Source organism: Ranitomeya imitator, chromosome 10 (genome assembly GCF_032444005.1).
Source record: "Ranitomeya imitator isolate aRanImi1 chromosome 10, aRanImi1.pri, whole genome shotgun sequence".
In the NCBI taxonomy this organism is placed as follows: domain Eukaryota; kingdom Metazoa; phylum Chordata; class Amphibia; order Anura; family Dendrobatidae; genus Ranitomeya; species Ranitomeya imitator.
Genome location: NC_091291.1, coordinates 26,854,933 through 26,999,111, shown reverse-complemented (window position 1 = coordinate 26,999,111; position 144,179 = coordinate 26,854,933). Strand labels below are relative to the sequence as shown.

The 144,179-nt window shown below is 44.9% G+C and overlaps 1 protein-coding gene, 1 long non-coding RNA gene and 2 other non-coding genes across 4 annotated transcripts in view; 2 read left to right on the top strand and 2 right to left on the bottom strand.

Moving 5' to 3' along the window:
- LOC138651830 (uncharacterized) overlaps nt 1-252 on the top strand; it is a 4,764-nt gene extending 4,512 nt beyond the window's left edge. The window contains exon 4 of the long non-coding RNA XR_011315542.1: nt 1-252. This exon is cut by the window's left edge and continues 164 nt beyond it. This is a non-coding gene — a long non-coding RNA (uncharacterized lncRNA).
- Nucleotides 253-28,683: 28,431 nt separating this feature from the next.
- BCAM (basal cell adhesion molecule (Lutheran blood group)) lies at nt 28,684-92,042 on the top strand. The gene is made up of 16 exons (XM_069742357.1): nt 28,684-28,917; nt 57,927-58,051; nt 60,399-60,615; nt 62,948-63,018; nt 64,710-64,806; nt 67,255-67,437; nt 67,532-67,656; nt 68,915-69,074; nt 69,498-69,613; nt 69,699-69,840; nt 70,663-70,790; nt 71,591-71,726; nt 73,176-73,211; nt 77,997-78,132; nt 91,198-91,309; nt 91,394-92,042. The coding sequence occupies exons 1-16, from the start codon at nt 28,881-28,883 to the stop codon at nt 91,397-91,399; spliced, it is 1,827 nt and encodes a 608-aa protein (XP_069598458.1). The 5' UTR covers nt 28,684-28,880; the 3' UTR covers nt 91,400-92,042.
- Nucleotides 92,043-139,116: 47,074 nt separating this feature from the next.
- TRNAL-UAG (transfer RNA leucine (anticodon UAG)) lies at nt 139,117-139,198 on the bottom strand. The gene has a single exon. It is a non-coding gene; the product is annotated as a tRNA-Leu (tRNA).
- Nucleotides 139,199-139,206: 8 nt separating this feature from the next.
- LOC138652316 (5S ribosomal RNA) lies at nt 139,207-139,325 on the bottom strand. The gene has a single exon (XR_011315594.1). It is a non-coding gene; the product is annotated as a 5S ribosomal RNA (ribosomal RNA).
- Between the last annotated feature and the right edge of the window lie 4,854 nt (nt 139,326-144,179).

The following is a 144,179-nucleotide window of genomic DNA, read 5'->3' as shown; positions in this document are numbered from 1 at the left end:
CTTCAAGCTGCCCAAGACCCTACGGTTTCTAAAGACAATATAAGAAAGCCAGTAGAGTTTGATCTTAGGTCGAGTATTCTGCATGCTGTGGTTCTATCCTGTATGTATTTTTTTGACTTCTAATTCTTCCATGTCTTTACCTCTGGTTGGCGATCATCCTGATCGCAGTGGTTGTGATGACTGCCGTCTGCATATTACCAAGAAGCTAAAAGTACCAACATTATGGCTGGCTTTAAGAACATGGTGCCTCAGGTAAGAAGACTTACTACTATAAATTTGTAGAATGATAGTTGATGAGCGTTGTTTCTAATTAAATTAGCAAGCTTTGGTTCTTCGAGATGGGAAACGTATCGAGATGCTAGCGGAGAACCTTGTTCCTGGGGACATCGTCTTTATCAAAAGAGGTGATGAAATCCCGGCTGATATACATATACTTGAGGGCCATGGTTGCAAGGTAGGAAGAGTAAAGAAAACAATTTTGCATTCTATATAACTCATGCTATGAAGTTTGATGAAATCTTGGAAACCATTAAGTCATGAGAATGACCTGTAACTTTTGATGTGCAGGTTGACAACTCATTCCCTCACCGGTGTATCAGAAGCACAACCTCGTGGCATGGAGTGCACCGATGATAACCCTCTAGAGACTAGAAATTTGGGTTTCTTTTCTACAACTTGCTTTGAAAGTGAGCTGAAAATCACAATTTGAGGTTACTCTATACGTGAAGTAAAGGGTATGAACTAAAGTAGAGATACATAAGATGATATGCACTTGGTGAAGGTCACTAAATCTGGTCTAATATTTCATGCTTACTTTACAGGGATTGCATCTTCTATAGCAATTAACACGGGTGACCGTACAGTCATTATGCGTATTGCATCACTGGCCTCACAAGTCAGGAATCAGAAGACACCTGTTGCCTTGGAGATCAAGCACTTTTTGACCTTGATCAGTGGTCTTGCAGTAGGCGTTGGTGTCGTTTTCTTCATTATTGCCATCTGCATGGGATATAGTCCCCTCGATGCTATAATATTCTGCATTGGCATCGTGGTAGCCTATGTGCCAGAAGGACTACTAGCAACTGTGACGGTGAGTATACCATGTTAATGAACCCATTATGCTCTTAATTTGATGGAAACTTCTTTTGAAACTTCATGGCCTTCCTAATCTAATATGTGCCCTATAGGTTTGTCTGTCCTTGACTGCAAAGCACATGGCAAAGAAGAATTGTCTGGTGGAGACTCTGGGGTCCACCTCAGTCATCTGCTCTGACAAAACTGGGACCCTCACCCAGAACCGGATGACTGTTTCACATATGTGGTGCAAGGTAACCATTGATATTTGAAAAAAATATATTTAATATCTGCGCTGGAGCAAACACACTAGAGGATCATAAAAACTGATGGATACAAACATAAATACCACCAAAAAGCTAAAATCACACCAAAAAACTGTAAACAGCACCTTAGGCAACTAGGAGAGCAGCCCGTTACTGCAAAAAATAACAAGTATAAAGTATAATAATATCACTACCTACCAGAGTCATCCAGAAAGAAAAAAAGGTAGGTGCAGTATAGTAGGTTGGAGTATCCCAATAGGGGATAAAGTAAAATCCGTGCCCGATGACAGATAGGCAGGAAGCAGTCAAGCGGCTTGTTCCAAAGTCCTGTTGTACTTATAGTACCCGGAGGAGATCTGATGAAGACGAGAATAGTCCAATGTGAGTCCGTATGGCAGACACTGCCCCGGCCGGTGGCAGCGCTAGCCTGCGTTCCGTATGGTATGTCCACGCTACTAAACAGAGCCGTTAGGTTTACTGCTGGCGCAGGACCTAATGTGACGTCACACTCACGTGAAGAATCACGTGATAGGCTACAGAGAGAGATGAGGAAAGAATTGGTCATCGTCATGTCAGCCCTAACTTTCTCATACAATCCAGAGGAGACATCTAACATTATCGCTTTGTCTAAAATTCCCAGCGACTTCCTTAAGATCCCACCCTGCGAAACACGGGGCAGGGATTGGGAGCGAGAACTTCGACGTTGCACTAATCTTGAATTGCACGGGGCCACCCTAACCGAGTATCTTAAAGCTCAGAGGATTCCTCGGGGCTTAAGAGTCGCACTTCGTCCCACCCTCTTTAGCAATTCCACAGAATTCTGTACCAAGTTTGAATTAATCTTGAATAAATGTTCCTTTGATCTTATGGTTCTGACGTTGGAACATCTGCATAAGGAGATCTCCACTACCCAGGAACAAATCAAGAGCATTGAAAGTCAACTCTCCTCGACTCTATCAGTGGACGAATTCAATACCCTCAAAAAGAAGATTGAGTCCAACATCACCTTACATCGCCGTGACATCGAACTCAAGAAGAGAACCAAGTTTCAGAGGGACCTTGAGGACTACGAACAGAATAGAGTTTATCAATGGCAAGAATCTAATCCTCTTCTTGGCGCTGATTGGCTGTTTGTATTGTACAGCCGTAGTTTCGTTTTGGCTTTACCTCTGTTTTGGATGCAATAATATACTATCCATTATTGGGGCCCATACAGGCATACAAGTGTACTTAGCACACTGATGAAGGTCAAAGAATAGACCGAAACGTTTGTGATCTTTGTATGTAATAAACCCCACTTTATTTGCATCACAATTTCTTGGAGTGTGCTAGTCACTTGTATACTATATATCAAGGTTTGGGCACCTATAGACTGTGCACCTCCCCTTTAGGCTGTGCTTTACATTTTCTATACCACTATTTTTTTATTTTAGGCCTACTAAGTCTGTCTGCGGCTCATCCTTCAAATTGTCCTCCGCTGACCACACCAATGCTGACTGTGCACCCCTGCGACATTATTGAACCTGCATTGAGCCCATTTTTTTATTCTAGGCCTACTAAGTATGTCTGCGGTCCATCCTTCCAATTGTCATCCGCTGACCACAACAATGCTGCCCGTGTACCCATGTAACCTTTTTTAAACCTGCAGCGAGCAAACTTTGTGGTGTAAGGTCTACTAGCAGTGTCTGTCTGCGGCACTCAATACAGCTGTCCTCCTCTTAAAAAAAGTGAGCTGCAATTGTCAGGTTTTCAGCCTGTTGGAATTTTAAAAGTGCATTGGGGCCACAAGTTTGGTTGGGGTCTACAAACTGTGTCTGCAGCTCCAAGGTGTTCTCCAGGTTGCCTTTCCTTTGCTTCAATCTTGAGGCTCTTGTTAAGTAGTTGGCAATATAACACTGTATTAGGCCTACAAGTTGGGTTTGGGTTCTAGAAACGGTGTCTGCCGCTCCAAGGTGTTCTCCAGGTTGCCTTTTTTTAGCTTCAATTTTGAGGCTCTCGTTAAGTAGTTGGTAATATAACACTGCATTAGGCCTACAAGTTGGGTTGGGTTCTAGAAACGATGTCTGCCGCTCCAAGGTGTAATCCTGGTTGCATTTCCTTAGCTTCATTCTTCAGGCTCTCGATAAGTAGTTGTTAATATAGCACTGCATTAGGCCTACAAGTTGGGTTGGGTTCTAGAAACGGTGTCTGCCACTCCAAGGTGTTCTCCAGGTTGCCTTTCCTTAGCTTCAATTTTCAGGCTCTTGTTAAGTAGTTGCTAATATAACACTGCATTAGGCCTACAAGTTGGGTTTAGGTTCTAGAAACGATGTCTGCCGCTCCAAGGTGTTCTCCTGGTTTCCTTTACTTAGCTTCAATTTTGAGGCTCTCGTTAAGTAGTTGTTAATATAACACTGCATTAGGCCTACAAGTTGGGTTTGGGTTCTAGAAACGGTGCCTGCCGCTCCAAGGTGTTTTCCAGGTTGCCTTTCCTTAGCTTCAATTTTGAGGCTCTCGTTAAGTAGTTGTTAATATAACACTGCATTAGGCCTACAAGATGGGTTTGGGTTCTAGAAACGGTGTCTGCCGATCCAAGGTGTTCTCCTGGTTTCCTTTCCTTAGCTTCAATTTTGAGGCTCTCGTTAAGTAGTTGGTAATATAACACTGCATTAGGCCTACAAGTTGGGTTGGGTTCTAGAAACGGTGTCTGCCGCTCCAAGGTGTTCTCCTGTTTGCCTTTCCTGAGCTTCTATCTTGAGGCTCTCGTTAAGTAGTTGTTAATAAGGCCTACAAGTTGGGTTTGGGTTCTAGAAATGGTGTCTGCCGATCCAAGGTGTTCTCCTGGTTTCCTTTCCTTAGCTTCAATCTTAAGGCTCTCGTTAAATTGTTTTTAATATAACACTGCATTTGGCATACTTGTTTTGTTGGCCCTACTAACGGTGTCTGCCGCTCCTTGCTGTTCTCCTCCAATGAACAAACCAGTGCCGCCTGTTTAATTCTGTTTCCAATTTTGAACTGCATTTAGCCTACTTACTGATTTGGGCCTACTCTCTGTGGCAGCCTCTCATTACAGTTGTCCTCCACTGAACAAAGCAGTGCCGCCTGGTTAGTCCTGTTACCAATTTTGAACTGCATTTAGCCCACTTTATTCTTTGGGCCTATATCTGTGTTTCCTCCTCATCCTGCCCATTGCCCAGCCAGTGCTAGATGAGTCTGCTGGTACATTGACCCATAACGCAACATTCCCCGTGCACGCTACACAGCCAGAATGTGACCCTGCTGAAAGTCAGGTTCCCCTTCCCACATACCATACCACCTTACACGGGGACAAAGAGGAAGGTGCAGATGAAAGTGCAGGTTCCTTCATCAGGTGGGGGGGAATAATCGTTGGCGACGTCACTGGCACAGGGCCCCTCATAATACGCAAAAGTGTCGCTGCCGGTGGGAGGCGCCCCCGCCGTGCAAACACACCGCCGTACTTTGAGGGGCCCTGTGCCAGTGCCAATGCCAACCAGTGGGCCCCCCTGCTTGCTCAGGATCACAGCACTTGCAAAGTTGAAATACTTACCTCTCCCTGCTCCACTGCCGTGACGTGGTCCACGTTTCCTGGGCCCACTAAATACTTGAACCAGCCCTACCCCCCACAACTTTAGCCAAATGACCCCCAATTTCCAATGCCTAACTATTATTATAAGGTAAATTAAGATTGGCAAGGTTCAGTAACAAGAATGGATGTTTTTGCCATTAAAATAGGCACTGTAGGTGTTTTCCTGGCCCCCACTCACTGCCGACTATGCTCCCCCATTGACTTGCATTGGGTTTCGTGTTTTGGTCGATCCCCCAACTTTTCGAGATAGTCGGCCGATTGCACTCGACTCGACTTTTGAGATAGTCGGGTTTCGCGAAACCCGACTCGACCCTAAAAAAGTAAAAGTCGCTCAACCCTAAAAATTTTTTTTTTAAAAACGCATAATTACCTTGTCACTCACCTGTCTTGCCACTGCAGCTCTCTGTCTGGTCCTCCACATGACTTCTTTTTTACCCAAGGTGAAGTCCTGACATGGTGAAATGATGAAGTTCCAAAGGTTTACTCATTTAGTAATTACTTTTATGATTTTTTTTTTAATTTTGTGAAATCTATTTTGTTCACACAATGAGATCGTCATGGCCGATACCTAGAAAAGTAAGAACAGGGCATATGACCCTAGATGCATTCAGCAGCAATCACCACTAGGTGTCACTTTCCAGCTTTGAATCAGATAAAGTGATCTATGGCGGAAAAGTAGAAGAACTGGTCAGTATAGATGGTGAGATATAGAAGATACATCCCATATACAGGAGATCTATGCAGAGGCGTAGCTAGGGTTTTGGTTCAGGGGGGGCCAAGCTTCTGAGTGGGCCCCTAACCAGGTAACCTTGATTACAATTCGGTGACGTGCCCTAATAGTGGAGGAGAACCTCAGCAGATGACCGCGATGTTAGTGAAGATAATCTCTATATAGAGACCAACATAGATATTACCGCCACATGGTCAGTGGTAGATACCAGCCCTACAGAACATATAAGAGATCACAGCACAGTTACAAATAATGACTTACCACTGACGTTCTTTATGATGGAATCATCACTTTTCCCATCTTTTCCATCTGGCCCCGACCGATATGACATCTTCTTCCAGCCAGGACTCGTCTGCAGAGAAAACAACAAAGACACATTTCAGTTCTCACATTCCAGCCATCACCATCTATTCCCAACCTGCACAAACCCCTCATCCTGCTGATACCCCAATACTTAGCCGCTGCTGCCGTATGTGACCCTATTACTACACCTGATACCCCAATACTGAGCCGCTGCTGCTGTATGTGACCCTATTACTGCCCCTGATACCCCAATACTGAGCCGCTGCTGCCGTATGGGTCCCTATTACTGCACCTGATACCCCAATACTGAGCCACTGCTGCCGTATGTGTCCCTATTACTGCACCTGATACCCCAATACTGAGCCGCTGCTGCCGTATGTGACCCTATTACTGCACCTGATACCCCAATACTGAGCTGCTGCTGCCGTATGTGACCCTATTACTGCCCCTGATACCCCGATACTGAGCCGCTGCTGCCGTATGTGTCCCTATTACTGCACCTGATACCCCGATACTGAGCTGCTGCTGCCGTATGTGTCCCTATTACTGCACCTGATACCCCAATACTGAGCCGCTGCTGTCATACGTGTCCCTATTACTGCACCTGATACCCCAATACTGAGCCGCTGCTGCCGTATGTGTCCCTATTACTGCCCCTGCTGTGTGGTTCTGTGTGCCCTCTAAATTCTAAGGCACCCCTCTAAATATAGTAATAATGGGTGCAAGTGCCCTAGAAAACAGTGCCCATATTTTGCCCTCTAGAAATAATGCCCTGTGTGCCCCTTTGATTGTCACAGTAACTTGAGTTCCCCTATAACAATAAGTGCCCACTTTACATTTAATAATGTCCAGAGTCTCCCCCTGTACAGCTCCCCTATACACAGTATGATGCACTCTTATGCATAGTATAATGACCCCTTAGTAGCCTCCAAAATGTTTGATGGCTCCAACACTGTAATCCCCACACTGTATGATGCCCCTCTAGATGGCCTCCATATAGTATAATGCACCAGATAGTCATCAATATAGTATAATGCACTACTTATAGGCCTCCTCTGTATGGTATAATGCTGTTGTGAATTCTGTGGTCAAGCTCCCTCCTGTGGTCATGAATGGTACTTCGGCTGGTTCTGTCTATGAGCTTCCTCTGGTGGATGTGAGTGGGGCTGCGGCTTCTGAGTTTCCTTCCTCAGGTGACGAGGTTAAGTCGTTAGGTGCTGCTCTATTTAACTCCACCTAGTTCTTTGTTCCAGGCCTTCAGTCAATGTTCCAGTATTGGTCTTGCTCTCTCCTGGATCGTTCTTGTGGCCTGTCTGCCCTGCATAAGCTAAGTTTTGCTGGTGTTACTTTTGTTTGCTATTTTTTTCTGTCCAGCTTGCTATATTGGTTTTTCTTGCTTGCTGGAAGCTCTGAGACGCAGAGGAAGCACCTCCGTACCGTTAGTCGGTGCGGAGGGTCTTTTTGCGCCCTCTGCGTGGTTGTTTGTAGGTTTTTGTGCTGACCGCAAAGCTATCTTTCCTATCCTCGGTCTATTCAGTAAGTCGGGCCTCACTTTACTAAAATCTATTTCATCTCTGTTTGTATTTTCATCTTTACTCACAGTCATTATATGTGGGGGGCTGCCTTTTCCTTTGAGGAATTTCTCTGAGGCAAGGTAGGCTTATTTTTCTATCTTCAGGGCTAGCTAGTTTCTCAGGCTGTGCCCGAGGCGCCTAGGTCTGGTCAGGAGCGCTCCACGGCTACCTCTAGTGTGGTATGATAGGATTAGGGATTGCGGTCAGCAGAGTTCCCACGTCTCAGAGCTCGTCCTATGTTATTAGTAACTATCAGGTCACTTTGTGTGCTCTTAACCACTAGGTCCATTGTGGTTCTGAATCACCAGTTCATAACATTACTGGAGGCCCAAAGCACTAATGCTTCTCAATAGAGGGAAAAGAGAAGTTCTGAGACCATTTTTTTTTTCTCTGCACTGTGTTTTGTCTTTCTTTTCCCCTAGACATTTGGGTGGTTCAGGACACAGGTGTAGTGATGGACATTAAAGGTCTGTCTTCTTGTGTGGATCATCTCACTGCAAGAGTACAAAATATTCAAGACTTTGTGGTTCAGAATTCTATGTTAGAACCAAGAATTCCTATTCCTGATTTGTTTTCTGGAGATAGAGCTAAGTTTCTGAGTTTTAAGAATAATTGTAAACTGTTTCTGGCTTTGAAACCCCGCTCCTCTGGTGACCCAGTTCAACAAGTTAAGATTATTATTTCTTTATTACATGGCGACCCTCAAGACTGGGCATTTTCCCTTGCGCCAGGAGATCCTGCATTATGTAATATTGATGCGTCTTTTCTGGCGCTCGGATTGCTTTATGATGAACCTAATTCAGTGGATCAGGCAGAGAAAAATTTGCTGGCTCTGTGTCAGGGTCAGGATGAGGTAGAGATATATTGTCAGAAGTTTAGGAAGTGGTCTGTGCTCACTCAATGGAATGAATGTGCGCTGGCAGCAATTTTCAGAAAGGGTCTCTCTGAAGCCCTTAAGGATGTCATGGTGGGATTTCCTATGCCTGCTGGTCTGAATGAGTCTGTCTTTGGCCATTCTGATTGGTCGACGCTTGCGTGAGCGTAAAATTGTGCACCATTTGGCGGTATTATCTGAGCATAAACCTGAGCCTATGCATTGCGATAGGACTTTGACCAGAGCTGAACGGCAAGAACACAGACGTCAGAATGGGCTGTGTTTTTACTGTGGTGATTCCACTCATGCTATTATCCTAAGCGCACTAAGCGGTTCGCTAGGTCTGCCACCATTGGTACGGTACAGTCGAAATTTCTTTTGTCCGTTACTTTGATCTGCTCTTTGTCATCCTATTCTGTCATGGCATTTGTGGATTCAGGCGCTGCCCTGAATTTGATGGACTTGGAGTTTGCTAGGCGCTGTGGGTTTTTCTTGGAGCCCTTGCAGTATCCTATTCAATTGAGAGGAATTGATGCTACGCCTTTGGCCAAGAATAAGCCTCAGTACTGGACCCAGCTGACCATGTGCATGGCTCCTGTGCATCAGGAGGATATTTGCTTTTTGGTGTTGCATAATCTGCATGATGTGGTCGTGTTGGGGTTACCATGGCTACAAGTCCATAACCCAGTATTGGATTGGAAATCAATGTCTGTGTCCAGCTGGGGTTGTCAGGGGGTACATGGTGATGTTCCATTTCTGTCTATTTAATCATCCACCCCTTCTGAGGTCCCAGAGTTCTTGTCGGATTACCGGGATGTATTTGATGAGCCCAAGTCCAGTGCCCTACCTCCGCATAGGGAATTGTGATTGTGCTATCGATTTGATTCCTGGTAGTAAGTCTCCTAAAGGTCGACTGTTTAATTTGTCTGTGCCTGAGCACGCCGCTATGCGGAGTTACGTAAAGGAATCCTTGGAGAAGGGTCATATTCGCCCGTCGTCGTCGCCATTGGGACCAGGGTTCTTTTTTGTGGCCAAGAAGGATGGTTCGCTGAGACCTTGTATTGATTACCGCCTTCTAAATAAAATCACGGTCAAATTTCAGTACCCCTTGCCGCTGCTGTCTGATTTGTTTGCTCGGATTAAGGGGGCTAGTTGGTTCACCAAGATAGATCTTCGTGGTACCTATAATCTTGTGCGTATTAAACAGGGCGATGAATGGAAAACAGCATTTAATACGCCCGAGGGCCATTTTGAGTACCTGGTTATGCCATTCGGGCTTTCTAATGCTCCATCAGTGTTTCAGTCCTTTATGCATGACATCTTCCGAGAGTACCTGGATAAATTCCTGATTGTATACTTGGATGATATTTTGGTCTTCTCGGATGATTGGGAGTCTCACGTGAAGCAGGTCAGAATGGTGTTCCAGGTCCTGCGTGCGAATTCTTTGTTTGTGAAGGGGTCAAAGTGTCTCTTTGGTGTTCAGAAGGTTTCATTTTTGGGTTTCATTTTTTCCCCTTCTACTATCGAGATGGACCCTGTTAAAGTTCAGGCCATTTATGATTGGACTCAGCCGACATCTCTGAAGAGTCTGCAAAAGTTCCTGGGCTTTGCTAATTTTTATCGTCGCTTCATCAATAATTTTTCTAGTATTGCTAAACCGTTGACTGATTTAACCAAGAAGGGTGCTGATGTGATCAATTGGTCTTCTGCTGCTGTGGAAGCTTTTCAGGAGTTGAAGCGTCGTTTTTCTTCTGCCCCTGTGTTGTGCCAACCAGATGTTTTGCTCCCGTTCCAGGTCGAGGTTGATGCTTCTGAGATTGGAGCAGGGGCTGTTTTGTCGCAAAGAAGTTCTGATGGCTCGGTAATGAAACCATGCGCCTTCTTTTCCAGGAAGTTTTCGCCTGCTGAGCGTAATTATGATGTTGGCAATCGAGAGTTGCTGGCCATGAAGTGGGCATTCGAGGAGTGGCGTCATTGGCTTGAAGGAGCTAAGCATCGCGTGGTGGTCTTGACTGATCACAAGAACTTGACTTATCTCGAGTCTGCCAAACAGTTGAATCCTAGACAGGCTCGTTGGTCGCTGTTTTTCTCCCATTTTGACTTTGTGGTTTCGTACCTTCCGGGCTCTAAAAATGTGAAGGCGGATGCCCTGTCTAGGAGTTTTGTGCCCGACTCTCCGGGTTTGCCTGAGCCGGCGGGTATTCTCAAAGAGCGGGTAATGTTGTCTGCCATCTCCCCTGATTTGCGGCGGGTGCTGCAAAAATTTCAGGCTAATAGACCTGACCGTTGCCCAGCGGAGAAACTGTTTGTCCCTGATAAATGGACGAGTAGAGTTATCTCTGAGGTTCATTGTTCGGTGTTGGCTGGTCATCCTGGAATCTTTGGTACCAGAGATTTGGTGGCTAGATCCTTTTGGTGGCCGTCTCTGTCGCGGGATGTGCGTTCGTTTGTGCACTCCTGTGGGATTTGTGCTCGGGCTAAGCCCTGCTGTTCTCGTGCCAGTGGGTTGCTTTTGCCCTTGCCAGTCCCGAAGTGGCCCTGGACACATATCTCTATGGATTTTATTTCGGATCTCCCCGTCTCTCAAAAAATGTCGGTCATTTGGGTGGTTTGTGATCGCTCCTCTAAGATGGTCCATTTGGTACCCTTGTCTAAATTGCCTTCCTCCTCTGATTTGGTGCCATTGTTCTTCCAGCATGTGGTTCGTTTACTTGGCATTCCGGAGAACATCGTTTCTGACAGAGGTTCCCAGTTTGTTTCGAGGTTTTGGCGAGCCTTTTGTGCTAGGATGGGCATTGATTTGTCTTTTTCCTCGGCTTTCCATCCTCAGACAAATGGCCAGACTGAACGAACCAATCAGACCTTGGAAACATATCTGAGATGCTTTGTTTCTGCCGATCAGGATGACTGGGTGTCCTTTTTGCCCTTGGCTGAGTTCGCCCTTAATAATCGGGCCAGCTCGGCTTCCTTGGTTTCGCCATTTTTCTGCAACTCTGGTTTCCATCCTCGTTTCTCTTCAGGGCAGGTTGAGTCTTCAGACTGTCCTGGTGTGGATACTGTGGTGGATAGGTTGCAGCAGATTTGGACTCATGTAGTGGACAATTTGACATTGTCCCAGGAGAAGGCTCAACGTTTCGCTAACCGCAGGCGCTGTGTGGGTCCCCGACTTCGTGTTGGGGATTTGGTTTGGTTGTCATCTCGTTATATTCCTATGAAAGTTTCCTCTCCTAAGTTTAAGGCTCGTTTCATTGGTCCGTATAGGATTTCTGAGGTTCTTAATCCTGTGTCTTTTCGTTTGACCCTTCCAGCTTCTTTTTCCATCCGTAATGTATTCCATAGGTCACTGTTGCGGAGATACATGGCACCTGTGGTTCCATCCGTTGATCCTTCTGCCCCGGTTTTGGTTGAGGGGGAGTTGGAGTATATAGTGGAGAAGATTTTGGATTCTCGTATTTCGAGACAGAAACTCCAGTACCTGGTTAAGTGGAAGGGTTATGGTCAGGAAGATAATTCCTGGGTCTTTGCCTCTGATGATCATGCTGCCGATCTGGTTCGTGCCTTTCATTTGGCTCATCCTGGTCGGCCGGGGGGCTCTGGTGAGGGTTTGGTGACCCCTCCTCAAGGGGGGGGGGGTACTGTTGTGAATTCTGTGGTCAAGCTCCCTCCTGTGGTCATGAGTGGTACTTCGGCTGGTTCTGTCTATGAGCTTCCTCTGGAGGATGTGAGTGGGGCTGCGGCTTCTGAGTTTCCTTCCTCAGGTGACGAGGTTAAGTCGTTAGGTGCTGCTCTATTTAACTCCACCTAGTTCTTTGTTCCAGGCCTTCAGTCAATGTTCCAGTATTGGTCTTGCTCTCTCCTGGATCGTTCTTGTGGCCTGTCTGCCCTGCATAAGCTAAGTTTTGCTGGTGTTACTTTTGTTTGCTATTTTTTCTGTCCAGCTTGCTATATTGGTTTTTCTTGCTTGCTGGAAGCTCTGAGACGCAGAGGAAGCACCTCCATACCGTTAGTCGGTGCGGAGGGTCTTTTTGCGCCCTCTGCGTGGTTGTTTGTAGGTTTTTGTGCTGACCGCAAAGCTATCTTTCCTATCCTCGGTCTATTCAGTAAGTCGGGCCTCACTTTGCTAAAATCTATTTCATCTCTGTGTTTGTATTTTCATCTTTACTTACAGTCATTATATGTGGGGGGCTGCCTTTTCCTTTGGGGAATTTCTCTGAGGCAAGGTAGGCTTATTTTTCTATCTTCAGGGCTAGCTAGTTTCTCAGGCTGTGCCCGAGGCGCCTAGGTCTGGTCAGGAGCGCTCCACGGCTACCTCTAGTGTGGTATGATAGGATTAGGGATTGCGGTCAGCAGAGTTCCCATGTCTCAGAGCTCGTCCTATGTTAGTAACTATCAGGTCACTTGTGTGCTCTTAACCACTAGGTCCATTGTGGTTCTGAATCACCAGTTCATAACATAATGCACCCCCATGGGCAGACTCTGTAGTATAAGGCAGCACCCCATAGGCAGACCCTGTAGTATAAAGCAGCACCCCTATAGACAGACCCTGTACTATAAGGTAGCACCCCCGTATGTAGACCCTGTACTATAAGGTAGCACCCCTGTATGTAGACCCTGTACTATAAGGCAGCAGCCCCATAGGCAGACCCTGTACTATAAAGCAGCACCCCCATTGGCAGGACTTTGTACTATAAGGCAGCACCCACATAGGCAGACCCTGTACTATAAGGCAGCATCCCTATAGTCAGACCCTGTACTATAAGGCAGCACCTCCATAGGCAGACCCTGTAGTATAATGCAGACCCCCCATAGGCAGACCCTGTAGTATAATGCAGTATAATGCAGACCCCCCCATAGGCAGACCCTGTAGTATAAGGCAGACCCCCCATAGGCCGACCCTGTAGCATAAGGCAGACCCCCCCATAGGCAGACCCTGTATTATTGGGCAGACCCTGTAGTATTAGGCAGACCCTGTAGTATTAAGCAGACCCCCCATAGACAGACTCTGTAGTATTAGGCAGACCCCCATAGGCAGATTCTGTAGTATAAGGCAGCATCTGTTGTGAATTCAGCTTTTAGGTTCCCTCCGGTGGTTGTAGAGGGTCATGCAGTTGTGCCTGGACTGCAGGAGTGGACAGGTTTATCTATTAATTGCAAAACTGACTGGGGTATATAGCTTTGCAGGATCCTTTAGTCAGTGCCAGTTGTCCATTGTTCTGGAAGGATTCACTTCCCTGCTGGTCTCTCCAGTTTGCTGTGCTTTTCTACAAAGATAAGTCCTGGCTTTGTTTTTGCTGTTCACCTGCTGTGGACCTATAGTTCTGTGCATATTCATGTTTTTGTCTTGTCCAGCTTAGTCTGTGAAGGATTTTTTGCAGCCTAGCTATTTCTCTGGAGATGCAGATATAACCCCCATGTCTTTAGTCAGATGTGGTGATCCGTATTTTCTGCGGTGGATATTTTCTAGTGTTTTTATACTGACCGCATAGTACTCTGTTCTATTCTTTCTTTTTAGCTAGTATGGCCTCCTATGCTAAAATCTGATTTCATATCTGCGTGTGTTATTTCCCTCTCCTCTCACAGTCAATATTTGTGGGGGGCTATCTATCCTTTGGGGATTTTCTCTGAGGCAAGATAGGTTTCCTGTTTCTGTCTTTAGGGGTAGTTAGATCTTAGGCTGTGCCGAGGGGTCTAGGGAGTGTTAGGTACCCCCCACGGCTACTTCTAGTTGCGCTGCTAGGTTCAGGGTTTGCGGTCAGTACAGGGACCACCTTCTCCAGAGTCCGTCTCATGCTGCTCCTACGCCACCAGATCATAACAAGCATCCCTTAAAAAAAAACTTACCTCTCTTCTTCCTGGTTCCTGTGCTGCTCTGAGCTCCCGCTCGTCTCCTTACAGCGGGCGCCAAGCTCATCGCGCTCATCGCGCCCACTGTCAGGGTCGCCGACGTCAGACGCTGACAGGGGGATGATGGGGGAAGCAGCGCAGCACTCCTGCCCTCATCATTGTGGTCAGCTGTATCGGCTAAATGCCGGTACAGCTGACCCTGCGATGATGGGCGGGGGGCCAATGCTGGCATCGGGGCCCCCCACCTGCTCAGGGGCCCCATAGCGGCCGGCGGCAGAGCAGGGAGATCGATTCTCCCTGCTCTGCCGCAGAAGGTAACTGTATCCCCGAGCTGCGCGTGCTGATACAGTTACAGTAGCGTAGCTCCGGGTGGGCCCCCTCTGAGCACCGGGCTCGGGGCGCCCGCACCCTCTGCCCCCCGGTAACTATGCTACTGGATCTATGTCATATGTTATTGATTTTGTATGACGGCTGTTATGACCTAATATCATATCTTGCAATATTGATGTCTGTGTTCAAAGTATTTGCAAACATTCAACACTTGCAAAGAAGAGAAAGAAAATATATTTTCTAATTTCCGCCATTAACTTTATAAAAGTGTTAAATAATGGGCCGTGCAAATATATTTCTATCACACCTACATGAGATTTCCATATGTTATCTGATTCTTCATATTTTATGAAAGTTTGTGATCTGAGCATACAGTCTAAGTGTCATCCACAGGTTTTACTTATGGCTAAAATATTAAAAATTGCACTGCATGTCATTAACTTGTAAAAACCTGTGCATTTGGTTGTGATTTTCTTACACCCTGAAATTCAGATATAGGAATGATGATAATGTCGCTGTGTAGGTACTAAGATTGCATGCTAAAATTTAAGAAGTTTCCACTCTGTACAGCCTATAGTGCAGCAGTATCCACACTGTGCAGTGATGAGGCAGTGACTCAGCAAAGTTCACAGCAAAACATGTTTTAATGTACAACTCACGTAGAAATACACAGCACAAGATATCCTCCAGATCGCATCTGGGAAACATATCTTCCGGATCAAAGCCGATAAACACGCCAGTCTACCTCCGAGACCGGTTACTGTGGGCGACTGCACCGCCGTTAACACTGTGGGTGCCAGGCCTTTCAGCTCTGCTTGCCTATGTTGTGTCACACAGGTGGAGCTCTGCAGAGCCTTCTGCACTGCACACTTGCAAAACCAAACTGACACTGACACATCCAACCCTCTGCTTCAGGGGTTTTTACAAGGAGCCTGTGGCCATAGGCCACATGGAAAACCCAGACTGGGAGGAAACGGACTGCCCCACTACCATCCTGTAGTCCCTTTAAAAAATAAAAGCCCAGAGCAGGTTTTCTTAAATCTGCCTTGGACAAATAGCTTGCCCAAGACCAACACTCACTTTTATTCTGCATCGCAATCACAGCTATGCCTGTGACTGCAATGCGCTCCTACAGCTTCAATATGCCTCTGTTTGCATCCTGGGGGGACATATAGCGACCCTCGCATGTGACACCGGTTACTGCCTCACAAGCCCCTGTTGTACCTCGCCTATCAGGTCTACCAGGCTTCATTTAGCTCTTGCCTAGCAGTAATAGGAGAACTGGAATAAGTTTTTAAATGGGGTTTATGTGTAGAGATGTGGGAGATGTGGACTGTCTTACCCTGTTTCTGCCCCTGAAGACAACAGACGCATGTGAGTACTGTCGTACGGTTTTAGATGTAAAAGTAACGTGTGTCCAATGTAATGTATTGTATTATGCTGATGTGCGGTATATAAGGTGTTAATAGATAATGTGAGTATAGCATAAGGATAGGCTTAGGACAGCATACGCTTAGGACAGCATAAGATATAAAGTAAAGATAATAGGTTTAGCATATGTGACCAGTAATTGTCAAGGATAGAACTAGCACAGTGGGAGGGCACTAGTGCTGATAAAAGGGGGCACTTCCCGGTTAGAGGGAGATCTGTGAAGGCCAGTGAAGTGTAAAGTGGAGTTCAAGTTGAGGTGGTGTGGTGGGAGTCAAGGGACAGCATGGGCCAAACGTTCAAGGCAGTGGGAGGCCAATTGCAAGTGAACATTTGAACAGCGTCTAGAGCCTAGGGTTCAGGCCAGGTAGCAAGGAGCGGGCCTGGTCTTCTGACATCACGAGGTCTGTGGACGTGGAATTACTTAAGGGGCAGGTGACCAGTCCCGGGTGTGCTGCCTGAATGGACAATGAAAAAATTCCTGAAACTGGCGGAATCAGTGGATTTGGGGGTAGTCCAGAACAAACAGGTGGCAGAACAGAGGAGGAGTTGTGCTAAGGGGGAAGGAAGTGTGAATTACTGTGCCCTATCCCACCTGTGCCCACCTCATGTACTTGGACTGTTTAGTAAAAGGGACATACAGACATGGTTTGGGGCAGGTTTGTGGTAGAACATGACTGGCTGCACAGAGCCTGGATCTCAACCCCTTCCAACCACTAGACCAGAGATTGTGAGCCAGATTTCACCCCAACATCAGTGTCTGATCTCACAAATGGTCTTCTGGATGAAGGGGCAAAATTTCCCACAGGCACCTCCAAAATCTTGTAGAAATCCTTCCTAGAAGAGCGAGAGCTGTTATATCTGCAAGGGGAAGGACTCCACCAATGTCTATGCCTGTAGGATAGGAGGATCATAAAAGCCTCTGTAGGTGTAATGCGGAGGGGGCAGATACTTTTGTGCATATAGTGCTGCTATATGTATTTAATAAGACAAAGCTCCACCTGAACTTACCAGTATGTTTTCGCATTACAAGGGCGTTGTCTAATGCGTCATGTCTGCAGAACATAAAAACCTCGCCAAACCTCCCGCTACAATAGTATCTGATTGCCTTTGGGAGTCCCTGCAGCAGGAGCCCCCACAACAAGCTCATGGCAGATATGAGAAGGGGTTATCTAAAGTGCTAAACCGCTTTAAATACTCCTTAGTTGTCAGAGCACCCTGCATACCTGTCAACAGTCACCCCTGTATGGAAAGGACAAGGACATGGAGGGGTCAACTCAAGCCTGACACAAATTTGCTGCTGTGGCAGAATATGTATCTCGGAGATGACAGACATTAAAATCCCTTAAACTTATAACTGAGTCATGGAGTTATTGCAAGGCTCTCACCTGTCCTTATGCCGCCACCATGGCTCCCCGGTCCTTTGCCGAAGTCTTTAGTTCTTCCATTGTCCCCCTTTGGTGATGAGGCTGTCGGTTCTATGTGGTTACGTTGAGATGGCGAAACACATCCTTAATGTCATGCCCACCATGTCAGCATGAGGGAAGTCAATGGGTTCAGCACCTGATTTAAGTGCCAGAAGAACTGGGGACCAGGAAGCTGTGGCAGCGTAAGGTCAGGTGAGTACAATGTATGTTATTATTTAAACCCCACTCTTGGCCCTCTGTTTATTGTATTTTGGGGTCTGGAGAGAAATCGGAGAATAATGACTTTTCATGGCATCCAAGGCACTTGCAATTTGAATTGAACAAATCTACTCCAATTTTGGCTGATTCGCGTACACCTAGATAAAACTCATAAATAAGAGTGCGGCTGCGTTTTTTTTTGGAGATAGCTATAGTCAGAAGGAAATATTTCTGGTCCTTGATGGCTCCTATTGACCAACTTGGAGAGCAGAGAAAAAATAGAGGGTCTGCTGTTTGCCCCAACAGAAGGGGAGCTAGTAGTGAGCAATTGATCTTCCGCTCTGCCAAGATTAGACTCCCATATTTATGATATTGATGGATTATTCTAGGGATCGGGGGCGGACATAGACAGAGGAATGCCCCTGTGCAAAAACAGTATGTCGGCTCTTCGCAGTCCAATAGTTCATCATTATGCACCACTTTATGGGCTGCTTTCGAAGTGCAAGTGCACAGGTTGCTCCAATAATCGATCTGCCCTTGCTAGGAACAATTTATCAATTTTGTAGACCTGAATAACCCTTGTAAGTATGGTGGTCGCTGTTCCATGGATGAGGTCACAAGGGTAACACGTACTAATATTAAACCCTTATATTTTCTCTGAATATGATAAAATTCCACTGAACGTTTTCCATATTATTTATAGTCCTATGACCCCGGTTTGCCCTGATAATCAGCTCCCAATGTGCTGAGCCTATACCATGTTGGAAACATCTGTGTATTATCCTTGGCCGCAGTCTGGATGCCACGGTGGACGTCTCGCTGGAATGTCCCTGATAATACTCCCCTGCTGAAGGGATCTGAAGACTTTCGACTTGTACTTGGATAAATCACTCACTATTTTCAGCCTGCCTTGACCTTGATTTTTTTACTCTCCTCCTGCCTCTACTCCTTCGGTCTGGCCAGATTTAATTACAACATTCATTTTATTGATTTTCTATATAAATAAACATTGTAAAAAAAAAAAACACTTGGCGTCAGAGAGACAGCACTCACCTGTGGCCATAACTGGAGCATTTAACCCCCAAATTATAGCAGAATATCCCAAAACTCCCACTTATGTAAACTCGGCGCCCTTGTTCTACAATTCACAGGATTGTCCCAGTAAAATCAGGACAGTTGACAAATATGCGGGTATAGTCAAGAAATATTCCAAGGGTCTAATTCATTATTGCATTTTTGGTGTTTCATTCTGTTTTTAATTTGCTCCTTTTCAATTTGATATGTTTGCCTGTTTTGCTTTTTTGAAGGGGTTTGCTGTTCTGGTTGGTCCATTCCTTTTTGTAAGTAGGTGTAAGAACCTAAGAAGGAAGCTCCAGCACCTACGGCATAGTTAACACCAGGAGTTCGGACACAAACTCAGATTTTTGGCCAAGTGCCCCAGATGAGCACCTGTATCCATGCCCTCGGTTTGGGATGGGCGGATGTCCGTCATGACCCCTGATGTTGACTGCATCATACCGGCACAGGGATACAAGCGGGACCTAAATTGTCCTGCATCCAAAGATATTCCAGGGTAACACCAACACAGGCTTGAATGATACAATGATGTCATCGTAGCAGTCTGTGCCAACAAGGTCTGCAGACTGAGCTGCTTCGCTCTGCATTTTCCAGCAGAGGGAGCATTCCACCTGCAGACTAGGGGTCTTTTCGTGACCATATTACTGCATGTGCATCATGCAATGCTGCTCAGTAGTCACATACAGAAGAAGACCCCTGGAGATTTAGTGTGGGGGGAGTGACTTCTACTGATTCTGCATCCAAAAGTTTTCAAGTTATAATAAGGCAAGGCTTAAAAGTCTCCTCACCTTGGTATGTCAGGCTAGACATGTCACTCTCCACAAGGAGAAATGTTACCTCTTGGATCCAAGTTATAATGAAAACTTTTGCAACTTTCCAAGATACTTTTGTATGTCAAGATGTTCACTGCTTCACTGGAATCTATTTTGGCCACGTGAGAAAAGCGACAGAGACCCTGATTCCACCAATGTGTCACTTACTGGGCTGCTTTCTATAGTTTTGATGAAATCAATGTTTTATCAACAAGCGATTATCACTAGAAGATTATATGACCTGCTGCAAGGTAGTTCAACTATGCCCCCAGCCACTCCTTGGCTGCTTTTTTTGTTCACTGTGCATAGGCAGAACATTGCCAATCAGTGGTGTGGGCGGGGTTTTACACAGCTCAGCATTTCGAGATCAGATTCTTTAATCAAAATTGTAGCAAGCAGCCCAGTAAGTGATACATCACTAGAATCAGTGTCTCTGCCTCTATATGATGCTGCTTTCAGATGGGGTAACAAATCTGGTGACAGATTCCCTTTAATAGTTTTTTTTTTAATAAATTAATAGAAAAATTGGGCACTATCTAAAACCTGGATAATCATTTCTATAATGTGAAAAAAGGGCAATATAGAGATTTGTGCCACTGCTCGTCGACATATTAAGCTATTTTTGTTTTCATTCGTTGACATCAAGCAGTGGAAAATTCGGAATTTATTTTAGAGATGTGTACGACTTGTGTGGGTGTCAAGGAGGTGGGAATTAGGGTCTCGGACAGTGATTGTTCTGTACATATATCAAATGGCAATATCCCTTTAACTGAAGAATAATGGGGAAAAAAAGAATCAAAAGTCTTCAGGTGAATGGGCTCCATGATCATGATTACTCATGGATCATATGTAAAATATAATGTATGCAGCTCCGATGACTATCAGATGGATTCAGTGCCAGAGGGATCTGACATCACACAGGTTTTATGAGTGATTTCACTGATTGATGTCTGTTCTGTGCCTCATCTGACAACTTATAATATGGATTTCTCTATGTAAGCCTCACATACAGTAGTATACCTACAGTCTGATGGGCGATATTTGGACAGGACCCCCTCATCCTGAATTAATTAATTATATAATATATATGCACCCTCCATCCTGGTATATATGTCCCTTATTCTGGGCCCCATCCTGGTTTATGTCCCCCCGCCTATAGTCATTCATACAGTATAATGCACGGGCCATAGTCATCCATACAGTATAATGCACAGCTTATAGTCATCCATACAATATAATGCACAGCCTATAGTCATCCATACAATATAATGCACGGGCCATAGTCATCCATACAGTATAATGCACAGCCTATAGTCATCCATACAATATAATGCACGGTCCATAGTCATCCATACTGTATAATGCACAGCTTATAGTCATCCATACAATATAATGCACGGTCCATAGTCATCCATACTGTATAATGCACAGCTTATAGTCATCCATACAATATAATGCACGGGCCATAGTCATCCATACTGTATAATGCACAGCTTATAGTCATCCATACAATATAATGCACGGTCCATAGTCATCCATACTGTATAATGCACAGCTTATAGTCATCCATACAATATAATGCACGGGCCATAGTCATCCATACTGTATAATGCACAGCTTATAGTCATCCATACAATATAATGCACGAGCCATAGTCATCCATACAGTATAATGCACAGCCCATAGTCATTCATACAGTAAAATGCACAGCTTATAGTCATCCATACAATATAATGCACGGTCCATAGTCATCCATACTGTATAATGCACAGCTTATAGTCATCCATACAATATAATGCACGGGCCATAGTCATCCATACAGTATAATGCACAGCCCATAGTCATCCATACTGTATAATGCACAGCTTATAGTCATCCATACAATATAATGCACGGGCCATAGTCATCCATACTGTATAATGCATGGTCCATAGTCATCCATACAGTATAATGCACAGCCCGTAGTCATCCATAAAGTATAATGCCTGGTCCATAGTCATCCATACTGTATAATGCATGGTCCATAGTCATCCATACTGTATAATGCATGGTCCATCATCATCCATACTGTATAATGCATGGTCCATAGTCATCCATACAGTATAATGCACAGCCCATAGTTATTCATACAGTAAAATGCACAGCTTATAGTCATCCATACAATATAATGCACGGGCCATAGTCATCCATACTGTATAATGCACAGCTTATAGTCATCCATACAGTATAATGCATGGTCCATAGTCATCCATACTGTATAATGCACAGCTTATAGTCATCCATACAATATAATGCACGGTCCATAGTCATCCATACTGTATAATGCACAGCTTATAGTCATCCATACAATATAATGCACGGGCCATAGTCATCCATACTGTATAATGCACAGCTTATAGTCATCCATACAATATAATGCACAGCCCATAGTCATCCATACAGTATAATGCACAGCCCATAGTCATCCATACAGTATAATGCACAGCCCATAGTCATCCATAAAGTATAATGCCTGGTCCATAGTCATCCATACTGTATAATGCATGGTCCATAGTCATCCATACTGTATAATGCATGGTCCATAGTCATCCATACAGTATAATGCACAGCTCATTCATCCATACAGTATAATGCACAGCCCATAGTCATCCATACAGTATAATGCACAGCCCGTAGTCATCCATAAAGTATAATGCCTGGTCCATAGTCATCCATACTGTATAATGCATGGTCCATAGTCATCCATACTGTATAATGCATGGTCCATAGTCATCCATACTGTATAATGCATGGTCCATCATCATCCATACTGTATAATGCATGGTCCATAGTCATCCATACAGTATAATGCATGGTCCATAGTCATCCATACTGTATAATGCATGGTCCATAGTCATCCATACTGTATAATGCATGGTCCATAGTCATCCATACTGTATAATGCATGGTCCATAGTCATCCATACTGTATAATGCATGGTCCATAGTCATCCATACTGTATAATGCATGGTCCATCGTCATCCATACTGTATAATGCATGGTCCATAGTCATCCATACTGTATAATGCATGGTCCATCATCATCCATACAGTATAATGCACGGCCCATAGTCATCCATACAGTATAATTTACACTTATTCCATAGGGGGCTTACAAGAACAAATTAAAGAGGTAAGACCCCACCAGAGAATGTTAAGTCAATAATTCATTACTCCAAATGTTGTTATTCACCCATGCATTACCCTAGATCACCAAGACATTGCTATTCATCCAATTATTACCCTTGACTACTAGAGATAGAGGTAATCATCTGGATCGGCCCCAAGGGCAGTTGGATACTCGGTACCGGGTCCTTCAGTTCACAGGGGGATGTCACGGTGGCTGACCCGGTCCATGGCACTTGGGACGTCCGTGTTAAAGGGAAAGGTCTTTAAAGGGATATGTTCGTGATGCCACCTGTGGTATTCGGTCAGGGTGACCGATGCTGCTTAGGGGTCCGCTGGGGCGATGTTATGGCAGCTAGATGGTATACCTTCCCACAGGTGAAGTATGTCCCCAGTTCTTCCCAGTGTGTAGATGGTGGATGGTGAGAGGCACAGTGAAGAACGAGGACACAAGGTTGCAGTCTCTTTACCTTTTACTGAAGGCTTCAGCGTCCACAGTCCAGAGCACAGATCACAGGGCAGGCAGAGTCTGGCCGGTTTGGAGGCAAATCCAGAGTCCCCTTGTCCAGGTAGAAATCAGTAGCCTTCCTCTACCGCCGTAGTGTTGTAGTCCCCTACTGCTGAGCTTCTCATAAGGTCCTCACAACTGTTGTAGATGTTATGTCTTTCTCTCTCTCTGTCCCCCAGATGGATAGGACAAACCCGTATGACCGGTGGCGTGAGGCTTTTTACAGGGACTCTAGCATGCCCCGGCCTCCCGTGGGTGCCACCGTGCCTCCTGGGTATAGGGCGGATCAGTAACTTGCAATTAGCTGTCCTGCCGGTCTCTGGAGCAAGGCATAAAGGACTGTTGCTCCATCGGTGTTCCGGCTACCGGGATCCTGCACCTCAGAAGGAGGCAGCCTGTGCAGGGCAGAACTCCATCTGGTTTCCACTCCTTTTGCTATGACTTCTTTCTCTCTCTCTACAATACAATTCTCTGTTCGTGTCCTTTCTTAGGAACTGCCGCACGTGGGGCAGTCTCAGCTCCGTGTCCTTCTGTCTAGGCCTCTGACAGGCTCCCAACCCTTTCAGGGACCAACTACCTGAGCTGAAGCTCAGCCAGCAACTGCCTGACTTCCTCTCCAGGCCACCAGTTTTACCTAAGTGTGAGGAGTGCCCTAATAAATAGGAGCATAGCTCCCCCCGGTGGACTAGAGTATGAAATGTGTTGTATGTTTGTGATACCTGGTAAAGAGATCTCCTTTATTGCCTCCAAACGTAACATCACTCCCCTCTAGAGGAGAATGATGTTACTGCAACGACCAGCCAGGAAATTGGGGTGCTGCACATCCATTCATTTAACAAGACTACCTAAGATACTGGTATTCACTAGTGATGAGCGAGTATACTCGTTGCTCGGGTTTTTCCAAGCACGCTCGGGTGGTCTTCGAGTATTTGTGACTGCTCGGAGATTTAGTTTTCATTGCCGCAGCTGCATGATTTGTGACTGGTAGACAGGCTGAACACCTGTGGGGATTGCCTAGCAACCAGGCAACCTCCACATGTATTCAGCCTGTCCAGCAGCCGTAAATCATGCAGCTGAGTCAACAAAAACAAAATCTCCGAGCACTGACAAATACTTGGGGAAAAATCCGAGCAACCAGTATACTCGCTCATCACTAGTATTCACCTATTCATTACTGTACACCAGTAGGGATTCAAGCATTCTGCCATCACCCTAGACAACCAGAGATACTTAAATTGCCTTTCGTTCTTCATGATCACCAAACACTACTCTAGGCCACCAGGATTACTGCAATGACTTCCTTTTTTCCACTGACCTTTCTGAATAAACTTTATCTCTTCCTTAAAATAAAAGAGATATTATAATTACTCTTGATCCATCTCAAATCGAAACTGCCATCACTCTCATGACGATCCTCCAAACTGCCTATAAACCATAGGCAAATGATGCTAAAGTGCTCTGGGCATGATCAGTGCACTTCCCAATCATCTGCCTCCCTGGCTCTATTACCTGCCCATTGCCACTTTCTTCTGTTTGACTGACACCTCATTGGCTGTGTAGTCAAGTCAGCGAGCTGTCAATCAAACAGAAGAAGGTGTCACTGAGCAGTGAATACATCCAGGGAGGCTCGGGAAGTGCTCCAATCACAGCCAGAGCACTTCAGTCTAATTTGCATATAGAATAAAACATGGATGTTTACATTAGGGAGCATCATAGATTATACTTTAAGGTGCGTGAAAATGTAGGCAGTTTTTTAGGGGAGGATTGTCATGATAAGTCCCTTTAAATCACATTCAGTTCCCAGTAAATAAAAACAGTCAGACTGACCATTTTTGACCCTCTACTTTAAAGTTATGGGTGTCCTTTTAATAGAATAAAGGGGGCCCCAAAATGTTGTTCTGTGGAGAGGGGGGCAGAAATTCTTTCCTCTGTTGACTCTGGTCACACTTTCATTCTTTCTTATGGCTTTGAAGCAAAGGACAGAAAAGCAGTAGCCCCAATAATAAATCTGCACTAGTTCCAGGGATTCCATTATGTACACCATGATCTATTTAATATGATATTAAAAAAAATAGAACATAATATTACATAATATGATACAGAAAAATAGAACAGAACATAAAATAAAATAGCATAACATAAGAAAAAATATATAAAATGACAACAAAAATACATAAAATAAGATAAAATCCTATAATCAACCAAGAGCATAATGCCCCATAAATATTCATGACATCAACATGATGGCGTCCGATTGTCTTTGGCATGGGAGGGCTATGCGACCGCGTCTGTAAATTCATTGAACATTATTTGCATCCTCTGGTTGAGTCTTTCCCCTCCTATGTCAGAGACACTACGGACGTCCTGAGGAAACTTGATGGCCTGACTTTAGAGCCAGACATGGTATTTGCAATGGTTGACGTTGAATCTCTGTACACTAGCATCAAGCATGATGATGGGTTAGAGGCTGCTGAGTTCTTCCTGGGCATGAGTAACCTTGGTTCTCCGATGTGTACCCTGATCCTGTAGCGACTTCATTTTATTTTGACACACAATTTTTTCACGTTTAAAGATCGATACTTTTTACAGAACCGCGGCACTGCCATGGGCACGGCGTGTGCGCCCTCGTACGCTAATCTCTCTCGGGTTGTGGAGGAGGGAGATTTTTGGGGAGGGCGCATGCGCAGCCTCCCGTGTGCAGTGCTGGTATCGTTATATTGATGACGTGTTTTTGATTTGGCAGGGTCCTGAACCTGCCCTCCTGGACTTCATCCGTGGACTAAATCAGAATAGCCGCAATATTCGTCTTACACATAGGGTAGCCATAGACGACATTGCCTTCTTGGACATTAAGATCATTAGATGTAAGGATGGGGGGATACAGACCGACGTGTTCCGGAAAGAAACGTCGGTCAGTGCCCTACTACATTCCACTTCAGCACACACTAGGTCTACAATACGTGCCATACCGGTAGGCCAGTTTCTAAGAATGAAAAGGATTTGTTCCACGGGTAAGGTCTTCGAGTGTCAGGCCCGGGACCTTACCAGTCGCTTCCAGGATCGGGGATACAGCAGGAGAGTCATTAAAAAGGGCTATCTTCGCGCTAGGAGGGCCCCCAGAGATCAGTTGCTCTGCAGGCATCCCGCAGGTTTGTTCCCACTATAAGAGATCAGCCACTTAGATTTATCTCTACATTTACTAACAAGTGGGACGACATTAGGGAGGTTCTGCAGAGACACTGGTCGGTGTTAAAAACAGAACCCACCTTAAATAAGATTCTGCCTGACCGACCCCTCCTTACGGCTAGAAGGGGGAAGGAGTCTTAAAGATCAACTGGTAAGGAGCCATTATGTCCCAGCCCCCCCCCCAGAATTTTTGGATCAGGACCACAGAGGTGGGGTTGCTTCCCATGTGGCTCTTGTAAAGCGTGTAGGAATTCTACGGCCAACCACTTTTTCGGCGGCAGGTGGGGGTAGGGAATACCGGATCACGAGTTACATCTCATGCAGTACTGCTTATGTAGTATATTACGCTACATGTACTTGTAATTTGATTTACGTGGGCCTTACCTCCCGTGATCTCCGTGTCAGGGTCTGGGAGCATGTCAGAGACATTGTGGCTGCGAGGGATGCCGTTAATGTCTCGGAACTTAAGACCTTTCTGAGACATTTCAAGCTGCATCATTCATGATGACTGTAATCCAGATGCACTTAAAGTACGGGGAATTGACCGGGTCCACTCCGGTATTAGGGGTGGGGACCTCAAGCGCACACTGGCACAAATTGAATGCCGGTGGATCGTATCATTGGGGACGATGGCCCCAAATGGTCTTAACGAGATATTGTCCTTTGTTCCATTTTTATAGATGTGGTTTAACATTAATCATCTCTTCCTCTGCTTCTTGGTTTTTAATTTGTTCATGTTTTTTTGGTTTTATTAACTTTGTCTCTTTTTTTTTTGTCTCTGTTTTAATGTACACTTACCCTTCTTTGATGAGCTCATACCCACATTATCGTGTTCTGATACATCTGCTCCATGGACGTTTGTGGACTGCATAATTAGTAAAAGAGGATGCGACATTGAAATCTATATCCGTGTCATCACGGAGATCCTGACACCACCGTTGTGACAGAAGACCTGGACTTTACTCAGATACTGTTTGCTCGTATCTTCTCGATCGTCATTAGTGTGGTGTTGTGAGAGAAAAAAACACACGCTTGGCATGTCCCTGAGGAGTATTGCGCACAATTATATCTTTGTAATGACTGGAACATACGTTGCCTGTTAGTTCTAGCTTGCCAGTACACTTTCCCTGGTCCAAAATGGCCGCCGTAGTGGTGTGCATGCGCGATGGACTCCCGAGTAGACCACGACCCCAAAGGCATCTACAAACCGCAACGCCCAGACCTTTGACGTCACAGGAGTGTTTCTCCCTCTCTGTGCGTCGCTGTGATGGCCAGAAGGAGCGCGGCACCGAAGGGAGGACCCTCCCCCATGTGCCGCATGATTCGCTCGGCAATTAGTGGTTAATGTAGAATGGACATATAAAAATCCCCATTTATTAGTATCCACACAGCCCCCCGAGGAAGCTCAGAATGCAAAACGCGCGTCGGGGCTTTGTGTTTGACACCTCCAGCACGAGACCACACACATGGGTAAGCCTAGCATATTACTTAGTTATATCTGCGCTTTACGGGCATCTTGCAATATGGGTGGATGTAAAAGGGATATGGCAGAGCAATGCTCATGGGTCATCGGCTATTGAGTCTAGGACCACTCTTATTCCCCCCCCCCCACCCTATTAATGTTCGCATGATGTCCAGCTTTATCGAATGGTATATTCACTTTATATGCTGTTTTTGATAGCACCCTCACATTTGTAATGTGTGTCCTCATGCAGCTGGTGTCTCTTTAGTCATTTATCTTCTCCTCATCATCACTGGTATTGGATTGTTTTACCTTCTGTTTTTGCAGTTATGTGAATAAAAAGTATACGTTTCATATAAAATTGTTGATGTCATGAATATTTCTAGGGCATTATGCTGTTGGTTGATTATAGGACTTTATGTATGTGGGAGTTTTGCCCCCTGTTCCCCTTGTTGGAGTGCAATGGGCACTTCCCCTAGAAGGGATTGTTATACTAATAATTACGTCCACAAGGTCGGTTTTTGTAATAAATAAAATAACAAAAAATAACATAAAATAACATTACAAAAATAACGTAAAATAACAACAAAAAATAACATAGAAATTACAGAACATAAAATGACACATTACATAAAAAATAACATTGAATAACAAAAAAAGTACTATAAAAATACAAAAAATAACAATGTAAAAACATAAAATGTCATAATTACATTACAAACGTAGCAAATTGTAGCAGAGACAATGTGTCAGAGGCGGAATCCCTCTGTGTATTCTATGCGATATTCCATTATATATGAGGGGGGTGTTGGCTCTGTGGTAGGGAGGGTCTCCATAGTCAGGCAGTGGATATTATACAGAAGGAGGTCACTTCTGCCTTCTGAGGAGGCGGCTCTGCTTCTGTCCCTTTCATTCTCTCCCAGGGGCCGGTGCAGCGCTAGAGCCTGAGCCTCCCTGCACCAGAGACCGCGGGACAGGGGCTGAGACCACCCGGGACTGACACCTGCCGGACCCCGAGTGTAGGGGACGGGACCCTCATGGAAAACCTGCTGCTGCTCCTCGCCCTGCTGCCAGGTGAGAGACTGCCCCGTGCCCTGCACCTGATGCTGCCCACATGTCTGACATGGCCACCTGCACTGTGTATTATCTATCATCTATCTATTATCTATCATCTATCTATCTATTATCTATCTATCTATCTATCTATCTATCTATCTATCTATCTATCTATCTATACATCTAATATATATATTATCTATCTATTATCTATCTATCTATTATCTATCTATAATCTATCTATTATCTATCTATTTATTATCTATCTATTATCTATCTATTATCAATCTATCTATTATCTATCTATCTATTATCTATCTATAATCTATCTATTATCTATCTATTTATTATCTATCTATTATCTATCTATCTATCTATTATCTATCTATTTATCTATCTATTATCTATCTATCTATCTATCTATTTATCTATCTATCTATCATCTCTCTATTATCTATCTATTATCTATCTATTATCAATCTATCTATTATCTATCATCTATTATCTATCTATTATCTATCTGTTTATTTATTTTCTATCTATCTATCTATCTATCTATCTATCTATCTATCTATCTATCTATCTATCTATCTATCATCTATCTATTATCTATCTATCTATTATCTATCTATCTATCTATCTATCTATCTATTATCTATCTATCTATCTATCATCTATCTATCTATCTATTATCTATCTATCTATCTATCTATCTATCTATCTATCTTTCTATCTATCTATTATCTATCTATTATCTATCTATCTATCTATTATCTATCTATCTATCTATTATCTATTATCTATCTATCTATCTATTATCTATTATCTATCTATCTATCTATTATCTATCTATCTATCTATCTATCTATCTATCTATCTATCTATTATCTATCTATCTATCTATCTATCTATTATCTATCTATCTATCTATTATCTTTCTATCTATCTATTATCTATCTATTATCTATCTATCTATCTATTATCTATCTATCTATCTATTATCTATTATCTATCTATCTATCTATTATCTATTATCTATCTATCTATCTATTATCTATCTATCTATCTATCTATCTATCTATCTATTATCTATTATCTATCTATCTATCTATTATCTATTATCTATCTATCTATCTATCTATTATCTATCTATCTATCTATCTATCTATCTATCTATCTATCTATCTATCTATCTATCGTTTTCTCAGATTGTCTTATATGTATACCCTGATGATTTCTGTGTATCGCTGAGGAGGATGTATAGACATCAGGTAATGCTTGGTGTTGGGTGGGCATGGCTGGTGTTCATGGTTGGCGCACACCCCTCCAGTATATTGCACCGTCATGGTCGGTGGAGATACATATCTGCATGTTGTGTCTTGAGGCTGTGGAGACCCAGTTTTATTATCAGCACATTCTTCTTCCATCCATTATTGATCGCCGTCTTCTACACATTAGCATTTACCCGTTGTGCCAGGGCAGTGGTTTAATAATCAGACGCCTCGCTCTGTGCAGGATCCATCCCCATGGAGTCAGTGTATGGGATGTGATGTGTACAGATGTAGCAGAGCTCGGTTTCTCGTGATTACAGCTTCATACATTATATTACAATAGTACAGTGCATTATTAGAAATCATGGAACTAAGATAATGGAATTGTTTTCACTGCTGTGATCAGGAAAATCACCCTGGACCACACTTTAAGTTAATGAGAGATGACAAACTCAACTAAACTACATCTAGGAACTTATATCTTGCATGAGCTGAAAATCTCAGCTACACCTGATAATGTTACCTCTGCTACATCTACGAATCTCAGGTTCCCTAGACCTGTAAAACTCAACTCTGCCACATCTGTGAACCCCAGCGCTTTTACATCTGAGATACTCAGGGTTCACAATTTTAGCCCTGGTACCATTTCTTTCATTATGACCCCCCTGTTACATCTGAGAATCTCAAATCTGCTACATTTGAGGAACCCGTGTCCTGCTGCTGTGCTACATATCATCAATTAGTGCTGCTACATCTGCAAATATTAGCCGTTTCATTTGAGAAACTCAGCTCTGCTACATCTGAGAAACTCAGCTCTGCTACATCTAAGAAACTCAGCTCTGCTATATCTAAAAAAAATCAGCTCTGCTACATCTAAGAAACTCGGCTCTGTTACATCTAAGAAACTCAGCTCTGCCACATCTAAGAAACTCAGCTCTGCCACATCTGTGAATCTCAGCTCTGCTATATCTGTGAATCTCAGCTCTGCTACATCTGTGAATCTCAGCTCTGCTATATCTGTGAATCTCAGCTCTGCTACATTTGTGAAACTCAGCTCTGCTACATCTATGAATCTCAGCTCTGCTACATCTGTGAACCTAAGCTCTGCTATATCTGTGAATCTCAGCTCTGCTACATCTGTGAAACTCAGCTCTGCTATATCTGTGAACCTCAGCTCTGCTACATCTGTGAACCTCAGCTCTGCTGCATCTACAAATCTTTGCACGTTTTTGAGAACCTTGGTACTGCTGCATCTGAGTAATTTGGCTTTGCTACATAAGACAATCTTAACTCTGCTACATCTGAATATCTTAGCCTTCTATGGTTTGGGAACCCCGGCTCTGCTACATCTGAGAAACTCATATCTGCTTCATCTGAGAAACTCCACTCTACTACATCTGCGAATCTCAGCTCTGTTACATCTGTGAATATCAGCTCTGCTACATCTGTGAACCTCAGCTCTGCTACATCTGTGAATGTCAGCTCTGCTACATCTGTGAACCTCAGCTCTGCTATATCTGTGAATCTCAGCTCTGCTACATCTGTGAATCTCAGCTGTGCTACATCTGTGAACCTCAGCTCTGCTACATCTGTGAACCTCAGCTCTGCTACATCTGTGAATCTCAGCTCTGCTGCATCTACAAATCTTTGCACGTTTTTGAGAACCTCGGTACTGCTGCAACTGAGAAATTTGGCTTTGCTACATAAGACAATCTTAACTCTGCTACATCTAAATATCTTAGCCTTCTATGGTTTGGGAACCCCGGCTCTGCTACATCTGAGAAACTCATATCTGCTTCATCTGAGAAACTCCACTCTACTACATCTGCGAATCTCAGCTCTGTTACATCTGAAAAATGAGCTCTGCTACATCTGAAAAATAAGCTCTGCTACATCTGAAAATCACATCCTTTATATACCAGGGAATACCAGCCCTTTTACATTCATCTCGCCTGCACCAGCGTTGCTATAGTATTTTGTGGGACTGCATATACAGGTCCTTCTCAAAAAATTAGCATATAGTGTTAAATTTCATTATTTACCATAATGTAATGATTACAATTAAACTTTCATATATTATAGATTCATTATCCACCAACTGAAATTTGTCAGGTCTTTTATTGTTTTAATACTGATGATTTTGGCATACAACTCCTGATAACCCAAAAAACCTGTCTCAATAAATTAGCATATTTCACCCATCCAATCAAATAAAAGTGTTTTTTAATAACAAACAAAAAACCCATCAAATAATAATGTTCAGTTATGCACTCAATACTTGGTCGGGAATCCTTTGGCAGAAATGACTGCTTCAATGCGGCGTGGCATGGAGGCAATCAGCCTGTGACACTGCTGAGATGTTATGGAGGCCCAGGATGCTTCAATAGCGGCCTTAAGCTCATCCAGAGTGTTGGGTCTTGCGTCTCTCAACTTTCTCTTCACAATATCCCACAGATTCTCTATGGGGTTCAGGTCAGGAGAGTTGGCAGGCCAATTGAGCACAGTAATACCATGGTCAGTAAACCATTTACCAGTGGTTTTGGCACTGTGAGCAGGTGCCAGGTCGTGCTGAAAAATGAAATCTTCATCTCCATAAAGCATTTCAGCCGATGGAAGCATGAAGTGCTCCAAAATCTCCTGATAGCTAGCTGCATTGACCCTGCCCTTGATGAAACACAGTGGACCAACACCAGCAGCTGACATGGCACCCCACACCATCACTGACTGTGGGTACTTGACACTGGACTTCAGGCATTTTGGCATTTCCTTCTCCCCAGTCTTCCTCCAGACTCTGGCACCTTGATTTCCGAATGACATGCAAAATTTGCTTTCATCAGAAAAAAGTACTTGGGACCACTTAGCAACAGTCCAGTGCTGCTTCTCTGTAGCCCAGGTCAGGCGCCTCTGCCGCTGTTTATGGTTCAAAAGTGGCTTTACCTGGGGAATGCGGCACCTGTAGCCCATTTCCTGCACACGCCTGTGCACGGTGGCTCTGGAGGTTTCCACACCAGACTCAGTCCACTGCTTCCTCAGGTTCCCCAAGGTCTGGAATCGCTCCTTCTCCACAATCTTCCTCAGGGTCCGGTCTCCTCTTCTCGTTGTACAGCGTTTTCTGCCACATTGTTTCCTTCCAACAGACTTACCATTGAGGTGCCTTGATACAGCACTCTGGGAACAGCCTATTTGTTGAGAAATTTCTTTCTGGGTCTTACCCTCTTGCTTGAGGGTGTCAATGATGGCCTTCTTGACATCTGTCAGGTCGCTAGTCTTACCCATGATGGGGGTTTTGAGTAATGAACCAGGCAGGGAGTTTATAAAAGCCTCAGGTATCTTTTGCATGTGTTTAGAGTTAATTAGTTGATTCAGAAGATTAGGGTAATAGGTCGTTTAGAGAACCTTTTCTTGATATGCTAATTTATTGAGACAGGTTTTTTGGGTTATCAGGAGTTGTATGCCAAAATCATCAGTATTAAAACAATAAAAGACCTGACAAATTTCAGTTGGTGGATAATGAATCTATAATATATGAAAGTTTAATTGTAATCATTACATTATGGTAAATAATGAAATTTAACACTATATGCTAATTTTTTGAGAAGGACCTGTATAATGCTAGTTTTTAGATTTGTCTTTGCATCCTCAATGACTACTCAACCCAAAAACCTGCACTGAAATGCACGACTGTCGCTCACATGGTGTTTACTGCTTTTAATCCTCCTGAAGGGATGTAGAATCTAAGTTGCCGCCAACCTTTGTGCCTGATGTTCAGCGGCAGCGCTAAGAGATGAGCTGCTAATATAATATTGAGGTTGTGATTGTGTTTTCATTTGTAGTTACTGCGGCATAATCAGGGCACAAAATATACCAACCTGTTCTTGTACTTTGAAATATCCGCCCCTTTAAAACCCCAGATCCCAATAGCGCCAACTATTAGGAACACTGGCCGGATTCTAGAAAACTTGGTACTGTTAGACGTTATATAGGACTATTATTTCAGTACCATTTGGCGCTGTTATATGTGCACTGTATGGTCCGGTGTGGTGCTGCTATACAGTCGGAGTATGGGACTGATGTTTAGGTACTAGGTGAGACCATTGTTTAGGTATTTTGTGGCACTAATTTATCTACTATATAGGACTAGTGTATGGGTATGATATATCAATACTATATTTTCCCTCTGTGAGAATAATATACAAATAGTATATGGAAAATGAATAATAATATATGGCACTGTTTAATGTTTACAGTATTGGACAATTATTTAGGTGTCTATATGGCAATGTTATACTGTATAGTCACTGTATAGAACTATAATATAACCCCTATGTGGCACTGTTATATGTTCACTGTATGGGACTAATATTAGGTACTATGTGGCACTGTTATATGTGCACTGTATGGAACTAATATTAGCCATTATGTGGCACTGTTATATGTTCACTGTATCTGACTAATATTAGGTACTATTTGGCACTGTTATATGTTCACTGTATGGGACTAATATTAGGCATTATGTGGCACTGTTATATGTTCACTGTAAGGGACTAATATTAGGTACTATGTGGCACTGTTATATGTGCACTGTATGGAACTAATATTAGCCATTATGTGGCACTGTTATATGTTCACTGTGTGGGACTAATATTAGCCATTATGTGGCACTGTTATATGTGCACTGTATGGAACTAATATTAGCCATTATGTGGCACTGTTATATGTTCACTGTAAGGGACTAATATTAGGTACTATGTGGCACTGTTATATGTGCACTGTATGGAACTAATATTAGCCATTATGTGGCACTGTTATATGTTCACTGTAAGGGACTAATATTAGGTACTATGTGGCACTGTTATATGTTCACTGTAAGGGACTAATATTAGGTACTATGTGGCACTGTTATATGTGCACTGTATGGAACTAATATTAGCCATTATGTGGCACTGTTATATGTTCACTGTGTGGGACTAATATTAGGTACTATATGGCACTGTTATATGCTCACTGTATGGGACTAATATTAGGCTCTATGTGGCACTGTTATATGTTCACTGTAATGGACTAATATTAGGTACTATGTGGCACTGTTATATGTTCACTGTAAGGGACTAATATTAGGTACTATGTGGCACTGTTATATGTGCACTGTATGGAACTAATATTAGCCATTATGTGGCACTGTTATATGTTCACTGTATCTGACTAATATTAGGTACTATTTGGCACTGTTATATGTTCACTGTATGGGACTAATATTAGGCATTATGTGGCACTGTTATATGTTCACTGTAAGGGACTAATATTGGGTACTAGGTGGCACTGTTATATGCTCACTGTATGGGACTAATATTAGGTACTATGTGGCACTGTTATATGTTCACTGTATGGGACTAATATTAGGTACTATGTGGCACTGTTATATGTTCACTGTAAGGGACTAATATTAGGTACTAGGTGGCACTGTTATATATTTACTGTATGGGACTAATATTAGGTACTATGTGGCACTGTTATATGTTCACTGTATAGGACTAATATTAGGTATTAGGTGGCACTGTTATATGTTCACTGTATGGGACTAATATTAGGTACTATATGGCACTGTTATATGTTCACTGTGTGGGACTAATATTAGGTACTATGTGGCACTGTTATATGTGCACTGTATAGGACTAATATTAGGCACTATTTGGCACTGTTATATGTTCACTGTACAGGACTATTATTAGGTACTTTGTGGCACTGTTATATGCTCACTGTATGAGACTGATGTTAGGTACTATTTGACACTGTTATATGTTCACTATACGGGACTATTATTAGGTACTATGTGGCACTGTTATATGTTCACTGTAAGGGACTAATATTACGTACTATGTGGCACTGGTATATGTTCACTGTATGGGACTAATATTAGGCTCTATGTGGCACTGTTATATGTTCACTGTATGGGACTAATATTAGGTACTATATGGCACTGTTATATGTTCACTGTGTGGGACTAATATTAGGTACTATGTGGCACTGTTATATGTGCACTGTACAGGACTAATATTAGGCACTATTTGGCACTGTTATATGTTCACTGTACAGGACTATTATTAGGTACTTTGTGGCACTGTTATGTTCACTGTATGGGACTGAAGTTAGGTACTATTTGGCACTGTTATATGTTCACTATATGGGACTATTATTAGGTACTATGTGGCACTGTTATATGTTCACTGTAAGGGACTAATATTACGTACTATGTGGCACTGTTATATGTGCACTGTATGTGACTAATATTAGGCATTATGTGGCACTGTTATATGTTTACTGTAAGGGACTAATATTAGGTACTAGGTGGCACTGTCATATGCTCACTGTATGGGACTAATATTAGGTACTATGTGGCACTGATATATGTTCACTGTATGGGACTAATATTATGTACTATATGGCACTGTTATATGTTCACTGTGTGGGACTAATATTAGGTACTATGTGGCACTGTTATATGTGCACTGTACATGACTAATATTAGCCACTATTTGGCACTGTTATATGTTCACTGTACAGGACTATTATTAGGTACTATGTGGCACTGTTATATGTTCACTGTATGGGACTAATATTAGGTACTAGGTGGCCCTGTTATATGTTCACTGTACAGGACTATTATTAGGTACTATGTGGCACTGTTATGTTCACTGTATGGGACTGATGTTAGGTACTATTTGGCACTGTTATATGTTCACTATATGGGACTATTATTAGGTACTATGTGGCACTGTTATATGTTCACTGTAAGGGACTAATATTACGTACTATGTGGCACTGTTATATGTGCACTGTATGTGACTAATATTAGGCATTATGTGGCACTGTCATATGCTCACTGTATGGGACTAATATTAGGTACTATGTGGCACTGTTATATGTTCACTGTATGGGACTAATATTAGATACTATGTGACACTGTTATATGTTCACTGTATGGGACTAATATTAGGTACTATATGGCACTGTTATATGTTCACTGTGTGTGACTAATATTAGGTACTATGTGGCACTGTTTTATGTGCACTGTACAGGACTAATATTAGGCACTATTTGGCACTGTTATATGTTCACTGTACAGGACTATTATTAGGTACTATGTGGCACTGTTATATGTTCACTGTATGGGACTAATATTAGGTACTATGTGACACTTATATATTCTCTGTATGGGACTAATATTAGGTACTATGTGGCACTGTTATATGTGCACTGTATGGAACTAATATTAGCCATTATGTGGCACTGTTATATGTTCACTGTATGGGACTAATATTAGGTACTATGTGGCACTGTTATATGTTCACTGTAAGGGACTAATATTAGGTACTATGTGACACTGTTATATGTTCACTGTATGGGACTAATATTAGGTACTATATGGCACTGTTATATGTTCACTGTGTGTGACTAATATTAGGTACTATGTGGCACTGTTATATGTACACTGTGTGTGACTAATATTAGGTACTATGTGGCACTGTTATATGTTCACTGTACAGGACTAATATTAGGCACTATTTGGCACTGTTATATGTTCACTGTACAGGACTATTATTTGGTACTATGTGGCACTGTTATATGTTCACTGTATGGGACTAATATTAGGTACGCTGTGGCCCTGTTATATGTTCACTGTATCTGACTAATATTATGTACTATGTGTTAGCGCTATATAAAAATAAAGATTATTATTATTATTATGTGGCACTATTATATGTTCATTGTAGCACCAAATGTATAATAACATGGCGTACACCAGTTGGCAGACATCTAATAGCCCAATTTGCCACCAAAGGCTAAAAAAAAAAAAATCACCATTGTTATTCTGTATTTAGGGCGCTGGATCCATGCAGTTTACACCTTTGGTTTTGTAGATGACGATATCTGCATTGCATCTCATTGAGAATTTTTCAAACAAAGCCCAGGTTGTTGCAGACTATTACAACCTGGTGGGCGCTCTGTGAGCAGGTTGGGGCAGGCTCTATGTACTCTGTTATTTCACAGCAAATTCCCACATTCCAGACATGGCAAAACATCACCCTTCCCCATCACAAAAACACACAGAGCCCCCCTCCAACAACAAAGAGATCACATGGCCCCCTCCTATAGGCAGACAGGTGTGAACTGCTCTCTGGCTGAGGTTTGGAATCTAATTAGGCGATTCATAGAGAGCTGTGTGGCAGCAACACTTCCCCTCATCCTGCCAAACTTCAGCCTATTCACCTTAAAGGGGGTTTCCAGATGTGGTTGATAAACTTTCCTTCACCTGGGTTAAATATTCAGTCTTGGCCGAAAAATAGTGATTGGTGCTCTCCTTCTTGGCATTTGGCACATTTGACCCCCTAACCTTTAAAGTTCACTTTCTGTAATTCACAGGGATCAAAGCACTCGAAAATCTGGTAAGAGACACCAGCTATTTGGTAAACATGCCACTAAAGTCAGAAGAGAAGTTAGCTGGACCATGGTTTGAACACCAGGCATGATAAGACTCGTGGTCTACATTGGCTTTACCACCAAACTTGTGACCGAGACTGGGAATTCATAGTTTCATAGTTCTAAGGTTGTAGGTCCATCAAGTTCAAACAATGGTCCCTCAAGTTCAACCAATAATTCAGACTAATCGCTTTACATCTTTATGATCTGGGGCAACCGGAAAAAGCGGTGGCACCATCTGATGAGAACAGGTATGCGCCGCCGCTTCTCATTGTCCTTGACCTTTTTGATAGCTTTTAATAGCTCATAAAAGCGGAGGATCACTTTAACTCTTTCTGGGTACAAGTCGTAGTATAGGGTTAAAATGGACTAGAATTGGATTTTGGGTTACAATTAGTTATTGCAGACTCCTTTGATGACATATTAAGTCGTTTTGGCAAATATTTAAGGCATTTAGGTGCTGGCAAACTTATGTCCTCGGACAATAAAGTCCCAGTGGGACCCTCTTCGCTTTGGATTTTTTTTCTCCTAAATTTCCAAGAGCTGTAATTTTTTAATTTTTGGGTCAACAGAGTTTTATCTCGGCTTGTTTTTTAGCAGTACAAGATGTAGTTTTTTTTTCATTACCATTTTGGAGGGTACAAAACTTTCTGATCTTTTTTTTGGTCGGAGAAGTTAACATTTTCTATTTTGTTTCATTTTGTTTTCGAATTTATTGCATGGGATTAATATCATCATAATCTATTAGTTCGGACACTTAGCGATACCAAATAAGTTGCTTTATTTATATTTTTATTTATATTGTTTTTTATTTCTTTTTCAGATCTTTAATTTATTTGACCTTTTTTTTTTATTGGTCTTTAACCTGCAGTCGGTAATACACTATAATACTGTAGTTTTGCAGTCTCCTATGAAGCCCAGCCGTAGGAGATCTTTAGGTGTTTAAACATGGCAGACACGGTTGACCATGACGATACCGTGAGCACCTCGTATTCATGTTGTCTGGGGGTGCAATGGGCGTCAAAAAGGACTCCTTCCCCAATTCTAACCTCTGTCGAAATTGATCTAAGAGGTTGAACTGCCGGGATGTGCGCTAGCTCCAATCATTGCAGTTAGACTTGGATACACAGCAGGCATCCATGCTGTATGGGTAGGCTTTGTAGCTATAATAGGGGCAGGTGTTGTAATCGCACCTGTGCCATGGAAATAAAGGGGGGCCCAAAGGTCCCTTTTCCCCATATGAAAAGAACATTACAGTTAAAGACCTGTACCCTATTTGAGATTTTGCATTGGGGCCCATAAGCTTCAAGTTACGCCATTGGTACGAAGGATGTTGCCAATTGAAACTTGGGTGCTGTGGGCCCCACCAGGTGGCATTGGCGCTTGGCTCATGCTGGCGCTGTCCTTGGGTGGGGTGTTTGATTCCAGTTTTTAAGAGCAGGACTCGGGCAGAAAACCCAACCTTTCCAGAGTTCGACTCAAAAAACATATTTCGCAAGGTGCCCTACAATCAACCTTCTCAGGCCGTTCCTTAATATTTACCCTATTATCATCTCTTTTTATCTCCTTTCTTTTCCCTCAGCTGCCCAGGGTCACCTCTGATCTCCCCTGTGACTCTCCCAGCGTTCCCTATCGACCTATGCTCCGAGAGGAGCGGTCCTTTTAGGGTCTGTTTAACCAGAGCTTAGCGGCATTGTGGACATTACCACATTGTATTTGCCTGTCAATGAATCAGCGATTGTTTGTGCTTTAAAACCTGTCCCATAGACCGAAATGAATGGTGACCCCGTGACGGAGACCTATGGGGTCATGAATATTCATAGACCCTCGTAAAACAAGGTTCAGACATTTCTAACTTATATACAATACTCGTGACAGCCATGCTTTATCCCTGATATGTTCATGTTTTTCTATTTTACATGATAAACTGGACAGTAGGTGGCGCTAGTCTTGTGCATTTTGCTAAAATGAACCTTCTGTGCAGCACACTGACAACCAATATGGCCTTGCAGACATGGCAGGGTCCTCTTTCTTTTTACAGGGCTTTTTTTTTCAAGTGAAAGTGACAAACCCTTATTTTTAGATTGGATTTTTGGGGGGCAAATCTGGAGTGACTACATACAAAAATGTAACGTGCAGATTTTACCTATCTACATAGAAAGGGGTAAAATTTGTGATAAAGAAATGACTGGATGGAATTTACTAAAACTTGTAAGAACAAGGCAAGCCAAGATCCTATATATACTGGGAGTTGCCCCTAGCAACCAATGAGAGAGCAGCTTTCATTTTACCCGAGCAGTTTTCTAAATGAAAGCTGATGTCTGATTGGTTGCTGTGGGCAACAAACCTTGTTTTGATAAGTGAGGCCTACGTTTCTTTTTACATATTTCTCTGTTAAATTCCAGACATGAAGCCAATCACTAAGCGCTCGTTTGGAGCTCAATTGATTAGTCCATGTAGTTATTATGCCTCATGGCATCAAACTGGTACTAATTGACTGATTTAAATGATGTCTGCAGAGACCTGTCATAAATTGATTGTCATCGAAAGGAATAAGTATTCCGCGACCTGCGCACACGAAGGGGGATTTTTTTGAAAATGATTGTAAATAGGGGAGAAAAAAAAAGCACAGAGACGTTGTCATAGCAGCCGTAATCTTGAAAACCCGCTCACGATGATTTTTCCTTTCCAGCAATTTTCGAAAATATCCCCCTATACTCAATGCCGGCCTCTGGTAATCCAGCTGCGCGTGGATCGCTCGTATTTACCGCCACTTTAATTTCCCAAGTGAAAAATGGGAGCAACGTTTTTTTTTTTGTCTGCCCTAATTTCTACAAATGACCCAATTTTTTTTTTTGTTCCTTTGCAAAATTGTTCTGGCATTTCTCATCCATTTTCGATTTTTTTTCTAAAAAAAATGGCTTACAAAATAGAAATGCGAAAAGTGGATACGGATAATAGCGATTGTACTGAAAATCGTGAAAAAAAAAATCATAAATAACTGCGTAATAAATACCGTCATTTAAGGGCTCATTCAGACGTCCGATTTTCGCGGACGAGTGCTACCTGTGTTTATCACTCCTAGTTTTGATATTCTCTGTTGCTATTCATGTCTGATTTTATTCTCAGACCGCGGAAAATATCGTACATGTGTCCGATTTTGATCTGAGGGTGGGATCAAAATCCTCAATTTAAGTCAATGGGTCCCGTGGCAACATTGGACTTCGCTTTGTCGACGCCAGAACGTTGATCGATTTTCACAGACTGTCAGAATGGAGAGATTAAATTAAAAAAAAATATATATATATTTTTTAATTTTTCAAAATTGGATGAGACTCATATCAAACTCTGATCTGAATAATTGGTCAGATTTTCTGGAACTTGGAAAAATCGGATATCTGAATGAGCCCCAAAAGATGTCAAAAATTCTGGTAAAATAAATGCAAATTGTTCATAGGATCCATCCCACCTATGGATGACCCCATTACGTTTTATGGCCCCGTCGACACGTACGTCCAAATCCCATTTTTGGGGGGGGTTCGGACATATGCCCCAACGGAGAAGCAAAGCGTGTCCCTAAACGCAATGTGAAGGCACCCAAAGACGGCAATTTTTCTCATTCGCATTTTTGTGTTTTTCACACACTATAGCTATTATAGTCTATGGACCTGTTCACATGTCGGTGTATTTTTGTTGACCGAGTGGTCCGCACAAAATCACTGACGTCTGAGATCCAGCACAGAGCCTCTAATATCCATGGAAGCCACAACGCGGATGTGAACAGAACATAATGATATCTGTACCTATACTACTCCTTTTGCTTACTTATTTGAGGATTTTTGTTTTCATTTATTCTATTTTATTTTATCGTTTTATATTAATATATAATTTTTTTATACATTTATTTTTTATACAAACTTATTTAAAAAAAAAAATAACACTCATTCATACATCCATTTTCCACCTTTATGTTCTAGCCATTTTTTTGCAGATCGTATACGTAACCATTAGTCTATGGGGCTGTTTCATTTTTCCAAACCGAGTCCGTTTTTGATCCAAGTCAGTGGTTCCGTGAAAAAAAGTCTGAGTGCTGTCCGTTTTTTTACTATTTAAAGGAGAGTCACTACAGAAATTTTGCAAACTAGTACTAATTTTACATTTTCCTAATAAAATACGCTTCTTAAAAATTTCATAGAAAATTGTTTTTTGTTACTTTATCAAAAACTTTTTCCCAACTTTTGGAAATTGAAAGTAGCAACGTTATTGTTCTAATGGGCGATAGAGCCACTTTCTCCCCATTATTTCTTTTAAAAACAAGACCAAGTTCATTCATGAAAAAAACTACCTTAGGTCTCATGCATCTGACCCTGTCCCTGTTATAGATCCTTTTGGCTATCTTTGGCCGTAAGAACTGTGTCGCAGCCAAAGTAACCCAAGTATTGAGTTTAGCTTTTAAAGTAACTTCATAAAAAATGTAAAAAAATATAGATTTTTTCTTGTATTATAACGCACAGTCATTTATAACCTTGTTTTGATATTTCATATTTACACAGAAGCAATTATAAATATTTTTTACTCATTTTAACGCTCCTTTTTGTTATCTTTTTTTATTTATGTTCTCTTTTTTCTCTCTATTTTGAAATTTTGTCGCCTTCTCTTTCGTTTTCTGTGTCGCTACTTTAACAAGCAATCTATCTTCTCTTTCTTTCTCGCTTCCCCTCACCCCCTCTCTCAGGCTTTGGTGAAATGTTTAGAATTCAACAATAGCCCATGTGACTGCCTATGAGACACTCTTATTGTGTGGTGACTCCGAGGATCCTGCTCCCCCCTCCACCCTTCTTCCCTCCGCTTTTTCTTTTCAATTCCATGCCCTCCCTGTGTAACCCTCTCTATGCCCTCTTCTTTTGTGCCCTCTTCCAGTACTGTTGTCTTTAGCCATCGATGTCCCTCCTTGGTTCATTCACTCTTGTACTGATGCAGAAGAGCTGAATTTGTCATTTACCATTGCATTTTCTTGGTTTATAGTAGTAACTCTCTGAATTTAGATATTGCACATTATGATATTTTGATGGCTCTGCTCTGCTACATTTGAAGCATTTAGTTCCTTCCTCCGCACTGATACATTTGGAGCATTTTGTTGCTTCTTCCTCTCTGTCACATTATTATTGTTATTATTATTATTATAATACATTTTTTAGCGCCATTTATTCCATGGCACTTCCTCCAACTCAATGTGGACAAATCTTAACTTATCATCTTTCCTCCATCTCACAGATCTTCCTTACCTGACCTATCTATCGCAATTAACGACATCACTCTTTCCCCCGTACCAGAAGTCCGCTGCCTCGGAGTAACCCTTGACTCTACTCTGCCCTTCAAACCGCACATCCAAGCTCTTTTCACCTACTGTCACCTCTGGCTCAAAAATATTTCCAGAATCCGTCCTTTCCTCAACCATCAATCTACTAAAATGCTTGTGCACGCCCTCATCATCTCCCACCTTGACTACTGCAACATCCTTTTCTGCGGCCTCCCTGCTAACACCCTTGCACCTCTCCAGTCCATCCTTAACTCTGCTGCCCGACTAATTCATCTCTCTCCTTGTTACTCCTCTGCTTCCCTCCTCTGCAAATCTCTTCACTGCCTCCCATTCCCTCAGCATATCCAGTTCAAATTACTAATACTGACCTACAAAGCCGTCCATAACCTGTCTCCTCCATATATCTCTGAATTAATCTCCCGATATCTTCCCTCACGTAATCTCCGGTCCTCCCAAGACCTCCTTCTCTCCTCCACACTTATCCGCTCCTCACCCAACTGCCTCCAAGATTTCTCCTGAATATCCGCCATCCTCTGGAATTCTTTGCCCCAACACGTCCGACTATCAACCACATTCGGATCCTTCAGACGGAACCTGAAAACCCACCTCTTCAGGAAAGCCTACAGCCTGCACTGACCTCCCTGCCTCCTCACCAGCACCGGAGCTACCGCCTCACCAACACCGGAGCTCCTGCTGCAACCCCTCAACCTACTGTCTCCTTCCCCACCATCCTGTAGAATGTAAGCCCGCAAGGGCAGGGTCCTCGCCCCTCTGTATCAGTCCGTCATTGTTAGTTTGTATGTAACCCCTTCTCATGTACAGCACCATGGAATTAATGGTGCTATATAAATAAATAATAATAATAATTTTGTTCCTTCCTCCACTCTGCTACACTTGGAGCATTTTGTTGCTTCCTCCGCTCTGCTACACTTGGAGATTTTTCTTGCTTCCTTCACTCTACAACATTTGGAACATTTTATTGCTTCCTCTGTTCTGCTACATTTGGAGCATTTTGTTGCTTCCGCCACTCTGCTACATTTGGAGCATTTTGTTGCTTCCTCCACTCTGCTACATTTGGAGCATTTTGTTCCTTCTTCCACTCTGCTACATTTGGAGCATTTTGTTCCTTTCTCCACTCTGCTACATTTGGAGTATTTTGTTCCTTCTTCCACTCTGCTACATTTGGAGCATTTTGTTCCTTTCTCCACTCTGCTACATTTGGAGTATTTTGTTCCTTTCTCCACTCTGCTACATTTGGAGCATTTTGTTCCTTCTTCCACTCTGCTACATTTGGAGCATTTTGTTCCTTTCTCCACTCTGCTACATTTGGAGCATTTGTTCCTTTCTCCACTCTGCTACATTTGGAGTATTTTGTTCCTTCTTCCACTCTGCTACATTTGGAGCATTTTATTCCTTCCTCCACTCTGCTACATTTGGAGTATTTTGTTCCTTCTTCCACTCTGCTACATTTGGAGTATTTTGTTCCTTCTTCCACTCTACTACATTTGGAGCATTTTGTTCCTTTCTCCACTCTGCTACATTTGGAGCATTTTGTTCCTTTCTCCACTCTGCTACATTTGGAGTATTTTGTTCCTTCTTCCACTCTGCTACATTTGGAGCATTTTGTTCCTTTCTCCACTCTGCTACATTTGGAGCATTTTGTTCCTTTCTCCACTCTGCTACATTTGGAGTATTTTGTTCCTTCTTCCACTCTGCTACATTTGGAGCATTTTGTTCCTTTCTCCACTCTGCTACATTTGGAGTATTTTATTCCTTCCTCCACTCTGCTACATTTGGAGCGTTTTGTCTTTTTCCTCCATCTCTTTCCTTGCATGATGAATCTGACATTTCTACCAGTGCATTGTTTTCTGCACAACTTATGGCTTGCCGATTGCTCTGGCCACATACTGTGATACTTCGGCTGCCCCCTCCCCCCTATTCCATCTCATTGCCCTGTTCTCTCTATAGGTGCCCCCTCTAGCACCAGCCTCATTATCTTCACTCCCTCTGCTCCAGTGCACTTCCCTGTCAATTTTCTCTCTCTGGCTGTGCCCCCCATTAGATTGGCAGCCCCTCCTTCCCGCTCTCTACCCCTCTCTGTTGGTTTTTGCAGCCTGATCCCTCTGCACCTGTTAATCTTTAATCCTCCTCATTTCTCTTCCCTTCCTTCATTAAGGGAGAGGTCTGCAAAACTTCCACGAATCTCACTAACAAGAATTCCGGTGAACCTTAGGGCACAGTTACCGAACTCCCCTATTTCCTTTACCATGCATCCCAATATTTTTGTTTTCCCCGCACATTCCCCTCCCCCAAATTTGCAGAGATTCCCACAGTCCACGATAACAAAGACCTATGGTTGGTTGCTGGTGGGGACATTCCAGACTATTCATAGATAGACCCTGCACACCTTCTTGTGCTGACAGTGCACTCTGCTTACAATCATTCTTCTTCATTATATCTTTTGCAGATGTAGCAGAGCTGAATTTGTTCCTTGGCTCTTGGTTCATACATTGCTCATCTAATTCTATGGAAATTTTTCAGGAGGTATACCTTTATAGTCAGTTTTCCTTGCATTTCCATTGTTTGATACATTTGGTGCAACTTTAAATTTAAGACTTTTGTCTGGAGCCGATTTTCCCCTTTTATGCCATTCTATGGCATAAGCAGAGATGTGTTGCTAAAAGTATCTTTTTGCCTAAAATCAATTGCTGGGACCCCACTAATAATTTGGATTAATAATTCATAGACTCCTTCCAGGGACATAGATATATAAGATTCAAAAGTAGCAATTGCAAATGGGCCCTGGTGGGTAAGGGTGTCCAAAAGTACCACCATGTATCATCCAAATGTAAGTGAGAAGCATATAACTGATGCAGTTAGACAGTCATTGTACATGTCAGTCTTAATTAAGGGGGCTTTTTGGAGTTGGATACTCCAAATTCATTACCACTTAATGAATTCGACACATCCTCTTAGGCTACGTTCACATATGCGTTGTGCACAACGCAAACAAAAACGCATGCAAAACACATTGTTTTGTGACGCATGCATCCTTTTATGGCATGATTTTGGACGCAAAAAAAATGCATGCGTCACAAAACGCAATACAACGCATGTCCATGCGCCCCCATGTTAAATATAAGGGCACATGACACATGCGTCGCCGCGGCTGCGCCTGACGCAGCCCCGCAAAACGCTAAGGTGAACGTAGCCTTAGTCGTGTGCGCCACTTTCCACCGAGGCCGAAATGCTACCCTGGTCAAGGACTAGATTAAAATTTCTTGCGTGAAAAATGTCGTCAAAATCAATGAATTTGGTGGTTGGGTGTAGCCACTTTCCATCATGTCCTGTCTTCTCTCTAGCTCCAACCTCTTTTTGAGGAGCTGCCCAAAATGCGTGAAATGCAAAAAGTTGCTAAATTGTTGCATACATTTTTTTTTAGACTTTTCAAAAGGTTTTATGCCAGTTTTCTGACATAAATATGTTGCTGAATCGGTGCCAAAGTGTAGAGAAGTACTATCTCTGGCATTCTCATCAGAATGAATGGACGGGTAGTGCACATGATGAACCTCCACTCTAATTGGCCAGGGCTCCTCAGACGATGTGAAACCCCCAGCTATCGGAAAATAATTTCCTTTCCTATAGATTGAGGATAACTTTTCATCTTGAGAATATCCCTTTGCATCATGACAAGGGGTAATGGCGAACCAGAAAACCATTTGTAGACAGCTGTTTCAGGCCATTTGCTCCTCATCAGTGCAATCACAACTAGGTGAATGTGGTTGTGCTAAACTGCAGCAGGTTTGGAATATTTTATGCCCCATGGATTGGGCAAAACTTTTAATCTTGAAATACCTCTTTACATCATGACAAGGGGTAATGGCCAACCAGAGAAACTATTTGTAGACAGCTGTTTCAGGCCATTTGCTCCTCATCAGTGCAGAGCTGCAATCGCAACTAGGTGAATGTGGTCGTGCTAAATTTCACCAGGTTCGGATCTCTGTTTCGTGTCCCGGTCATGATGATGTCGCTATCATCAGTTACAATGCAGGAGTGCAAGACTGTGATCTTACGTGTACAAGTTGCTGGGTAGCCCTAGCCTAAAAGGGGGTGCTGGTAGCTCCAGTCATTGTTTGGCCTCTCCTTCCTATTTTTGGACAAAGTAGTTGGTGACCCTTAGAACAGAAAAATAATGTATTCTGCACGGAGTATCCAGCTACATATATCTAGGCTATACATTGGAGATATGAGCATACACTGGGCGCACACACCAAACCTGGTGTGAAAAAAAAAAAGCGTCAGAGATTAATGACCATCGTAATGATCCCTTCTGGCTACACCTCATCTATTGTGGACACAGCTGCTCTTTTTTTTATCATGATGTTCTGAGACATTTATCAGATGCAGCCTCTTAGAGTGAGTAAGGCCCCCCCGTACACATTAGATGAAAGTCTTATTAATTTAGGAATAACCCTTTAAGCATCATTAGGCATTAACGACTATCTGATCTCAATGCCATAGTTTTAGCTTCGGTTTAGAAAGAGCAGAGCTGAAGAACTTGCAGTCATTGCTCCATCACCCCCTTAAGAGCCACAACCAAGAGGTTAATAAAATCTGCCAAGCATTCTCCATCCTAGTACTTAAAACATAATCCAAAAATTCCTTCTTCTTTATCAAGATGCTAATGCCCTCGTTGTGCAGAGACCGAACTTAGGAACCTACTTGGTCTTAGAAAACTTTGCCACGTCAAGAATGTGTCACTGATGGCTTCCAACCGCAGGAACAGAGTTGTTCGGTCCCTTGTTTTGGTGGGTGAGTTGGACATGCGTGGACTGCCACTGTCCATGACTGGGAAATATGGAGTAAGTCTAAAAGTTTATAAACTAGTATAGGTGCAGCACGAGAGAATGTGTAAAATAGAGAAAAATCACAAAGGGAGTGATGCCTCTTACTAAAAACCTCTCAAAGACTCCAACATTTTCCTTCTTGCCATTGGAAGGGTTGAGAAACTGATAAGAAAGCTCCCCGCAAACAGTGATCAACGACCGGGCCGTACCATGTGGTTATAAATAGCTGTGTGTACTGCGCTGTAATCAATATAAAGGACAGAGTGACACAGTAACGGGCATTGATCGGCCCAAGCATGAGCTAGTGATGTATTACTTATGTATAAGAATGCTTTGGCAACAGCAAGAAAACCATCTGGGCCTCTAAGACGTAGGTTTTGCCTTCTTGTAGGTGTACAAGCTCGTAAAGATTGGTGCAAAAGAGATATCAGTAAATGGATGGCTGCAGTTATAATTGATCTCTACGCGACAACACTGTGTCATTGATAGATAGGCCCAAAGGTGTGTGGAAGGAGGGTTAGATTGGGTTTTCTAAGACTTCTAGGATTCTTGATGAGTCGGGGGGCCAAGGTGTAGAGAAGCGTATTCTCTGGCGCTCCTATTAGTGCAGAGATGCAATTGCAACGAAGTGAATGTGGTTGTGCTAAACTGCAGCAGGTTTGGAATATTTTATGTCCCATGGATTGAGGATAACTTTTAATCTTGAGAATACCCCTTTACATCATGACTAGGGGTAATGGCCAACCAGAAAACCATTTGTAGACAGCTGTTTCAGGCCATTGCTCTGGCACTCCTATTAGAATTAATGGAGGGGTAGGGTGCCTGATCGACCTCAGCTACAATCTGCCGGGGCTCTGGAGATCGCTACGAGCCATGGCGGGAAGACCCCAAGCAATCGGAAAGATATTCCCTGTCTCATGGAAAGGGGATAACTTTCAAATTTGAGGATACCCCTTTAAAACATGACGATGGGTAATTGCCAACCAGAAAACCATTTGTAGACAGCTGTCTCAGGCTATTTCCTCCTTATCACTTCAGATCTGCGATCACAATGAGGTATGGCTAATGTAGTCATGCTAAACTGCGGCAGGTATAGATCTACCACTGTCATTAATTGTGATGTAGAAGTACAAAACTATCCCATGGACATAAGTCTCTGTGTCGCCCTAGCCTAAAAAGGCATGCTGGGAGCTACAGCTTGTAAGGAAGCCAAATACCGTCAAACATGGGTGAGTGGCACTTCAGGATATCATATTGTGCCTTTAGGGGCATCATTGTGAGAAGAGCACTGTAGGGGGCACCATACTGTGTGAGGGGGACATTGTGGGGGGGTTATCATACTGTGTGAGGACACAGTGGGGGAATCATGCTGTGTGAGAGGGACACTGTGGGGGCATCATACTGTGTGAGAGGGACACTGTGGGGGCATCATGCTGTGTGAGAGGGACACTGTGGGGGCATCATGTTGTGTGAGAGGGACAATGTGGGGGCATCATGCTGTGTGAGAGGGACACTGTGGAGGCATCATGCTGTGTGAGAGGGACACTGTGGGGGCATCATGCTGTGTGAGAGGGACACTGTGAGGGCATCATAATATGTGAGAAGGACACTGGAGGACATTACACTGTGTGAGGACATTGTGGGGCTATCATACTCTGTTAGAGGGACACTTTGGGGACATCATACTGTGTGAGAGGGACACTGGGGTGCACATTATACTGTGTGAGGACACTGGGGGCATAATACTGCGTGAGAGGGAAGCTGTGAAGGCATTATATTGTGGAAAGCATCATATTGCGTGTGGGGGAATATTCTGATGGAGCATCATACTATATATGAGATTATATTTTGAAGGCATCTATGTGAGGGGGATATACTGTAGACGCATCATTCTAGGAGGGGGAATTTACTGTGGGGTTCATAATATGCGTGTGTGTGACACTGTAGAGGCATCATACTCTGGGGGGATCATATTGTGTGTGGGGGAATGTATTATGGGGGCATCATACTGTATGGGGGAATACATTTTGAGGATGTCACACTGTGGGGGGAATGTATTGTGGGGGCATCATAGTCTGTGAAAGGGACACTTTGGGGAAGCATCGGACTGGAGCACCTTGGGCCCATCAGAGAAAATCATTCTTGGGGCCCACTTTGTAGCTACATAGAAAAAAATAGAAGACCACCAATTGTGTGGTAAAACACGCTAATATCAAGGTATAATATAAGGTAGTACACGTCTTAATTATGTAGCAGGGGTTGGGGTAACCCCCTCATAGAATATAATGTAGCACCCTCATAGAATATAATGTAGCCTCCCTCTTGGAATATAATGCAACCCCCCTCATGGAATATAATGCAGCCCCCCTCATTGAATATAACGCAGCCCCCCTCATGGAATATAATGTAGCCCCCTCACAGAATATAATACAGCCCCTCATAGAATATAGTGCAGCCCCCCTCATAGGGTATAATGCAGCACCCCGAAAAATATAATGCAACCCCCTCATAAGGTACAGTATAATGCAGCCCCCCCATAGAATATACTGTAGCCCCCTCATAGGACATAATGCAGCCCCCCTCATATAGTATTATGTAGCCCCCAGAATATAATGTAGCCACCTGAGAGAATAATGCAGCCCCCACACAGAATATATTGCAGGCCTCCCCACAGAATATAATGTAGCCCCCTCAAAGTATAACACAGCTCCCCTCATAGAGTATAATGCAGCCCCCCTCCACCTCCATCATTGTCCTCATCACCATCTCCATCGTTGCCTTCTCACCCACAACACCTTTTCTTGCCCATTCCACCACCTCCATCTTTGCCTCCTCCCTCACCACCATTGTCCTTTCCACCACTACCATCATTTTCCTTTCCACTACATCATCATTGCTTTATTCCCCACCACCCTCATCATTGCCCATTCCACCACCTCCATCATTACCTCCTCCCCCACAACCACCATTGTCCTTTCCACCACTACCATCATTGTCCTTTCGACCACCCCTTCATTGCTCTCTTCCCCACCACCCCTATCATTGCCCATTCCAACACCTCCATCATTGCTTCCCCACCACCACCATCATTGTCCTTTCCACCACAACCATCATTGCCTCCTCCCCCACCACCACCATCATCCTTTCCACCACTACCAACATTGCCTTCTCCCCCACCATTCCCATCACGGCACTCTCCATCTCCCACATCACTGCCAATCTCCAATAGACACTCAGCACCACACACACACACAGCACCGCACCACATACACTCACGCAGGCCAACAGAGACCCAGCAACAATCACCGATCTGCACGTTCCCCGCACCCGCAGCACATGCAGGAAGCAGCATCTTTGGCGCCAGCGTCCTCCTCTCTGAAACAGCTGTGCTGAATGATGACGTCATCCAGCCGCGCTGTGTCTGACAGGAAGCGCTGAGCAGCGGACAGGAAGCAGGATGGCATCGGATCCCTGCAGCTCCGCTTCGCTGCCAAGCTGCTGGGATTAACCGCCCAGCTGGGCCCACTTGTGGGGCCCCAATGCAGCTGCTCCAGATTTATATACGGGCAGTATTAGCCTCAGCCTGTGGCTAACACTGCCCACTATGTGAAATGCAAACTGACTCCTCTCCACGCCCGTTGGGGCGTAGGGAAGTGTGAATATTAATTTCTCTTTAGCCAAGGGGACAGGCTCCTGTCTCCAGCTGCTGCTCAGCTGACACTGAGTGGGTCCTCTGACTCAGGGGCCCCATAGCTGCTGGGAGTGCCGCTATTAGCCCCTGGAGCAGTTGGGGCCCTAGCCAGCTGCTGGCCAGTATGCCAGCAGGTGTCAGTGCTTGGGCCCACTGGAGAATCCTCCGGTCCTCCGGTGGACCAGTCCGACCCTACTGTGAGGGCATCATAATGTCTGATGCGTCATACTGGGTGTGGGAGAATGTACTATGGAAACATTATAATGTGAGTGGAAGTATCTTTGAGTCATCATACAGTGTGAGGGGGCATTGTGAGGGCATCATGTTGCCTAAGGAGGCATCATACTGTATTGGGGCCATGAAAAGGTTATTGAACACTATGGCCTTCAGTAGGGGCACTATTTATGTGTAAATTCACAAAAAGAACTAAGTGGGCGTAAAAAACATGGCAACACATGTCCCTCTTTCCTGTCTTTCAAAGTGGGGAGATATGAGATTACCCTGCGTAAATACATTATGAAAATGACTTCAGATTTTATGTTACCATCCAAAGCTAGATCCTATGGAGAAAAAAAATCCACTAAACATGGTGAGGATGATATAGTGGTACCCCATGACCCAGGCCATACGAAAAGTCATACAGTGCCTCACTACGATGTGAGAATGGCTTGATATGACTTCAGGCCATACAGTGCCTGACTGTAGTGTGAGAATGACTCAGCCTCTCCCCAGGTCATTCTCACACTGGTACCACAGTTACTATCGCCTCAGGCACTGCCGGATGTCCTCTGTATCACCTTACCTAGGTCTGACGCTGGTTGCAAATTAACCCAGATCTTTATTTTTTTAGTTGTCTGACAACTTCCTGTATAAGTCAACGTCTATTCTGAACTCGCCTAATTATTTGGCTTCTTGTTAATCAAACATTGACAGCAAAAGGAGATAACGTCTGTACTAATCTTACATGGCTGAGTGATCGTTGGCCGACTGAAGGGAGAACTTGTATATTTAAGTGAGCGTAAAGCCGTTATTGTATTTAATAAATTAATTAGGGTGACCAGTCGCCAACACACAAGGCCGTTTAAGAGACAAATAAATGGCTTCTGGTGAGCCAAGGTTTCTGCATGACCCGAGGACTCCAATTTGTAAGGGAGGTGCAACTTGCTTATTGGGTTTGCAGCAGAGAAAAGTGTATTTTTATAAATATTTTTTGACTGGCAAGTTGGTAGCCATTTAAAAGGATTGTCCACTACTTGGCCAACTACTTCTTGATCTAAATTTTTTGACCCACAATAAAATAAAAAAGCTTATATTCTCCTCCCGTGCCGGCACCATTCCCACGGTGTTGGCACTCGCTCTCCCTGGGGCTCCCGTGCTTTTGTTGTGACAGCGCTAGCGTCACTGTCCCCGCCTTTTGTCGACTTGAACATGAAGAGGAAGTCCAGGCTGCCGCTGATCTCTGACTTCCTCATCATATTCAATTCGACAGAAGACTGGGACAGTGACGCCAGCACTGATTGGCTCACATGTCACAATAATAGCACCAGATCCCGGGGACAGTGGGGGCCAACATCGTGGGAATGGTGCCGGCACAGTGGGTGAGTATTGGCTTTTTCATTTTATTGGGGCCAAGCGTGGGGTATGAGAAGGAATTGCCCAAGGAGTGGACAACTTCCGTAAGTTTGGCCATCGTCTCTCTTAATTTATTGGAGGTTTTGTTGGCATTTATATCCAGAGACTGCATCAGGTAATATTGGATTTTTTGAGCTGATGATGCAGCAAAGTACTTGACATGAGCTGAAAAAAATCCAACATGCCAAGCCGGTATGAACATTAGTCAGTGAGTCATAGGTCAAAACGAGTGGCTGGATCGTTTGTTTCACTAAAACCGTCAACGATCATTTGTTATGGTCAAAATCAGCCATATTGGTCAACTTTTATCGTATGTGTTTGCATCATCAATCAGTCAATGTCAGATGAACTTGTTTTAGGTAGAACTGTCTGACCATTTACCGTAATATATATAGATGGGTAATGAATTTCCACCAATGGCAGATGCTACGAGCGAGAGAGAAGGGTTGGGCAGCTGGATTTCACATACCCACTTCTTTTTTCCCAGTTGAATTGGTTTTTGATGACAGCTTATTCCCATCTCTCCATTCAGAACCCATGCATTCTTGGCCTGCGTCAAGTTCCCTTGATGGGGGTTGTCTGGTTTGACATCTCCACTATGTTTGATAGAAATGTACGCCCCCCAATTGACTTAAAATGCTCCTACTGGACATTTCAAAGTGGGGTCTTAACCAGACTCTAGGACATATGTCCTATAGAAGCAGGTCATGCTGCTACGGAGCCCTTTGAATGGGGTCCAGTTTGGGTGCCCTTTTTAATGGGTGGTTAAAACCAGCAGTAGGATGTGGTACACATGTTAGAAAACTGGTAAAAATAGGATAGGGCGCCAAGACCTCCTTTTCTGGGTCTGGTGGTAGTCAGTCTCTCGAGACGGGTCTTATTTTTATCTTTGCTCTTGTACACTTTAATAATGAACAAAAAAGGGAAAGACTTATTTCCCCCCCTAAATAAACCAGCCCTTTATTTCTCTGAGAATAGAAGACTAGATAAAAATAATGCAGTAGAAATACTTCCATAGGAAAGACCTGTGGATATGGCTCATTTTCCATTTCCCACAGCACCAGAAATAGTCAAATATTTAGAGTTAGAAATAACCGTCTGGGGTCGGACCGTGAGATTGTGTTCATGTGTGATGCGTCCTGTCATTCAGGACATACAGCAGGGACGAAATCTGCAGATCATTTCCATCCTGCAGACCGGGAGGCGACTTGTATTCGGATATGACATTAGATTGATCTGATCCCGTTCACAATTTTGTAGGGGATAAGGAACACCCATTCTTCAATCCTACAGATCAAATACTTGTGGTCGAACCAAATAATATTCCACAAATGTATATAGAGGGTATCCCTTTAAGGATGCACATGTCTTGATTTAAATGAGTTTGTCAGAATAGAAAAAAGTCTGATTAATTTCAGTAGAAGCTCCACCATTGACTATGTATGTGTCTGGTATTGTAATATTTTAGGTGGATGATTAGGCGAGTTTCTGCTCCAAAAACCCAGTTTAACTTAGCGTATGTTCACACTGATTTTTTTGGAGCACAAACTGAGCGGCAAATTTCCAAATCCTCCTCAAATACTCACAACTTGGTTCTGATGATGTATTGATGTACTGATGGTGGTTCTGGTGATGTATTCATGTAAATACCCCTTTAAAAAATGTTGCGGCCCTTACGATTGATGCAGTATGGCATTATGGCCCTTAGGGCAAAATATGTTGTTTACCATTGGTATAAGAGGATACCCAAAACTTCCTAATTATTTATTAGAGTGGTGTACCCAAACCTCCTTTCCTGGAGAAGTTTAAAGCGAGAGGCTTGTGCACTGCCACCCCATTCATTGTCTTTAGGACTGACAGAACTTGGCTATCTCTCTGTCAGTCAAAAAGCCATACATGAACACTGTTACATTCAAGGGTCCCTGAAATAGGGACTCAAAACATTAATTTTAGTTATCAGTGTGGGGTCCCATCAGTTTTACCCCCAGCAATATTACATTTGTTACCTGTCTCGTGGATGAGGTATACATAAATATTCTTGTAAGTGTGAATTAGGCCGAGCTGCAATACCAAACACAGCCATGGACTCGAATGGCGCTGTTTTCTGCTGTCCCTCCCTGGACACAGTGGTAGGTTTCACTTTTGACCCCCCTTCCCCCCGTTGACCTACTCACAGCACAGTTACTGTACATTAGCACAGTGTGTCCGTAAAGTCATGGTGCACTTTCGACCAGTCACTGGAAAGCAACAAAAAAACGATAGAAATATGAAATCTGTTGCAAATAAAAGAAAAACTCTCACAGTTTCATACCTATTCAGTGCAGTTCGTTGTGGGCTCCATTTGTAGTCCAACACACATCCAAACGATAGCATAAGCTTGTGGTTGCATGATGTCCCAGACCTGGCACTGTATTAATCAGAGTTCAGTTTATCAGGGGTTAATCTGTCTGGGGGCTCAGCAACAGCTTAAATGAGTTTGTGTTGTTTGGTTCTTGTTATCTCTCCTCATGAACAGGTCTGATACGATTGGGCCAGAGAAAGGGCGCCAAAATGTAAACTATAAAAGTGCACCATGACTTTACGGACACACTGTATTTCCATTCCTTTACATGACGATGACGTGGTCTACACGATATGTTTCCTTCTCACGAGTGCTCACATATCTCAAGTTCCAGTTGGATGACATGACATTTAAAGTGTTAATACCGATCATTCCAAAACTACATGGAGGTGGTTATGGGAGCCGCTGTGTTCGGAAATGTCCATTGCGATCATGTGGACTTCATTCTAAAGTGTACAGGATTGGTCTTTAGGCTCCTCGAATGTTCTTCTTTCCTTTCTCTAAAGCTCTAAATCACCTTTCTCTCACAGTGACCACTTCAAGAGATGTGTGGTATTTCATGACACTCATTCAAACGAGTGATCCTCTCGGGAGGGATCAACTCTTTATTAGTGGTAATCCACTTTGGCATTTCACCCTCTTCTATGATGCCATGTACCCTAATAAGTCATATTCAAAAAGGCTTTTCCCAATATGTCATTCCTTTAACATAACTGGACATTTCTCAGGGGGGAAAGTTCTGTATATTCAGAAGATATGGACACATCTTGTACCGTTATATTGTGACTTGTGATACTCTTGCTCTGGGCATCTTTGGCCTCTTGTCTCCATCTTGCTTCATCTGTTTTAGTGCATTGCTTTTTAGTAAGGTCTTGTAGACATATTCTTGTCCCCTTGGGTGATATCTAATGACGTGGAGGCCAGAGGTTGGATAAATGCCATAGACCAAGGAGCCTGTCCATCAAATCCAGTAGATCTTTTGGATAGCTGACAGATATGCATCTACTGACCTTTGTGAACGTGACTCATAGGCAGAAATATGCAGCAACATTCCTGCATCTGCGGTTTTGCCAAGGCCCTGCTTGGCGATGCGTCTTCCGAGCAAAAGCAATGTATGGGACAACCCTTTGAACAAGGAATATAAAATTCTACCAGGAATCTAGAATAAAAATTCAGTATCAAATGATCGATTAATAGAATCGACGAAGGTGGTACAAAGAACCTTTTATTACTCTCCGATCAAGGTGCCAGTTATATTTTATACCTTACCTGGTGGCATCTGCCAGTTATTGGTACCAACCTCTGGTTCCAGTAATGCAATGACAACCTCAGCTCCAACTGAAGCTGCTAGCTGCTGGTATCCTACATGAAAGGGGCCCCAAGAGTCATATTATTGATGGTGTATCTGAATCTCTGTATTGACGACCCTGTTTTTTCTCTTTCGCAGGCTGTCTCTGTGCAGTGACGGTTACCGTCCTACCAAGGGTTGAGGTTGAATTCCGGCATGAGGCCGTCTTCACGTGTAAGCCGAAGTTCAGCGGGTCTCCAAAGTACAGCTTGGAGTGGTCTTATGTAAGTAGAGTGTGACCGATGTCTGTATGTGCAGCTACGAAAAATATTAACCCCTTCATAGGGCGCGCACCCCCTTGTAGAGACATCAGTGTCGAAATATGCAATGAGATGAGCAACATTGATCAAGCGGAGCATTTTCTACGGCTAAGACTTGGTCATCAGAAGTCTCCTCAATTTGAAGGCCAAAAAAACAATCAAATGAAAAGACAGAATTCAGTCCTGAGTTCCCCTGCCATTAGCCTCAATCTTCAGAAGGCCGAGCAAGAAGAAATTAGTAGTGCAAACTAGACACCTCATTCAGACATCAGTCAATTTTCACATACGCAAGAAAAAAATTGGTCTAGTGTTTGGCTATTTTTTTTTACAATGTGCCTAAGCACTAACATGTTGCCCACCTGCCTATTTTGCCCGCCGAAGATCTGTGCCAGGACAGAGCTATCACTGACAATTCATGCCGACGATTCAGTGGCTCCCATTGACATCAAGTCAACAGAGCAGCGACTTCTTCTCTGCTCTTTTGATGGGCTCCCTGCTGCCTAGCTGCGGGGAGCCCACTGTCAATCAGCATGACACCAGCATTTGATAGACCCACCCGAAAAAGGAAAAGCTGTTCTATTAACGTGGATCAGCAAAACTGATCAATGATTCCTCTTCACCGGCGTTCATGTAGTTGTCTCTGTTAGCAACTACCAGCCCGTTAGTTTTTAAGTACAGAGTACCGTAAAAGCCAAAAAATAATTCTTCGATAACTCCTTTAAATTTTGCTATATATCAGCTTAGAAACAGTGTTGATAGAAGAGCGATAAGAGATATAGACAGATTTGATTGTCAACTCATTCTGCAGTCCACTATGTACTATGATCCATAAAGGCTGCAGAAACCAAATGGTCCTAAATTTGTAATAAGAACATATTGAAAACTGACAAACAGTCGTGCATTTAGGTTAAAAAAAAACACACAGGGTCCAGTTTCTATAGAAATATAGAGTCGAAATAGCAAAGTTTGCCTTTTTGAGCCACTGGCCAGGGTAGCCTTCCATTTCAATAGGCGACATGCGATGGAGGATGGGTCCTAAGATCAGGGACCCCCCACAATTAACTTATCACCAGGGGACCTGCTACTTGGAAAAGAATTGCCCCTTAAAGTATTGCAGAAGCCGTTTAAGAAACCCGGAATTCACTATTGAGCAATTCTTTGGTCCTTAGTAGCAATTTGGGTGTTACTTGTACTAAGAATGGAGGCTCCGCAGGGCACCCGTGTGGTGATAAGCCGTGTATTGTTTAGGAAGGGATTAAAGTGTCACTGCTTATTCTTTGCTTGCTTAATCTGTTCTCTTCCAGAATCACAAATATCAATATTTCATTGTCTCGGAATCCCGACTGTGGACAGGCCATTGTTCTAGCAAGGAGAAAAGAGAGGATTTCAGTGTCACGGATGGTTCAGCTGAAAATTGGGGACCATTAGAAATGGGGAATATTAGAATTGGGGACTAATTAGGAGGATGCAGATTCATCTAGACAAGACTGGGGGAATTATCAAACTATCAAAAATTCACTTTTGGAATCGTGTGTTTGTCTTTTACAAGCCCTACATATTCAGCTTGGTCTCAGAAAAAGACGGATAAAAGAGTCACAAAATGCCTGTCGGCAGGAGCTCACTGACAGATCCTCAGTTAACTCGTTCTGCGCCCAGTAATAGAGTACAAAACGGGGGCTATAGAGGTCAAACGGTGCAAAATTGTTAAGGAAAAATATTTGTGGCTCGAAATATATGAATTTAAATAAATAATAATTTTAAATAATCAATAAATAAATAATAATTATCTCTAAAAAAAAAAAACATAATTAAAGGAGTTTTCCATGATTTTACAAATGCTGACCTAGAAAGTAGGAAATGTAAGCAAAAAGGAAAGAAGCGTGACTTACCGTATTCTTAGCGCTATCACTGGTGCTAGAAGTGATGATGTGTCGCCCATCAGTCACTGAATGGTCTAGACCAAGGGTGTCAAACTGCATTCCTAGAGGGCTGCAAACAGGTCATGTTTTCGGGATTTCCTTGTACTGCACAGGTGATAATTTAATCACTTACACAAATAATGAGTTGGTGATTAAATTATCACCTGTGCAGTACAAGGAAATCCTGAAAACATGACCTGTTTGCAGCCCTCGAGGAATGCAGTTTGACACCCTTGGTCTAGACTGGACTGGACTGGTCTGGACTAAACATTGTAACGCCATATGATAGAATCGTCCCTTTAAAAAAAAAAAAAACAGTTATAACGATAGCAATCACTGACCGGCAATCGTTTCATGTAACTGAGCCTTTATCCTTCATTTTTGACCCACAGACTGATCAGGATGGACAAAGGATTCGCATCGCCAGCTACACTGATGGGAAGACATCGGTATACCCGGGAACGCCGTTTACCAGCCGAGCGGCAGTCAGGAGCGACAACAGTCTGGTCATAAGTGAAATCCGCATAAAGGATGAAAATCAATTCACTTGCAGAGTGAATGCCGGGAGTGAAGGGACGGGTGAGGGCAACACTCAGCTGAAGGTTTTTGGTGAGTACAGATATCTGGTACATGGGTATGGCTGATTGGCACTCAGCATCATTACCCCTTATATCCCAATGCTAGAATGAAATCCATTTAGGAGAGGCTCAAAGCCACAAATATTAGTGAGTTGTAGGCCGTATCGCATGAGGAATGGGCTAAAATCCCTAGGAATGCTGTAAGATATGTATCACATTTGCATCGGGTTGCAAGAGCCAGAAGTGCATCAGGTTACAACAGCCAGAAGTGCATTGGGTTACAACAGCCAGAAGTGCATTGGGTTACAACAGCCAAAAGTGCATTGGGTTACAACAGCCGGAAGTGCATCGGGTTACACCAGACGGAAGTGCATCGGGTTACAACAACCAGAAGTGCATCGGGTTACAACAGCCAGAAGTGCATCGGGTTACAACAACCAGAAGTGCATCGGGTTACAACAGCCAGAAGTGCATTGGGTTACAACAGCCAGAAGTGCATTGGGTTACAACAGCCAAAAGTGCATTGGGTTACAACAGCCAGAAGTGCATCAGGTTACAACAGTCAGAAGTGCATCGGGTTACAACAGCCTGAAGTGCATTGGGTTACAACAGCCTGAAGTGCATCTGGTTACAACAGCCAGAAGTGCATCGCGTTACAACAGCCAGAAGTGCATCGGGTTACAACAGCCGGAAGTTCATCGGGTTACAACAGCCAGAAGTGCATTGGGTTACAACAGCCGGAAGCGCATTGGGTTACAACAGCCAGAAGTACATTGGGTTACAACTGCCAGAAGTGCATTGGGTTACAGCAGCTGAAAGTTCATGGGGTTACAACAGCCGAAAGTGCATCGGGTTACACCAGACGGAAGTGCAACGGGTTACAACAGCCAGAAGTGCATCAGGTTACAACAGCCGGAAGTTCATCGGGTTACAACAGCTGGAAGTGCATTGGGTTACAACATCCGGAAGTGCATTGGGTTACAACATCCGGAAGCGCATTGGGTTACAACAGCCAGAAGTACATTGGGTTACAACTGCCAGAAGTGAATCGGGTTGCAACTTATGGAATTGCATCATATGGAAGTGCATCGGGTTACAACAGCCAGAAGTGCATTGGGTTACAACACCCAGAAGTGCATTGGGTTACAGCAGCTGAAAGTTCATGGGGTTACAACAGCCGAAAGTGCATCGGGTTACACCAGACGGAAGTGCAACGGGTTACAACAGCCAGAAGTGCATCAGGTTACAACAGCCGGAAGTTCATCGGGTTACAACAGCCGGAAGTGCATTGGGTTACAACATCCGGAAGCGCATTGGGTTACAACAGCCAGAAGTACATTGGGTTACAACTACCAGAAGTGCATCGGGTTGCAACATATGGAATTGCATCAGGTTACAACATATGGAAGTGCATCGGGTTACAACAGCCAGAAGTGCATCGGGTTACAACACCCAGAAGTGTATTGGGTTACAGCAGCTGGAAGTGCATGGGGTTACAACAGCCGAAAGTGCATCGGGCTACACCAGACGGAAGTGCAACGGGTTACAACAGCCAGAAGTGCATCGGGTTACAACAGCCGGAAATGCATCGGGTTACACCAGACGGAAATGCATCGGGTTACAACAGCCAGAAGTGCATTGGGTTACAACAGCTGGAAGTGCATCAGGTTACAACAGCCAGAAGTGCATCGGATTACAACAGCCGGAAGTGCTGTACTAAATATTGAAGACACTTGTCATTACAGATGTAAATCAGTAAAAGTGGCGTTTTGTGCTGAATTTAGAGAAACTACTTGTTAGATTAGTTCATTATTCTCATTTGATTAGTTCATTCTAATTGGATGAAAGTTTGTAAAGTTTGCTAGTAAATCAAGCTTGCAATTAGGCGGTTAAATAATTTGCATTGGAATTGTCTAACACTAATCAGCAGCTGCTGCAGAACCTCGTCTAAAAAATGGTTTCTATCACTTGAAAAAAAAAAATGGATCCCTACTATTTAATTTACAGTAGAAGGGATATAGAATAAATTATCAACTACTACAATTTAATATATAATGCGACATGCTATAATGTGAAATACCGTATCCTGCCGAATAATATAATTAAATACAATGTGTGTAATTGGATATAAAATATTGCTTAATATAATATATACGTTTTAGTGTTCTTTTTATAAGGAAAATATAATATAATGGTGATAATGTAAAGTCTAATAATATAGTATAGATCAATATACCGTAATAGAATGTAAAATGATACAAAATACAGAACACTTTAATATAATAATATAATATTATTTGGTGGAGCACACGGTATAATTTTCTTTATGCTTTGTACTAATTTTCTTTAATTTTTGCCTTTAGTGTCCCCTTCATCCCCGGAACTTTCTGTGAGCACCCAAGTATTATCTATCACGGAGCCTATAGCAGCAGAGGTAATATAATGCCTTCTGATGGAAAGTTCCTTCTCTGTACCATATATGTATGCCGTACATTCTAGATTCTTGTAAAAATATTTATTATGACTTAGAAATAGGCGCCCCCAATGGGAAACTATTGACTTTGGAGCACAGTTCACAAACTTTACTGTTCTCTTTCTTAAAACTGGCAGAGTGCTATACATGTAGCAGCTTACTAGGAAAGCGCAAACGTTCTTCAAGTCTCGCTGCTCTTCTCAGGCGCGTATGCTAAGTCGACACCTCAGTTCCTCATGGGCTGACACTCGCTCCTATTAGCCTCTCCTTCTTCACTGTACACACACTTTTATCCGCCATACCAACCCCCTCGGACCTGCCGGTTGTTGCAGGTTCGCTCACATTTGGCACACCAAACCTAGAGCTTTCATTGGCTTCTACATTAGCGCGTCACCGTGACCATTCCTGCAGTAACCCCGCACATAGACCTCTTCATCATGGCATTTGCCACTCTTCTGCGGGCACGTGACAACTTTTCTGAGACTCCTTCGCCTTCCATCACTCTCAGAAGTTGGCGGTCACTCTTGGCTCGTTAGGAGTGTTCCTCACCTGGTGTCACTGCGGTAACTCGCATGCCCTCTCCGCACCTCCCTACTCACCATGGTCTCCGCATGGCTTCTCAGCATGTTTCTTCCATTTGGCTAGGATGGCCGGTCTCTTTCGGAGATTAGGTTCCATGGCCTGTCCCATGCAAACAGGCTCTATATCAGGCAGCTCCACCCACCATTCTTGGTCCGAACGTTGGTTCCTAGCTTATTTGTTCAGCTAGTGTCCAGTTTGTGCTTTGTGTGTTTGTTCCTCCCAGTTTTGACCCAGCTCGTGTACCTGTCCTGTCTGACCTCTCCGCTCTTGACCTCCGCTACATATCCTGATCCTGTGCTGCCTACCCCGACCTCGGACCATCTGACCACGTCTTTGTCTTTGCCCTTCTGTACCTCATGCCCATGACTCTTACCCTCAGGTCACCTGCTGCAGTGCCATGGACATCCCTAGAGTTGCATCTGGTGTCTACCGGCAGCCCAGCATCCTCACCACAAGGTCTTCACCTGTAGTGAAGACCCGGTAGGCACCTAGTCTTGCTCAACCATATTAAGCCTGGCCCATGGTACAGTGGGTTCACAGCCACCAGCGTTACACCTGGGAAAGTCACAGAGGTTTTGTCTTATCCAGTGACGTAGCCTGAGGTGGCACTCACTCTTATGAATTTTCCCATCACTCGCCTTCACGTAGCTCCTACCCTTTTTACTTGCATGGCAGGAAGCAGAAGCCTATATTGTCCTGGGTACAACTACACTGACCCGCATCCGTCTGAGTCAAATTCCCCATCAGCACCAATCAGCTCGCTGAACTCTTGTGCCATACAGGTAACACAACGTTGTTCACAAAGCCACAGGAATACTGTCCGGAGCCATTCGGTTAAGCACCATCTTGGTACACTTTCCTTTCACTACCTACTCAATCAATGTATCCCATTACACCACACGTCATCTGTGCTCAGATTAGGTGGTACAGCCAATATGCGAAACATTAGCGTGGGTGAAATATTAATGTCGGAAATCGATTCTTTTAGGAATGTATTAAGACAGTCTGTTTCCACCCTCTGGTAGACTGTTCCATTCCTTCTCCAAAAGTCATTTATCTTCTCTTTTAAGGTTGGTACATGCACCAGCAGAAATTCATACCCAGCACCCACCATCGAGTGGTACAGAAATCAAGCTCCACTGAATGCTGGAACTGAAAAAACAGCAGGTAAAGCTCCTGTACAATGACTTCTATATACAGCAGATAACACAGGATCCACCATTCACAATAGGTGATGTCACAGCTCACCTCCTCCTCCTGTACAATGACTGATAACACCTCTATATACAGTAGATAACACAGGATCCACCATTCACAATAGGTGATGTCACAGCTCACCTCCTCCTCCTGTACAGTGACTGATAACACCTCTATATACAGTAGATAACACAGGATCCGCCATTCACAATAGGTGATGTCACAGCTCACCTCCTCCTCCTGTACAATGACTGATAACACTTCTATATACAGCAGATAACACAGGATCCACCATTCACAATAGGTGATGTCACAGCTCACCTCCTCCTCCTGTACAGTGACTGATAACACCTCTATATACAGTAGATAACACAGGATCCACCATTCACAATAGGTGATGTCACAGCTCACCTTCTCCTCCTGTACAATGACTGATAACACCTCTATATGCAGTAAATAACACAGGATACACCATTCACTACAGGTGATGTCATAGCTCACCTCCTCCTCCTGTACAATGACTGATTACCCCTCTATATACAGTAGATAACACAGGATCCATCATTCACAATAGGTGATGTCACAGCTCTCCTCCTCCTCCTGTACAATGACTGATAACACCTCTATATACAGTAGATAGCACAGGATCTACCATTCACTACAGGTGATGTCATAGCTCACCTCCTCCTCCTGTACAATGACTGATAACACCTGTATATACAGTAGATAACACAGGATCCGCCATTCACAATAGGTGATGTCACAGCTCACCTCCTTCTGTACAATGAATGATAACACCTCTATATACAGTAGATAACACAGGATCCACCATTCACAATAGGTGATGTCACAGCTCACCTTCTCCTCCTGTACAATGACTGATAACACCTCTATATACAGTAGATAACACAGGATCCACCATTCACAATAGGTGATGTCACAGCTCACCTTCTCCTCCTGTACAATGACTGATAACACCTCTATATACAGTAGATAACACAGGATACACCATTCACTACAGGTGATGTCATAGCTCACCTCCTCCTCCTGTACAATGACTGATTACACCTCTATATACAGTAGATAACACAGGATCTACCATTCACTACAGGTGATGTCACTGCTCACCTCCTCCTCCTGTACAATGACTAATAACACCTCTATACACAATAGATAACACAGGATCCACCATTCACAATAGGTGATGTCACAGCTCACCTCCTCCTGTGCAATGACTGATAACACCTCTATATACAGTAGATAACACAGAATCCACCATTCACAATAGGTGATGTCACAGCTCACCTCCTCCCCCTGTACAATGACTAATAACACCTCTATATACAGTAGATAACACAGGATCCACCATTCACAATAAGTGATGTAACAGCTCACCTCCTCCTCCTGTACAATGACTGATAACACCTCTATATACAGTAGATAACACAGGATCCACCATTCACTATAGATGATGTCACAGCTCACCTCCTCCTCCTGTACAATGACTGATAACACCTCTATATACAGTAGATAACACAGAATCCACCATTCACAATAGGTGATGTCACAGCTCACCTCCTCCCCCTGTACAATCACTGATAACACCTCTATATACAGTAGATAACACAGGATCCACCATTCACTATAGATGATGTCACAGCTCACCTCCTCCTCCTGTACAATGACTGATAACACCTCTATATACAGTAGATAACACAGAATCCACCATTCACAATAGGTGATGTCACAGCTCACCTCCTCCCCCTGTACAATCACTGATAACACCTCTACATACAGTAGATAACACAGAATCCACCATTCACAATAGGTGATGTCACAGCTCACCTCCTCCTGTACAATGACTGATAACACCTCTATATACAGTAGATAACACAGGATCCACCATTCACAATATGTGATGTCACAGCTCACCTCCTCCTTCTCCTGTACAATGACTGATAACACCTCTATATACAGTAGATAACACAGGATCCGCCATTCACAATAGGTGATGTCACAGCCCACCTCCTCCTCCTGTACAATGACTGATAACACCTCTATATACAGTAGATAACACAGGATCCGCCATTCACAATAGGTGATGTCACAGCTCACCTCCTCCTCCTGTACAATGACTGATGACACCTCTATATACAGTAGATAACACAGGATCCACCATTCACAATAGGTGATGTCACAGCTCACCTCCTCCTCCTGCATGCCTGGGGAAGCTGTCTGGACCAGGAAGCATGATTCTAGTATTTGGCTTAGTGGTCAGAGTGAAAGTTAAAATATTCATTTATTTTTTATTATAATGATATGAAAAAACAAAACAAAAGTGTTATGAAATATTTTTTTGACCCCTCCTGACGTCAATTTTCGTGATTCCTCTTTAATAAGACTCTCGTCTATAAACAGATTTATATGCTTCTTCCCGAACCACCACCGAGGCGTCTGGTTTGTACACGGTCTCCAGCACTCTCTTCCTGAAGCCCACCAAAGCGGACGTTGATGCGTTATTCTCCTGTAAGATTGTGTTCCCCTTACCAGGGAGCTCTTCCAGTAGCATGGAGTCCAAGGAATTCGAACTGTCACTCCACTGTAAGTAAGACCTGATGGCCCCATTGTCCTGGCTAATCTTGGAAGAATATGTTTGATATTTTAATGTCCATTTCATTTTTTTGTTTGTTTCCAGATTACACTGAGAATGTCAAGTTATCCGTCTTACCCTATCAGCCCCTTAAAGAAGGAGACCGAGTGACTCTCCGGTGCGAAGGAGATGGGAACCCGGCCCCGACCTACTTGCTACAAAAAAAGAAGGTGTTTTGAGATGAAATACTTGGAGCTCGAAAACCTGAAGCAGAAACAGCACCACTTTGGTGCACAGGATGGGTCCGGTATTGCAACTCAGTCCTATAGAAGTGGGCAGAAATAGCCCCCAAACACCTTAGATGACTGCCTAACGCCTTCATGTTTATCACAGGATGCGCAAAAATCGAAAATACCTGACCCTTATGTCCTCTTGCCTTCATCTGTCTGGTCCCCCATACACAGGAAACTGTTGGTCATGCCCATTGGTATTGGCGGGTACGGCCGACGTTTGTCTAATGTGTATGGGGGGTCTTAAGGGCTTACAAAAAGGTGGTTTTGACACAATTTTCCTCCTTGGTTTCACCTAGGTTTGCATTCCTTTGAGCTGCAATACCAAAAAAGACCATGAATCAAGAGTGGTGCTGTTTCTGGAAGACAGCAGCTAAGCAAAAATTTCTCAAAAAACTGTACATATAGGCAAATGTCTCCTCAAAATGTAAAACTGCTCAAATATTTGGAGGTTTTGCTTCAAAAACTCAGCGAAAAGACTCCATGTACACATACTCTAAGGATATCTGAGTTTTTCAGCCAGAAGCTGAGCGGAAACTCTACAAATCCTCCTCCAAAACGCTTCGAAAACTTTGCTGCGGCTCTGCTAGTCTTCTCAATGATGAGGAAGTGCCTTATCGTCCTCGCTATTCATGAGCTCTGGCTTTTCCTAGCTCCAAACATAGATTTCTGTTTCCTGTGCGCTGTATGTAGTAATCTGTTAATGGATGGTCCTGGTTCAGTTACGCAGATATTATCTCTTAGAGGACTAGACAAGCTGCAGGAAATAAAATACTGATTTTAGCAAAACTATAGCAAGCAGCCCAATAAATTTTCTGTCTCTGTCCCAATATTACGATGCCCTCAATAATCGGATGCACATACTTGATCAGTTGATCGAAGGTGATCAGTTGATCGAAGGTGCTGCAGCGTGCCAGCTCCGTACATTGGATAGTGGCCGTGAAAGGTACTACAAGCTCCCCCCCTATTTACGTGTATATCATAGAGCCTGCAGTACCATTCCTGGCCACTACACAATGTATGGCGCTGTGTCACCTTCGATCATCTGATCACTGATCTCAGATTTTGACCTGTATAAAGGATAGGTCATCAGTATCAAGGGTCCCAGAAAACCCCTCTAATACCCTCCATTTTGTACTTTATGTTATGCTCCTTCTCCAGTCCTGTTGTTCCTCACCGTGATTGGCTTCCATTGCAGGCTGACGGATCTGTGGACGATTTGAACTCTGCTCTCAATGGAACTTACGTTTTCCAAAACATCTCTCGAGAGGATAGTGGGACTTATACCTGCGAAGCTCTGGATTTCGACAGCCCTGAAGACATTGAGCTCAAGAAGGAGATAGATATCGAAATTCATTGTAAGTGGGAAGAGTCTGGTGGCAGGTTACTCCCCTCTTCCCCTACAGATCATATGCATGCTCTACGAAAGTGGACGTGCATGTGTATGGGGAGATCGGGAGACATGGCTGTCGGCCAACAGCTGCTTGACATGTATGGCCATCTTTAGGGGCTTTCAGTAAGTAGGACTCTCCCCTTTTAACTCTTACTGCCCTTGTAGGGTGTGTCACTACAATGGCAAACTGCCCCAATGGGAAAAAAACTCTCAATTCAGCCATTCGGTGTAGGTCCCAGGCGAAGGATACTCACCAATCAGCAAGTTATCACCGAGACTTCTGCACTTACCTACATGAGACATAGAGATTTCCTGGGCCCAAACCATTCTGCAGAGTAACTTTCTCTCTTTTTTTTTTATAACGTAGCGTCCGATTTTTCTTCCGCAGACCTAAATCCTCTCTCTCTCATCCCATCTGGACAAGTTCGCCCCTCTGTTGGGGACGACGTTCCCCTTAACTGCATAGGTGATGGCTCGGAAAGACCCGACATGGTCTGGAAGAAGGTAAAGCTGCGCCCGCTCCCGTCTAGTGTCATCTTATCTATTCTCTTTGGAGTAGCTGACAAGCTTCTGTTCATTCCTCTTATAGGGGGATCTTCTTCTCTCTAGCAGCAACAGGCATCGGTTGCGTAATTTAACATATACCGACTCGGGGGTTTATACTTGTGAAGCTTCCGTGCCAACCGTGCCAGGTCTGCGCAAAGAAGCGAGTGTCACAATCGTCGTTGAGGGTAAGCTAGACCAACCCAAAGTGACACCATAGCACCTTCAGGGGTTGTATGTGATTGAAATAAGGATCATTCTTAATTTTTTGTTTTTTCAGAACAGCACCACCATTTTCTTTTGGTTGTGTGGGGTATTGCAGAGTAACAGAATTAACTTCAACAAGGTTGTCCCAGTTTTTGGCCAAAGATGGCACTGTTTCTGGGACAAAAAAAAAGAAAAACAATCTATTTTTCTTACCCAGTTTAATAAGCTGTTACTGCACATTTTAATATATGATGAGACCGTACACCTAAAGTCTTCAATTTGTTTTGATTGAATCGTGTGTGGGGTTCGGCTGATGAGATCTCAATCGATGCCTAAAACTGGGACCTCAAAGTCCACTACGAGAGTAAAGTGGTAGTGAGCATGTGCGACCATTACTGTAAATGGAGCAGTGGTCGCACATGCTCAGTTCCACTCCACTCTCACACAGGCCTTTGAAATCCCTGTTCTGATGAACGGTGGTGGAATTGGACCTCTAGCAATTATATATCACCTATTCTGTGGATAGATAATAGTCCTTAAAGCCTCTCCAATCATTTAGCCGGCAGCTATCTCCGCAACCTCTCCCATACACAAGAGCGTTCCTTGTGTTTTCTATGAGAGTGCCATCAACATTCCGCAATTGGACATGGCGGATACTTAACTCAACCCAAACCTTGACTCTTGACCGAACCTGTCTATCATCGGGTTCGGACTACATTAGTCTAACATTTATGGTGGGCTTTATTATAGGACTTCACAAATTAAACAATCAACTGTTACCAATTATTTTCTTTTTTTCTTAGGACCCCCAGATCTTGGACCTGAGAGTGAATTGGTCGAAGTACCTTCTGAAGGACACATGTTAACATTATTGTGTTCAGCAACAGGATACCCGGAGCCTGAGATAAGCTGGCATCCACCGGAGCTGAAGGTTAGCATCTACGTGCCATATACATGAAACAAGTGTAGCTGATTGCAGCCATTTCTCCATTTGCCGTCCTCAGCCCCATAGTTTCATTTTCTATTCATTATTCTGTACGGCAAGAAGAACAAACAAATCAATTTTGGCAACAATCAAGCCAGACATTTCACTCGAGGAAAGGATGACCAAGCTATGACTTGCCTACGACCAAGCTACGAGTTGCCTACTTTGGACACATCATAGGAAGAGAACGATCACTAGAGAAGGACATCATGGTCAGAAGAATGGGAGAAGCAAGGCGAAGAGGAAGACCAGCAAACCCTTGATACTGTCAAGATAACGGTGGAGAAGACCCTGATGGATCTATCTATGGTTGCACAATCTTTCTATAGATCGTTAATCCATCAAGTTGCCATGCCTCAAGATCGAGCTGAAGTATAATTTAGTAAAACGTACCACAACGTCCCAAGAGACAACTGATTTCCCCCCCACTCCAGTGCTAGCCATTACTCCCTTCATACGTTCTGACCCCCATTGATCATGTGCCATGTTCATGTTTGGGAAAACCCATTGTTTCGAGAGCACAATTCACTCTTTTTGTCTCTGTGATGTCTCCATGACTCAATGAGCGGGACCTACGTGAGCAGTGATGACTCCAGCTATGAGGCCATCGCGATCCTTTGTAATAAGTCCGGTGGGGTTTGTGACCATGACTTGACTACTTCCACCCTAACAATGCTCATTGTTTTCAGATTCCTCACTCACTCCGTGGACTGTATACACTGATTGTTATATTTCTTTTTTTGCAGCCTTCTCAGACTCTTTTTGGCACGGGTGTAAAAAGCGAGGTTGCGGTAAAGGTCACTTCCAAGCTTATTAATGATATTTCATGCACTGCGAAAAATCCACTTGGATCCAAAGAGAAAAAATTCAAGTTGAACATCTGTAAGTCTGGCTCAGGGAATCATGGGTGTATTTTAGTGAGAGTACAAAATATTATTTTACCATGTAATTTATTTCTGCTTAAAGACTAAATAACCTTGTTTTATTTATTTAAATATCCCTCAGGGTTTGCAAAGTTATGAATGCTTGTAATATACTTGGTTACCTTATTTAGCCTCCTTCTCTCACAATCACTTTGCTGCAGTGCTATTTCTATGCCCAGTTCATGCTCCTTTAGAAGTTGCTTTGAACTGCTGCTCAGTTGGATCTTCACTCTATTTTACAGAGTATGTACGATAAATTTCCCTCTTTCGCTTCTTTGATCTCCTCTCTGGTTCTCTGGTACCTGGATAGAGAAAAGCTGTGCTGGAGACTAGTCGGATAGATGGGTCACCAGTGGCTTCTATCCCCCCCCCACTGCGCATGTAGGCAGAGACCTGTCACTCCAGGGCAGCGGGCGTAGAGAAGCTGCCAGGGACCAAGTCACATGGGAGATCAGACTAGTCGGACCTGTCCAACTAGTCTGCAGCACGACTCAGTCACTTTAAGGTAGTTGTATATAAGGATGCAGTTTCCAGGTCCTTAAGGCCCCTTCACATTAAGCGACGCTGCAGCGATACCGACAACGATGTCGATCGCTGCAGCGTCGCTGTTTGGTCGCTGGAGAGCTGTCACACAGACAGCTCTCCAGCAACAAACGATGCCGGTAACCAGGGTAAACATCGGGTAACTAAGCGCAGGGCCGCGCTTAGTAACCCGATGTTTACCCTGGTTACCATCCTAAAAGTAAAAAAAACAAACAGTACATACTTACCTAACGCTGTCTGTCCCCGGCGCTGTGCTCTGCACTCCTCCTGTACTGGCTGTGAGCACAGCGGCTGGAAAGCAGAGCGGTGACGTCACCGCTCTGCTTTCCGGCTGACCGACGCTCACAGCCAGTGCAGGAGGAGTGCAGAGCACAGCGCTGGAGGACAGACGGCTGTAGGTAAGTATGTAGTGTTTGTTTTTTTACTTTTACGCTGGTAACCAGGGTAAACATCGGGTTACTAAGCGCGGCCCTGCGCTTAGTTACCCGATGTTTACCCTGGTTACCAGTGAAGACATCGCTGGATCGGTGTCACACACGCCGATCCAGCGATGTCCGCGGGGAGTCCAGCGACGAAATAAAGTTCTGGACTTTGTTCAGCGACCAACGATCTCCCAGCAGGGGCCTGATCGTTGGTCGCTGTCACACATAACGATTTCATTAACGATATCGTTGCTACGTCACAAAATGCAACGATATCGTTAACAATATCATTATGTGTGAAGGTACCTTTAGTGCCTACAAACCCTTTTTATGTATATAGTAAGGAAACTTAGACCAATCAATTACCCAATGATAGAAGTGTGTAGTAATACTTACCCACAATTGGTATCACTAGTGATACAATGTTTCTTCTTTTTCTGCAGTAAGTATGGTGGCCCCAAGCACAGCACCTGCTCAAGGTATATCTATCTATGTATCTATCTATCTATCTATTATCTATCTATCTATCTATCTATCTATCTATCTATCTATCTATTATCGATCTGTCTATCTATTATCAATCTATCAATCTATCTATCCATCTATTATCGATCTATCTATCTATATTATCTATCTATCATCTATCTATTATCTATCTATCATCTATCTATCATCTATCTATCATCTATCTATCATCTATCTATCATCTATCTATCATCTATCTATCTATCTATTATATATCTATCTGTCTATCTATCTATTATTATTATTATTATACATTTTTTTTAGCTCCATTTATTCCATGGCGCTTTACATGTGAATACGAGGCAAATATAGACAAATACATTAAACATGAGCAGATAACAGGCACACGAGTACATAAGGAGGGAGGACCCTGCCCGCGAGGGCTCACAGTCTGCAGGGGATGGGTGATGAAACACTAGGAGAGGGTAGGGCATGTTGCGCGGCGGTTCAGTAACTTCAGGATCACTGCAGGCTGTAGGCTTGTTGGAAGAGGTGGGTCTTCAGGTTCTTTTTGAAGGTTTCTATGGTAGGCGAGTATCTGATGTGTTGGGGTAGAGAGTTCCAGAGTATGGGGCAAGCACGGGAGAAGTCTTGGATGCGATTGTGGGAAGAAGAGATGAGAGGGGAGTAGAGAAGGAGATCTTGAGAGGATCGGAGGTTGCGTGTAGGTAGGTACCGGGAGACCATGTCACAGATGTATGGAGGAGACAGGTTGTGGATGGCTTTGTACGTCAGTGTGAGGGTTTTGAACTGGAGTCTCTGGGTGATAGGGAGCCAGTGAAGGGCTTGACATAGGGGAGAGGCTGGGGAATAGCGGGGAGACAGGTAGATTAGTCGGGCAGCAGAGCGTAGGATGGATTGCAGGGGTGCCAGAGTGTTAGAGGGGAGGCCACAGAGCAGGAGGTTGCAGTAGTCGAGGCGGGAGATGATAATGGCATGCACTAGCGTTTTTGCGGTGTTGCGGTCAAGGAAAGCGCGGATCCGGGAAATATTTTTGAGTTTGAGACGGCAGGAGGAGGCAAGGGCTTGGATATGTGGCTTGAAAGAGAGGGCAGAGTCGAGGATCACCCCGAGGCACCGGGCGTGTGGGACTGGGGAAAATGAGCAGCCAATGACATTGATGGATAGGTCTGGTGGAGGGGTAGAGTGAGATGAGGGAAAGATGATGAATTCTGTTTTGTCCATGTTCAGTTGTAGAAAGCGAGCAGAAAAGAAGGCTGAAATAGCAGACAGACAGTGCGGGATTTTGGTAAGCAAGGAGGAGAGGTCAGGTCCGGATAGGTAGATCTGCGTGTCGTCAGCGTAGAGATGATACTGCATACTGTGGGATTCTATGAGCTGTCCCAAGCCGAAAGTGTAGATGGAGAAGAGTAGGGGTCCTAGAACAGAGCCTGGAGGAACACCGACTGACAAGGGGCGAAGTGAGGAGGTGGTGTGGGGGAGGGAGACACTGAATGTTCGGTCTGTCAGATATGACAAGATCCAGGAAAGGGTCAAGTCTGTGATGCCAAGAGATGAGAGAATTTGTAGCAAAAGGGAGTGATCCACAGTGTCAAAGGCAGAAGACAAGTCCAGGAGAAGGAGGACAGAGTAGTGTCGCTTGCTCCTGGCAGTTAGTAGGTCATTGGTGAGTTTAGTTAGGGCAGTTTCAGTTGAGTGATGCGGTTGGAAGCCAGATTGTAACCGATCAAAGAGGGAGCAGGAGGAGAAGTGGGAGGACAGTTCAAGATGGACGTGTTGCTCCAGCAATTTGGAGGCATAAGGGAGAAGAGATATTGGGCGATAGCTAGACACAGAGGACGGGTCGAGGGAGGGCTTTTTGAGGATGGGTGTGATCTTGGCATGCTTGAAGGATGAGGGGAAGACACCTGTTGTGAGTGATATATATTATCTATCATCTATCTATTATCTATCTATCTATCTATCTATCTATCTATCTATCTATCTATCTATCTATCTATCTATCTATCTATCTATTATCTATCCATCTATTATCTATCTATCTATCTATCTATCTATTATCTATATATATAATTGTCTAAGGGTTTTTCCGTCTGTCTGTCTGTCCTTCTGTCTGTCTGTCTGTCCTGGAAATCCCGCCTCTCTGATTGGTCGAGGCCGCCAGGCCTCGACCAATCAGGAACGGGCACAGTATCGACGTAGATGTCATAATGGTTGCCATGGCGATGGTGTCATAAAGGTTGCCTCGACCAATCAGCGACGGGCACAGTCTGCCGCAAATTCTGGAATCATCATTGTCCATGTACTACGGGGACATGCATATTCTAGAATACCCGATGCGTTAGAATCGGGCCACAATCTAGTTTATCTATAATCTTTATATTAGCTATCTATCTATCTATCTATCTATCTATCTATCTATCTATCTATCTATCTATCTATCTATCTATCTATCTATCTATCATCTTTATGTTATCTATCTATCTTCTATCTATCTATCTATCTATCTATCTATCTATCTATCTATCTATCTATCTATCTATCTATCTATCATCTGTCTATCTATCTGTTCTTTTTGGTAGTGCTGCCAAATTGTCTTTTATTATCTACTAGATTGTGGCCCGATTCTAACGCATCGGGTATTCTAGAATATGCATGTCCCCGTAGTACATGGACAATGATAATTCCAGAATTTGCGGCAGACTGTGCCCGTCGCTGATTGGTCGAGGCAACCTTTATGACACCATCGCCATGGCAACCATTATGACATCTACGTCGATACTGTGCCCGTTCCTGATTGGTCGAGGCCTGGCGGCCTCGACCAATCAGAGATGCGGGATTTCCAGGACAGACAGACAGAAAGACAGACAGACAGACGTTTACGACCCATTCTACATACAGGGAGACGCAGGCACGCACCCTACACAATGGCGGCACTTGACAGCAGTGGAGGACAATGATGATTCCAGAATTCGCAGCAGACTGTGCCCGTCGCTGAATCAGAAACGTGGGATTTCTACGTCCTTTATGACATCATCGTCGCTGTGCCCGTTGCTGATTGGTCGAGGCCAATCCTGGCCTCGACCAATCAGAGACGCGGGATGTCTACGTCCTTTATGACATCATCGTCGCTGTGCCCGTTGCTGATTGGTCGAGGCCGCCAGGCCTCGACCAATCAGAGACGCGGGATTTCTACGTCGATGCCTGTCTGTCTTTCTGTCTGTCTGTCTGTCTGTCTGTCCTGGAAATCCCGCGTCTCTGATTGGTCGAGGCCGCCACAGCATCGTCGCCAGGCCTCAACCAATTAGAGACGCGGGATGTCTACGTCCTTTATGACATCATCGTCGCTGTGCCCGTTGCTGATTGGTCGAGGCAACCTTTATGACATCATCGTCGCCATGGCAACCATTATGACATCTACGTCGATACTGTGCCCGTCGCTGAATCAGAAACGTGAGATGTCTATGTCCTTTATGACATCATCGTCGCTGTGCCCGTTGCTGATTGGTCGAGGCCTGGCGGGATTTCCAGGACAGACAGACAGACAGAAAGACAGACAGACGGAAAAACCCTTAGACAATTATATATATAGATTATCTATCTATTATCTATCTATCAATCTGTCTATCTCAGCAATGTATAATTATGCATACAATCCACTTTAAAGGGAGTTTTTCAGCACAAAATGACTGTTCAAACCAAGCACAGACCCTCGGTGCTTCCTTGGGGTGGCTAAGGCTACTTTCACACTAGCGTCGGAATCTCCCTGTCGCAATGCGTCAGGCAGAGATTCCGACGCTAGCGTTTGACGCACTGCACAACGGGTGCAGCGGATGCATTCTCCGGTGCATCCGCTGCCCCATTGTGAGGTGCGGGGAGGTGGGGGCGGAGTTCCGGCCGCACAGGCGCGGTCGGAAAAAGCGGTCCGTCAGGAGCAAAAAACGTTACATTTAACGTTTTTTGCTCCCGGCGGTCCGCCACAACACGGCGCAACCGTCGCACGACGGTTGCGACGTGTGGCAAAGCGTCGCAATGCGTCGCCAATGTTAATCTATGGGGTAAAAACGCATCCTGCAAACAACTTTGCAGGATGCGTTTTTTGCCATAAACGACGCATTGCGACGTCTGGCAAAAAACGCCAGTGTGAAAGTAGCTTAAGAAGTTCTGTCCTCACGCCCACCTACTTGTTTTGCATATATCCACACCCTCCTCTGGCTCCTGTAGAGCTGTCAATCAAGTAGGACTCAGAGTACCAAGCGCAAGTGCTTGGTTTGCTCAGTCATTTTCTGATGACAGACTTTATTTAAATTGTAGCACCCATTTCCCTATTATGTAAATGCTGTTATTTAAAGTGCACCCTTCTCTTTACTACTGCCTAGTGATGAGCGAACGTGCTTGGATAAGGTGTTATCTGAGCTTGCTCGGGTTCTAACCAGTGTCTTCGGCGTGCTCAATAAATATGTTCAAGTGCCCGCGGCTGCATGTCTCACAGCTGTTCAACAATCGTAACACTTGTAAGGATTGCATGTCCTTACATGTGTTGTGTCTATCGAACATGCAGGCACGGGGACTCGAAAATATTATTTGAGCACACCAAAGACACTGGTTAGAACCCGAGCATGCTCAGATAACACCTTATCCGAGCACATTCGCTTATCAGTACTACTGACTAGCCTACTTATCTCCTATCCGTACCAGCTGCCTCTGCATCACTCATCACTACTTTTCCATTCAGTCTAATCCTTCTCGGCTCATGTTAATACCTTCGTTTCTTGCAGAGCAAAGTGGTGGCAGCAGCATAGCCATCATCGCCGTGGTCGTCTGTGTGCTTCTCCTTCTACTGGTGGTTGCGCTTTTCTACTTCTTACAGAAAAAAGGAAAGCTGGCGTGTGGTCGATCTGAAAAGCAACCGCTGTGAGTGAAGTGGGCAGAATGAGCTTGTAAATTGGGGTTGGTGGAAATTTAAGTGGTAGAATTCACATTTGATGTCCTTTTATCTGAAAGTAAATGTGCACTGCCATATATATAGTAAATGTATGCAACGAGCTCCTAAGCTCCCCTAGTGGTGGCTGCAGGCAGGATTGTGTCCTTTCCTCTATGTCTATGATTGAATTTTATAGCTCTGTACCCTAAACCACAAAACTCCAAATTCTGAGCTTGGACCTCCCCACTGCATAGGTCCCACAACAGCTGTCCTTGTTGTTCTGATTGTAGCTACACTTTATGGTGAGAAGTATTGGGCCCTACCTATTTATGATTGCATTAAAGTTTTCATTCAGTCCTATTGCCCCTTGGTGCATAACATCCACATCCCCCCCGGTGTCTAACATCCACCTCCCCTTTCCTGTTGTATTATATTCGGCCCCTCATTTCCCCCTTCGTGTATAACATCCGGACTCTCATTCCTGGTGTATAACATCTGGCCCCTTGCCCCCTGGTGTATAACGTCCCCCTAGATGTATAACATCTGGCCCCTCGTTCCTGTTGTATAACATCCGGCCCCTCGTCCCCCCTAGATGTATAACATCCGGCCCCTCGTTCCTGTTGTAAAACATCCGGCCCCTCATCCCCCCCCCTAGATGTATAACATCCGGCCCCTCATCCCCCCTAGATGTATAACATCCGGCCCCTCGTTCCTGTTGTAAAACATCCGGCCCCTCATCCCCCCCCCTAGATGTATAACATCCGGCCCCTCGTCCCCCCTAGATGTATAACATCCGGCCCCTCGTTCCTGTTGTAAAACATCCGGCCCCTCGTCCCCCCTAGATGTATAACATCCGGCCCCTCGTCCCCCCTAGATGTATAACATCTGGCCCCTCATTCCTGTTGTATAACATCCGGCCCCTCGTCCCCCCCTAGATGTATAACATCTGGCCCCTCGTTCCTGTTGTATAACATCCGGCCCCTCGTCCCCCCTAGATGTATAACATCCGGCCCCTCGTTCCTGTTGTAAAACATCCGGCCCCTCGTTTCCCCCCCCCTAGATGTATAACATCCGGCCCCTCGTCCCCCCTAGATGTATAACATCTGGCCCCTCATTCCTGTTGTATAACATCCGGCCCCTCGTCCCCCCCTAGATGTATAACATCCGGCCCCTCGTTCCTGTTGTAAAACATTCGGCCCCTCGGCCCCCCTAGATGTATAACATCCGGCCCCTCGTCCCCCCCTAGATGTATAACATCTGGCCCCTCATTCCTGTTGTATAACATCCGGCCCCTCACCTCCAGTGTATAACATGCAACTCTCGCCACTGGTGTATAGCATCCAATCCTTTACCTCCTGGTGTATAACATCCGACCCTGCACCACGGTTTTATAACTTCCGGCCCCTCGCCCCCCTGTGTATAACATCCAGCTGCTTGCCCCCCAGGTGTATAACATCCAGCCCTGCACCCCGGTTTATAACATCCGGTCCCTCGCTGGATGATATCAGTGCGGTCCTGTAATAGGAGCCACCAGAATACAAGTTCATTGCCGATATTTCTTCCCCCCAAAAAAACTTCTCCCATCACCTGTGAGTGATATTATTGAGAAGTAGAAGGAACCCCAGCCACGAAATGGAGAGCCCGTAACGTTACAGAGTGGAGTAGCAGAGGGCTGAAGAGTCACCAACGCTCTGCTGACTCCATAACTGCGGAGTCCAGGCCTCCTCTGGTATTAACATCAGCACAAACACTGCGCCCCCGCCGGGAGCTTCATGGCCGAGCGGCTGCATGCAGCCTCACATCACCAAGCACATTGCCAAGCGCCGGCTGAGGTGGTGTAAATTCGCCGCCATTGAACTCTGGAGGAAACGTGTTCTGTGAAGTGACGGATCACACTTCTGTATCTGCGTTTGATGGAGGAGTCTGGGTTTGGTGAATGCGAGGAGAACGTTACCCCCTGACTGCATTGTACAGATGGTGGAGGAGGATAATGCCCAGGACTGTTATCAGGGGTTGGCCTCTTCTTCTTAGTTTCAGTGAAGGGGAATCTTAATCCTCCTGCCCAAAACATTTGTACAATTGTAGCTTCCAGCTTTGTGGGAATAGTTTGGAGAAGACCTTTCTATGTTCTTGATGACTGTACCCAGTGAACAAGGTCCATACAGACTTGGTTTGTAGAGTTTGTTGGAAGAACATGACCGGCCGCACCCCAATCCAACACCATTGGGTTGAACTAGACTGGAGATTGTGAGTCCGACCTCTCCTCAACATCAGGGTCTGACCTCACAAATGTTCTATGGGGTGAATGTGTAAAAAGTCCTACAGACGCCTCCAAAATCTTGTGGAAATCCTTCCCAGAAGATCCGGACCTGTTGTGTCCCAACAAGAGCAACTCCATATTAATGTCAATGGATGTAGAATGGGAGGTCAGAAAAGCTCCTGGAGGTGTAATGTGGAGGGGGCACATACTTTCCTCCATATAATGGACATTTATATACGTAAGTTTCATCTATCTTTGCTTGGAGTTTTCCATAATTATAGCATTGTCTGCTGGGAGTTCACATATACGACAAGCAGATATCTTTCGAAGCCTTCCTTAGCGTAAATGCCGCTCTTCCTATTTGGCAGCTCTCGCTATTTTATTTTTTTTCTGCCCGTCGACAGCTGTTCTCGGTGACTCCCCTCCAATGTATTTGCCAGAATGAAATTGCGAGCATCTGTTTTCTTCTATCATGTACTGTAAATGATATAATCGGGTCGGTGACGTCCTTTTTCCTGCCCGGTCGTGTGAAGCATAGGCTGATCTGCTTCCTTGCTCTCGTCTATTGTTATGAATGGAAATGCCAATTTGTCACATAGCCTGGCACGTGGCATCATCACAAAACCCTGAAGACTACAGTTCCCACTTTAACCCTTTCCAAAGTCATACTTACAAGCAGTGTCGGACTGGTGTGCCAGGGACCCACCAGTAGCCAACTCCAGGGCCCCACTTTTCAGCTACAAGTAAATGTGACATTATTCCCAATCACGAATTTATAAAATAATGAACTGAGTAGATCGTTAAATGACTAAGATGCCGCCTTTGTTTGTACATAGTGATTCAAGTACTGCTCCTCTGCGAGCGGGTCTCAGTACTGTTGCTGGGATCCGCTCGCACAGGAAAACAAACGTACACCAGTTTGGCTTTCCTTATCCGGACACATAGCACTGGAGTTACTCTCTCCAGGCTTACTGAACCCTGAATGCCTCAGAAGGGCCGACTATTTACATCCTGGGGAGGAGATATGGTGAACAGCCTCCCACCCGCTCTTCAGCTGTTCAATTAAAAACCCAGCCCTTAAAATAGTCGATTAACCCCTCTCACCACTTAGTGTGCTGGAGAAAACTTACAGGTTTCCGATCACAGAAGCTAACAGCCTCAGTGAAACATATCTCCTCTCCAGATCTTTGCTAGCGACTTTGTTACAGCATGTAAGAAGCCTGGATTTTGTTCCAAAAATTCAAAAACTGAAGTTGTCGGATCTGGACACATTCCTGGCTTTAGAAATCTCGAGTAACCTACTGTTATCACAGGACAAAGTGGCATCCGGTCATGGCCACTGCGGAATAAGGGGACATGTACGACATATAAGTATTACACTCCCAGAGTGGAAGCTACCCTTTAGTAGCACATGGTTTGTAAAGGTGGTCTTAGATGTGGCCCACCCCTCTAATATGACCTATGGAAACCCCTTTAATGAGAACATGACATGCATCAACGTCTCTTTCGCAAGGACCGATCACATCTCCAGACAAACCCATCTTATCACTTATTATATTGTATTATTCCTTCATTACTTTTTTGCAGAACATGTTGTTGGATTTTTCTGCAACTATCCATAAACCCAGTAGGGGAGGGGGGGTAATAAAAAATTTGACTGAGGGTCTCTTTTCGAGCAACGGGGGAATCATAGATGGTTATTCTTGTGACATTTTAAGCGACTACGATATTTATATCTGTGGCTAGCTTTTCTATTTCGGAAAGGCATCCTCGTTTTGCGCATTTTTTCCCAGAGGAAAGATGTTCTTCTTCTAACGAACTCTGGCTAATTTATCCTTATGAACCACAGAACACTTAAGATGTGGCATCACCCCGCCTAAAGCTAAAATTCCCCGGCTCATCTGTTTTTTTGGTTTTTTTAAAAGCCACAATCCCAACGAGTCTGAGCTTTTTTTTTTGAGGTTTAAGAATAATTGACTTTTATGGAATTGAAATCCCAGATTTGATTCCAGTACATATTCATGTGAGCGTCTAAATATACTGTAAAATACAGGTTACGGTCAAATAAATGAACACTCTGTTGCACGGTTATAAAAGAGGATGAGTCATTTTCCATAAATATGTATTTTTTTTTAACCTGGTGTAAATGCCGCTCTTCTTCTGAATCCGGCGTTGTTTTTCTTTTCTTTCTACGCCTCTCCGTTCCTGAGATATGGCCTCTGCTGCCCTATTTATTAATCTAGTCGTTTTATCCAAATGGGCGTGATCTTCAAGGAGGTGACCACAGAAAAGAGGTAATGATCACGCCCACTTCGCTAACAAGGCTAGATTTCTTTACAGGGAAGAAGAGGCCATAAATAACTCAGGAACGGAGAGGAGCAGAAACAAAAGAAAAACATCGCCGGATTCAGGAAAGAGAACAGCGGCATTTACACCAGAGAAAAACAGATTTTTTTTTCTTATATTGATGGCCTTTTTCTTGGAAATTTTCACCTTTTTCATGGAAAATAGGTGTAAGTGTAAATGTTCCTTTACATAATTACCAACATTTAAGCCCCGGCAAAATTCAGGATATTTAAAGGGAACCTGACACCCTCAAAATCGAAGGTGAGCTAAGCCCACCGGCATCAGGGGCTTATCTACAGCTTTCTGTAATGCTATAGATAAGCCCCCGATGTATCCTGAAAGATGAGAAAAAGAGGTTAGATTATACCCACCTGGGCGGGTGGTCCGATCCGATGGGTGTCGCGGTCTGGGGCCTCCTATCTTCTTACGATGACGTCCTCTTCTTGTCTTCACGCTGCGGCTCTGGTGCAAGCGTATTTTGTCTGCCCTGTTGAGGGCAGAGCAAAGTACTGCAGTGCGCAGGCGCTGGGCCTCTCAGACCTTTCCCGGCGCCTGCGCACTGCAGTATTTTGCCCTGCCCACAACAGGGCAGACAAAGTACGCCTGCATCGGAGCCGCAGCGTGAAGACAAGAAGAGGACGTCATCGTAAGAAGATGGGAGGCCCCGGACCGGACCGCGACACCCATCGGACCGCAGCGGGACCGCCCCTGGGTGAGTATAATCTAACCTCTTTTTCTGATCTTTCGGGATACATCAGGGGCTTATCTACAACATTACAGACTGCTGTAGATAAGCCCCTGATGCTGGTGGGCTTAGCTCACCTTCGAATTTGGGGGTGACAGGTTCCCTTTAAGCCTCACCTTCAGTGTCTCCTGAGAATGTCCCAAAATACTCACTTTGGGAATAGATTTAGTAAACTGTTTTCAAGTATGCAAGTATAATGCAAGTTCAGCTAAAAAGGTTTGTCTGTTTTAGACATAAAATTTTGCTGATTATGAGGATTCCTGCAACTTCGATCCCCAGTGGATGAATTTGCACTAACCCCTTAGATGCCTGATTTTTAAGAAACCGTGGCATCTTAAGGGGTTTGACAAATAGAGTGGGTGTGCAGATAGGTTTGATCCCAGGTCTGCAATAAGTGAAAGCCTACTAGACCTAATGGATTGCCTGTCAGTTTAACGCTGACAGATAATATTCATCCAAAGCATCTAAAGAGCATCCAAAGTGTTATAAAAGTGATCAAATGATTGCAGCTTCCAGTTTTCCTAGGTCGGCATCAAACATCCGACCTTCACTGTCTGAGTACAGACCATTAAATGCCCAAACTCAACCGAATAGGCTGTCGCTTATGCCTCTTTTAATTACTTTGGTCTTCCTAATTGGCCTTCACAGTGTAGGGATAGCTATATATACAATTTGCATTTTTTTCTGGATCTTTTTCTCCCTTGGTGTCGTGTCTTTGTTGCTTTGAAGATTTGTGCTCTGTTTCCTTCAGCTTGATGTTGAAGCTGAAACAAGCCTGTCCTGTGTAGGAAAGAGAGGCAGTCTGTTGTATTGCAGTAAGAACTTTCTGTCATCTTTTCAACCCATGGAGCTAAAGAGGAAGTCACCAAAGTGTCAAGTCGTTTCGAGCAAAATGAATGATCGTTCTACCTATGACCTGGCCATTGGGAGGAAACCTCCTGGCAGTGGCTTATCTCCTCGAGGGTTGAACTTCCTACCATCCGATTCTTCTCATATGTCGGAGAAAGATTCGGCAATCACCCAAACACATCAGATTGTCGTCCAGTACTGCTGAAATCCTCAGGTTTCGCCAAGTTTCATCCAATGGGTTTGGTGGTCTTTAGGGTCCCTTAATTATCAGATATTTTGATAAATTGCCGATACTTTTTAGGTTCCTGTTTGAGGGCCTGTCTTAGCAGTGGTAAATCCATTTTGCTATGTTATAGACAGTATAACTCTTGTACTGGACACCTCCCTTGGGTGCAGTAAAGTAAAATTATGTCCGAATCTAGGATGGGAATCTGAAAATATCCCTGGCCTTATGCATCTAGTTAGATTTATCCTAAAAGCATACCTCCTCGTTACAGAGAACCATCTCCAGACTTCAAAGAACGCGAAGACTGAAGTGCAACTGTTGAAAGAGCGCACATTTCCATGCAGAGTGGAATGCAAGAAGCTTTTGATAAGAGAACGGCTACACATAGCTGTCATGTCTGGCTGGATATAAGGGTTGATATGGACATTGCCTTCTTCGTGTTCACTAAAACGGGAATCTCACTTCCTGAGGCCGGCTATATATTGCAGTTGACAACTGTTTCATCCAGCTTGGCCGAGCCTGCATGTGTCCACCTTTAGCAGAGGCTTCTATCCTTTAAGAATAAAACAATGGGGCATGTTGAAATCAAACAGTTTGATCCTTCTTTTCCCTGCCATCGAGAATAGTTGGGATGAGATACCGCCAAAAATATATCGGCAGCCATTCTTCCCAATCAGCTTGGTCCAGTGTGTATATGTTATCAATGCAAAACACCACTGGCAGAGACTTTAAAAACAAAAGGTTAGGGCAGCCCAATTCTCCTTTAGCTTGACATGCTTGCCATGGATGGAAGTTTGGCACCTCATATGTATTAGATGATCATGGAATGGGTATAGTCCTCTTTAGGGGTTTCTGATATATGGTGGAGGCTTGTGAGCGGCATTCTTCACCGGTATCCAGAACATAAGGGCCGTATAAACCATGCAGGCACTAGAAAGGTCCACCTTGCTTTGGAAGCTAGAGGTTCTCTGCTTGACATAGACCAGAACCTGCAAATCAATTTAACTATCAGCCACGTCAGTAATCTATGGCCACTGGACAGGAATCAAATAATCGCTTTCTACTTCTCCGCATCCAAAACTCTCTACTTTTCATTGATCAGACTGGCACAAAGTCACATTAACAGCACGTCGCGATAAATACATCGCTCCAGGCTGGATAATCTGAAAAAGAGCTGCCGTTGCCATCAGATAAGAGGTGGTTCTTACAGCTCCTTTCCAGTGGCCACAAATTACTGACATGGCCAGTGGACCACTTCTTGCGAATCGATTCTCAATACTCTAAATCTTCTCATCAATGTTAACTTTGTCATGTTCTTAAGACTTTCTATATACAGGGAGGATCCTGCCATCACATCTGATCCTTATACAGTAGATATAGCAATTTGCTATTGTAATTTACCAGGAATTAATTTTCCTTAGTGCAAGCCAGCATGGAAACGCTCCAACCACTACAGAACAGCTCATATTGTTCCGGCTATCTCCATGATGATTGTACAGTAGTTATGCACTCAGAAGCAGACAATACATTCATAGAAATATGTGATGGCCAACAAGGACGGAGATAATGGTTCGTGATTGACTATATATCAACGTAGTCATCCTTTACGAACAGATAGTTAAATAAAATGCCCTCATTGGGAAATTAGTAGTAAAAGTTGGGTGCTGCACAAAGTTGTTGCAAATTCCTAGTAACCCAAATGCTTTTTTCTAGCCAAGAAAAGGGATATTGTAGATAAGTTCTCAACTAGTATCCAGAAAGTATTGACAAATCATACTATTGGTATGTGGGTCTTGTTAGCAAACTTGGGGAAAGAAAGGTGAGGAACTGGTCAATTGGTTTATTTTTTTATGTTTTTATGTGCTTTATTCTAGATATTGGAAAAGTTTTGGTTGGTCACGGTATGTAGAGACTAGCTTTTTTTAAATAAAAAAAAATTAATGGCAATGCCCAATTGTCAACTCCGTATATTTCCAAGAGGAATAACAACAGAATGGCAGACTGTCATGGCTCTGTTTGGGGATTCGATCCAGTGGCCTCTTGCTCTGTGGTCAGCTATTTTGTCTGCTAAGCAATTGCTTTTTTCTTCCTTATCCTGGTTGTCCTATTGCCTTTATTTTTCCTTTCTGGGCTTCCACCTCTGCACGTGTTTCCCATTGTCCCGTTTTGGTTGCCTTATCCCATTCTGGGTTGGGCTATATATTCTCCCTTCACTACACTTCCTTGCTGGCTATACTTCTACATGGATTAGTGGTAAGGGGTGTTCCTTGTTAAGCAAACACTGTATTTCTGCTGTGTGTTTGTTGTCTATCTTCCCAGCACCTTTCTTTTCTCCTCAGTTAGTATAGTGGGAAATTATTCTTACTTCATTTATTATTCTCCTTAGTTCTCTTTATTTTCCCTTTTGTGCATGTGCTTTATGTTTAATCACCCTGGGTCCTCATATTTCTCTGCACACTTTAACTCTCATGGTTAGCTGTGCACAGCGGCCTCCCCTCTGGCTCCTCAGGAGTTAAGAGAAACCCCTCAATGGCCTTTTAGGGAGCCAGGTCCGAGGTGGTGTTTTTAGTCTAGTCTATACAGCGACTAGTATGGTGTGGGTGTGGCTTCTTTGTCTTGTAGGCTTTATTATTCCCATTACCCATGTATGAGTCAGATACATGCATAACACAGACAGTGTAAAGTTCTAAGAAAAATGCTACAGATTTGGTATTTGCTTAATCAAACATATCAGAAGGGTCAGATCCTCTTTAAATATTACAGATCCTTTAAAAATGCTATTTAGTGTTCCTCGCGGGCGGAGCTGTGACATTGCTTTATTCATGATTTCTCTAATGTTTGAACCTGGTGGATCTCATGAATATCCTCATTTGTCAATGTTTTAATATACATAAGCAGCAAGCTATCATATTTGTAATGTTTTACACTGCCAAAACCTTACTAAATCCCCAGCTATGCTGCTTTTAATTTTCAGCATACCCGAGGACAACGACCTTAGATATCCCCAGCTCTCATTTGGTGCTGTCAAGTCCAAAGTCAGGAAATCTTAGTTGGTGTTTGACATGAAGGAATCACATCCTTTAGAGATTATGTTTTCCGGTTATTCTATACTGCTAAGAAAAACTAATCACATTTTTAGTGGACCTCTTTTAAAAAAATGTTGGCAATGTAGTTCCTTGCTTACTCAGCTGAATATGTATAATATGAAAATTATAGACACATTGTGAGTGTATATAGTGTTTTGGGGTCTTTTTTTTATACCTTGTTGTGTTGTATTGACAGTTCTAATGTCATGAGTCCAAATCACTCAGATTTCTCTTCATTTCAACTCTTCCTCCCCTCTCACAGCGAACAATCACAGAGAGAGAGAAAGTGCATCTACGTCCCCTCTCGCCACTTTTCTTATTTATTATATCAATATAGAATATTGTCTAAGACTAACAAGGTTTATCAGCATGGACAAAGAGCCCACAGGTCGTTTGCTGCATACATTTTTAGCCAAAATGGGAATTAAAGCCAGTTGGTCACCCTCAAAGTGCAAAAAGAATTAAAGTTGCAGTCAAAAATTTACATAGACAACTTATTCCCTACAAAAGTCATACCAGAAGTATACATTTTATTGTATTTGTGGCTGAGAAAATCGACTTTTCATCCATTTAGAAATGAGGGGGCTTCAGTGCACCCTTGGCATGGCCGAAGGCTCATTGCATCGTAACACCCCCAATTTGTATTTTTAGTGCTTCCCCTGACCTATTATTGCCAGGGCTTGCTCTGGGGAAGTCTGAACTCAATTAGCAGCCCTGTACGTTGCAGGAGTTGAGTGGCGTATACAGTGTGAGTGTAGGAGCGCTCAGATTCCTGACTCCTGGCTGTGACCACCACTCGGATTCAGAGAAGGGGAGAGGGTGTAGAACACCACGTATGGCTCCTGATGTTGCAAAGATGCTAATTTAGTTCGGCTAGCGCTTATTTGCCCAGAGCCAATCAGGATCCGGGGGGGGGGGGAAGTCTTAAAAAGGCAAATTGGGGGGGTGCTTAACAGTGCATGCCAAGGGTGCACCAAAGCCTACTCATTTGGATATGACCTAAAGTTGATTTTTCAGCCAATAATACACTAAAATGAATCTCACTCGCATGATTTTTATAGGGGCTAAGTTCTTTATATGGCTGTTTCAGTTATTTATTTTGAGATGACCTCAATCTTACGTTGAGTACCAGCTTCAGCTTTCGCGTCTCATTAGTTTATTTTTTATTCCCCTACATGAAACTATGGAAAATACAATTGTTTCAACCCCCCCCCCCCACTGAGCCGAAAATATCTGTGGTAGGGAGAGCGGACATAAACAAATCCTCATGGAATATACACAGTACAGTGGCTTTACCCTTTAAGACTTGCCAAGTCTATTATTTTCGAGTTTTTATGTGTCATAGTCCACTCTATGAAAGCTTCCAGCCGATGAGTAATCAGAGATTAACACATTGCCTCCACTTTATATATATAAAAAAAAAGCGCAATCTTGTCATGTCCTCTGCTTCCTCGTAGAGTTCAGTTGTGTCAAATATTGTTTGGCCATTTTTTTCTAACATCCTTTCAGGAAACTCATAGAGCCTGCGAAATAACATTTCTCCGTCGAGCTGAAGAAGTCTTTACGCACTAAGACAATGCAAAGTGACCGCACTAACAAGTCCAGGAACCCCCATCTATCTACAGGTTCCACTTGAACGTTTAAGGGAGCCATATTTTATTCCTAAAATGTCATCCTTTGTAAAATTTTATTTTTGTGACTTAAGTTTCTTCTTTGAGAAGGATCTTGAATAGATCAAATAACTGTCATGGAGTTATCACAACAGAGAGGAGCCAGAAGACCGCAGCGTCTGAGTGCTCCTACTCCTCCGCTGCGAAGAAGCACTTCTTCATTTTATTAGTGTTTATTTCTTTTGGCAGAACAAGAGTTAACCGACCATCTTGGAATCTCTGAGCTCTCAGTTGAGCTCAGTTAGCCACTCCCTTCCCCTTTATAATCTGGGTCCTGATTCTAGTCCATGTCAGAGCTAGCATTTGCTGCATGGCTTAATAGGAGAGGTGTTCATATGAGGAGTTTTGGAGGAGTTATGTGTGACTATTGTGTGGTTTGTAAGTGTTATAATTCCCTTCCTTCCCCTTTGGTTTTCCCCCATCCTCCATTCCCTTGTGCATTACTCTGTTATATGTAAGTAAATATTTGTATGCTTGCTTCTGTCAGTTTACCCTTGTTTGTGTTGCCTTGTTCATTAGGTTGGTGTGCTGCGGTGCACAGTAGCTCCCCTCGTCCCTGTATGGGGAAAGAGAACAGACGGAGAGCTAACTCAGGAGATAAAGCAAGGGTGGTGGCCCCTGCATCTTCACCTTCAGAAGTATTCCAGGGACTAGGGCGAGCTAGGGCACCCTCTGGTGGTAGGGACAGGAAAGGAGCTCCTGGTCTCGGGTCACCCAACAGCTGAGTCGTGACACTAACACTCAATGGGACCTATCATGATCATGTGCTCTACATGCAAAACATTACTTTCAATTTGGACTGTGTAATACCTAATATCACCTGCAGGTGCGCTGCTGTGGAATTGAAGATATGCTGCTAAGTTTTTCACAATTTTTTGTTTTTTTTATCTTCAGTCCAAACGATTATCCAAACCTAGCAACCTCTTCAAGGGAGTTTTTACCTAGTGTTTGGCTGTCCTTATTTTTAAAAGGGCCTAACTCTAAATTAATTTTGTATATGACTAAGGGCTCCTTTTCACTTGCGAGAAATACATGCGAGTCTTGCATGTTAAAACTAAGCTCTGGTGCCGGCACTCCAGAGCGGAGCATGCGGCTGCATAGCAACACATGGAGCCGCACGCTCCGCTCTGGAGTGCCGGCGCCAGAGCTGGATTTTAACATGTGAGACTCGCACGTATTTCTCACAAGTGAAAGGAGCCCTTTCTTTTATTCTTGTAGATGAGGTTACAGGGTAAAGACACGCTCATGAACCGACCCATAGGCACATGTAGTCAAGAGGGCCGAGAGGGCGTCACTGGTCTGACTCAAAAGGTATCAAATTAATAAACATGGGAAGGCCTCTAAGGTCATGAACAGAAAACGAGCTAAAATTTGGAACACATAATTTTCAAAGGAGATAACTAATTTATAATATTGATGCAGAATAATTTAATCAGACCTGCTGCATCATATCAGTCATTTCCACCCCACTCGATTTTGATTTCATTACCTGTCTACTGATACAAAAAAGCAGAGGGCTTATTGTAAGCTTTTGGTGTACCGTCTTTGATGTCTGTAATAAGGGATCTGTCTCTTGTCAATGATCTCGGTAGAGTTGATAAAAAATATTCATGCTGCCCTGGTCCAGCGTCCAGTCTGGATCTCCATGGTGGATGGACAAGGACAGTCTTAAAGTCTTCACTTCTGTGGGCCCTTGCGCTTACTATGCCATACAATGTCCTGACTCCACTTGAGGCTTACTCGTGACAGGTCATCGTGAGGCCTAATAAATGCAAGAGCCAACCAGGATGCTCAATGAACTTTTTCATCTTAGAATCAACTTTTTGAACATTTTATGAGATGAGCTTCTTCTAATAAGTTGATCTACTTTCAGATCTCAAGATCCAGCTTCAGCTGAACTTGCTGTTGAATTAAAATCAGAGAAACGAAACGAGCAACATGGGTTATTGAGTTCTCGTGGAGGAGAAGGAGGCCCAGCTGCAGAGGTCAGTGCACCATCCATCATGTATTTCTTTTAGGTTTTTGCTTTGCACCACTTTAATACATTTTCCCTTTCTATATTTTCACAGTGTTAACAAGCAGAGACCCGAGGATGGATTATCTTCCTCTTCTATGGTCAGCACCATCTTAACGTGGACGGGAAGTCAACTGACATCTCGAACCTGTGGATTCATGTTTTCATGACTTTTTGCTCTTGAACTAGAGTTGCAACAGAAGAAAAAAAAGAAAACGCAAAGACTCAATATATAAGAGATTACGCATCAAGATCCTACAAATTCCCAGTCAGATTTTTTTGGGGATGCATTATTCTATTTTGGGGTCTTATTCCTTTTTATGTTTTAATTTGAAGAACATTTCAAGGTTCACTTACAAAGGTCTGTTATTGGGTATACTACCCTACCTAATGTTGCCTTAAGTGGTGGTTGGCCATTGCTGCATTGCCCACCACAGACCTCAGTCAGTTACCCTTATTTGTTGAAGGTGTTTCTTTTTATGCCTATGATTTTGTTCATTTTTTGTACCTGATTTAATTTTTTTTATTTCCAAATTATGTAAATGATGTCCACTACCCTGCTGTTTGAAACTGTTTTTCCAGCATGTCTTGTGGGGGCAACAGATCTCAGTGGGCTTTAAACTGTTACACTGGTCTTGGCCTGTCCGGCCTATATGTATATAATGTATTTCTCTATGGTCAGTACACTGGTCAGACCCCTAAAATTCTTGTAAGATCTCATAATTTATGTTCATTATGGTAGTGGTTATAAACCACAGTTTGGGGTTCATCTGGTTGGCCATCTTGGTCATTTACCATTTGTCAGGTTTGAGGGCTAATTTAACACATTCAGAATATCTGTCAACACATATAGCATATATGTTAATTTGAGGGGTGGAGCATGAAAGACGAACTGCATCCAGCACCGCCCCTGAGGTCCTGCACTAGATCTAACTCAGTGTTTCACCCAAAGTGTTAATTGATAAACCTGCTAATTACTCATTTATCCTTTTGTAGCACAGAGCATCTTTCAATTCTCCTGATTATAGTCAGAATTACCCCAGAAAGACTTGATAAGCTACATCCACCTCTATATCAATTTATTCTTGCCTGTTGGGAATTAATTTATGGAAAGATAAAAAACAAGAGGTGCTCCCTGTGCAACGCCAGAAGCAACAGGCGAGGGTGAGTTGGAGGGTTGGTCTCTCACCTGATCAGGTTGCAGCATAACTATGTAAAGAGAGATATATAATTCAATCATGGCTACTTCTCTGGCCATTATACTCACACCAAATCGAGAGAGGCTATAACAAGTAAAGGAGGGAGGAGTGTGGTAGATCCAGGGCGCTGCCGCTGATAAAGGCTGATCCGGGTAGTAAGTATAAAAAATGTCTCATTTGTTGCAACGCGTTTCAGAGCAGGACCTATTGCTTCCTCAGGCATTAATGTCAGTGGGAACTGTGTAATACCTAATATCACCTGCGGGTGCGCTGCTGTGGAATTGAAGATATGCTATTGTATATCCACCTGTATATCAATTCATTCTTGACTGTTGGGAATTCATTTACGGAAGGATAAAAAAAACAAGAGGTGCTCCCTGTGTAAAACCAGGGGCAACAGGTGAGGGTGAGTTGCAGGGTTGGTCGCTCACCATCTGAGGTTGCAGCACAACTACTTAAATGTATAATCCAATAATGGATGCGCTTCCTGCCGTTGTGCTCACACCAAATAGGTCATAACAAGTAAAGGAGGTAGGATTGCGGTGGAATATGGGCGCTGCTGCTGACAAAGGTTGATCCAGGCAGTAAGTATAAAAAAAAATGTCCAATTTGTCGCAACGCGTTTCGGAGCAGAACCTACTTCTTCCTCAGGAATTTGAGGTTCTACTCCGAAACTCGTTGCAATGAATTGGAAATTCACCGCACTACTCTCTCCTTTAATTGTTGGGAATGATTTGACACAGGTAAATCTCTGAATAACAAAGCATTGAACATAATACAGAAACTCTTGATAGAATGGTCAGTGTAAAATCCATGGAAGTGTGTTTGAACATCAACCATCTCCTTCAGCCTCCCTCATAAATGTGAATTTTATGCAATGAGGGGAGAAAGCTATTGCCAGACATTGCACAATGCACATTAGGACGGTGGGCGTCCTAGTAAATACAGGAGATCATGTTTGTATAAGTGGATGAGTGTCACAGGTTTCAAGAAATCAGACACTAAGGGAAATACGTCACAAACGTCCGAGCATTCGGCGAGCTTAATTCGAGTAACGAGCACTCAGGCTTTTCACTGCGAAACAAAAGAAAAAAAAAGAGACTAAAAAAAATAATGCAAACACGGTGAGGCGGGGGAACCGCCGTATTGAATATTTGACCCAAGATATGATGTGATGCTACATTTCCCCTGCAGATGACTTTAAGGGAAATTGTCTAATGCATGCATAGTAATCACGTCCTCACAGCTGGGTGTTTGCCGTGTTTTGGAAAGGGATTGCACATTGGGCAGACTATTCCCCCAGAGTTGGATCTGTGAACTTCTTGCTCCTACTGAACAGTTTTTCCGCTTCTGAGCTTCATTTTTGATTTTCAATCATCCGGCAGCTGCTTACTTATATTGCCCTGGAATAAATTGAAAAGCTCCTTCCTAAAATCCATGTCACATCATGCTGAAAAGAAAATAAACATCACTGTGAGATTATGAGGGTATGCAGCTAATTACAAATTTAGGGATAAAAGCCAGAAATAAGATGGACTGTGTAGAGGAAAAACTGCCATGGAGGGGGGAGGATTGTCAATTGCAGAAAACCTCACAAAATCCCTAAGAATTAAAAATAAATAAAAGATTCCAATATTAAAGAGCCGGAATAATAATCCATGTAGGAATTTTAATTCAACCTTGTTCCCTGGTTCCATGCACATAGAATTTGTTTTGGGGAACCAGTTTTTCCTTCTTATGCCACTATGATCTCTTATTTATTGGACATCCCACAAGACTTTGCTATGTAATCCCCTCTACTATTTAACTACTTACTAGATGCTCATAGGCCCAAAAGCAAAATCTCCAACAGGACCCCCTATCTAGTAAGATTTGTTAACAGTATGAGTCTTGTCATAAGAGCCAAAGGGGCTTTTTTGATAATCCAAGGCTTCACTTTCTTAGGTTCAATCCCTGCACTCACTATAGTTACTCTCCCAACTACTACCACGCAACCCTAGGCTTCAGATCCTTAGGTGCAACCCCTGCACTCGCTATAGTTACTCTCCTGACTACAACAACGCAACCCTAGGCTTCAGTTCCTTAGGTGCAACCCCTGCACTCGCTATAGTTACTCTCCTGACTACAACAACGCAACCCTAGGCTTCAGTTCCTTAGGTGCAATCCTGGCACTCTCTATAGTTACTCTCCCGACTACAGCAATGCAACCCTAGGCTTCAGTTCCTTAGGTGCAATCCTGGCACTCTCTATAGTTACTCTCCCGACTACAACAACGCAACCCTAGGCTTCAGTTCCTTAGGTGCAATCCTGGCACTCTCTATAGTTACTCTCCCAACTACTACAATGCAATCCTAAGCTTCAGTTCCTTTCGTGCAATCCCTGCACTCACTATAGTTACTCTCCCAACTACTACCACGCAACCCTAGGCTTCAGTTCCTTAGGTGCAATCCTGGCACTCTCTATAGTTACTCTCCCGACTACAACAACGCAACCCTAGGCTTCAGTTCCCTAGGTGCAATCCTGGCACTCTCTATAGTTACTCTCCTGACTACTAAAATATAGACCCTACTCTTCAGCTCCTTAGGTGCATTCCTGGCACTCTCTAAAGTTACTCTCCCGACTACAACAACGCAACCCTAGGCTTCAGTTCCTTAGGTGCAATCCTGGCACTCTCTATAGTTACTCTCCCAACTACTACAATGCAATCCTAAGCTTCAGTTCCTTTCGTGCAATCCCTGCACTCACTAAAGTTACTCTCCCAACTACTACAATGCAATCCTAGGCTTCAGTACCTTAGGTGCAATTCCTGCACTCACTACAGTAACTCTCCCAACAGCTACAACACAACCCTAGGCTTCAGTTCATTACGTGTAATCTCTGCACTCACTATAGTTACTCTCCCAACTACTGCAACACAACCCTAGGCTTCAGTTCATTAGGTGTAATCCCTTTTGCTCACTATAGCTACTCTCATAACTACTACCACGAAACCCTAAGCTACAGTTCACTAGGTGCAATCACTGCACTCACTATAATTACTCTCCCGACTACTACCATGCAACCCTAGGCTTCAGCTCCTTAGGTGCAATCCCTTTACTCGCTATAGTTACTCTCCCGACTACTATCATGCAACCCTAGGCTTCAGTTCCTTAGGTGCATTCCCTGCACTCACTATAGTTACTCTCCAGACTGCTACTACCAAATAGCCCCTGATACTGGCCAAAGGACTTACTAAGGGGAAAGTAATCAGTGGCGTTTAGACATTGTGTCCCCAAGAGGTCCAAAAATTAATCTAGTTTCCCAAAAGCTTATCACCTTTCCACATGGCAAATCATAAGGGGGCAATTTAAAGAAAACTGGAATTTCCTACCCCGATCTTGAACCTATAGGAGCCAAACCATTATTACGTTTCAGGATTTTTTTTCTAGTTGTTGTTTCTTGTCTGTTTTTCATTCCTTATGCTTTTTAAAGTCTATTTTATATGTGTTATCCTGTTAATAAGTTCACCATTACAAATGTGGTATGGGACTTACATATTTTTTAACCAGATTCATAATTCGCAACTTTTCAGTTTTCCCACTGGGTGATTATAAATACGTCAGAAATTTGTACTTCTGAAACATGCAGATTTTTGTTCTAAAATGTCTCAAAAACACTTAAAGACAACACTGAAGACCATTTTTGGCTTTGTATAAAAATTCATCAACGTGCAACATTTTGAAGAATTTGGTACAAAAAATGGTAACCAATAATGCGCGTAAGTTGCAACCAATTTTGGAACTTTTTGACACAAAAAAAATTAATGTGGAGGAGATTATCAGTTCCCCTCCTTGTCTCCATTGTCATGTGACCTGTAGATATTACATGGCCTAAGGGGCCTTGCAGTGACTTTAGCCTGTACTAAAATCTCCTTTGCTGAAGCTAAAAATATTGAACCTAACCTGCATATTTTCATTGTATAGACAAGGCCGTGATGGTTTTTTTTACCTGATTGATAAATTTCTCCTGAGAGTCTGTTGTATAGTCAAACCTAGAAATAAGGGGAGAAGAAACGTAAGGGATTGATCTTGTGACATGTTTATATTCATGGGCCGGGGAGAGGAATTTGATCGATTTACTTATGATTGATTATATTGATTACAAACTATGTGGATCCGTCAATGTGACGTGTCTCCTTGACTAATGTGAAATCTATGAAAGTAAGCGGCGTTGGAGTTCTCTGGTAAGGCCTAGACTTTTTGGTAAGGAATGGTCATCCATATTATAGTCCTAGACTACCCTCTTAAATTGTAGCTACTGAATAAGCCCTTAGGTTTTTATGGATGCAGTATTAGAGATTAGAGGTCCATTATACGGCCCTATTCCTTAACCGTAATGGATACTGAACATAATGGAAGATTTAGAAAACCATCAAAACCAGGAAAAATGTATTTGTTTGCCATCGCAACCAATCACAGCGCAGCTTACATTTTACAAGAGCAGAATTTGTAATGAAACCTGCTCTATGATTGGTTGGTATGGGCAACAAAAGGCCAAACAGCAGCTCCATGTGAGCCTTAAACTAGTACCAGTCTTACAAAGAATAATTAATATTTATGGTGGTGTCAAGTCTCAGGTGCCCCTCTCTTTAGGACTTTGGTGGCCTCGCTCTTACTAAAGGCAAACGCTGTCCACCATTTTTCTGGACTCCGAGGACTAGTAATGAGTTAAAAAGCAACATCCTAGTACAGTCTCTTCTCCTCTGCCTTCACCCTACTTGTCCCTCCTCCGTCCTCCCGTCTCAGTTTTCTGATCGTTCCTCTACAGTTTTTTCATTGTTCAAAGTCAACTAGGCTTCGCATGGTCATGTGAGGTGTCGCATTGATGGATATCATTGGCGTAAACGCTGCAAAACCAAAAACGAGAAGGAGGCTGATGAGGAGCAATCGGAGGATTAGGCAAGGAGTGAAAAAGAGATGAATACTCGTATATTTTTTTTTCTATCATATTTTGCCTCACTCTAGAAAAAAACTTCTCATAATGATACCTCCACGAGGCTCACAAGATCCTAGATCCTATGGTTATTTATATAGTATGTAATAGGGACACAGATTTATTAAGTACATCTGTGAAACTGGTCTCCTATGCATTTTGAGTAATTTTGCACGGTATTTCCCTTTAAAAAAAAAGGACCTGTCACCAGGTCAGAAGAGGTCAGTTGTTGCTTTTATTTTGTTCCTGCTGCTCCCCGGAGTATTCATTGTCTTATTAACGTGCCTTACGATTCCTGAAATATGCGCCTTTTTATTTTGTGCTAATGTTTATGTTCTTTAGGGGCGTGGCTCACAGAAGAAGAGGCTGAGCAGCTTTAAGACACGCCCCAGAGGATCCTATTAGTAATGCGCACACCCATATCTCTGGAACCATTTGGCGGATTTTGATCAAACAAAAAACCAGAATATACAGAGCACCAGTGGGACTTAAATACGACCAAAAAAATGTCACATTTGACCCCAGTAACAGGCCTTCTGTAAGGCCACATAATTATGGCTTTGTGATTTACAATATTCAACCTCTTTCTGATTCTCGCAGTCGTGTCATCAGTGGCATGTCGCGCCATTAACAAGAAACACGTAGTCATTATTATGATCGGTACATTCTTCAGCTGCCGGTGGAGCGAGGCAGAAACATTGCCAATTCCTTCTTACATTAATATTTGATTGTGTGGGCCATGAGTCTGCTGATTAGTAATTTTTAATTATGTTAATTAACTCCTCGGCTGCCTCATTCTATGCAGCTGCTGGTGACAAGGCGTGAAGAGGCATTTGTTAAATGGAGACATTTGTGGGAAAACATGAGACAATATATTTATTACCGTGTCTTGTGGTAATGGAATATTGTGACTTATCTATGACACTAACGGTTTGTTCTTATTGCCGCTGTGTGGCTATGAACAGGATGCCAGGTGTGACAACCACTGACATGGGACCCCTACATTTTTGGATCCAATTCTATCCTGTTGTGACTGCGATCATTTTGATGAAAAATCAGTTACCGTATCGCATGTACAGCTCCGATTCCGACCTATGTGTATCCATGGTTACAAACAATAAACAGGTCCTGTGTGTAGTCAGATTCTGCAGCCATGTCTACTCCTTCCCAACTGTCCCGTTTTCTGTATTTCCTAAGATATAAATAAGAGAAACAGAAGGAAAAACATTTCATATGAAGGCAGGATCAGACTACATGCAAGTGTTTTTTGTAGTCTGTCACCATGGAGACCCATTGATCTGCATGGCAGCTGTAGACACAAAAAGGTATTTTTTTTTAATGAAGAATTTGCTTTAATTTTTATTGTATCCCGAAACCATCATATATATTGGATACTTCACACTAGACCTTAGAAATCAAGGTCCCAGAGTCTGGAGGAAGAGTGGAGAGGCACACAATCCAAGCTGTTTGAGGTCTAGTGTGAAGTTTCCACAATCAGTGATGGTTTGGGGAGCCATGTCATCTGCTGGTGTAGGTCCACTGTGTTTTATCAAGACCAAAGTCAGCGCAGCCGTCTACCAGGACATTGTAGAGCACTTCATGCTTCCCTCTGCCGACAAGCTTTTTGGAGATGGAAATGTCATTCTCCAGCAGGACTTGGCCCCTGTCCACACTGCCAAAAGTACCAATACCTGGTCTAAAAACAACAGTATCACTGTGCTTGATTGGCAGTAAACTCACCTGACCTTAACCCGATAGAGAATCTATGGAGTATTGTCAAGAGAAGGTGAGAGACACCAGACCCGACAATGCAGACGAGCTGAAGGCTGCTATCAAAGCAACCTGGGCTTCCATAACCCCTCAGCAGCGCCACAGGCTGATCGCCTCAATGCCACGCCGCATTGATGCAGTAATTGATGCAAAAGGAGCCCTGACCAAGTATTGGGTGCAATTAATGAACATACATTTCAGTAGGCCGACATTTCGGAATGTAAAATCATTTTCAAGCTGGTGTTATAAAGTATTCTAATTCACTGAGATAATGACTTTTGGGTTTTCATTGGCTGTAAGCCACAATCATCAACATTAACAGAAATAAACACTTGAAATAGATCACTCTGTAATGACTCTATATAATATATGAGTTTCACTTTTTGTATTGAAGAACTGAAATAAATTAACTTTGATGATATTCCAATTTTGGGAGATGCATATATATATATATATATATATGTATATATATATATATATATATATATATATATATATATATATATATATATACATATATATATATATATATATTTTACTCAAATGTCAGTATTTTTTTATTTTTATTAGCCGGTCATACTAACAGGTGACCGATAGAATTAGTGATATGTTGTTCACTGCAGCAGTTTCTTGATGTCCCCCCCAGATGCGAAGGTTGAGGCCCTTTCATTAAGAGTTTAAGAAGGAATCTTTTTAAAATTATTTTTCAAAAATGCTAGAGTAGTTTCCCCCCCCAAAAAAAAGTACTGGACAACTCCTTTAATTTGTAGGGTTATTATTCTATATTAACAATTATAGCATATTCACAGATAATCCCTCATTTGAGGATATTCTTGATGATCCTCATCTGAAGTCCACGACCGCCCTACCCCCCCCGATGTAGTCGGAATAGCTGTTTGGGGACCCCCCATTGTTTAAACAGGTTAGGGTCGTACACCTATGATATATTTATATGCCTATGATTGTATTCAATGCCCTTTCATTTCAAGACTTTCCATCCCAGTGCCATCGGAGTGTTTACAAGATAATAAGCAGCGTAACGAGGAATTTGGGGTTTTGACGGTTATGAATGCCTCCTCCCAAACTGGTAAAGAAACCTCAGGTCAGGTGCAGAGTCTCTGCTGATGATTCATTAATTTTCTACCTTTTCCCCCTCCTGGAGTGAAGAGGATTTGATTTCTTTAGCTTTTCTTCTTCTCTTATCACATTCCTGGAATTCCTAAGAAGAAGGAGCACAGAGGAGGGTGCATGCAGGGGTGGCCGATCCTGGAGAATGCCAGGCTCCACCGCCCGCCTTATTACTGATGACCTTATATGTAAGTAAACCTCTTCAGTCTCCATGTATGTGCTTATCACTTGGCACAGCAGTGACACATGGTATATATATATATATATCAGCTTCAGCTCCTTTAAGAAATGATAAGATTTCTCCCTTCTTATCATTATCTGAAACTGGAAAGGTAAGGAGGGAGACAGTCCTTAAAATAGCAGCCGCATAAAACATTCCTATACACAAGTACAAATCACTTGTGGCTAGTGTTGAGCATTCCGATACCGCAAGTATCGGGTATCGGCCGATATTTGCGGTATCGGAATTCCGATACTGAATTCCGATACTTCCCGCGTATCGGATACCGGAATCGGAAGTTCCCAGAATTCAAATTGAACGCAGCAGCCAATGAGGAATGAATGAAAGTGTGGGCACATCCTGTTTAGCATGGTGGGCATGTAAGTACTGGCAAGGCTTGGATTGGCTGCTGAAATGATGTCACTCTGCACTATAAAAAAGCGCTGCCGCCATTTTGCGCTCACTCTGCTGTGATTTCAGTTAGGGACAGGACGCTGTGTTCTAACTGAGGGCCAGTTGAGCTAGCTAATTGCTTTATTTTCCTTTCCAAAGGCTAATTTAGCAAAACGCTGTGTGTTCTTCACTGTTCACCTTGCTCTTGCCTTGCAGCGCTGTTTTAACAGCGTTCTGCAAGGTCTCTGTGTGTGTGTGTGTGCAGCTCACTCTGTAGTCTGTGTGCAGCCATATACCCGGTTGTATTCAGCTCAGGGGGGGTTCACACTGCCTCACACAGTTGTTCTTTTTTGCTCTTAGTGCAGCCTGCTGCACATTTTTTCTCAAATTTCCTATTAGTGTTTTTCCACCAGTCTCCAGCTCTATTGTGGAAAAACACTACATAGGATAACCTAGAGGGGGGTTTTTGGGCCTTGCAGCGCCGTTTACGGCTGTCTGCACGGTCTCCGTGTGAGCCCAGCTCGCCCTGTAGTCTGTGTGCAGCCATAGCCGGTTGGATTCAGCTCAGGGTTCGTTACTGGCTCATACCTTGAGAAAAATTTTCCTTTTTTTCAAATAGTGCAGCCTGTTTAAAATTTGAAAAAAAAAATTCCTATTAGTGTCTTTCCACTCGTATCCAGCTAAATAGTGGAAAAACACTATATAGGATAACCTAGAGGAGGGTTTTTTGGCCTTGCAGCGCCGTTTACGGCTGTCTGCACGGTCTCCGTGTGAGCCCAGCTCGCCCTGTAGTCTGTGTGCAGCCATAGCCGGTTGGATTCAGCTCAGGGTTCGTTACTGGCTCATACCTTGAGAAAAATTTTCCTTTTTTTCAAATAGTGCAGCCTGTTTAAAATTTGAAAAAAAAAATTCCTATTAGTGTCTTTCCACTCGTATCCAGCTAAATAGTGGAAAAACACTATATAGGATAACCTAGAGGAGGGTTTTTTGGCCTTGCAGCGCCGTTTACGGCTGTCTGCACGGTCTCCGTGTGAGCCCAGCTCGCCCTGTAGTCTGTGTGCAGCCATAGCCGGTTGGATTCAGCTCAGGGTTCGTTACTGGCTCATACCTTGAGAAAAATTTTCCTTTTTTTCAAATAGTGCAGCCTGTTTAAAATTTGAAAAAAAAAATTCCTATTAGTGTCTTTCCACTCGTATCCAGCTAAATAGTGGAAAAACACTATATAGGATAACCTAGAGGAGGGTTTTTTGGCCTTGCAGCGCCGTTTACGGCTGTCTGCACGGTCTCCGTGTGAGCCCAGCTCGCCCTGTAGTCTGTGTGCAGCCATAGCCGGTTGGATTCAGCTCAGGGTGCGTTACTGCCTCATACCTTGAAAAACAATTTCCTTTTTTTCAAATAGTGCAGCCAGTTTAAAATTTGAAAAAAAAAATTCCTATTAGTGTCTTTCCACTTGTATCCAGCTAAATAGTGGAAAAACACTATATAGGATAACCTAGAGGAGGGTTTCTTGGCCTTGCAGCGCCGTTTACGGCTGTCTGCACGGTCTCCGTGTGATTTAAACTAGCTCTGTAGCCCGATCTGCACCAAAAAAAAGGTTAAGTTCACCAAACACAACTTACACTTGTGTAGGCCACATTTGAAAAATAATAAAGTTTAGTCCACAATTTACAACATTAGTGTTTCTTACACCTGTTAGGAGGAGCATTACAGGAATAAGCACACTAAGGCCTTAGTACTTTTCTGCTTATCTTTATCTGTCAACCAAGATGAAGAGGGCAGGGAGTAAGGCACGTGGGCGTGGGCGCGGAGCAGGGAGAGGAGCAGGGAGAGGACGTGGTGATTCTGTGCCTGCTGCGGGCGCCGGTGACTCGTCGTCACTCAGTTTCAGCAGGGAACAGTCCTTCATGCGCAGCTTTGTCGGAGAGCGCCGTGCACCGCTGCTGCGTGAAGACCAAATTGAAGCCGTTGTCGGGTGGATGGCAGCTAACGCCTCGGCATCGACTTCAGTTAGTGCCACATCCTCTCAGGCACAGAGCACTGGAGAGCAGCCATCTGTCTCTTCACCACCTGCCAAATTGGCCAGGCAGTCAGAGAGCCCAGGACAGGAGCCGTCTCTACTTCTGTTCTCTGAATCTCTTGGCTTGGAAACAGGGGGCCAGCCAAGCAGCATTGGAGAAATGGAAGAAGAGGCAGTGTGCAGTGATGCCCAACACCTTTTTCTCTCTGACTCTGAAGAGGCAGGTGGGCCAGTGCCTCCGGTGACCACAGCGCAGTACGCATCTGATGATGAAACTCAGGTGCCGCTTTCTCGTGCGTACTGTGCTGCTGAGACTACCCAGGAGGAGCAGTTGGTGGCAGAGGGTAGTGGAGATGATGAGGTCCTTGACCCATCGTGGCGTGAGGAACAGGAAGGTGGTGGGAGCAGCTCAGAGGAAGAGCTTCCTCTTACGGGCCAAAGAGGGAGAGGGAGGGGGAAGACTGCGGAGCCTGTAGCCTCCACTTTGGCACCCGTTAGGAGCCTGTCTCTTTCCAAAGCCAAAAAGGGCGCTCCCAAGACTTGCAGTGCCTGGTCCTTTTTTGACACAGTTGCAGATGACATTTGTTTTGTCAAATGCAAGCTGTGTCATCATAAAGTAAAAAGAGGGAAAAATGTCAGCAACCTCAATACCACAAATATGTGGAAACATGTGCGGACCAGGCACGCGGTGGAGTTACAGAAACACACTGAAGATGTAGGCCAACCAACAGCGGCAGCTACCACCTCTTCAGCTCGTGTTGCCTCTTCCTCCAGCTCACGCACAGCTGGTTTGGCTTCCTCCCAGAGACCTTGTGTAATTCCACCCACAGCACCACCTTCCCAGTCATCCTCACACTCCCAGTCTACTCTACAGCCATCGGTAGTACAGGCATGGGAGAAAAGGCGGGCATTCTCGGCCAACCACCCCCGAGCACAGGCTCTGAATGCAGGCATTGCCAAACTGTTGTCCCTGGAAATGCTCTCGTTCAGGCTGGTGGAGACTGACAGCTTCCGTGACTTGATGGCATTGGCAGTCCCACAGTACAAGGTGCCCAGCCGCTTTTACTTCAGCAGGCAGGCTGTCCCTGCCCTGCACAGGCATGTTGAGGCAAACATAAAACATGCGCTACTGAACGCCGTCAGTAGCAAGGTCCACCTCACCACCGATGCGTGGACCAGTCAGCATGGACAGGGGCGATATGTTTCCCTCACTGCCCATTGGGTTAATGTTGTTGAGCCAGGTACAGATCGTGCGAGTGGCGCAGGACGTGTCCTGCCCACTCCAAGGATTGCAGGAATCCAGTCTGTACGCATCGACTCCTCCTCTTACACCAGTTCCTCTGATTCCTCTCTGCAGGATCCGTCACAGTCCACCCCCACATGGACCCGTGAACGTTTACCTATGACCGACATGAGCACAGCCGTGGCCAAACGTCAGCAGGCCGTCTTGAAACTAGTTTCATTGGGGCATCGAAGCCACACAGCGCAGGAGCTCTGGAATGCCATAAAGCAGGAGAGCGATGTGTGGTTACTGCCAGCGAATCTCCAGCCAGGCATGGTAGTGTGTGACAATGGCCGAAATCTGGTGGCAGCTTTGGCCCTTGGCAACCTCACTCACATCCCATGTCTGGCACATGTGCTCAATTTGGTTGTGCAGAGTTTTCTGAGGGACTATCCGGATCTTGATGCCCTGCTGCACAAGGTCCGCCTAGAGTGTGCTCACTTGCGGCGTTCCAGCTTGGCCAGATCCCGCATTGCTGCTCTGCAGCGCCGATTCCGCCTTCCGGAACACCGCATCATATGTGACCTACCTACCCGGTGGAATTCCACGTTACATATGTTGGAGCGGTTGTGTGAGCAGCAGCAAGCAGTTATGGAGTACCAGCTGCATCAGGCGCAAAGAAGTCGCAGTCAGCGCCGATCAGACTTCACAACCACAGAGTGGGCCACTATGAAGGACGTCTGCCAGGTTTTGCGTCCTTTTGATTATTCCACGCGGATGGCAAGTGCAGATGATGCACTAGTCAGCATGACTGTCCCCCTTATCTGCCTGCTTCAGCAAACTTTGCAAGGGTTAAGGGATGATGTGGTGGAAGAGGTGGAGGATGAGGAGTCACCTTTTCCATCAGCTTCTGGAGAGTCAGCGCCACGTGGTTCCTCACAAAGGGGTACGCAGGGGCCAATTTGTGAGGAGGATGAGGAGGAGTCAATGGAGGAGGAAGAGCTCCGTCCAGAGGAGGGAGCGACACAATTGTCCAGTGGTCAGTGTGTACAGCGAGGGTGGGGTGATGACGAGCGGGCAGAGATCATGTCTCAAGCAGGGGACAGCGTTTCTGGGCCGGTTGGCACTCTGCAGCACATGGTGGATTTCATGCTGCAGTGCCTGAGAAACGACCGCCGCATCGACCACATTCTCAACATGCCTGATTATTGGGTGTTCACCCTCCTCGATCCTCGCTACCGGGACAACGTCCAAAACCTCATCCCTGCGTTGACCCGGGAGCGTAAATTGCGGGAGTACCACGACACACTGGTGAATTCCATCATCTTCTCCTGTCCAACTGAGAGGAGTGCTGCTAGTGCTTTACAAAGCAGCTCAGTGCGTCGAGGCAGTGGGGGAGGCTCTGCCCAAAGAGGGAGCAGAAGCAGTGCCTCTGCCCAAGGCAAGCCCAGTATGGCACAACTCTGGCACACTTTTGTGTGCCCGCCCCAAATGTCTACACCATCACCGGCGGCTCCAGTCAGCAGGAGGCAACGGTTCCGTCAGATGGTGACAGACTACATGGCTTGCCCTCTTACTGTACTCCCAGACGGCTCTTCCCCGTTCAAGTTTTGGGTCTCTAAGCTGGATACATGGCCAGAGCTAAGCCAGTATGCATTGGAGGTGCTGGCTTGCCCTGCGGCTAGTGTCTTATCGGAACGTGTCTTTAGTGCCGCAGGTGGTGTACTAACAGACCGTCGCATGCGACTATCCTCCGATAACGTTGACCGGCTTACTTTCCTGAAAATGAACCAGGCCTGGATCTCGCAGGAATTTGCCACTCCTCTGCCTGATTAAGTAATTGGGTGTCATCCAGGTCTCCTGCTGTGTTCATCTTTCTACCACCTGAACTGCTATTCCTGGGCTCCAACACCGCCAGTTGCGGCTCAGAAGTGCAGGCTGCACAGTAAAAACATACGACCCAGTGTTATTGGGTTTCAGTAACGTCAGCTGATCCCCAGCTGTGTAGCCGGCAATGTGTCCTGCGACCGCCACGCTGGCACAACAACCTAAATGTAAGGGAACCTGTCCCCCCCCCCCCCCGTCGTTTGTTACTGAAAGAGCCATCTTGTGCAGCAGTAATGCTGCACAAGGAAAAGGTAGCTCTTTTTTTTTAGCTCTTTGCACACGCAGAACTTAACACTTATAAAATGTGTTCACTGATACCGTTATACCGTCCCGGAGCTGGGACTTTCCTTCGTAATGTGACGCAGCACAGCCGTCATTCCTACCCCCTTGGTGCCATGCGCTGCCTCCTCAGCGTTGTTTTAAGCTGTCACGGAGCCTGCGCTGTTCTGTTATCCCTTGGGCATGCCCTATTTGCGCTGCCTGTCTTCTGACATAATTTGGTGTCAGGCTGGCTGCGCCTGTGCGGCCGCGGTGCCCGAGATCCCGCCTCGCAGTGTCTTCTGATTGAGTCACACTGCGGGCCTGGGATCCATGGGCATGCGCAGTGCATATCTTCCCCTCGGGCTCTCGCTCATTTCCCTCCGCCTTCTTTAGACTGTGCGCCGTCAGCTGATCCCTAGCATGCCACGGCCGTGACACCGCACAGTCTGAAGAAGAGGGAAGGAGGGGAGTGAGAGTCGAGGTTATGCACTGTGCATGCCCATGGTTCCAAGGCCCGCAGTGGGATTACGTTAGATGAGACTGCGAGGTGGGATCTGGAGCAGCGTGGACGCACAGGCACTGACAGCCTGACACCAAATTATGTCAGAAGACAGGCAGCGCTAATTGGGCATGGCCAAGGGCTAACAGAACAGCGCAGGCTCCGTGGCAGCTTAAAACAACGCTGAGGAGGCAGCGCACGGCATCAAGGGGATAGGAATGACAGCTGTGCTGTGTCCCATTACGAAGGAAATTCGCACCTCCGGAACGGTTTAACGGTATAAAGGGACACATTTTTAGTGTTTACTTCGGTGTTTGCAAGGAGCATAATTAAAAGAGCAACCTTTTCCTTTTGCATCCTTAGTGCTGCACAACATGGCTCTTTCAGCTACAAACGTCTTGGGGGGGGGGTTAAAGGTTTCCTTTCAACTTGCTCCAATCAGGCTTCGGCCTACACTCTGTTCCTCTGCTCCTCCTGCTGTCCCTGGGCTCTAACACCGCCAGTTGGTGCCTGGAAGTGCTGTGTGCACAGTCAACAGTCGCTCCTCTGTTATTGGGGTTCAGTAACGTCAGCTGATCCCCAGCTGTGTGTGCGGCAATACCTCCAATCTGCTCCTCCTGCTGTCCCTGGGCTCTAACACCGCCAGTTGGTGCCTGGAAGTGCTGTGTGCACAGTCAACAGTCGCTCCTCTGTTATTGGGGTTCAGTAACGTCAGCTGATCCCCAGCTGTGTATCCGGCAACGTGTCATGCGACCGCCACGCTGGCACAACTAAAATGTAAGGGGACCTGTCCCCCCCCCCCCCTAGGCGTTTGTTACTGAAAGAGCCACCATGTGCAGCACTAATACTGCACAAGGGAAAGGTCGCTCTTGAAATTATGCTCCTTGCAAACGCTGAACTACACACTCATGTAATGTGTCCCCTCACACCGTCCAACCGTCCCGGAGGTGGGACTTTCCTTTGTAATGTGACACAGCACAGCCGTCATTGCTACCCCCTTGGCACCGTGCGCTGCCTCCTTAGCGTTGTTTGATTCCGTCATGGACCCTGCGCTGTTATGTTATCCCTTGGCCATGCACAGTTTGCGCTGCCCGTCCTCTGACATCATTTGTTGTCGTCCTGGCTGCGCCTGTGCGTCCACGCTGCCCGAAATCACACCTCGCAGTGTCGTCTAATGTGATCCCACAGTGGGCCTGGTATCCATGGCCATGCGCAGTGCATATACTAGCCTCTCACTCCCCTTCTTCACGCTTCTTCAGACTAGGCGGCGTCAGCTGATCCCTAATAGCATGCCACGGCCGTGACGCCGCACAGTCTGAAGAAGCAGGAAGGAGGTGAGTGAGAGGCGATGATATGCACTGCGCATGCCCATGGATCCCTGGCCCGCAGTGGGACTACATTAGATGACACTGCAAGGTTGGATCTCGGGCAGCTTGGACGCACAGGCACTGCCAGCCTGACACCTACATGATGTCAGAAGACGGGCACCGCTAACTGTGCATGGCCAAGGGATAACATTACAGTGCGGGCTCCGTGACAGAACCAAACAACGTTGAGGAGGTGGTGCCCGGCACCAAGGGGGTTGGAATGACGGCTGTGCTGTGTCACATTACAAAGGAAAGTCCCACTTCCGGGATGGTTTGACGGTGTGAGGGGACACATTATATGAGTGTGTACTTCAGCGTTTGCAAGGAGCATAATTTTCGGAGCCACCATTTTCCATGTGCAGTATTACTGCTGTACAAGATGGCTCTTTCAGCAACAAATGCCTGGGGGGGGGGGTTAAAGGTTCCCTTTCAACTTGCTCCACTGCAGGCTTCGGCCTACACTCTGCTCCTCTTTGATTCCCTGGGTTTCAACACTGTCAGTTGCCACCTGGAAGTGTTGTCTACACAGAAAAAAACACTAGGTGATGTGTCAGTGGGGTTCAGCACCGCCAGCTGTTCCCCTGCTGTGTAGTCGGCAACGTGTCCAGCACAAGCCACGCTGGCACAACAGAACAAAAGCTGCCACCAGTGCAGGCTTCGGCCTACACTCTGCTCCTCTCCTCCTCCTGCTGACCCTGGGCTCAAACACCGCTAGTTTTTGCCCGGAAGTGCTAGCTGCACAGAGAAAAACACCAGCCAATGTGTTAGTGGGGTTCAGCAACGCCAGCTGTTCCCCTGCTGTGTAGCCGGCAACGTGACCTGCAAACGCCATGCAGGCACAGGAACTGAAATTAAAAGGGAACCTGGCCCCACCCCCCCAGGTGTTTCTATGTATAACAGCCACCTAGTACAGCAGTACTGCTGCATTTGTACAAGGTGGCTGACTTTTTCTCCTTGCCCACGTGGAACTCAACACGTACAAAATGTGTCTCATTGAGACCATTCCACTGTCCCTGAGGTGTGACTTTCCTTTGTAATGATACGCAGCACCCCCCTTGGTAGCGTTTCCCGTCTTTTGTCATCATGGTTAGCTGGCTGCGCCTGTGCATCCGCCCTGCTAGAAACAACGCCCCTCGTTGTCATATTTATTTTGTCAGCGAGGGTGTGGTTTATGGGCACGAGCAGTGCATATGTTCGCCTGTCTTAACTCATCTCCTTCCGCCTTCTTCAGACTGTGCGGCCTCCTGGCCGTGGTAGGCGATAAGGGATCAGCTGAGGCCGCCCAGTCTGGAGCAGGTGTAAGGACATGTGTAAGCGGCAAACCTATTTACTGCACAAGGCCACGAATCCCAGCCACGCAGTGTGATTTTTTGAAAACACACTGTGGGTCTGGGATTCATGTCCATCGCTAACCGCAACGGCCGACATGAAATGAGGTCAGAAGACAGGAAGCGCTCACAGCGCATGGCCAAGGGATCACAATAGCGCAGACTCCTGTACAGCAAATAACAACGCTCAGGAATCTGCGCCCAGTACCTAGGTGCAAATTTTGACACCTGTGCTGCGTCTCGTTAAAAAGACAAGTCACGCCTCCACAACTGTTTGACAGTATAATGGGCTAAATAGTGTACGTGTTTTAGTCAGCGTGTGCAAGGAGCAAAACAAATAGAGCAACCTTTTACTTGTGCAGCATTAATGCTGCACAAGGTGTGGCTCTTGTACCTTGCAACACCTGAGGGGGGGGTTAAAGGTAACCTTTGAAATTGGTTCAACTAGGCTTCGGCCTACACTCTGCTCCTCTACTCCTCCTGCTGACCCTGGGCTCAAACACCGCTAGTTTTTGCCCGGAAATGCTAGCTGCACAGAGAAAAACACCAGCCAATGTGTCAGTGGGGTTCAGCAACGCCAGCTGTTCCCCTGCTGTGTAGCTTGCAACGTGACCTGCAAACGCCACGCAGGCACATGAACTGAAATTGAAGGGAGCCTGCCCCCCACCCACAGGTGTTTCTATGTATATCAGCCACCTTGTACAGCAGTACTGCTGCATTTGTACGAGGTGGCTGACTTTTTCTCCTTGCCCACGTGGAACTCAACACGTACAAAATGTGTCTCATTAGAGACCATTACAATGTCCCTGAGGTGTGACTTTCCTTTGTAATGACACGCAGCACCCCCATTGTTAGCGCTGCCCGTCTCCTGACATCATTGGTTGGCTGGCTGTGCCTGTGCGTCCCCCCTGCCCGACACAACGCCCCCCGTTGTCTCATATATTTTGACTGCGAGGGTGTGATTGATGGGCACGAGCAGTGCATATGTTCCCCTGTTTTCACTCCCCTCCTTCCGCCTTCTTCTGACTGTGCGGCCTCATGGCCGCGGCATGCGATAAGGGATCAGCTGAGGCCGCCCAGTCTGAAGCAGGTGTAAGGACATGTGTGAGCGGCGAACATATTTACTGCACAAGGCCACGAATCCCAGCACCGCAGTGTGACTTTAGGAAAAGCCACTGTGGGTCTGGGATTTATGGCCATCGTTAACCGCACCGGCCAACATGAAATGAGGTCATGAGACGGCCTGCACTAACAGGGTATTGCCAAGGGATAACACAAGAGCGCAGACTCCTGTACAGCAAATAACAACGCTCAGGAATCTGCGCCCAGTACCTAGGTGCAAATTTTGACACCTGTGCTGCGTCTCGTTAAAAAGACAAGTCACGCCTCCACAACTGTTTGACAGTATAATGGGCTAAATAGTGTACGTGTTTAATTCAGCGTGTGCAAGGAGCAAAATTAAATAGAGCAACCTTTGACTTGTGCATCATTAATGCTGTTCAAGGTGTGGCTCTTGTACCTTGCAACACCTGAGGGGGGGGTTAAAGGTAACCTTTGAAATTGGTTCAACTAGGCTTCGGCCTACACTCTGCTCCTCTACTCCTCCTGCTGACCCTGGGCTCAAACACCGCTAGTTTTTGCCCGGAAATGCTAGCTGCACAGAGAAAAACACCAGCCAATGTGTTAGTGGGGTTCAGCACCGCCAGCTGTTCCCCTGCTGTGTAGTCGGCAACGTGTCCAGCACAAGCCACGCTGGCACAACAGAACAAAAGCTGCCACCAGTGCAGGCTTCAGCCTACACTTTGCTCCTCTCCTCCTCCTGCTGACCCTGGGCTCAAACAACGCCAGTTTCTGCCCGGACATGCTAGCTGCACAGAGAAAAACACCAGCCAATGTGTTAGTGTGGTTCAGCACCGCCAGCTGTTCCCCCGCTGTGTAGCCGGCATCGTGTCCAGCACAAGCCACGCTGGCACAACCGACCAAAAGCTGCCACCAGTGCAGGCTGCGGCCTACACTTTGCTCCTCTCCTCCTCCTCCTGCTGACCCTGGGCTCTAACACCGCTAGTTTTTGCCCGGACATGCAATCTGCACAGAGAAAAACACCAGTCAATGTGTCAGTGGGGTTCAGCAACGCCAGCTGTTCCCCTGCTGTGTAGCTTGCAACGTGACCTGCAAACGCCACGCAGGCACATGAACTGAAATTGAAGGGAGCCTGCCCCCCACCCCCCCAGGTGTTTCTATGTATAACAGCCACCTTGTACAGCAGTACTGCTGCATTTGTACAAGGTGGCTGACTTTTTCTCCTTGCACACGTGGAACTCAACAAGTACAAAATGTGTCTCATTACAGACCATTACAATGTCCCTGAGGTGTGACTTTCCTTTTTAATGACACGCAGCACCCCCATTGTTAGCGCTGCCCGTCTCCTGACATCATTGGTTGGCTGGCTGTGCCTGTGCGTCCCCCCTGCCCGACACAACGCCCCCCGTTGTCTCATATATTTTGACTGCGAGGGTGTGATTGATGGGCACGAGCAGTGCATATGTTCCCCTGTTTTCACTCCCCTCCTTCCGCCTTCTTCTGACTGTGCGGCCTCATGGCCGCGGCATGCGATAAGGGATCAGCTGAGGCCGCCCAGTCTGAAGCAGGTGTAAGGACATGTGTGAGCGGCGAACATATTTACTGCACAAGGCCACGAATCCCAGCACCGCAGTGTGACTTTAGGAAAAGCCACTGTGGGTCTGGGATTTATGGCCATCGTTAACCGCACCGGCCAACATGAAATGAGGTCATGAGACGGCCTGCACTAACAGGGTATTGCCAAGGGATAACACAAGAGCGCAGACTCCTGTACAGCAAATAACAACGCTCAGGAATCTGCGCCCAGTACCTAGGTGCAAATTTTGACACCTGTGCTGCGTCTCGTTAAAAAGACAAGTCACGCCTCCACAACTGTTTGACAGTATAATGGGCTAAATAGTGTACGTGTTTAATTCAGCGTGTGCAAGGAGCAAAATTAAATAGAGCAACCTTTGACTTGTGCATCATTAATGCTGTTCAAGGTGTGGCTCTTGTACCTTGCAACACCTGAGGGGGGGGGTTAAAGGTAACCTTTGAAATTGGTTCAACTAGGCTTCGGCCTACACTCTGCTCCTCTACTCCTCCTGCTGACCCTGGGCTCAAACACCGCTAGTTTTTGCCCGGAAATGCTAGCTGCACAGAGAAAAACACCAGCCAATGTGTTAGTGGGGTTCAGCACCGCCAGCTGTTCCCCCGCTGTGTAGCCGGCATCGTGTCCAGCACAAGCCACGCTGGCACAACCGACCAAAAGCTGCCACCAGTGCAGGCTTCGGCCTACACTTTGCTCCTCTCCTCCTCCTCCTGCTGACCCTGGGCTCTAACACCGCTAGTTTTTGCCCGGACATGCAATCTGCACAGAGAAAAACACCAGTCAATGTGTCAGTGGGGTTCAGCAACGCCAGCTGTTCCCCTGCTGTGTAGCTTGCAACGTGACCTGCAAACGCCACGCAGGCACATGAACTGAAATTGAAGGGAGCCTGCCCCCCACCCACAGGTGTTTCTATGTATAACAGCCACCTTGTACAGCAGTACTGCTGCATTTGTACAAGGTGGCTGACTTTTTCTCCTTGCCCACGTGGAACTCAACACGTAGAAAATGTTTCTCATTAGAGACCATTACAATGTCCCTGAGGTGTGACTTTCCTTTGTAATGACACGCAGCACCACCCTTGTTAGCGCTGCCCGTCTTTTGACATCATTGGTTAGCTGGCTGCGCCTGTGCATCTCCCCTGCTCGAAACAACGGCCCTCGGTGTCTTATTTTTTTGGACAGCGAGGGTGTGATTGATGGGCATGTGCAGTGCATATGTTTGCCTGTGTTCACTCATCTCCTTCCGCCTTCTTCAGACTGGGTGTCCTCATGGCCTCGGCAGGCGATAAGGGATCAGATGAGGCTGTCCAGTCTGAAGCAGGTGTAAGGACATGTGTGAGCGGCAAACATATTTACTGCACCAGGGCACGAATCCCAGCACCGCAGTGTGATTTTTTAAAAACACACTGTGGGTCTGGGATTCATGTCCATCGCTAACCGCAACGGCCAACATGAAATGAGGTCATAAGACAGGAAGCGCTCACAGCGCATGGCCAAAGGATCACAAGAGCGCAGACTCCTGTACAGCAACTAACAACGCTCAGGAAGCTGCGCCCATGCAAAAAGGTGTTGTTTTCGACACCTGTGCTGCTTTTCTTTAAAAAGACAAGTCACGCCTCCACTACTGTTAAACAGTATAATGGGCTAAATAGTCTACGTGTTGCATTCAGCTTGTGCAAGTAGACAAATTAATAGAGCAACCTTTTACTTGTGCAGCATTAATGCTGCAGAAGGAGTGGCTCTTGTTCTTTGTAACACCTGAGGGGGGGTTAAAGGTAACCTTTGAAATTGGTTCAACTAGGCTTCGGCCTACACTCTGCTCCTCTCCTCCTCCTGCTGACCCTGGGCTCTAACAACGCTAGTTTTTGCCCGGAAATGCTAGCTGCACAGAGAAAAACACCAGCCAATGTGTTAGTGGGGTTCAGCAACGCCAGCTGTTCCCCCGCTGTGTAGCCGGCATCGTGTCCAGCACAAGCCACGTTGGCACAACCGACCAAAAGCTGCCACCAGTGCAGGCTTCGGCCTACACTTTGCTCCTCTCCTCCTCCTCCTGCTGACCCTGGGCTCAAACACCGCTAGTTTTTGCCCGGAAATGCTAGCTGCACAGAGAAAAACACCAGCCAATGTGTTAGTGGGGTTCAGCAACGCCAGCTGTTCCCCCGCTGTGTAGCCGGCATCGTGTCCAGCACAAGCCACGCTGGCACAACCGACCAAAAGCTGCCACCAGTGCAGGCTTCGGCCTACACTTTGCTCCTCTCCTCCTCCTCCTGCTGACCCTGGGCTCAAACACCGCTAGTTTTTGCCCGGAAATGCTAGCTGCACAGAGAAAAACACCAGCCAATGTGTTAGTGGGGTTCAGCACCGCCAGCTGTTCCCCTGCTGTGCAGCTTGCAACGTGACCTGCAAACGCCACGCAGGCACATGAACTGAAATTGAAGGGAGCCTGGCCCCCACCCCCAGGTGTTTCTATGTATAACAGCCACCTTGTACAGCAGTACTGCTGCATTTGTACAAGGTGGCTGATGTTTTCTCCTTGCCCACGTGGAACTCAACACGTACAAAATGTGTCTCTTTGAGACCATTCCACTGTCCCTGAGGTGTGACTTTCCTTTCTAATGATACGCAGCACCCCCCTTGGTAGCGCTTCCCGTCTTCTGACATCATTGGTTGGCTACTTGCGCCTGTTCGTCCGCCCTGCCTGAATAAAATGCTCCTCGTTGTCTTAATTATTTTGACTGCGAGGGTGTGATTGATGGGCACGAGCAGTGCATATCTTCGCCTGTCTTAACTCATCTCCGTCAGCCTTCTTCAGACTGTGCAGCCTCATGGCCGCGGCATGCGAGAAGGGATCAGCAGAGGCCGCCCAGTCTGAAGCAGGTGTAAGGACGTGTGTGAGCGGCCAAAATATTTACTGCTCAAGGCCACGAATCCCAGCACCGCAGTGTGGCTTTATGAAAAGACACTGTGGGTCTGGGATTTATGGCCATCGTTAACCGCACCGGCCAACATGAAATGATGTCATAAGATGGGCAGCGCTAACAGGGCATTGCCAAGGGATAACACAAGAGCGCAGACTCCTGTACAGCAAATAACAACGCTCAGGAAGCTGCTCCAAGCACCAAGGCGTTATTTTGGACACCTGTGCTGCGTCTCATCAAAAAACCAAGTCACGCATCCACTACAGTTTGACTGTAGAATGGGGTAAATTGTGTATGTCTTTCATTCAGCGTGTGCAAGTAGACAAATTAATAGAGCAACCTTTCACTTGTGCAGCATTAATACTGCACAAGGTGTGTCTCTTGTACTTTGTAACACCTGAGGGGGGGGTTAAAGGTTTCCTTTGAAATTGGTTCAACTAAGCTTCGGCCTACACTCTGCTCCTCTCCTCCTCCTCCTGCTTCAACACGGGCTCTAACATCGCTAGTTTTTGCCCGCAAGTGCTAGCTGCACAGAGAAAAACACACGCCATTGTGTTAGTGGGGTTCAGCAACGCCAGCTGTTCCCCCAGTGTGTAGCCGGCAAAGTGTCCTGCAAACGCAACGCAGACACAAAGCTGCCTCCAGTGCAGGCTTCGGCCTACACTCATCTCCCCCTGCTTACCCTTTGCTCCAACACCGCTAGTTGGGGCTCTAGGAAGACAATCTTTAATAGGCAAGGCAACGCATCCGGGTTCCAGCACCGCCAGCTGGTTCTCGGCAGTGTTCTTGTCACAGGTACTCCCTCGTGCCAAGCCTGGTTTCAGCACCGTCAGCTGTTTCCGGGTTGTGTCAACTTCACTGAGACGCCTATGCTTGCCCCGTCGTGGTGCGGTCGAGTTAGCCAACTCCAGGGTGCCTCCAGTTTAGGAGCTTCCTATGTGGGCTGCGTGAACTGGTAGTCAAGGCTGGTTCTGTAGTGCCAGTAGGCCCAGCTCCCCCTGTAGGACTGTTGGGGTTCGGTAACTGCGGCTGCCTCGCGGCCTAGCTGTTCTCTCCTCTCCTGTGGGCCTTGGGGTCCACCACCTGGTTCCAGCACCGTCAGCTGGTTCCGGGCCGAGCCTTTGGCTTAGGTGCCTCCTCCTGGGTATCCGAGTTCCGCCAACGCCAGGCGGTCCTTGGTAGTGCTTTTAAGCGCGGGCACCTACAGCTTAGTAACCGGGTTCCAGCACCGTCAGCTGGTCCTCGGTCGTGCCATTGGCTCTTGCACACTGGGGCAACGCATCCGGGTTCCAGCACCGCCAGCTGGTTCTCGGCAGTGTTCTTGTCACAGGTACTCCCTCGTACCAAGCCTGGTTTCAGCACCGTCAGCTGTTTCCGGGTTGTGTCAAGCTCACTGAGACACCTATGCTTGCCTCGTCGTGGTGCGGTCGGGTTAGCCAACTCCAGGGTGCCTCCAGTTTAGGAGCTTCCTATGTGGGCTGCGTGAACTGGTAGTCAAGGCTGGTTCTGTAGTGCCAGTAGGCCCAGCTCCCCCTGTAGGACTGTTGGGGTTCGGTAACTGCGGCTGCCTCGCGGCCTAGCTGTTCTCTCCTCTCCTGTGGGCCTTGGGGTCCACCACCTGGTTCCAGCACCGTCAGCTGGTTCCGGGCCGAGCCTTTGGCTTAGGTGCCTCCTCCTGGGTATCCGAGTTCCGCCAACGCCAGGCGGTCCTTGGTAGTGCTTTTAAGCGCGGGCACCTACAGCTTAGTAACCGGGTTCCAGCACCGTCAGCTGGTCCTCGGTCGTGCCATTGGCTCTTGCACACTGGGGCAACGCATCCGGGTTCCAGCACCGCCAGCTGGTTCTCGGCAGTGTTTTTGTCACAGGTACTCCCTCGTGCCAAGCCTGGTTTCAGCACCGTCAGCTGTTTCCGGGTTGTGTCAAGCTCACTGAGACACCTATGCTTGCCTCGTCGTGGTGCGGTCGGGTTAGCCAACTCCAGGGTGCCTCCAGTTTAGGAGCTTCCTATGTGGGCTGCGTGAACTGGTAGTCAAGGCTGGTTCTGTAGTGCCAGTAGGCCCAGCTCCCCCTGTAGGACTGTTGGGGTTCGGTAACTGCGGCTGCCTCGCGGCCTAGCTGTTCTCTCCTCTCCTGTGGACCTTCGGGTCCACCACCTGGTTCCAGCACCGTCAGCTGGTTCCGGGCCGAGCCTTTGGCTTAGGTGCCTCCTCCTGGGTATCCGAGTTCCGCCAACGCCAGGCGGTCCTTGGTAGTGCTTTTAAGCGCGGGCACCTACAGCTTAGTAACCGGGTTCCAGCACCGTCAGCTGGTCCTCGGTCGTGCCATTGGCTCTTGCACACTGGGGCAACGCATCCGGGTTCCAGCACCGCCAGCTGGTTCTCGGCAGTGTTTTTGTCACAGGTACTCCCTCGTGCCAAGCCTGGTTTCAGCACCGTCAGCTGTTTCCGGGTTGTGTCAAGCTCACTGAGACACCTATGCTTGCCTCGTCGTGGTGCGGTCGGGTTAGCCAACTCCAGGGTGCCTCCAGTTTAGGAGCTTCCTATGTGGGCTGCGTGAACTGGTAGTCAAGGCTGGTTCTGTAGTGCCAGTAGGCCCAGCTCCCCCTGTAGGACTGTTGGGGTTCGGTAACTGCGGCTGCCTCGCGGCCTAGCTGTTCTCTCCTCTCCTGTGGACCTTCGGGTCCACCACCTGGTTCCAGCACCGTCAGCTGGTTCCGGGCCGAGCCTTTGGCTTAGGTGCCTCCTCCTGGGTATCCGAGTTCCGCCAACGCCAGGCGGTCCTTGGTAGTGCTTTTAAGCGCGGGCACCTACAGCTTAGTAACCGGGTTCCAGCACCGTCAGCTGGTCCTCGGTCGTGCCATTGGCTCTTGCACACTGGGGCAACGCATCCGGGTTCCAGCACCGCCAGCTGGTTCTCGGCAGTGTTTTTGTCACAGGTACTCCCTCGTGCCAAGCCTGGTTTCAGCACCGTCAGCTGTTTCCGGGTTGTGTCAAGCTCACTGAGACACCTATGCTTGCCTCGTCGTGGTGCGGTCGGGTTAGCCAACTCCAGGGTGTCTCCAGTTTAGGAGCTTCCTATGTGGGCTGCGTGAACTGGTAGTCAAGGCTGGTTCTGTAGTGCCAGTAGGCCCAGCTCCCCCTGTAGGACTGTTGGGGTTCGGTAACTGCGGCTGCCTCGCGGCCTAGCTGTTCTCTCCTCTCCTGTGGACCTTCGGGTCCACCACCTGGTTCCAGCACCGTCAGCTGGTTCCGGGCCGAGCCTTTGGCTTAGGTGCCTCCTCCTGGGTATCCGAGTTCCGCCAACGCCAGGCGGTCCTTGGTAGTGCTTTTAAGCGCGGGCACCTACAGCTTAGTAACCGGGTTCCAGCACCGTCAGCTGGTCCTCGGTCGTGCCATTGGCTCTTGCACACTGGGGCAACGCATCCGGGTTCCAGCACCGCCAGCTGGTTCTCGGCAGTGTTCTTGTCACAGGTACTCCCTCGTGCCAAGCCTGGTTTCAGCACCGTCAGCTGTTTCCGGGTTGTGTCAAGCTCACTGAGACACCTATGCTTGCCTCGTCGTGGTGCGGTCGGGTTAGCCAACTCCAGGGTGCCTCCAGTTTAGGAGCTTCCTATGTGGGCTGCGTGAACTGGTAGTCAAGGCTGGTTCTGTAGTGCCAGTAGGCCCAGCTCCCCCTGTAGGACTGTTGGGGTTCGGTAACTGCGGCTGCCTCGCGGCCTAGCTGTTCTCTCCTCTCCTGTGGGCCTTGGGGTCCACCACCTGGTTCCAGCACCGTCAGCTGGTTCCGGGCCGAGCCTTTGGCTTAGGTGCCTCCTCCTGGGTATCCGAGTTCCGCCAACGCCAGGCGGTCCTTGGTAGTGCTTTTAAGCGCAGGCACCTACAGCTTAGTAACCGGGTTCCAGCACCGTCAGCTGGTCCTCGGTCGTGCCATTGGCTCTTGCACACTGGGGCAACGCATCCGGGTTCCAGCACCGCCAGCTGGTTCTCGGCAGTGTTTTTGTCACAGGTACTCCCTCGTGCCAAGCCTGGTTTCAGCACCGTCAGCTGTTTCCGGGTTGTGTCAAGCTCACTGAGACACCTATGCTTGCCTCGTCGTGGTGCGGTCGGGTTAGCCAACTCCAGGGTGCCTCCAGTTTAGGAGCTTCCTATGTGGGCTGCGTGAACTGGTAGTCAAGGCTGGTTCTGTAGTGCCAGTAGGCCCAGCTCCCCCTGTAGGACTGTTGGGGTTCGGTAACTGCGGCTGCCTCGCGGCCTAGCTGTTCTCTCCTCTCCTGTGGACCTTCGGGTCCACCACCTGGTTCCAGCACCGTCAGCTGGTTCCGGGCCGAGCCTTTGGCTTAGGTGCCTCCTCCTGGGTATCCGAGTTCCGCCAACGCCAGGCGGTCCTTGGTAGTGCTTTTAAGCGCGGGCACCTACAGCTTAGTAACCGGGTTCCAGCACCGTCAGCTGGTCCTCGGTCGTGCCATTGGCTCTTGCACACTGGGGCAACGCATCCGGGTTCCAGCACCGCCAGCTGGTTCTCGGCAGTGTTTTTGTCACAGGTACTCCCTCGTGCCAAGCCTGGTTTCAGCACCGTCAGCTGTTTCCGGGTTGTGTCAAGCTCACTGAGACACCTATGCTTGCCTCGTCGTGGTGCGGTCGGGTTAGCCAACTCCAGGGTGCCTCCAGTTTAGGAGCTTCCTATGTGGGCTGCGTGAACTGGTAGTCAAGGCTGGTTCTGTAGTGCCAGTAGGCCCAGCTCCCCCTGTAGGACTGTTGGGGTTCGGTAACTGCGGCTGCCTCGCGGCCTAGCTGTTCTCTCCTCTCCTGTGGACCTTCGGGTCCACCACCTGGTTCCAGCACCGTCAGCTGGTTCCGGGCCGAGCCTTTGGCTTAGGTGCCTCCTCCTGGGTATCCGAGTTCCGCCAACGCCAGGCGGTCCTTGGTAGTGCTTTTAAGCGCGGGCACCTACAGCTTAGTAACCGGGTTCCAGCACCGTCAGCTGGTCCTCGGTCGTGCCATTGGCTCTTGCACACTGGGGCAACGCATCCGGGTTCCAGCACCGCCAGCTGGTTCTCGGCAGTGTTTTTGTCACAGGTACTCCCTCGTGCCAAGCCTGGTTTCAGCACCGTCAGCTGTTTCCGGGTTGTGTCAAGCTCACTGAGACACCTATGCTTGCCTCGTCGTGGTGCGGTCGGGTTAGCCAACTCCAGGGTGCCTCCAGTTTAGGAGCTTCCTATGTGGGCTGCGTGAACTGGTAGTCAAGGCTGGTTCTGTAGTGCCAGTAGGCCCAGCTCCCCCTGTAGGACTGTTGGGGTTCGGTAACTGCGGCTGCCTCGCGGCCTAGCTGTTCTCTCCTCTCCTGTGGACCTTCGGGTCCACCACCTGGTTCCAGCACCGTCAGCTGGTTCCGGGCCGAGCCTTTGGCTTAGGTGCCTCCTCCTGGGTATCCGAGTTCCGCCAACGCCAGGCGGTCCTTGGTAGTGCTTTTAAGCGCGGGCACCTACAGCTTAGTAACCGGGTTCCAGCACCGTCAGCTGGTCCTCGGTCGTGCCATTGGCTCTTGCACACTGGGGCAACGCATCCGGGTTCCAGCACCGCCAGCTGGTTCTCGGCAGTGTTTTTGTCACAGGTACTCCCTCGTGCCAAGCCTGGTTTCAGCACCGTCAGCTGTTTCCGGGTTGTGTCAAGCTCACTGAGACACCTATGCTTGCCTCGTCGTGGTGCGGTCGGGTTAGCCAACTCCAGGGTGCCTCCAGTTTAGGAGCTTCCTATGTGGGCTGCGTGAACTGGTAGTCAAGGCTGGTTCTGTAGTGCCAGTAGGCCCAGCTCCCCCTGTAGGACTGTTGGGGTTCGGTAACTGCGGCTGCCTCGCGGCCTAGCTGTTCTCTCCTCTCCTGTGGACCTTCGGGTCCACCACCTGGTTCCAGCACCGTCAGCTGGTTCCGGGCCGAGCCTTTGGCTTAGGTGCCTCCTCCTGGGTATCCGAGTTCCGCCAACGCCAGGCGGTCCTTGGTAGTGCTTTTAAGCGCGGGCACCTACAGCTTAGTAACCGGGTTCCAGCACCGTCAGCTGGTCCTCGGTCGTGCCATTGGCTCTTGCACACTGGGGCAACGCATCCGGGTTCCAGCACCGCCAGCTGGTTCTCGGCAGTGTTTTTGTCACAGGTACTCCCTCGTGCCAAGCCTGGTTTCAGCACCGTCAGCTGTTTCCGGGTTGTGTCAAGCTCACTGAGACACCTATGCTTGCCTCGTCGTGGTGCGGTCGGGTTAGCCAACTCCAGGGTGCCTCCAGTTTAGGAGCTTCCTATGTGGGCTGCGTGAACTGGTAGTCAAGGCTGGTTCTGTAGTGCCAGTAGGCCCAGCTCCCCCTGTAGGACTGTTGGGGTTCGGTAACTGCGGCTGCCTCGCGGCCTAGCTGTTCTCTCCTCTCCTGTGGGCCTTGGGGTCCACCACCTGGTTCCAGCACCGTCAGCTGGTTCCGGGCCGAGCCTTTGGCTTAGGTGCCTCCTCCTGGGTATCCGAGTTCCGCCAACGCCAGGCGGTCCTTGGTAGTGCTTTTAAGCGCGGGCACCTACAGCTTAGTAACCGGGTTCCAGCACCGTCAGCTGGTCCTCGGTCGTGCCATTGGCTCTTGCACACTGGGGCAACGCATCCGGGTTCCAGCACCGCCAGCTGGTTCTCGGCAGTGTTCTTGTCACAGGTACTCCCTCGTGCCAAGCCTGGTTTCAGCACCGTCAGCTGTTTCCGGGTTGTGTCAACTTCACTGAGACGCCTATGCTTGCCCCGTCGTGGTGCGGTCGAGTTAGCCAACTCCAGGGTGCCTCCAGTTTAGGAGCTTCCTATGTGGGCTGCGTGAACTGGTAGTCAAGGCTGGTTATGTAGTGCCAGTAGGCCCAGCTCCCCCTGTAGGACTGTTGGGGTTCGGTAACTGCGGCTGCCTCGCGGCCTAGCTGTTCTCTCCTCTCCTGTGGGCCTTCGGGTCCACCACCTGGTTCCAGCACCGTCAGCTGGTTCTCGGCAGTGTCTTTTGCTCTTGTACCTTCTGCTCCCCATCCTGGTTCCAGTACCGTCAGCTGGTTCCGGGCAGAGCCTTTGGCTTAGGTGCCTCCTTCTGGGTATCCAAGTTCCACCAACGTCAGGTGGTCCTTGGTAGTGCTTTCAGGCACGGGTACCTCCTGCTTAGTAACCGGGTTCCAGTAACGTCAGCTGGTCCTCGGTAGTTCCATTGGCTCTTGGACCTTCGGCTACCCATCCGGGTTCCAGTACCGTCAGCTGGTTCTCGGCAGTGTCTTTTGCTCTTGTACCTTCTGCTCCCCATCCTGGTTCCAGTAACGTCAGCTGGTTCCGGGCAGAGCCTTTGGCTTAGGTGCCTCCTTCTGGGTATCCGAGTTCCGTCAACGTCAGGCGGTCCTTGGTAGTGCTTTTTAGCACGGGTACCTCCTGCTTAGTAACCGGGTTCCAGTAACGTCAGCTGGTCCTCGGTAGTTCCATAGGCTCTTGAACCTTCGGGTAGCCATCCGAGTTCCAGTTCCATCAGCTGGTTCTTGGCATTTTCTCAGCCTTCTTGTACCTTCTGCTACATTTCCAAGTTGAAGACCCTAACGTCGACGACCCGGAAGACCACCACGATGACGACGACACGGAAGACCACCCCGATGACGACGACGACGACGGCGGAGACGACGACGGCGGAGATGACGACACTGGAGACGACGACCCTGGAGACGACAACATGGAAGACCGAGAAGCAGAAGAACAAGAGGCTGCAGAACAAAGAGCAGAAGAACATTAAGCATAAGACTTAATATCAGAGCAAAAGATATTATCTAAATTATATGCAGAAGAAGACTAAGCAGTGTATGGGGGTGAGTCCGTTCCTCCTCGTGGTGCCCCTGGATAAAGCCTGATGCTGCAGGCCAAACTGAACGCGGACAAATGTAACTTTTGTGACTGGCAGAACGGAAGGTGTAATCTTCCAACTTTTATAGATAACAACTACGGGAATGCCTGTCACAAATGAGAATATGATGAAGAAGTAGAATAGGAAGAATAATAACAGTGGAATAAAAAGAATATGTAGAATAAGAAGAATAATAATAGTTGAATAAAATGAATATGAAGAATGTAATAAAAAAAAAAAAATAGGTAGAAGATGAAGAAGAAGATGAATAAGGTGAAGAAGTTGATGTCAAAGATGCTGATGATGATGAAGATGAAAGTGTGGGAAAAGAAAAAAAAAAAGAAAAAAAAGAAGGGGAAGGGCGTGGAATAGTGAAACATCAATATCTGACAAAATAAAAAAAAAATTTACATAGTCAATATCTTTGTCACTCCGAACGTCTTAAAAAAAAACAAAAAACATGCTATTCTATTTGATTGGGATAAACCTCTATGACTTTAATGTCTCCGCCACCTCCCCAAATACATCCGGCATTATTCTTAGTTGTTTTCCTTCATGTAGAATGAACCTACAAGGAAAGAAAGGGTTTATTTTAATTCCGATATTTTGGTCCCATTGACTTGCATTGGGATCGGGTATCGGTATCGGCGATATCCGATATTTTTTGAATATCGGCCGATCCAAACCGATACCGATACTTTCCGATATCGGAAGGTATCGCTCAACACTACTTGTGGCTATTCACGGAACTGTAGATAAACCTACATTCTCTAAAAGAAGGCCCGCCGCCAGGCCACCAGGCCAAAAGTGTCTAGTTTTTTTTTCTCTGAATTTATTTGCGCTGCTCCTCTGAGTATTTCGCCTTTTGTTTTTTTTTAAATCCGCGATATCGGCCTTTGCACTAAATAGTGCTACCTCTTAGGATCAAAGGAGCGTGGCTCAGAGGGTAATACTGTCATGCATAGCAGTCTACAGACACGCCCCCGAGGATCCTGCGAGTCACATCGTTTATAAGGACTATAGAAATTAGCACTAAATATATAGGATCATATCTCTGGAATCGTATGACAGAATTTGACAAGTAAAAAAAAAACGTAATATTCAGGGGATTATTATTATTTTTTCTGATCTTTACAAAGGAGACCTGGCTCATGGTATCCTCGGAGGCGTGTTTTTACTATATATTGGGAGCCGCAAATAAAAAGCTAAAAAGCCTAAAACTCTGGAACCGGGATGGCAAACGGAAGGGAAGTAGTGGGAAAAAACAATCTACCTATCTATCTATTATCTATCTATTATCTATCTTCCTATCTATCTATTAATCTATCTAAAAATAGTAGAACAGTATATGAGGTTGTGGAATATTTTATGTATTTTATGATACACTCACATGTTTTTATTTTTTCAGTTATGTGAAAAAGAAAATATCCATGGAAGTATGGCGGTTACTATTATTATGCATATAATGTAGTAATATTGAAAAAAAAGAATTCTCTGTGAAGTCTTTTTTGGACTCTCCCGGTTGTGGGCAAACTTGCCCTTAAGCAAAATGGTGGCCACGGTAGATGAACACTGTGCATGCTCACGCACACTGCACTGATTGGTTGTTTCTGAGGAGACGTCACAGACATGCTCAGTGCGGCAGTGAATAAGCTGAATGCAGTGTGGGTGACGAAGATGCCTTTAAAGTAGATGTACAGTAAGATTTTTTTCTGTAATGTGACTGTTTTCAGTACCCCCATATGAATGTGCTATCCTTCTTTATATGAGCTCATTGGCACTTCATTACACTGCTGCACTTTAGAAACAGATGTATATCAATGGGTGACCTGTTCACATGTATCACTGAATGTGCTGGTTTGAGCACCTGATGTATTAATTAACACTGTTTTACATAATTGATGGATGGTATACTGTGGAAACACTAATTACATGTTCACTTGATGTCTGTCCACTGCTTGAGAAAGGCGGAGAAATCTGCCGAAACGTTGCTGCTAATGGATCAGTAAAGCCACGGTTTTTCACTTTGATTTTTGGAATGCTGCCTGTTTTTTCTGATTTTCTGTTTTGGAGGTTTAAACATCACTTTTACAGGTTTCATTGCACCTGTTTTTTTTTTGGTAGTGCTGTCAAATTTTCTTTAACCCTTTACTGCCTCTGGACGGAATAATACGTTCGATGGCAATATCCCCCATTTGATGCGGGCTCCGGCGGTGGGCCCGCATCAAAGCTGGGACATGTCAGCTGTTTTGAACATCTGACATGTGCCCCCAATATACGCAGGTGGAATAGCGATCCACCCACGCCTATTATGTAGGTAAATGCCGCTATCAAACTCTGACAGCGGCATTTAACATGCGCTTCCGGCCATCAGGCCAGAAATACGCGCACCGCTGACCCCCATCACGTGATCGGGGGTCATCAGTTCGACAGCATATCAACCAGAGGTATCCTGGAGACCTCTGTGGTTGTTGATGCCGGATTGCTATGAGTGCCACTCTGTGGTCGCGGTGCTCATAGCAATGCTGTAATTCTGCTACATGGGGGCGATCTGAGCATCGACTCTATGTAGCAGAGCAGATCAAGTTGTGACAGCTTCTAGTTTCCCATAGAGACTATTGTAGCATGCCAAAAGTTAAAAAAATATATGTTTTGAAAAAAATAAAAAAATATAAAAGTTCAAATGGCCCCCTTTCACCCCATACAAAATAAAACAATAAAAAAAATCAAACCTACACATACAGTGGGGCAAAAAAGTATTTAGTCAGTCAGCAATAGTGCAAGTTCCACCACTTAAAAAGATGAGAGGCGTCTGTAATTTACATCATAGGTAGACCTCAATTATGGGAGACAAACTGAGAAAAAAAAATCCAGAAAATCACATTGTCTGTTTTTTTAACATTTTATTTGCATATTATGGTGTAACTTGTAACTTGTATGTAACCCCTTCTCATGTACAGCACCATGGAATCAATGGTGCTATATAAATAAATAAATAATAATAATAATAATAATAATTTGGTATCGCTGCGTTCAGAATCACCCAATCTATCAATAAAAAAAAGAATTAACCTGATCGCTAAACGGTGTAGCGAGAAAATGTCAAAACACCAGAATTAAGTTTTTTTGGAATAACGGGCAAGCAAAAGAATATATCTGCACCAACATGGTATCATTAAAAATGTCAGCTGGGCACCAAAAAATAAGCGATCACCCAACCAGAGATCATGAAAAATGGAGAGGCTACGGGTAGCAGAAAAATGCTCAATTTATTTATTTTTTTAGCAAAGTTTGGATTTTTTTTTTCACCGCTTAAATAAAAAAAAGAACCTCGACATGTTTGTTGTCTATGAACTCGAAATGACCTGGAGAATCATAGTGGAAGCACAGTTTTAGCATTTTGTGAACACCTAATAAAAATGACAAACAAAAACAAGTGTGGGATTGCCCTTTTTTGCAATTTCACCGCCCTTGGAATTTTTTTCCTGTTTGCTAGTAAATGACATGGTAAAACCAATGGTGTTGTTCAAAAGTACCACTCGTCCTGCAAAAAATAAGCCCTCACATGGCCATATTGATGGAAAAATAAAAAAGTTATGGCTCTGGGAAGGAGGGGAGCGAAAAACGAAAACGCAAATCCGAAAATGGCGAAAGGGTTAATTATTATCTGTCTATCTATTATCTATCTAACTATTATCTATCTATCTATCGATAATTTATCTCTTATTTTTCTATTTATCTATATATACATATACAGTACAGACCAAAAGTTTGGACACACCTCATTTAAAGATTTTTCTGTATTTTCATAACTATGAAAATTGTACATTCACACTGAAGGCATCAAAACTATGAATTAACACATGTGGAATTATATACTTAAAGTGTGAAACAACTGAAAATACAGTATGTCTTATATTCTAGGTTCTTCAAAGTAGCCACCTTTCGCTTTGATGACTGCTTTGCACACTCTTGGCATTCTCTTGATGAGCTTCAAGATCTAGTCACCGGGAATGGTCTTCCAACAATCTTGAAGGAGTTCCCAGAGATGCTTAGCACTTGTTGGCTTTTTTGCCTTCACTCTGCGGCCCAGCTCACCCGAAACCATCTCGATTGGGTTCAGGTCTGGTGACTGTGGAGGCCAGGTCATCTGGCGTAGCCCCCCATCACTCTCCTTCTTGGTCAAATAGCCCTTACACAGCCTGAAGGTGTGTTTGGGGTCATTGTCCTTTTGAAAAATAAATGATGGTCCAACTAACACAAACCGGATGGAATAGCATGCCGCTGCAAGATGCTGTGGTAGCCATGCTGGTTCAGTATGCCTTCAATTTTGAATAAATCCCCAACAGTGTCACCAGCAAAGCCCCCCCCCCCCACACACAACCCTCCTCCTCCTCCTCCATGCTTCACGGTGGGAACCAGGCATGTAGAGTCCATCCGTTCACCTTTTCCGTGTCGCACAAAGACACGGTGGTTGGAACCAAAGATCTCAAATTTGGACTCATCAGACCAAAGCACAGATTTCCACTGGTCTAATGTCCATTCCTTGTGTTTTTTAGGCCAAACAAGTCTCTTCTGCTTGTTGCCTGTCCTTAGCAGTGGTTTCCTAGCAGCTATTTTACCATGAAGGCCTGCTGCACAAAGTCTCCTCTCAACAGTTGTTGTAGAGAAGTGTCTGCTGCTAGAAATCTGAGCTGCTGTTAACCTGGCATCTCTGAGGCTGGTGACTCGGATAAACTTATCCTCAGAAGCAGAGGTGACTCTTGGTCTTCCTTTCCTGGGACGGTCCTCATGTGAGCCAGTTTCTTTGTAGCGCTTGATGGTTTTTGCCACTGCACTTGGGGACACTTTCAAAGTTTTCCCAATTTTTCGGACTGACTGACCTTCATTTCTTAAAGTAACGTTGGCCACTTGTTTTTCTTTACTTAGCTGTTTTTTTCTTGCCATAAAACAAATTCTAAGAGTCTATATTCAGTAGGACTATCAGCTGTGTATCCACCAGACACCTTCACAACACAACTGATGGTCCCAACCCCATTTATAAGGCAAGAAATCTCACTTATTGAACCTGACAGGGCACACCTGTGAAGTGAAGACCATTCCCGGTAACTACCTCTTGAAGTTCATCAAGAGAATGCAAAGAGTGTGCAAAGCAGTCATCAAAGCAAAAGGTGGCTACTTTGAAGAACCTAGAAAATAAGACATAATTTCAGTTGTTTCACACTTTTTTGCTAAGTATATAATTCCACATGTGTTAATTCATAGTTTTGATGCCTTCAGTGTTAATGTTCAATTTTCATAGTCATGAAAATGCAGAAAAATCTTTAAATGAGAAGGTGTATCCAAACTTTTGGTCTGTACTGTATATCAATCTAGATTTTTGGCAAAAATGTTGGCGCTTTGACTCATGTGTGAACCTGGCCTACCTGTTCATTGAGGATTTGTATACCCCCATTTTTTGGCTGTGACAACGTTTGCTCTGCGCCTTCTGTTCTTCCCGCTTATTTTTATACTTCTGTAAGTGTTTGAACTGGCAATCTTTGAATATTCGTAGACTGAGTGCCCATTCTTCCCTGGCACAAGTGGCAGAGCCCTCTCCCTCCCAACGCAGGCATCTGTCACACAGCTTGCTGTCGGCCCGGCGGCCTCTCCATAGACATCTGTTCACTGGAACAATGTAACATGTGTCCTGGGTCAGCGCGGCCTTCTGTTTGTCCTCTTTTCATCCACTGCTGAGTGACATTACAGAGAATATGGGAACATATGTGCCAGCGGCAAATGTTTACAGTGGATAATGGGATCCACTGTGGGTGAGCCCGTGAGGGCGCGCAATTGTCTTCTTACATTCCATCATCCTCCGAAACCCTCCCTGGCATCTGTAGGCTTTATCATCTGAATGAAAATTTAGTTTTTGTATGCAAAAATAAAAATACATATGCTGTCCCTTTTGAACAAATTTCTTAAAAAGACCTGTTATTTTGTTTTGTAGGAAAGCTTGGCAATTAGTAATATGGTTACTTCATACTACCCAATTCTACTGGAATATCCAGGAGGCTCCCCAAAAACTGAAGACTTTCCATACTCCTGGAAAAATTGACAAATCTCCCATTTACTTCCCAGTGCTCTAAAGCACATCCAGCAGGCACAAAAGAATAGAGGAAGGGTGTGAAGAGGTTTTAGCGCCACACTTGGCATACCCTAAACATCATCCTACCAGAAGGGCTGTCCAAAAGGGAAAAGTAGGGGATACGCTTACATCTCAAGAAGGGCCGGTCACTGACCTTACAATATATCTCCCACCCAGTATTTGAACCTTAAATAGCTAAATGTTAAGCCCCACCTGTGCTCTGTTTGGACCCACCCCCGAAGGACATAAAACAATAGTGGAGGGGTGTTGAAAAGGTTGGATGCGGCATGATTACAGGAGGGAAATTTTTGACGTTACGCTTAGCATGCCATAGACATCATCCTAGCAGAAATGTACTTGAACAAGTTGGCAAGTAAAGGACACCCTTATATCTCACATATGGGCTGCTTACTGTATATTTTATCAGAATTTGAACCACCAATAGCTAGACATTAAGCCCCACCCATGCTTTGCTTGAACCCGCCCCTGAGGTACATAAAACAATAGTTCAAGGGTTTGGAAAAGGATGGAGGAGAAGTGTCCTTAAAAATTTGGCGTGGTTACAGGGGTAACCTTTTTGAAGCTATGCTTTGCATGCCATAGACATCATCCTAGCAGAAGTCTACTTGAACAAGTTGGCAAGTATAGGACACCCTTATATCTCACATATGGGTTTCCGCTTACTGTATATTTCCCAGTATTTGAACTACAAATAGCTAGACATTAAGCCACACCCATGCTTTGTTTAAACCCACCCCAGAAGTACATAAATAAATAGAGGAGGAGTATGGAAAAGGGTCTAGGCGATGTAGCCTAAAACAGGGGGCATAGCTACAAGAGAACCATTTCTGATGATATGTTTTGGACCCCATATACATCATCCTAGCAGAAAGGAATTCCAATAGGTTGTCATGGATAGAATATTATTATATCCCACCTACAGCATATCTCCCAGTCTTTGAACCACAATAGCTAGTTATTAAGCCCCTCCCATGCTTTACTTGGACCCGCCCCTGAAGTGCATAAATTCCGCCCTTCTAATCTAACTTTACAAATTCCCAGTTTATGTCATTCTATTTATAGGAATCAAGTAATAAAATAAAATTGGCAAAAATAATCCACTATTGAGGATTTCCTGAGGGTCGACTATAAAGAAAAGCTTTATTTTCCATAGGCCAAACCTGCATCCTGATCCATTGTTATTTGTGACTATCGTATTGTCCTTTTCACCAGTTTTTATGAATGTGCTGTAATGTTTTTTATTTTTCTTCCGTCGTTCGTGGATTCTCACAACATCAGTATTATCAGTGGACCTGGTGTTCCCTATAACTAAAACCTCTGGCGCCGGTCTCCAATCACACAGTCCATTGACTATCAGGGTCTAATCTTCTCAGGCAGCTCAGGACTTCAAGGTTGATTTTCCGTCTTTACTGGTTCTGTTCCATAACATTTCCATTAACCTTCAAAACCAAACCGCAACATAACATCCTATTATTAGTCCTGACAAGATAGGAGAAATGGCTGCCATCTAAGAGACTCTTGCATTATGGGTTTCTGCAGACCCTTCAGTGTCTCGTTCATTTACTGTGTTGCATATGGATACTCGGCGATGCATAATGTTCCCACTTTTCCAGGGACCAAGAAAAACTTTTGAAAAAAAATTGCTGCTGTATCCAATGAAGCATCCAATCTACATCTTGACCACTTACGGGGTTGTGTCTCATCATTTTAATTTAAAAAAGCCCCTTTAAAAACTAGCAACGTTGCAAATTACTTCTAATTAAAACTCCTGTCTGACTTTAAGAATGAAGAGATTTCCAATTTGAGAGCTTTTTGTTCTTTCTCCCTTCACAATGAGTTTTGCACACTCACATTAGGTGGATCAAAGTCTGTTCATTGCTGCTAACATACATGTGCATTTCCTGAAACAACAGGAAGTTAGAGTTTAAAAAAGCCCCCCGGTGGCTGATGTGAGAATTGCAAGATTTCTATTTTGTTTTTTTTAATACAGACTGTGCTACGGAGAAAAAAAAAATTACCAAAAACATTATAAAAAATACTTTCTGATTTTCTGATGATGGTTTCCTTATCGTGCACTTTCGAGATGATACAATGACCGCTCTCCAGAGTACGTGATCATTGCATTGTCCAAATAACATCCGAGGACTGAAAATACAAAACATTAAAGCAAATGAAAAGCTGCCTGGTAATTTCTGCTGCCATCCGCTGTTGTGAGATATTTTAACCTCAGACGGAATCTGCTGGGTGGATAAAGAATATTTCAGATGGGGGCCGAGAGCCATCCTCCTACTCTGACAGTGTCCAGCTGTGCTCATACCAGGCCCTGACACTTCATGAGTGGGCACTTGACCAGTGGGGGGCATCACTACATATAAAGTACCTAGCACCCACTGCAGTGCCCAGAATGAAGGCATGAGGTGCAAGGAGGCTTGTGATGTGCAAACTGTATATCTGGGGGGCAGAAAAGGATCTGACATGAGTGAACATAGCCTAACAATGTGGTTCCTCTGCAAAGCGACATCTTGTCCTGATTTTGGACCACAGAGGGTATTGGATCAACCAAAGCAGCTGCACACTCTGCCTCTATGATATGTATAACCTTGAAGCAAATATGCAAATTAGCTATTCTCCAAAAGGTAGGTTTGCTCTCTAGTGCCACCTATTTGAAGGAGCCATCCGTAAGTCGGCATTGACTGTTATGATCTGGTGGCCTAGAAGCAGCATGTGACGTACTCTGGAGAAGGTGGTACCTGTACTGACCGCAGACCCTGAACTTAGCACCGCAACTAGAAGTAGCCGTGGGATGTACCTAACACTCCCTAGACACCTCGGCACAGCCTAAGGACTAACTTCCCCTAAAGATAGAAATGGGAAAACTATCTTGCCTCAGAGAAAATCCCCAAAGGATAGACAGCCCCCCACAAATATTGACTGTGAGAGGAGAGGGAAATGACAAACGCAGACTGAAATCAGGATTTAGCAAAGGAGGCCTTTCTAGCTAAAAAGAAAGAATAGGACAGAGAACTATGCAGTCAGTATTAAAACACTAGAAAATATCCACCACAGAAAATACAAAACTCCACCTCTGACTAAAGACATGGAGGGTATATCTGCATCTCCAGAGATACAGCTTGGCTGCAAAAAATCCTAACACAGACAAAGCTGGACAAGACAAAACATGAAAATGCATAGAACTATAAGGCCCACAGCATGTGGACAGCAAAAACAAAGCCAGAACTTATCTTTGTTGAAAAGAACAGCAAACAGGAGAGACCAGTCAGGGATGTGAATCCTCCAAAAACAATGGACAACTGGCACTGACTAAAGGATCAAGCAAGACTAAATAGCCCAGTCCAAATTGCAATTTGTCCAAGTGGACACACCTGATAAATGCTGCGATCCAAAGACATCAGCACTACCACTCATAACCACCGGAGGGAGCCCAAGAGCAGAATTCACAACAATTGACCCTTTAATGAGTATTGCAACAATATTTAGTGAAACCAGAGTGTTCTGCGTAAGGAAAAGATATCCGTCAGTTGATATCTGTTTTGGGGTTTTTGCCCTTCATCAGTGCAGTGAAGGATACTTGCTCGGCCTTTACAGAGTTCGAGGGCGTACCATTTCGGATTGTGAAGACTGTAAAGCATAAGGAGACCTATATATCAGGCAATACTACCTGGGAAAAGGATCGCACCAACAGATGTGCCATTAATAACATAATTCTGGTAGTATTCTCAGTCAGATTATTACTACTGCACACTAGCATGTCAAGACTGACGAAAGCAGGTGAGGAAAACGAATATTGGGCAGATTGAACATAACATGCTTAATGACGACGTCAATGGGGTTGTTCTGTCTGGAGAGTGGGGTCACCGTTTGAGAGCAGCTTATACTATGGAGCCATATGATTACTGATTCTTACGGCTTAAACTAATATCCAAGAAGTATCATTTCTCCTTGCGGAAATTGACATGCTAAGCATGCCGAGATGAGGAGACTTAAAGCCACAATGCTCCTCTGGGACATATGCTAATTATGCAAATTGTCTCTTCGCAGAGGAAGAGAACTAGAACTCTAGTGCCACCTATTGGAAGGTAGCAATCCTACAACCAAATGTCGACCCTGTAACAAGCCTTGTCACATGACTCAGGATAATAGCCAAACCAGAATCTCAACTGAAATGCGTCGTCATACATTAGATAAGCACAATTGGTTACAGAATTTAATATGCGTTTTGTATCCTAAACATCTACTTAATCCATTCATATTAAGTAATCCCCCAACCAGAACTCTCTGTTACCCCCATTTTATGGGTCGTTTAAATATGGCCTCCAGCATGTACAATCTTATGTTGAATACATTACACTCAGCTTAGTGACATCTGCAGCAGGATGGACGTAGAGATAGACATTTCATACTTTTCACCTGGGGCTGACGATAATGAGTTTGGGTAAATGATGCGAATGTCCAAGGACCTAAGTCTTAGTCTCAAGGGGTCTAGATAAAACTTAATGGATTATTTAGAGGAACATTGCTTATATTATCTAATTGCTGTGTTCCACTGTCACACAGCCATTAGTTGATCACTACTGGGCGCATAACCAATGGCGTAACTAGAGTCCAATGGGTCCTGGTGCAAAATTTGGACCCAGGCTCCCATCTGCATGTTGGTCAGATGTATTAGGCTTTGTAGCATTCTAAACCTTATAAAAACATACCTGTTCCCCCATAATTTAATTATGTCCCTCATCCTGTACTAATGTCACCAATCCTGTACTAATTTCACCCATCCTAGGCCCCTTCCTAGTATTATGTCCTCCATCCTGGGCCCCTTCCTAGTATTATGTCCTCCATCCTGGGCCCCTTCCTAGTATTATGTCCTCCATCCTGGGCCCCTTCCTAGTATTATGTCCTCCATCCTGAGCCCCTTCCTAGTATTATGTCCTCCATCCTGGGCCCCTTCCTAGTATTATGTCCTCCATCCTGGGCCCCTTCCTAGTATTATGTCCTCCATCCTGGGCCCCTTCCTAGTATTATGTCCTCCATCCTGAGCCCCTTCCTAGTATTATGTCCTCCATCCTGGGCCCCTTCCTAGTATTATGTCCTCCATCCTGGGCCCCTTCCTAGTATTATGTCCTCCATCCTGGGCCCCTTCCTAGTATTATGTCCTCCATCCTGAGCCCCTTCCTAGTATTATGTCCTCCATCCTGGGCCCCTTCCTAGTATTATGTCCTCCATCCTGGGCCCCTTCCTAGTATTATGTCCTCCATCCTGGGCCCCTTCCTAGTATTATGTCCTCCATCCTGGGCCCCTTCCTAGTATTATCTCCTCCATCCTGAGCCCCTTCCTAGTATTATGTCCTCCATCCTGGGCCCCTTGCTAGTATTATGTCCTCCATCCTGAGCCCCTTTCTGGTATAATGTTCTGCATCCTGAGCCCCTTCCTGGTATACTGTCTGGCATCCTGAGACCCTTCCCATAATACTGTTCTGCATCCTGAGCAGCTTCCCATAAAAATGTCCTCCATCCTGAGCCCCTTCCTGGTCTAATGTTCTGCGTCTTAAGCCCCATCCCATAATATTGTTCCTCCACCTGTGCCCCTTCCGATAATAATGTCCTCCATCCAGAGACCCTGCCAGTAATAATGTCCAATATCCTGTGCCCCTTCTCACCTTCTCCTACCCACATGATGTGCGGTGTCCTCATCTATAGCCGACACAGAGGCTGGCAGCTGACTTTGGCATGCCTGCTATAGGTGATGCATGTACTGGCCTGCAGGGACCCAGCAGGTCTCTGCGCCACAATAAACTTTAGATGATTTTGAGTCCTCGGAGGCAGATCCAGCTGAAGTAGTTGCTAATGTCAACAGGCACCCCTCTCGCATGGGCCCAGTCGTACCCTCTGTCATTGTTATGCCTCTGTGCCAGAGATATGTAATTTTGGTGTAATTTGCAGTTCTTCTGAATCCATCCCTGATTTTCTTTTTTTCTTGCTCCTCTCCGTTCCTGAGATATGGCCTCCTCATCCCTGTACATAATTCTAATCATGTCAACTGGACGTGGTCCTCAAAAGACGCCCACAAGAAAGAGTAGAGGATCTCACCCACTTGGCTAAAGAAAGTACTAGATTTATATACTAGGGAGAGGAGGCCATATCTCAGGAACAAAGAGGAGCAGGAACAAAAGGAAAACAGCGCCAGATTCAGAAGAACAATGGGATTTATGCCAAGTAAAAAAAGTACACGTGAATGGCAAGTGACAGGTCATGTTAAAGTGCCAATGTACAAATGTAAAATCCATTTTCATGATTTGGAATCTACCAAACCGCATGTGGACAATGTTTATTATTTGTAGATAATTGCTGATTTGCATTGGTTTTAGGTTGACATCTCTTTTAATTGACACGTCCACATATTATTGATTCCTTGCACCTTGGGAAATTCTATCTTGTTGAGGTTGTTAAATAGGCGATTATGGAGTCAGATGTCTCAAGTGAGGCACAAAAAATGATTACATTTGTGTCTCCTGTGGTTGCTTTAATCTCCTTATGAATATTAAAATGGTTCAGAGGTTCCCCCGGCATACATCATTTCATGGAAATGAGGGCTACCGTGTTTACAAGATTGTCCAGCAACTGCTGGGTACCGTACAGAGGACGAATGGCTGAAAACCTGGAGATTATATCCTACCTGGTGACTAGGAAAGGGTCAAACCACAAAAATCCTCATCACTGATATATTACGTTATAAGGAATTTATTATCAGACAAACTCATATTGGTATATTGGGTTATTAATAAAAATTTATTTATTTAGCAAATTATTGATTTTGTGTTTTTATGGTTATTAGAGCCGGGATTTCCTTTTCAGCTTTGCTGTACAGACTGGGGCAGATTCAGCAGAGTCATCTCATTATCGTTACATAGTGGGAGAGTACTGCTGAGGTTCTGCATAAGGCAGGATAGCTATACTATACACATATAAGGCTGCGTTAAAGAAGCTCGTTCAACACATGCGTTAAACAGGCTGCGTTAACGCACGTGCCAAAATGTGATCGCGCTAGCGCAGATAGAGCTAGCAGATGCTCTATCTGGGCTAGCGGTGACGGACCCGGAAATGCTACAGCCCGCGTCCCAGGGTCCGTCACTCAGTGACGGCACATCACTAGCGCACGCCCATTGTGGGTGTGCGCTAGCAAAGCGTCCGACATAGGGCTTAATAGTGGCGTTATCGGACTGCGTTAAACCGCGTTATGCCGCGGTGTAACGTAGCCCGTCTAGCGGACGACTATAACGCAATGTGAACCCAGCCTAAGGCTTTGTATAATTCTGTCACTCCTCAGTCTCTAGGGGGAGGAACTGAACTCTATCACTTTTTGGAGACCGTCAGTTGACTCCCATTCATTTTAGTGCCACTTTCCATACAAACAATGTAGAAAGAAAGTATGTGCCTCCCATATTGGACAAATATGTTATCCTCAAGATATTACATTTTCATCAACCCTTTGCTGAGCAATTGGTGAACAAGTGGTGTTCTCTATCTTCTGCCCATGTATACATACCGCCAAATCAGCCATCAAATGAGTGAAATGTGTGTTTGTTAGCTGGTTGGATCAATTATGTTGAAATGTTCGTAAATAGGCATGGAGTTACTGAGCTCTGCAACTTTTTTTTTGACCGGGTCTTTACAGGAAGTAGCTAACTTACTTTTTAGAAAAAAGTCAACATGCCGATTTTGGTGGGATCTTCTGACCACCTAATAATCGAGAGGACCTTCTGTCCCTCAATGAGTAGAGAGAAGACTATGACTGGTGGAATTTCACAAGTTGAAAGCCCTCATAAAGAAGACAGGAACACTCTATATGGTGGAGCTATGGTAGCTTTCAGATAAACGATCATTTGGCCAACAGCTGTCCACTTTAGTTACAGAGTCACCCAGGCTTTATAGTTATGTCTTGAGTCTATGCTGAGTTCAGAGTGGTGTTTGATCTCCATTACTTATCATGACTAATATATGGGTAGGACAGAACAGTCTTGCATTGTGTCTCTCACTTGAAAACTCCTTAGAGATGAGGATCTCATGTGGAACGAGGAAGAAGTGTTTGCTTCACTTTCATATATCATTATTGGAGCGGAGATCCCCGGAGGCTTCACTTTCATTTCTGGAAAAGGGGCTTCAGAATGAGACTACCGTGGATGTAAACTCCATTCACTGATCTCACTCAAAACTGTTTTATTTTTGTGGAACCTGCCCTTGGGGTATTGCCACCAGTTGTGATTGAAAGCTGTTATCCTACAAATAGAATAATGGAACATTCATAAAAGCTTCTCTTAATCCTGCGGCAACAGGTTATATGGTATGAATCATCCCTTCTCTGTTAGATATCAACTATTCATTGAGAAACTTCTAATTCTTCCTTAGCCTGATGAAATCATTGACATGAGAGTGGGAGTAAGTTTGGTACACTTCGGCAATACCTAGGTAAAAAGGCTTATCAAGGTTGGAAAAATTATTTTCATATTATAAAATTTGGTAGGTGATTCAGTTATGTAGCTACCGATAGGCCGGGGTGAAGTCAGCCACGTCCAGTTCAATTACACAGTTGGGACCTTACTTTTAAATAGTAAATTATTTGTATTTAAGAGATATTAATAATTATCATGGGGCGCTCAGTGGGCATTTATTATTGTTAAGAGGCAGTCAAGGGGCATCTACTATATAATTGTCTAAGGGTCACTTCCGTCTGTCTGTCTGTCTGTCACAGAGATTCATTGGTCGCGACTCGCGGCCTCTGTCTGTCATGGAAATGGGCAAAACGCCCACGACCAATCAGCGACGGGCACAGTCCGGCGGCAAAATGGCCGCTCCTTCCTCCCCGCAGTCAGTGCCCGCTCCATACTCCCCTCCAGTCAGCCCTCACACAGGGTTAATGGCAGCGTTAATGGACTGCATTATGCCGCAGTGAAACGCACTCCATTAACGCAGCTATTGAGCCTGCGTGACCAACTTTTTACTATTGATGCTGTGTATGCAGCATCAATAGTAAAAAGATCTAATGTTAAAAATAATAATAATAAAAAAAAAGATTATTGTCACCCTCCGAGGTCGCGCACTGTCCTCGCCAGTGCAAGCTGCAGTTTTCGGTGCCAAGGATGCTATGCGAGAAGGACCTGCCATGACGTCACAGTCATGTAACATAGTAACATAGTAACATAGTTAGTAAGGCCGAAAAAAGACATTTGTCCATCCAGTTCAGCCTATATTCCATCATAATAAATACCCAGATCTACGTCCTTCTACAGAACCTAATAATTGTATGATACAATATTGTTCTGCTCCAGGAAGACATCCAGGCCTCTCTTGAACCCCTCGACTGAGTTCGCCATCACAACCTCCTCAGGCAAGCAATTCCAGATTCTCACTGCCCTAACAGTAAAGAATCCTCTTCTATGTTGGTGGAAAAACCTTCTCTCCTCCAGACGCAAAGAATGCCCCCTTGTGCCCGTCACCTTCCTTGGTATAAACAGATCCTCAGCGAGATATTTGTATTGTCCCCTTATATACTTATACATGGTTATTAGATCGCCCCTCAGTCGTCTTTTTTCTAGACTAAATAATCCTAATTTCGCTAATCTATCTGGGTATTGTAGTTCTCCCATCCCCTTTATTAATTTTGTTGCCCTCCTTTGTACTCTCTCTAGTTCCATTATATCCTTCCTGAGCACCGGTGCCCAAAACTGGACACAGTACTCCATGTGCGGTCTAACTAGGGATTTGTACAGAGGCAGTATAATGCTCTCATCATGTGTATCCAGACCTCTTTTAATGCACCCCCAAATAGACACCTACTATGACTCCAACTCCACAGCCCTGGTAGCCCTTCTACAAAGTAGAAATATACTGGCAGCAGTGGGATTTGAACCCACGCCTCCAAAGAGACTGGAGCCTAAGTCCAGCGCCTTAGACCACTCGGCCATGCTACCTTTAACTACTCCTACAGCACCTGGTATTCCCAGGCGGTCTCCCATCCAAGTACTAACCAGGCCTGACTCTGCTTAGCTTCCGAGATCAGACGAGATCGGGCGTGTTCAGAGTGGTGTGGCCGTGTGACCGTGACATCATCACAGGTCCTGCGCTCATACCAACCCTGTGACCGGAAGCTGCTGCACGCACCGCACACAGGCGCCAGAACTACAAGGTGCCTTCAAATGCTGAGTACGGTATATGTTTATTTTTTAATTTAAGTATTTTTTTAACCACGCATATAGTGCCCACATTGCTATATACTACGTGGGCTGTGTTACATACTATGTGGGCTGCGTTATATACTACATGGCTGCTATGTACTACGTGGGCAGTGTTATAAACTATGTGGGCAATGTTATATACTGTGTGGGCTGCGTTATATACTACATGGCTGCTATATACTACGTGGGCAGTGTTATATACTGTGTGGGCTGTGTTATATACTACATGGCTGCTATATACTATGCGTGCAGTGTTATATACTGTGTGGGCAGTGTTATATACTGTGTGGGCTGCGTTATATACTACATGACTCCTATATACTACGTGGGCAGTGTTATATACTATGTGGGCAATGTTATATACTGCGTGGGCTGCATTATATACTACATGGCTGCTATATACTACGTGGGCAATGTTATATACTCTATGGGCAATGTTATATACTGCGTTGGCTGCGTTATATACTACATGGCTGCTATATACTACGTGGGCAGTGTTATATACTGTGTGGGCTGTGTTATATACTACATGGCTGCTATATACTACGTGTGCAGTGTTATATACTGTGTGGGCAGTGTTATATACTGTGTGGGCTGCGTTATATACTGCATGACTGCTATATACTACGTGGCCAGTGTTATATACTGTGTGAGCAATGTTATATACTGCGTGGGCTGTGTTATATGCTGATTGGGCTGTGTTATATCCTGCTTGGCCACTGTTATATATTGCGTGGCCTGTATTAACGCATCGGGTTTTCATGAATATGCCGTGGCCTGTGCTATATACTATGTGGCTGCTATATACATACATATTCTAGAATACCCAATGTGTTAGAATCGGGCCACCATCTAGTTATTAATAGTTAAGAGGGTACTCGGGATTTTCTTTTAGTTTGTTAAGGGTCATTATTTCATGATAAGGAGTCATTATTACTTGTTATGGGCTTTCAAAATATTACTTAATAAGAGCCGATGCCTGACCAGAGATATCCTTTTTACCGCCGGTCACAGCCGCTGGCTCACACGCTGTCCTCTGTGTGACAGCATGGGAACCCACAGCGGTCCACAATAAACAGCTACTGATTACGTAAGGTTATCGCTGGTCAGAGCTGGTGTTTCCAACGTTGTCACACAGATGACAGCATGGGAAACACCAGATATTTGGGTATTGTACGGGTACCCGAACCTAACTTTTTTACAAAGTTTGGCTGGACTCAATGGACTCAAACATACATGGGTCCACTCGTTCCTACTGATACATTATTAGTCTGATCGTAGAAATGATACCACAGGTACTGTGAAGACCTGTGTCTATGAAAAGTAGTGGAAAAACAATACATTATTTGACAAGTGGCTGAAATAAATTTCCTTACCTGTTTATTAGACAACATCAATGTTAATAATTAGAGGTTAGAGATTTTGTTGAGGAGAGCCATAAGTTCAAATACTTAATTAACCTCACGACATAAGAGACAGAGAGAAACGACCCATAAGGTGTATTATTTCACCTTACATAAGCTTGCTCGGATCAAAGTGTGACACTAAAGATGGCTGCCTTTTCCTGTTTCAACACACACCATGTGCTGGTGTCCAAGATGACGCCCACCCTGATGACCTCATGGATCCGCCCATGATGACATCCACCCTGATGACCTCATGGACCAATCCAGCCTGATGACTTCATGGATCCGCCCATGGACTAGCTCATTGCCCAACCCACTAACCAATGGAATACATCTAATCACTCCCATTTTAGAGGTAACCGAGCCCCCTTACAGGGGTTATATAAATCTATGTTCGGATTAAATAAAGCCCCTTGGAGCTGAGCCATAGTTTGATCAAGGAGAGCTTACATCCGACTGTGTGTTGTCTGATGTTATTTCTTTTGTGCGCACTTGATCAATATCCATTAGGCAAGGAGAAGGCAGCTATTGAACATTTCTTATTGTTCAACCTAACAATTTGGGCACCAAACCCGTCTTGATTGAAAATGGTATTTATGTACAATAGTTGCTGATATGGGACTGTTCATGTGAACTTATCCATGGCAAACCTGCTCTTGTTTTTCCCTTTGACCATTATGCTGTGAGGAGCACCCATGAAGATATTGGTGGACATCAAGTATTGCCTAGAAACCATAACAGGGTGAAGACTTCTTATAACTTCTTGTAAACCTGACCGAAAACATCACACTTGTTCGACCAAAAACTCTTCTTGACTGATCGTTTACAGGCTGGATAACATCTTGGAGAAAAAGAAAACTACATCTTCTGTGACACCAACTTAAGGATCTGTCTAGACAGCTGATGTGAATTGGTTTTACCTGAGGCTTATCTCCTGCAGGTAAAGGTCTACTAAGCCATCTAAAAAATGTGCTTGTCACACTGATCATCCATCTGTTTTACAACCTCACATTCCTTTCCTCAAAGACCAATTCTCAATAGTGAGGATTGCCAAATGATTTAGTGGATCTCTGCCTACTATTACTGTGTGTGTGCACGGACAGGACAAGGCATAATTATCCGACCTCAGGTGATAACCAAACACTAGTCCAAACGGATTAGCAGTTTTCTCGTTTTCAGATATAAAATATAATTCATTTGTGACACATTATTTTCAAGACATATGAGAAGATACCAACAATGGAGGTCCATTCATTGTAGCCATTAATTTTTGGAACTGATAGTTGGCATGGCAATATTCCTATGTTGTTCTGGCTTTGACCTTGGACAGGACTTGGATTGTAAATTGTTCTGGACTTTGGACCTTATCTTACAATTTCCTTTTGAAAATTTTTGAAAACTTGACCATAGACAAACAAAGTTGGATACTCTCCATCATAATGGGTCTAGACAAGACCTAAAATTTTAAACAATATTATATTCTGACATGCCAATGCCGAGGAATCACAGCTAGACTCCATTAGCATTGCAAAATATGACAACCAATATGTCACCAATAACCCGTTAAAGGGGCTGATCTGTGAAAACGAGTTACAACTTGTCTTAAGGATAACTAATAACTTGCTAATCAATTTCCACCAATGGTACCCGCGTTGATCGGCAGATTGGGGAACTTTTATATCATGACAGCCGTTCCATGAATTCTATATGGAGATGCTGGAATAAGCGAAGAATTCCACAGTGGCAGTGCCATAAGAAATTAATTGAGTGGTGGTCAGGCATGCACACTGTCGCTCCATTCTAACGGGGATACAAGGTCAAGTTCTAGTGTTCGGATTCCCACTGATCAAGAAGTTATCCTGACTACAAGTGATAACCCCTTAAAGGGAACCTGTCACCTGAATTTGGCGGGACCAGTTTTGGGTCATATGGGCGGAGTTTTCAGGTGTTTGATTCACCCTTTCCTTACCCGCTGGCTGCATGCTGGCCGCAATATTGGATTGAAGTTCATTCTCTGTCCTCCGTAGTACACGCCTGCGCAAGGTAATCTTGCCTTGCGCAGGCGTGTACTACGGAGGACAGAGAATGAACTTCAATCTAATATTTCGTCCAGCATGCAGCCAGCGGGTAAGGAAAGGGTGAATCAAACACCTGAAAACTCCGCCCATATGACCCAAAACTGGTCCCGCCAAATTCAGGTGACAGGTTCCCTTTAAAGGACCCAGCCAGTTTTAGCTTTTGCACTTTTGTTTATTCCTCCCCTTCTTCCAAGAACAATACATTTAATATTTTTCCATCTAGATAGCCATGTGACAGCTTGTTTTTTGTAGAATGATTTGTAGATTTTAATGGCACCATTCATTTTACCATGAGGTCTAAAGAGTAGTTTCTCCATAAGGAGAGCATCCAGCCGATGCAAGGACACTTATAGACCATAATAAATAAACTAAATTCCACTTTTTTTTGGGGGGGTTATCGTTTTAACTTTGTTAATTGTGCCATAACAATATTCTGGCACTGACATTCTCCATGTCAGTAGGGTCAAGGTCACACTGAACTTATATAGTTCTATTTTTTGTCATAGTCTGGCTATAACTTTTGCATTTTTCAATTAATGGAGCTGTTTAAGAATTTGTTGTCTCTCTGCCAAACTGTAGTTTTTATTGGAACATATCTTGGAGGACACAAGATGTTTTGATTGCTCTGTATTGTATTTGTTTGTAGAAAATGCAGAGACTGAAAAACAGCAATTCTGGCATTTTTAGTTTTTTTTCTTCATTTACCTTATTCTACCCCTCAGTGTGTCTGGCATTCAGTTACTGACAGCTCAGCTATCCAATCTGGTGCAGGCACGTGCTGAGCTGTCGCTGTTTTGATTGACAGCTAAGCTGAGACTGGGAGGTGCTGGGCTGCCTTCAGGTGTTCCCTGTCCCAGTTGATTTCCCAGCTACTTAGCTGGGCTGTTAGTCCCAGATCTCTGCCAGATCTAGATCTATGTGGTTTGGTTCTCTGTGTGTAATGCTTTGCTTGTGGATCTTTTTACAGCCTGACCGTAGATCTCATTCTGACCATCAGTTTTGCCTAACCCCTTTGCTCCAATCCATTATCCTCCTGCTATTCTGACCTCAGACCCTTACCTAACTACACCTTTATCTCTTTCTTCTTGACTTCAGACTTCTTGAGTACCCTGACGCACGGCTTGTCCATGAGAAGTGACTCAGCGCTCCATTATTTTATTTTTATTTTTTTTTTAATAATAATAATAATCTTTATTTTTATATAGCGCTAACATATTCCGCAGCGCTTTACAG

What these genes read in the sequence shown, in the direction of transcription:
- BCAM (XM_069742357.1), top strand. Translation starts at nt 28,881, where the DNA reads ATGGAAAACCTGCTGCTGCTCCTCGCCCTGCTGCCAG. An exon ending in ACAGCTTGGAGTGGTCTTAT is followed by an intron (nt 58,052 to 60,398) that starts GTAAGTAGAGTG and finishes TTTGACCCACAG; the next exon opens with ACTGATCAGGATGGACAAAG. An exon ending in TGGAACTGAAAAAACAGCAG is followed by an intron (nt 64,807 to 67,254) that starts GTAAAGCTCCTG and finishes GTCTATAAACAG; the next exon opens with ATTTATATGCTTCTTCCCGA.